General features: G+C 34.2%; 3 protein-coding genes and 1 pseudogene across 5 annotated transcripts; all 4 read right to left on the bottom strand.

Moving 5' to 3' along the window:
• Positions 1-40,485: 40,485 nt before the first annotated feature.
• On the bottom strand, positions 40,486-58,147 carry LOC138331587 (spermidine synthase-like). Its single transcript, XM_069279290.1, has 7 exons — positions 58,001-58,147; positions 53,915-54,004; positions 53,016-53,169; positions 50,649-50,732; positions 49,838-49,983; positions 46,960-47,082; positions 40,486-43,665 (listed from the first exon to the last, which is right to left on the bottom strand). The coding sequence occupies exons 1-7, from the start codon at positions 58,130-58,132 to the stop codon at positions 43,618-43,620; spliced, it is 777 nt and encodes a 258-aa protein (XP_069135391.1). The 5' UTR covers positions 58,133-58,147; the 3' UTR covers positions 40,486-43,617.
• A 3,274-nt stretch (positions 58,148-61,421) lies between these two features.
• Positions 61,422-62,937, bottom strand: LOC138330843 (uncharacterized; annotated as a pseudogene).
• A 34,970-nt stretch (positions 62,938-97,907) lies between these two features.
• LOC138331589 (uncharacterized) lies at positions 97,908-116,404 on the bottom strand. Of its 3 annotated transcripts, XM_069279294.1 has the most exons (16): positions 116,063-116,404; positions 114,439-114,747; positions 113,201-113,306; positions 112,823-112,869; positions 112,199-112,283; positions 111,728-111,759; positions 111,230-111,379; positions 110,073-110,264; positions 109,576-109,719; positions 108,098-108,206; positions 107,714-107,745; positions 107,218-107,367; positions 105,366-105,557; positions 103,899-104,204; positions 100,033-100,080; positions 99,661-99,793 (listed from the first exon to the last, which is right to left on the bottom strand). In XM_069279294.1, coding segments are annotated over exons 1-16 (2,208 nt in total). In that variant the 5' UTR covers positions 116,367-116,404; the 3' UTR covers positions 99,661-99,791. The 3 variants fall into 3 exon arrangements, with proteins under 3 accessions (XP_069135394.1, XP_069135393.1, XP_069135395.1); XM_069279293.1 differs by having other exon boundaries at positions 97,908-100,080; positions 111,728-111,756; XM_069279292.1 differs by having other exon boundaries at positions 97,908-100,080.
• Positions 116,405-118,248: 1,844 nt separating this feature from the next.
• Positions 118,249-123,812, bottom strand: LOC138330554 (uncharacterized). The gene is made up of 3 exons (XM_069278117.1): positions 123,611-123,812; positions 122,327-122,626; positions 118,249-122,012 (listed from the first exon to the last, which is right to left on the bottom strand). The coding sequence occupies exons 1-3, from the start codon at positions 123,810-123,812 to the stop codon at positions 120,529-120,531; spliced, it is 1,986 nt and encodes a 661-aa protein (XP_069134218.1). The 3' UTR covers positions 118,249-120,528.
• Positions 123,813-138,841: the final 15,029 nt, after the last annotated feature.

The raw sequence follows: 138,841 nt of genomic DNA on the forward strand, positions 1-138,841 counted from the left end.
CAGTCATAAACAAATGAACAATACTTTAAAACAATCTATAAAATATATCATACATATAGATGAATGTATATTCCTTAAATTATTGAATTCCTTATCTTAAAATGCTCCATAATATCCACATTACGGATTTCAAGGAAGATTCCTTAATTTAATGTTTATCCTAAACTTTTGCAATGCTTCCCTATGGAGAATGTTAGGTTGAGGAATTCTTTAAAGTTAAGGAATGTTGATGAAACTGGGCCTAGAAGCTCATCCCAGTTCCACTAAAGTGACTCTCCCTTCATCAAATAACTATAATACAAAAGTTAAATGAGTAAGCATTTTGGTCCAGAGTTAATACATATCTCTTACCAGTCATAATATGCCACGTCTTTATTTGACTTATGTATACATTCCAATGACTTTAAGTAGATTATTTTCTCTGTTTACTAGGTCGCAGCAAATCTATAAATAACAGTTACATTAAAGTTATATGCGCCATAACTGGGCGACAATTTTGACATGTTATTTGTTCTTTAGAAACCTGTTCAGGTTTGATGAATTAAGCTGTGAAGTTAATTCCAAGGCACATACTATGTACGATATCTTATAAACATTGATAACAACACAGAATGTTTGCACTGTAAATAGTTTTTATGCTTTATGTATGTTAAGATGAAACCATATATGCAGAAGTCACTTTACAATTACTTTTTTCTATTACCATTGCGGGTGTAAAAATGTGCAATGATAGTAGACCACAATTTTGTTTCAAGGTTTGATCATAAGAATTGTTGTCAGTACTGTCAAAGTTCATTTTGATATCATATTTGTCTGTGTAAGATTAAAACACAAAGTTTATCAACTCAGTTTGTTTACCCATCAGGCGTTTGCAAAATGTTTACACCAATTACAAAGGAAAGAAAAGCAATGAATGCATCATAAAATGAATGGTAATGGTCTTTATCACGTGATATAATTATTTTCTATAAAAATAAAGTTGTAATTGTCTTAGCTAATTAAATACCAAAAGTCTAGAGCTTTAATAGTTATTCTGAATTAATTGATAACACCGTTCATTTAAACATTGAACGTCTTTCAGTTGGCATTCATAGCCAATATGAATGTCAACTGGACAGAGGCAAATTCCATGAAGCGCGCTTCATGTTGGATTTGCCTCTGTCTAGTTGGCATTCATATTGGCTATGGATGTCAACTGAAAGACGTTCAATGCTTATATTTACATTTAGTTAAAAGTTTGCGTTGAAATACCAAGGGATTTTGCATATATAATGAATTAATCGTTTGTTATCGTCAAGGATGGAACAGCCATTTTTCGTGATCGCTGGCACGACAATTGTGACGTCACAATGATAAGGACGCCATAAAAATCGATTGAAGTTCGTAGTTTATATGACTGCAAACTGCACTTGGTAAGGTTACATAGTGGGACTGCAGTGAAAATGTAAATATATCCCAATGACTAATTCAACATCGTAGAAATATAAAATATACATACAACCATACGTAATGCTCGATCAGGCCTCTCATATTACATAATAATTAATTTTTATTTGTTTTCATACTAAATCCAACACTCTGATTGGCATTTGGATTGATTCGGAAAAAAGAATCCATTGAAAAACCACTATACTGTTATATTTAAACATACTTCATTTTATCAAATAGAGTATAAAATTAAGTATAAGTATAAGTATAAAAATTGTTTGCAAACTGTGTGAATCCGCGTAGCGGATTCTCACAAAAGTTTGCAAACAATTTTTTTTCATACCCCGATAAAATTAAAAAATAAAGCATCAATGCTTAAGTACTATGAAGAAAAATGCAAACAAAGTTTCTTTCATACCTCTATGAAGTTAAAAAAATAGTAACAGCAATGTTTAAATGAAGTTACACACTATATGCAGTGGGTTTTTTTATTATCTAAAACTGTTAATTAAAATTGTATATAGACACTCTGGTAGGTCCAAATATCTGTAAAATGTAATTAATTCTAGTCGGTTTTGAGATTAATTTTACCTTAAACGGTAAATTTTTAGAATTTTGAGAATACAAAAATTAAAAACTGGCAGTGTAGACTTATTTTTTATATAAATTAGTGCTGCAATTTCCGATCAACTTTTTTGTTGCTTTCTATAACTTTGACATAGCTAGCTTTGGACCGAAATTCTCTCCAAAAGGTAATCTTGTTTAAATGTTCTTCTCTAAATAATTGGCAACAGAGTATTATACAGAATTCTATGTAAATATGCATGTAAGTTACTTTTATTTTTAACAGTCTTTTTTGTCATAATTAACAAGTTGAAATAAAATATACGAGTTACTCCCCCTATAAAGTGCGGAGTGCGGATTGACAATACTTGCAGAACATAAACACATTAATTGATAGGCTTCAAAAATATATATAGTATTTGTACCTTTTTTGAATGTAGATACGGCATTCCTACAAGACTTGACGTCAGTAATTCTCAACATTTGATTGTTTTTTTCAATTAAAAGTTTCGTGCACCAGTGTCTTGCTTACACGTACACCACTTTGTTTCTGCACAAAGGGGCGTAACTCCAGCATAACTCGTGCCTTAGATTGGGCTGGTTATTATTGCTTGTGTTGTTCATTTTAACGACAAGTTTACTTCTTCAAGCTTAAACCGAAGACACACAAAGGCCGACAGAAGAAATTGTCGTAAAGCGACATCTCGCAAATTATAGTGACACCGTATATTCTACTCAGTCTGCAAAATAGGCATTGACCAAAGACGTATATCTGACTTATAAATCCTTGGCATTGACTAATCGGAGAACTTGCCAATTTATTCAGATATGGGATTATTATCTCAAAATCCAAATCGAAACGAAATATACAATATACTGACAAACACTTGTTGGAACGACATGGAGAATTGAAAATTCCCGTCAAGATAGGCTTTATGGTACGGAGCCTGCGAAGGGACATGGAGACAAAATTACGTATACTATATTTTTTCTATCAGTGCGATTTTTACGCCCTATTATATTTTAGGCGTCGTTTTTATATCCATTCACTTTTTCCATAAATTCGATTTTTAGTATTTAAAAAAAATCGTAAGGTAAGGATGTCAGAAGTTCCGTCGAATCTATCCTCACTGAGATCCACTAAGACTCACTCAAGATATACATGTAGGCCTTATCAAGATATTTTGATACAGTACTTGCAAATGGAATAGAATTAAGCGAGCAAAACATCAAAGTTCACGAACAGGTAGAGAACGGACTGATTAATTTGATTTTAATAACTCAAGTTTAGCAATACCATATGGTGTTTTTTAAATAAGGATTAACCTCTTACTTAATGTATCTTATTAGATGATCAACCCAATGGAGCACGAGGTACGTTTATGTACAAATATTTACAGTCAGTGGTGAATTGATAGTATAACCCCCGTTGATTTCAACCAAAGGCTACTCAACTTTATTTCTCGATAGATTGAGTATGTCACGCGCAATTTGGAGCCGTGCGGATGAATTTATGGTGGTCCAAATCAGAACCTTTTGGTGTTTTCAGTACCGAACGTAGGTTCGATGAACATGTACATGTATCAAAATAGGTTTTAACACATATACATGTACGTGTGTAAATACAAATGTAGAAAAGCTACATTGTTTATGTTACTACCGTACCTCTTTGAGCAATGCTTCCGTGCGTATGATAATTTTGCACATTCCGATGACGTCGCAATGTTTACATGTTGTGTGTCGGTGAGTCTGTGTTGTTCGCTACAACATGTAGATCTACATCCTATTTGTATTTTTAACATATTTGGTTGTACGCAAATGGATAATATATGTCAGGACAACATCAGTCTTTGAGTTGCATAAGTTTAACCAAAACGACCTAGCACGATAATGCATTTTTGTTCGCCTCTGGGGGCAGACAAGTCCTGTACGTTATCTACTGTGAATCGGCGAGAGTAGGCCTTGTACATACACAATGTACGTTTGGGTGTTTCGAAATATGAATGAAATGGAATCCTACAATTGTAGCTTAACAATACTTGTAATAGATATCTCTAATATTTATTGAAGTGTTTGAAACACCAATATAAATATATGCTAATATTTTGAGAGCGGTAAACGTTTACAGTAGTGGGCCTACCTGTGTTTGTACATGTTTTTGAAACGACGTCCGATACATTTGAAAATCTCCAAAATCCGGAAATAATGACATTGAACTATGTAAACATCCGTGCATTCAAGTAATTTCAAACGTGAACTGATTAAATAGAACTCAAGTGATCACAAAATTGAAAAAAAACCTCTCTGTTTGTCACACCTCCTTGACACAGGCGGTTTGAATCGGACGCCGCGTCACAACTACGTTAAATATCCTGCCACGTTATGAATTATGTAAGCGTGTGTAATCATACGAAGTGAAAGATTAAAACCAAAGTGCTTTGCACCACGGTGTTTTTAACAACAGATAAATAAAACGATTTATAGTTTCATACCGGGAAAACCCCATATATATGCTTCATCAGACGGAACTCATTTTATTTGTATGTTCATTGATAAATTGGCGGGAATTTCCGCAACTTCGAGTGGCTGTTCCAAATGCCTGTCGGAACCAAACGATATAATTCAATTTTAGTCTTATAAATGCCATAAACACTAATAAGGGTAAATTTTGAGCTTTGAAAATAATAGTTAAGACTGTAAATATAAGGATTAAAGTCTCTTTCTGGTGGTTCTATCGAAGGATAAAGTTGAGTAGGGTATCGATATTTGTTTCATGGACCGCTTCGCGGCCCATTCCAAATATCTATACCCAACTCAACTTTATCCTTCGATAGAACCACCAGAAAGAGACTTTAATCCTTAATTAACCGACTGCTCTATTGGGTTTATCGCTATATTTTTTATTTCCATTCCAAATTATTTTAGTTTTGCTAGCATTTATTTTCAAGACAAATAGTTAAGCATATTCTTTTTATTTTGTCATTGCTTCTTTAAGAGACAATTTTGATCCGTCTAAAATAAGAGAGGTGTCGTCTGCATATTGAGATTTTAAAATAGGCTGATTTTCTACACTGATACCTTTTATGTTATTTATTCCGAATTCTGATGGCTAAGATTTCTACACAGAGAATAAATATATATGGAGAAATAGGATCTCCCTGACGGCAACCACGTTTGATTTCAAAGAAAAAGATGAGGCACTATATCCAAAATGGATTGATTTTGCACGCATCAAAAAGTAAAAGAAATTATTTTATTATATGTTTTTTTTCGCTAATTAAACATACACATGATTAAACATCAATTATTATTTTAATTATGAGTATTATTTATGCTCTGTCACATTTAATTGATTATACACCAGATCTTTTTATCTAAATAGCAATACCCTTTCGTCACCAAACTGATACTGGTGGTTTCCGGGCAATTCGTAAACAATAAAAATCCAAGATGGCTCTCGGCGTATTTCACACGTACGTTTTATGTAATAACGATGATACGTCTACTCCAAGTGGCGTGTACATGTCAACAGTTGATATATTAACGTTTATATAACACCAGGAGGTACTATAAGAGACGTAGATATACTATCTAAATCTCTGGTACAATCAAGGCTACACAGAGGAGGAAGTGACGTTTCATGACTTATAATTATGTGGCACTGCGCATGCTCATTTGTTCGAAGACGTTGTAGCTGTTTGCAGTGGTCAAATGTAATGTAAGTGTGTTGTTCATTGTTGACCAGGACCAGTAACGAAGAAATAACTGAGGAAACAGATGTTTAACGGGTGAGTACAAATGTGGAGAATTACGTATTAGGGATGATAATAAGTTAGAAATTAGTATTCGAATATTCAATCACTTTAATTTTCAATTAAAATATCAATTAAATATGCATTTTTTCGAATACATGTATTCGAATAGCGTTCTGTTATTCGAATACCAAAATACCGAACAAGGACATACATATATGACCCTTGATACCGAATGAATATTCAAATATTCGAGTATTCGTTGATATCCCTAGGCCTAGTACGTACATGTACACGGTAGCATAATGTTCTCATTAAGAGTAAGTATTTAGTAAAGTATATCAAAAATGTTATTTTGTCCATCTTGGAATTAAATATTATATGGATATGTCGATAAAATCTTGCTTTTTAAATGGACGCTGATTAATTAACTCATTCATCCCTGATATTTCATAATGGACTGGTCTAGTTTTTGATTTAGAAGAGCCTCATTGTGTCGTTCGGGGTGAATGATTAAATATACACGTACAGTATATGAACAAAAAATAATTTTGAAGATGCTCCACCAATGACAAACGATATTTTTTGTATCATAATCAGGAGCAGACAAATTAGTATTTTTCTTCAGTTACAAAAGTTACGTTCTGAACCCCATTACAACCTATAAACGTATTAAACGTTTTGATCGCATTTAACAGGCGTCAAGATACAAATATTATAAATGGTTAATTGCGTCCCGAAAAAATTCCCGTTGCACCATGTCGTAACTGGAATGAAGCACTGAGTTTCCATGCACCAAAAGAAAAATGAATTATGTTCTATTAATTTTTGTTATTTAGACATATTTATTACATATGCTCTGATTTTCAACTATTTTCATTGGCTAATACATGGTCACTTGACGTTTAATATATTACATATTGACTCGGTGTTTCCATTTTTAGAAGTTCTTTCTGAACTCCATTGCAAAACTGCTGCATTCTTCAGGGTGCCGTTCTTTGCCCAACGCTTTCTTATGATTAATATGCACATTTGATCATGTTTTACCATTTTTTGAAGAAATGACATATCTAATATAAAAATTAAGGACCTTTGTTTCGGTCCATATTGTGTTATATATCACCCATGCAGAATTTAAGATAATGCCCTCGGTCATTATTAATTCTACTTGGGCGATATTACACTATATGGACCACGAAAAATGTCCATAATTGATATATATTCAGGATTAAACACTAATTAATGTTGAATCATTGATGAGTATCATTTATGCTCTGTCGCGGTGGAGCATCTTTAAACAATTAAATTATCACATACAATTTTCACATACAATGTACCTAAAGGGTTACGTATTTGTCTTAACATTTGTTTCATTTTCTCTCGCAGGATGTACCAAGACTGCTAATCTACGATCTGAAATCACATCCATTAATTTATGTGAGGAGCGCAAATTATCTGCATGGTTCATTATTGATGAGTCATTACAAGAAGTTTTATTTGGTGCGATCCCTATTATCGTGAGAAGATATAATCGGATACTATCAACGATGTTGCCGGAAAAAAACAACATAAAGAACAACGATATGGTTCAAATTTTAGCTTCAACTAGTTAACACAGAAGCCCGATGCGATATATGCGGTGTATAGTACACGGATCCTGAATGCCCTTTCCAATGAGATAACATCGGGATAATGTGATCTGGGTTCCATATCCCCAGTGCATTGTATATACTGTCGTTCTGGTTTGTGATTCCTTTTCAATAAACACTGGATTTGTATAATATTTGTATAACTCCAACATGGCAAAACCAGAACAAAAAGTACTAAACTCTATAAATGTGACACGTGTTTTCAGACATTTCCTAGAAATTCTTACTTATATGGAGAGAGATCAACATATCAGATATCACATAACTGGGAGATTTAGTTCCTTTTAGTAAATGTGTATTGTATGTAGATAAAAGGATTTTGATATTATTAGAGACGTCCCTAACTCTAACAATTAAGAGATGTTTCTTTAGCAAAAATGTATTAGACCATTTCGCAGAGAGCGAAATAAGGTGGTAGATATAGGATTTTCTTAGGTAAAGTAACGTGGAATAGAATCAACTAAAATCACATTTTTGAATGAACGGATAGAGCTCGGAGAGAAAAAAATAGGACGTACAAGTGTGAAATTTTGAACAAGAAGTAGGATTTAGATAGATCAGTGCCATGAGATCCCCACACCCCCGTGAAATTTACACGATTTAAGAACAATCACAGGACGATGAGGAAACCTATGTCCAATGTTGATAGTCTGAAAGATGAGGTTTTCCTAACATAACAAGGACATCTTGTTAGAACATATAAGGTATGGATGTCTGGAGGTGATGATCCAGTTCAAGTGCGACGTCTGCGGGAAGATGTTTTCTCGACAAAATCATCTAACCAGACATATGATGATTCATAACAGGTGAGAAGCCATTCAAGTGTGACCTTTGTGGAAGGGCGTTTGGTCAGTCTAGTACACTGAGCACTCACGTCAAAATACATAATTCAGAGAAAAAAAATAAAATGTGAACTCGATGTATTTTCAAATGTTCGATGTTGTTTGATATTTTAAAGGAGATATAGCACATTTTTAAGATTATCACTCCGGGACACTTAAGACAGTTCAGGAGAAAAAACTGACCAATCACAGACCTGCAAAGACTTAGTTTGAAGATTAAAGAGACAGTTGCGCCCAATTTCAAAGCCACAAAGTTAACCACAGTGTACCGTTATTGTTTTGACCAAAGGCCCAAATTACCTATCTCATCTGTTGTCGCTGATAGAGCCTTGAAGTTATCAATAACATATTCCAAATGTATATATAATGACAGTGACAGGAACCCCTGAAATATCGGGAATGTAATGTGTAGTATTTGTTTTCTAACACCATGCAAGTGATCGGGACCTATGGAGTATCGAGGATGCCAAAAAGGTTACAAGAGATTGGTAAAATAAAAGCAAATGTTTTCAAATACATGTAATAATATACTCTTTACATGTTGTATTATTATATATTGGTTTCATAGGCACAGTAATTTTCTACTGAAGCTGAATAGAGCCGATACACAAACATTTAACGCTGTGCAACTTATGAATTCGAATACGTGAGACTATCAATGGGGACAACCTACGTCACCGGAAGTGATATCGGGCACACAAAAACAATGAAAAAACGCCCGCTTCAAGATGAAAATCGGCTGAAATTATGACATAAAAGCAATGCATCTTCTAAACCTATCGCGCGTCAAAGACAGTGTATTGTTAGAGACTCTGTGAAACTATAAGATATCGTCAAACTAGCTCAGATTATGCAAACACCTCGACACAATATTTTCCGACAGCAGGGATATCGGTCACATTTTATTCACTAAAACGTGGTTGAATTGCAAATAAATAAATTTGGCTGCCACAAAACTGTCCCGTTTACTAATATGTAATATATGACTGTTGGAAGAAAATATTTCATTCATTATATCTGCTAGTGGAGAATCATATACGATGCTTAATTAGAAATTATGAAAGTGATACTGGTCACACTTAGAACTTTAGGGGTAACGGTCACATCCAAATTTAAGAAAGGAAACTGTTGATAAGACGCCAAAATACTTTTATTGAATTTATCTGATCTTAAAAGACGACTTTTTAACCCCCTATCAGCAATTGGTTCACGAGCTATTGAAATCGCTTTTCGTCTATTGCTCGTCATCCGTCCGTCTTTTTTTTTCCACAGCGTGGCTATTGGTCACATTTTATTTTATATCAAGTGTATTTTTTAACTTTACCGTGATTTACTGATACAAAATACCTTATATTTCAAGTAGTAGCTATCGTATCCGATGTAAACAAAAGGAAAAGCACACTGATCTATAAGCTACAGAAATACGTGAATACATAATACACAGGATCACTGAGGGTTTTTAGCTGATAGCGTTAATGCAGTTCTACATGTCAGTTCACTAATAATTGCTCCATAGACTTAACACACAATAACGATTGAAAAGGTACTAAGAATATAACTTAACAACAATAGCACAAATGATTATATATATGCAAACAAATTATAAAAGCAAATCAGTTAATAACATGCAAGAGGGCCAAGAGATATCGTGACGTTTACCATTGGATTTACAAATCGGTCAATTTAACATGTGGGTCCAATATCTTTAGCGCTTCATGTTGAATTAACAGAAGTCCAGTTGGCATTCATACTCCCCTAATTGTCAATTGAATGCAATTTAATGAATATATTTTCATTTGATAACACTTGTATGATAACATCCCAATATATTTTTATCTATAAAGAAAAAAATCAATATCGTCAAGGACGAAACAGCCATTTTCTGTGATCGATGGCACAAAAATTCACAGGGACTTGTAACGTAGGTTGTGAGAAAGTCTGTTGTGTATACATGTGTACTAGGCCTATCTCTATATACTATATAAAAGGACAGTGTAACGATATACCAGGGCTCTCTTGGTGAAGAGGTTACACCAGCCACTTCAAAAGTCGCCCGTATTTCCGCGCAAACTGTGTAGAAAAATATTAGCTATATATGAATAATGTCATAATAGTTCAAAAATAAATTTTCTGAAATTGGAATGAATTCACAGACTTTTAATTCACGATTGTAATATGATGTCCATAACCTTTATTTCACTCGTATGACCGGTGCGAACAAAGCAGTCAGAATTCCTCGCTGTCGCTTTTGCTTGTCCTCACTGCTCTCTAGCTATGTGTGTGTTTAAAACACGTTTTCGTAGAGTATATTGTGAACACAGTACCCTGTTGGTGACCCAAATCTGGAAACCCCAAATACACAGTTCCTGTATTACAAACAAGCTATCAGATATTAATGTGTCAACGGTAAATTATACAATTCGAGTCTCGACTTTAAGTTGAGATTATTCATGTTGAATGATGACGGTGTATTTCAAATAAAGGTACTTCTAAGAACCTTAACCATGAAACTTAATTTATACAGAGTCTGGGTACAGAATTTCAGTGCAGTATCGGGTAAGGGCGAGCACACTAAAAGGTACCCATCATCAATTACAATATGGCGGATTATACGAACAAGAGTCGAGTGCTGGATAAAAAAGTGTGATTCCTCGCTTATTTGTTGGATTGTATTAATGAAAGTGTTATCGGAGATAGCCTATTTGTATTTGCAATGGGAAAATATCACCAGAAAGTGAAATGAATGCATGCAAAATTTGTTACAAGGGAATATGAGTGCCTTTGACCTAGATTTCACTGGACAGGCATAACGACAGTGAGGATATCTGACTGCATTTTCCACGTTAATAATGAATTAAAGGTATGTTAAATATATGATAGTTGAATAGAGCAGTTGTTTTGGTCCTTATCGTCAATTTATTTAAGAATTAGATGTATGTGATGTATATAAACATATCCGTATGTCCATGTTTTGACTGGGTTACAATGATACTGTCGACTTTAGTAGAGGCCATGTGTACCTATTGCTTACAAGCGAGCTCGTTGGTTCCCGACTTGTCGCTTGTTTATATAGTATATAGGCCGTAGTACAACATGTAAAACTACAAACATACTTTCTCACAACCTCACGTTTACAAAGTCCCTGGTGCAGAATAAATCTATGACATCACTTTAAAGAAAATAAAGCGGATAGCAGTTCATGCAACCCCTGAAATGTAATAAATGCGCGCTTAAGTAATTATACATATTATGGCTGTCGTGTAAATAAAGTAAATATATGTATATAATTTATATGAATGCTATGAAAGCACCGTGGGAAGTCAAATAATTTCAAGAGCGCCAAATATTTCATTATTTTGTTAATCTTATCAAAAAATTGAGCATTAATAAATACAATCCTATGTTAAAAATAATTATCAAAATGCCTATATCGAACAAGATATTTGATAATTGTATGTCTACATGGTAACGAACTTCAAGTTGTCGACTACCGCGTTTTCCAATCGGTGCATTATGCACAACAAGATTAAAAGAGAACGATACAAGGTTCATTAAGTATTAAGCTCACATGTTGAATTTGAACCACAGCAACAAGTCCATCTATTAGAATCAAGAAAGATGACTTTCTAAACATGAAATTTGAAAAAGATCCTTAATACTCTCTGGCAAATACATAGTAACGGTATCGAAATAAATCGAATTTCGGATTGATTCCGAAATATATTGAATACATAACTTGGATCTACATATGTAAACCCATCCAGTACTTTCAGAGAAATAACAGAAAATAAAAGAAGGACGGTGATGACGAGCAATGGGGGAAGGCAATTTTTATAGCTCGCCAACCATTTGGGAGAGTTTAAAAGATCAATTCAATAAAAGTATTTTGACGGGGTATCCATTGGAGTTGCATGAATGTGTAAATAACGACTACATGTACAAAGCTGTAATATTCAGTTTTTCGCAAGCATTTGGATGTGACCGTTACCCCTAAAGTTCTAAGTGTGACCGATAACACTTTCATAATTTCTATTTAAGGAACCTTTTATGTTTCTCGCACAAGCAGATATAATGAATTAAATATTATCTTCCAACAGTCATATATTACATATTAGTAAACGGGACGGTTTTGGTGACAGCAGAAATTTATTTTTTTTACAACTTTTAACGTTTTAGTGAATAAAATGTGACCGATATCCCTGCTGTCGAAAAATATTGGAGTGTCGAGGTGTTTGCATAATCTGAGCTAGTTTGACGATATCTAATAATTTCACAGAGTCTCTAACAATACACTGTCTTTGACGCACGATAGATTTAGAATATGCATTGCTTTTTATGTCATAATTTCAGCCGTGTTTTTCATCTTGAAGCGGGCGTTTTTTCATTATTTTTGTGTGTCCGATATCACTTCCGGTGACGTAGGTTGTCCCCATTGACTATGTTTATATTGATAACAAAGAATTTGAAATTTGTATAAACGACTTCAAAGCCCGTAATAGTTTTTTTTTATTACGATAGTAAAATTGGACGAAAGATGTCCCATTTGTTAATTTCGACATGATTAACAGATGTGATGTTTATTTTCATATGTGTAACAGGAGAGGAGAAATAAATCTCAATGTAAATAAATTAATATTCCCTTTTTTTATTTATTCCTCTTTGCATATTACAGAGTTGTATCCCTTTGCGGGAAAGTGTCGACTATATAATAATTATTATAATGTCGTTTACTTTGTTCTGAGCAGGGGTATTTGACGTAACGATCGCAATCAAATTACGTCGTAGTATCAATAATATCCTCAAGGTCAGATAACTCTTTAAAGGGACAATTCAGTCAAAGAGAACATTTTCTCCCATACTTCACAGGGATATCCCGTGGTTGCTAGGTAAAAGATAACTCTTTCTCCCATACTTCACATGGATATCCCGCGGTTGCTAGAGGAAAAGTCTCTCTCTATCTAACACAGGGGAGGGCGGGGGGAGAGGGAGAGATGTGGGGTGTAAAGGCAGCTTCGCAAGCAGCTAGACAATAACGATACCGTCACACATTCAATAAATGCGCGCGAATATACTGCGGAGGCGCAAATTGTCGATGACGAACATCAATTATTGACGGCATTAAATCGACATTCCATGCAGATTATGGCGCGATAAATAAAAACTGTGTTGCCCAGTTGGTATTCTTAATCAATTTTATTCTATCAGTGTAGGCGGATAAAAAGAATCAAAACATGGGTCGTGTGAAGTGGTAGGGGATATCTACAAAACATCTATGTTAGATTTGGAACGTCCATCACATCGGCATAGTCTTGGGTTTACCAAGCCTATATCTTTACAACTCGGGTTGAGATATCCTAGTCCCAAATCTTCTAGAATCTCATGGTAAGATACTATTATGACTTACACATAGGGGTGTAAGACAGCTCTCACGCGCTAGTGCGAATAACGGATACTGACATCAATACAAGCCTGTAATCAAGTATAAATTAGTCACTGTATACTTATGGTATTATCCGATTGTTAATATCTTTCATTTGATATCGCACGAAAGAATAATAATTCACTAGAAAAATATTTTTGAAATCGTTTTGATGTTGTAACTTGATATAAAGATTGATATATCACAATAACTACATGTGTAGAATCCCATCAGATTCCGACGCACCATATGCATTTAACTTTTGGGAAATTGCAAATGGAAAGCCACAGTGTACCTATAATATATTACGATACCCAGTATGTGTTTCATTAGCCAATATGACTGAATGTGATTTACCTGTGTTAACCAAATCACGTTCTATTCAACTATCCAAGTTGTTGCATATAGTTTGAAGATGGCGTAATTCATATCTAGAAGGTGTGTCAAAAGGCGGAATTGGTAACTTTTTTAAGTTGGGTAAACCACTCGTTGTGTGTAGAATAGGCCAGAGAAAACACCATATCTCGGGCCTTCGTGTACGTGGTTTATTATATTACGTACATGTACAATTACCGTATATTTTAACTTTCATTGTACAATGCATGTTTATCATAGTAAAATGGACCTTTGTGTTTCATGGTCTTTTACTGTTGTTCCATGCTTTTAAAATCATATGTATTTATTTATTTATTTATTTTCATATTTAATTTTTTATATTCATTGGAACTGTAGGATATATATTTGACCATCCAAAAGTAATATTGTTGGATAGTTTAATGGTTGGATAGTAAACTATCCAAATGACCATCATTGCATAGTGAAACTATACACAATGGATGACGTCACAGGAAATTTTTAAGTGGAAATAGCAATTTTCATCTTATTCCCGATCGATGTATTTTTGACACGTCACCTTATATTTATTCAAGTTCTACACACATGGAGGTCTGTAATGTATTAAAATAGTTCTATAAATTACTAATTATTTTTTATATCATTTATAAACAGTCATGAAGATATATTTTGAAAGAAAATCATAAAACTTATCGAATATCTTGATATGTAATTTTAGGTCACCTGACCATAGGTCATGATTACCTATTGCGATAGTTTTTTGTCCGTCGTCGTGTGTCGTCCGTCGTGCGTCGTGCGACGTTCATTAACATTTCCTTGTGAACACAATAACTTGCGTAAATATTGTTACGAAAATATGTATCTGCGTTATCTAGGTCAGATTATTGCAATCAGCTGTGTCAGTTACGATTGCCGTTTAAATGTATTATTTATAAATCTTTAGCTCTATTTAGTAGAATAATATACCTGAGATAACTGTATCTTATAATCGTAATAGTCGTTAACATATTTACATCTATGTATCCAGTGATGCTGTCCGTAGTAATTTAATACGTCCTCTCCTGGGCGCTGACATCTTTGTTTATCATTTGTAATACAATATATATATAGATAGATACGTAGGCCCTCATTGGTTATTGTCTCCGTCAGTTTTTATGTCGCGTTACGTCATTGGTCGGTCCGTCGCTACGCTGGATCCTCGATGCGCATGTGTGTATCGAGGCTCCAGCGAGTTTTCCTCCATCCATCCATCTGTGAAGCTGGTATTTCCGTAGCTCCAGATCCAAGGTAACTTTACCATACTGGAAACTCCAAATTTATTTATTTAATTGTTTATTTATTATTCAACGGCACCAGGCACGTTAATAAAACCGATGATTTATATCGGAAACGTTTTTATTATTAAGTTATAGAATATTATTAGTGCGTCTGCTAGGGGTTGCCCCGAGTAGCCCCGAGGAGAGCCCCGAGCTCTGCCCCAATCAGGTGCCCCGAATTGGGGTGACGTAGCCCCAAACATTCTTGGGGAAAGCCCCGACCAGTGAGGTTAGTGATGATTGTTTGTAAAATCATTAACTTATCATATTTGTATTAATTTTATATATGATTTAATAAATGTGAGGTTAAATTTATTACAACTCTTTGTTGTTCATTTGCGGGATCCGTCTACCTGGGACGAGGAAACTACTTTGTTTACAAAACCGAATGTTTACTTTCCTCCTCCCAGAACGACATATCTTATTCGAACTCTTATTATTGTCTGCGGCGCCTCAATAGGTCTTTTTAGACCCCTATTACGCAGCAATTGGTGGCAGCGGTGGGATCCCGCTAATTTACCTACATATTTATTTACACTTACGTGATTATACTCAGAACGAAGCCTGGTGCTAGGTGTTATAATACTTGTTTACATGTTTGTTTACATGTGTGTTTACACGTGTGTTTACATATAAAAACAACTTGTTTTGTTGTTTAAATTCTTGTGTTATTTTTTTACTTTTATTACACTGTGATCCATTATAACAATGGATGATTCCGGGACTGTAAGTTTCCCAAATTTACACAGTGAAGAGTTCTATGAGACTGTTGATGAGGCAGATTCTTTGCATATTGATCATAGTTACCAAACTGATGTCTCCAATTCTAATGGAGCTAATATGGAACTCATGAATCAAATGAAATCATTTGTTAATGATGCCAAAACTCAGTTTCGTGAAATTCAGTCCAATATGTCAGAAATGATGAAAAATCAGTTATCTGAATTTGAAAAGGATATGAACAATATCCGAAGAAAGCATACTTCTGTTTTCTATGATAACAGTGATTTGAATACGCAAAGTCTTGCTCATCAGTCTCATCGGCACTCACCACAGTTGAATTTTTCTGAGTCAAACAGTAGTTTTGTTGTTGATCATGGTGTTGATCAAAATACAAACCGGTACCGTACACATGAGACGTTAAATAGCTCACCACATTGTGCCCGAGTACAGAATTATGAACCTGAAGTAAATTTTGGTTCGCATACTAATCATTCAACAGGTAGACAAAACACAACTGTGAAAAGCGTACAACTAAAACCACAATCTTATGATGGTAGTGATGATCTTGAAGATTATCTCACACAATTTCAAATACTATCTGAAATAAATAACTGGAGTTATTCAGTTAAGTCACTCTATCTAGCAGGTAGTCTGAAAGGTGCTGCTCGTGCTTTGCTTAGCGAGTTATCTCCAGCTCAGCAACGGGACTATGATTGCTTAGTGCGCGCACTCAACAGTCGTTATGGCTCTGTCAATAAGGCAGAAGTGTTTAGAGCACAATTACAAAACAGAACAAAAGGAAAGAATGAGACAATCCCAGATTTAGCTCAATCTATAAAGAAACTGACAAGGCAGGCATATCCATTGGCACCACCATCTGTCATTGAGGTTTTGTCATTAGATCATTTCATTGATGCAATCAATGATTCAGACATTAGATTAAGATTGAGGGAAGCTTGTCCTAGATCTATTAATGAAGCTGAAACTTTGGCTGTACGTCTCGAAACTTATCGTCTCGCTGACAATCATAGGGGACGTCAAACTCGTTCTGTAGATGTAAGAGCAACTGAGACTTCAAATGTGTCGAGCAAAACATCAGGCGAGAATAATGAAGTAAGCTCTAAAACACCATCTAACTCCTCTGAGATAGATAGTTTGAAAAATGAACTCAAGTCTCTTACCAAAGAGATTAAAGATTTGGTCAAGACTACTAAATCTAGTTCTCAAAATAATCAAAAAACAAACAAAAACAGTACACAAATAACAATGGTAATCAGCAGCGCCATAACTGGAACCGCAATAGTGGTAACAATAATTACCACAATAACTCTGGTAACAAGTACAATAACCACCACAAAAATCAGCAATCTAATTCGGGAAACTAAATTCTGCTGAAGTGGTGGACCACACAACAGCAAACTTTAACCAAGGTCCTACAATAGTGATGGTCAGTAGTGTTGACAAGGGTTTATTTGTGGCTGGATCTATGCAGTCATATCCTGTTCGCATGCTTGTGGACACAGGTTCGAATGTCACAATTATGAAAACAGAGGTTTTCAAGAAAATATCTAATATTTCTGAAATAGAAGTGACAGAAGTAAATTCAACCCTTGTAACTGCTACTGGTGAGTCTTCTCCATTTTATGGAAAGGCAGACCTGTTGATAGAAATAGGAAACCATAAAATGCAACATTCTGTGTTATTAGCAGATATTAAAAATGATGTCATTTTGGGTGTAGATTTTATGGAGAAACACAAATGTGATGTATTGTTAAGCAAGAATTGCTTGTCAATCAATGGTCATAAGGTACAATGTTTTCAAATATCAGATTTGAACGTTCCTACATGTTGTAGAATAGCAATAGACCAGCAGGTGACAGTACCTCCTGAGTCTGAGATGATTGTTCAAGGTAGACCTATTGATACCTTGTCCAAGGGAAAGAATTGTGTGTTGGAGACAGCTCCTTCCTTCAATGAGAAAAGTGGATTGCTTGTGGCAAAGGCCTTAGTAGATCCTTGTAAAGGACTTGTACCTATACGGGTAATTAATTTATCCGAACAACCTCAAATTATCCATAAACACACTGTAGCTGCAGTCAGCGAACCAATAGATGAAGATATGGTTTTTGAACCTGAAAATGTTAGAAACATCACTATTAGTGAGACCAAAAGTCATCAAAAGTGTGATAATAAATTACCAGACCATTTGGTAAATTTGTTCAACAAAAGCAGTGAAAATTTAGATATTGAACAAACAGAGAAACTTAAATTGTTGTTAGAAAAACATCAACATTCATTTTCCAAGTCATCAACTGACATTGGCTGTACTAGTCTTGTAGAGCATACTATCAATACAGGAAATGTTCCTCCTATTAAACAGAGGCCCAGAAGGGTTCCTCTTGCAAAAATGAAAGAGGCTGAGGCTGAAATAAAAGATATGGCTGAGAGAAACATCATTGAACCTTGTTCTGGTCCTTGGTGCTCTCCCACTGTTTTAGTCCGTAAAAAGGATAACAGTATTAGATTCTGTGTAGATTACAGAAAATTGAATGACATAACCATTAAAGACTCTCATCCTCTTCCGAGGATCGACGATACACTTGATGCCCTCTCTGGTTCACAGTGGTTCAGTACACTTGATTTGAAAAGTGGTTACTGGCAGGTGAAAATGGCTGAAAAAGATAAACCAAAAACAGCATTTTCTATACAGGGTGGTGGTTTCTGGCAGTTTAATGTCATGAGTTTTGGACTTTGTAATGCCCCAGCCACTTTTGAACGTTTAATGGAACGTGTGTTAAGTGGGTTATCATGGAAAACATGTCTAGTATACCTGGATGACATAATTGTTTTCGCAAAGTCATTTGAGGAACAACTAGAAAGACTAGATGAAGTTTTTACTAGACTTCATGAAGCTGGCCTCAAATTGAGTCCTAAGAAATGTACACTATTTCAAGAGGATGTAGACTTCCTAGGCCACAATGTTAGTAGAAATGGTATTTCTACAGATCCTAAGAAGGTGGCCGCAGTAAAAGAGTGGCCAGTACCTAAAAATGTAAAGGATGTCAGAAGTTTCTTGGGTATATGCTCCTATTATAGGCGCTTTGTACGAAACTTTGCAGACATAGCTAAACCACTACATAAGCAAACAGAGAAAGGTTGTTCATTTACATGGACAGAGTCATGTCAGAAAGCATTCGAAACACTTAAAACTGCTTTAACAACTGCTCCTATACTAGGTTACCCAACAGCTGAAGGTTCTTTCATAGTTGATACCGATGCAAGCAATGAAGGCATGGGCGCAGTCCTGTCTCAAGTTCAGGGTGATACTGAAAAAGTAATAAGTTACTTTAGTAAAACATTCTCTAAGCCCGAAAAGAAATACTGTGTGACTAGACGAGAATTGTTGGCTGTTGTAGCTTCAATTAAACATTTTCACCATTACTTATATGGTAGACGATTTCTCGTACGCAGTGATCATGGTGCCTTGAGATGGTTGTTAAATTTTAAGAACCCTGAGGGTCAGATCGCTCGATGGTTTGAGGTTCTTGCAACCTATGACTTCAGCATAGAACATCGAGCTGGTCGATTACATTCTAATGCCGATGCATTATCTAGGAGACCATGTCATGACAAAAACTGTGGACATTGTATTCGTGCCGAAACCAAAGAACAATTACAAAGAGGGGAGACAACTCAAACACAGAAATGTAATACTGTTGAAGTGTCACAGTCAGATACTCCTATTAAGGAGGTAGAGTTGGAAAGTAATGAAAATAAGGCTCATGTAGGTGAAAGTTCACCAAAAATACTTACTTACTATGTTGACCTCTCATGATAGCATGATTAATCCTAGTCTAGTAGAATTTGTAACCTCTGACTTTGAGGGTTCTATTAGCAGTGATACTCATCCTAGAGAGGCAGTGAGTGGTGAGATAAGTCAACAGAATTCGGGCGATGTTATATCGCAAGAACCAAATTTATGTTGCACAGGAAGTTGTCCTGATTCACTTCACATACCTCCAGATATGTTATTAGATTCCACGCATGAAATAGCTCCATTTCATAATGATCTGTGTGATGTACATGCTTGTACTAGGCAAAGCTCTAAGCTTCAAAAAGTAGACATAAAAGATGACCAAACCCCTGGTTCATCAAAACTAACTACACAGAGCATGGTCACTGATACTACAGGAAGTTGTCCTGAAGATCTGCGAGAATCACAACTGAGTGACCCAGATATTAGTATTGTGTATCAATGGAAAAAGGAAAATGAAAGACCACCATGGTCCTCTATATACTCATACAGTGAGGCAGTGAAATTTTACTGGTCAAGATGGGATTCCCTTCATCTTAGAGATGAAATATTGTACAGGAAATGGGAAACAGATGATGGTAAATCATGTATTTGGCAAGTGGTTTTACCACTAAAACACAGACCTTTTGTACTAAAACAACTGCATGACAGTTGTACAGGTGGCCATTTAGGAATTAAGAAAACTGTGTCTAAAGTAAGACAGAGATTTTTCTGGTGTGGTTTACGTAGAGATGTCACCTTATGGTGTCGAATGTGCGACTCTTGTGCTGCAGGTAAAAGGCGAGGCAAAGTGCCACATGCCACCTTGCAGAAATATGGTGCTGGTGCACCGATGGAAAGGATAGCTGTGGTGGATATATTAGGTCCACTACCCCGCAGTAAGAAGGGTAACAAATAACTTCTTGTTGTAGGTGATTATTTCACCAAGTGGGTTGATGCTTTTCCAGTTCCCAATGAAGAAGCTCATACAATAGCTAAAAAGCTTGTAGAGAGAGTATTTAGTGTATTTGGAGTGCCAATGCAACTCCACACAGATAGGGGAACTAATTTTGAGTCACATTTATTTAAGGAAATGTGTCAGATTATGGGTATAGATAAGACTAGAACTACAGCTTATCGTCCCCAATCTGACGGAATGATAGAAAGAGCCAATCAAACAATTGAAAACATGCTAAGAAACTTTGTTTCAAATAATCAAACCGATTGGGATGAGTATATTCCTATGCTGATGATGGCATACAGGTCCTCTGAGCATGAAGCCACAGGATTTAGTCCTTGTACACTGATGCTGGGAAGGGAGATAAGTCTTCCAGTAGATCTGTGTTATGGCAGTCCTATGAAAGAGAATTATACAAATCATACATCAGAGTACACTAGGAATCTGTTAAATCACTTACTAAAAGTACATGAAGTGGCTAGACAAAACTTGAATTTGTCCCACACCAGAATGAAGAAACAGTATGACAGTAAAAGTAAACAATCTACACATTGTAGAGGTGACTTAGTCTGGTTATATAATCCAGCTAGGCATGTAGGTAAATGCCAGAAATTACAAAATTTATGGCATGGACCATATACCGTGACTGAAGTTCTAAATGATGTCATATACCGTATTCAAGAGACACCTCGGTCAAAGCCTAAGGTAGTCCATCATGATCATTTAAAACCCTACCAAGGTAACACAGCAAAACACTGGTTGAAATAAAAAAAAAAAAAAATGTTGAGTTGAACAATGTTCATGTTCTTGGTTGTGTTTGAAGTTTTGTATGAATAAACATGTTGTTATAAAACAGTAATTATAACTTAATATAATTACAATTACCTGAAACAGGTGGTGAATACATGCTATTGAAGTTCAAATGAGTTTGATTTGAAATATTATGTGAAGGAATTACTTCACAGTTAATTGACATAGTATCAATTCTCATGCAAATTATATGCTGAATTGTTAACACAATATTGTACTTGTGTTACAGATACTAATATGTTCTTGTTAAAATGATAATTGACAAAACTTGATTTTGTCGAAAGCTATAATATGGAAATGATATCCATTTAAATAAAGTACATGAATAAAAAGTATGTACTCCTTACAATGTAAGAAAATTCCTATGTCTTAAGGAATATTGAGTTCATCTTCATCATCTTCCAGATGAAACTCAAATGCACATTGTGCCCATTAAAGACGTTTACAAAGATGGACCATGCCAGGCGACATCTCCTAGAACAACATTCCATGCTCGGATACATGTGTCCGGTCTGCCAGCGCACATTCAACAGACCCAATGCCAGCCATGAGGGTTGCCGTAATGGTGTTAAGCCAAATAATTTAATTCTTTATTGCCGCCAGACGGGAAAACAAGGGATGGAGGCGACTGCCTTACTGGATGATTTTAGGAGGAGGATACCTTCTCTGGTGGAGAAAGTGAACGAGGAACTTCCACCACATCAGCCATCCAGAGGACCTATGCAGGGTGCACCATCAGCGAAGCGGGCCAGACATGATGACCTCCAGGACATCCTTGAGGACCTTCCAGATGAGCTAGCCTTCCTGGTTAATGGGGACACCGAAGCGGTATCGCAGTATGTATCAGTGCCAGAGAGCCCTAGAACCTGTGAGGCAGCAACATTGAAGACCACTGATGTCACCGGTGATGATGGCCGTATTATATTAGATATAGGTGGTACTAAATTCACAACCTCCAGGGCTACCCTGAATATGGTAAGCGGATGTTTTTTCACCGATATGTTGTTACCAAGTATTACCAATTATTTTGTTGATAGGGACCCTTTACATTTTAGAACAATTTTGAATTTTCTACGGTATGGAGGGAATATCAGGCCTGTACTTCTCCCTGACACAGTTAAGGAGTTAGTAGAATTAGAGATAGAATCAGAATATTATAGATTGTACAACTTGGGGGTTAGGATCAGGGAGAAGCTAGAAATGTTACATTAGATACAATAGGTACATGTTGTCCATATTTTTTGGGAATTTTAGAGTTAGGAGTTAGGCAGTAATATCTGGGATGGTCGGGGGATCTTATAGTATATGGAACAGGTTTAAACCACATTGTAAAGTACTTAATTATTCTAATCAACTTACAATACCTGTTACTAAATAAATTATTGATTTTTCATGTTTTTTCATAATTACTATCAGGAATAGACAGATCCTATAAACTGTATTATTGTCATTGTTATTCAGTTTATAATATAGTTGTCATTGTTACTTATTGTTGCTAAATAATATCTTAAGAATCAATGTTTTTATTGATACTCATACATATTTGAAATGTATGCCAATGTTATTGTTGAATGAGAATTGAAGTGGTCAAAGTAATAATTTCTTTGCATAAATTAAATAACTTCAATTTCTTTATGTCCATCATTATTTGACATTCATAATTATATTGTTGATGTGATGCTATTAATATTCTCTGTCAATTTTCAAGCATTTAATGTACTTTGTGTTTGAAAGGCCTTGTAATGTAATCAGGAGTTTTATCACATAGACTTATCTGATGTACATCTAACATGTTGTCATTTTAAATGTAAATGCTACGGCATATTTTCTCCATTGTTGTAATTTATCATTTTTTATTTGGAGACCAAATATTGACTAGGAGGAGGGCAGTGTTACGAAAATATGTATCTGCGTTATCTAGGTCAGATTATTGCAATCAGCTGTGTCAGTTACGATTGCCGTTTAAATGTATTATTTATAAATCTTTAGCTCTATTTAGTAGAATAATATACCTGAGATAACTGTATCTTATAATCGTAATAGTCGTTAACATATTTACATCTATGTATCCAGTGATGCTGTCCGTAGTAATTTAATACGTCCTCTCCTGGGCGCTGACATCTTTGTTTATCATTTGTAATACAATATATATATAGATAGATACGTAGGCCCTCATTGGTTATTGTCTCCGTCAGTTTTTATGTCGCGTTACGTCATTGGTCGGTCCGTCGCTACGCTGGATCCTCGATGCGCATGTGTGTATCGAGGCTCCAGCGAGTTTTCCTCCATCCATCCATCTGTGAAGCTGGTATTTCCGTAGCTCCAGATCCAAGGTAACTTTACCATACTGGAAACTCCAAATTTATTTATTTAATTGTTTATTTATTATTCAACGGCACCAGGCACGTTAATAAAACCGATGATTTATATCGGAAACGTTTTTATTATTAAGTTATAAAATATTATTAGTGCGTCTGCTAGGGGTTGCCCCGAGTAGCCCCGAGGAGAGCCCCGAGCTCTGCCCCAATCAGGTGCCCCGAATTGGGGTGACGTAGCCCCAAACATTCTTGGGGAAAGCCCCGACCAGTGAGGTTAGTGATGATTGTTTGTAAAATCATTAACTTATCATATTTGTATTAATTTTATATATGATTTAATAAATGTGAGGTTAAATTTATTACAACTCTTTGTTGTTCATTTGCGGGATCCGTCTACCTGGGACGAGGAAACTACTTTGTTTACAAACCGAATGTTTACTTTCCTCCTCCCAGAACGACATATCTTATTCGAACTCTTATTATTGTCTGCGGCGCCTCAATAGGTCTTTTTAGACCCCTATTACGCAGCAATATCCACCGAGCTTAATGAAACTTTATACGTGGATTAACATTGGATCTCGGAAATCTAAAAATCTGCTTGATTCAACTGTAAAATAACGGAGTTATTGCCCTAAAAATTGATCTGTGTAACGTGCGATAACTTTAGTACATGTGAAATATCTATCAACAACTTCGAAAATCGCTTGATTCAGCCAATAATTTATTGCCCTTGCACTAATAGAATTTATTATTGGATCTTGTAAACGCGATAACGTAAGTATAAATGACCCAAGCAAAAAGGAAACTTTTTATGTACCAAATAACATTTGATGAGAGCTCGTGAAATCAGCTTGATGTCGACGGTAAATTTACGGAATTATTGCCCGATTGGCACCAAACTAACCGCACCTTTGTACATTTTTAAAAAAAAATTTATGTAGATTAACATGAAAGGAACTTGAAATGATTTAAAAATTGATCTGATTCGATCGTAACGAACGGAGTTATTGCCCTTTGCAATAATAATAATTGAACCTTGTGAGCACAATAACTCGCGTAAATATGAACCAAGCTTAATGAAACTTTGTATGTAGACTCTAACATTGGGAATATCTCGGACGAGTTTGAAAATCAGCTTGATTAGACTCTATAACTTATTACTGTAATTGTTTACACATTGACCCATTTTCTCAGACTTTACCCAAATTAAATAAAAATAATACATAGTCAATAAATTTCCAATCAACTGAATCGAATGTTTTTTTCAAAGTCAATAATGAGTTACATACCTGATATTTTTTTATTGTCTGCAAATTATATCAAATCATAAATTAATCTAGAATTTTCACCGATATAACGAACTGATATAAAACGCGTTTGACTTTATTAATCAGCTTATCTAAAACAAGTTTTACTCTTTATAAGAGCTTCTAATTTAACTTTACTTCAAATAAAATATATTCAAAATAATAACATAAATGTAATTGCGTTCCGAAAACAGCCATGGCACTATATCTTAAATGGATTGAAGTACTGATTTTGCTACCAGACATCTATCTGTCATATGTCTAAGTCTGGTGTCAGGGCCAGATTATCTCGGGCTATGGTTTTGCATGCACCAAAAAGTGAAATGAATTATTTTATGATATGCTTTGTGTTAATTATACATATACACGATGAAACATCAATTATTATTCTAGTTATGAACATTGTTTTTGCTCTGACGGCTCTGCAAACTAAGACATTTAATTGATTATACGCTAGATTTTTTTATCTAAGTAACAGTATCCTTTCTTCACAAATCTGACACTAGTGGTTTCCGGGGAATTCGTAAACAATAAAAATCCAAGATGGCTCTTGGCGTATTTAACACGTACGTGTTATATAATGACGATGATGTGTCTACTCCAAGTGACGTGTACATGTCGACAGTTGATATATTAACGTTTATATAACACCATGAGGTACTATAAGAAGACTGTTGAGTTACTCTGATCTGAAAATCCTCCTTGTTTATAATGCAATGGCTACACAGTGGAGGAGAGTGGACGTTTTATGATTTTAATTAATGTGCCAACTGCGATATGAGCTCTTCTAGTATGCGGCTAAATACGTTTATAGCTATATGCCAGTTGTCAACGGGTAGGGATGTCCTGCCCCATGTTCAATGTTGACCCAGGACCATTAAACGAACGTAAGAAATACATGAAGGAAACTATGAGGTCTAAGCTGGTGAGTACAGAATGTAGGAGACAATAAGTTTTAGGGAGGAAATCAATAATGTTTAGAAAATTAACAACTCGAATTATGTTCGCTCATGATTCACATTAAAAAGTACAATTCGGTTTTTTGGTGTTATTTTAAGTACACGATCGTGTGCATAAACGTTTAACGTTGTTGGTGTTGTACAATAGTAAACCTAGTTCGATTATTGGTTAGTGAGAATACATGAGGGGTTCGGTCGTACATTGTATATTAAATATGCATTTTGTCGAATATTCGAATAGCGTTTTGTAAATCGAATACCAAAATACCGAACAAGGACATACATAAAGTTGACCCTTGATACCGAACGAATATTTGAATATTTGAATATTCGTTGATATCCCTAGGCCTAGTACTTACATGTATACGCTAGCATAATGTTCTTATTTAGAGTAAGTATTAAGTAAAGTATTAAACCTGTCGATTCGAAGTTTAACCGAAATATCTTAATAAAACCCGGTTATTATAAAGAAATTTGCATAATCTCTTTTCGGGTCAAACTTATCCAACTTGGAATTACATGTACATAATGTATGGATACATTGTATGTCGATAAAATATGGCTTTTTAAAGAGACGCATACTCTGTACATGTAATCCTAAATTGATTAACTCATTCATCCCTGATATTTCATAATGGACTGGTCTAGTTTTTGATTTAGAAGAGCCTAATTGTGTCGTTCGGTGTGAATGATTTAATTTACATTGTATATATAAAAAAATATTTTGAAGATGCACCACCAATGACAAACTATAAGACAAATTAGTGGTTTTTTTCAGTTACAAAATTTACGTACGTAATTCCATTACCACCTATAATCGTATTAAAAGTTTGATCTTCTCATTTAGATACAAATTTTAGAAATAATTAATTGGGTCCCGAAGAAATTCCTGTGGAACTGTCCTATACTGGAATGAAGCACTGAGTTTGCATGCACCAAAAGAAAATTAGATTATTTTATATTATTTTTTTTATTATAAAGACAAATGTATTTGATATGCTTTGAAATTTCAACTATTTTAAAAAGCTAATACATAGTCACGTGACGTTCAATATATAGCATATTGACTCAGTGTTCCATTTTTAGAAACACCGAGTCAATATTCCTTTCTGAACTTCATTGCAAAACTGCTGCATTCTTCAGGGTGCCGTTCTTTACCCAACGTTTTCTTATAATCAATATGCACATTTGAAAATGTTTTTTTTTTTTTAAGAAACTACATTGCTAATAATGACCTCGGGCTCCGTCTTCGGTTATTATTTATTCTATTCGGGTCATATAACACCATATCGACCACAACAAATGTCCATAATTGATATATATATATATATACACGATCAAACACCAATGATTGTACTCTGCCGCAGTGGAGCATCTTTAAACTATCAAATTATCACGTGCCTAAAGTGAAAGTGTTACGTATCTGTCCTAACATTTGTTTCATTCTCTCTCGCAGGATGAACCAGGACTGCTAAAAAACGATCTGAAATCACATCCCTTGATTTATATGAGGAGCACAAATTATCTGCATGGATACAATATTGATGAGCCAGTACAAGTAGTTTTATTTGGTGCGATCCCAATTATCGAGAATATAATCGGATACTATCAACGATGAGCCGGGAAAAAAACCTAAAGAACAACGATATGGTTCAAAACTTCAATGAGTTAACACAGAAGCCCGTGCTATATATGTTGTGTATATAGACATGTTGTACATGGATTTTGAATGCCCTTTCCAATGAGAATACCGGGATAATGTGATCTGGGTTACATAACCCCAGTATATGCTATTGTTCTGATATGTGAATTCCTTCACGAATAAACACTGGATTTGTATAACTCTAACATGGCAAAACCAGAACAAAAAGTTACTAAACCATATCAATGTGACACGTGTTATCAGACATTTCCTAGTAAATCTAACTTGTTGGCACATACCAATACACATACGGGGATTTATCCTTTCAAATGTGAATTTTGTGGCAAGGGATTTTCTTATAAGAGCGTCCTAACTAAACATTTGAGAGTGCATACAAATGATACACCATTCAAATGCGAAATTTGTGGTAGAGGATTCGCTCAGAAAAGTAACGTGAAAAAACATCGTAAAACACACTTAGATGAGCGGCAGCGGGAGGAAAATGGCGTCAAGTGTGAAATTTGCGGTAGGATTTTTAGTCAGCCATGTTCCCTGAAATTACACATTAGAACACACACAGGCGAGAGACCGTTCCAATGTGATATTTGTAATAGGAGGTTTTTTTCAAAAAGGACATCTTGTAGAACATCTCAGGAGGCATACAGGAGAGAATCCGTTCAAGTGCGACGTCTGCGGGAAGATGTTTTCTCGACAAAATCATCTAACCGGGCATATGAGAATTCATACAGGTGAGAAACCGTTTAAGTGTGACATTTGTGCTAAAAGGTTTACGCAAAGTTGGTGCCTGTCGTCACACTTGAGAGTGCACACAGGTGAGAAACCATTCAAGTGTGACATTTGTGGAAGGGCGTTTGGTCAGTCTGCTACCCTGAGCAATCACGTCAAAAGACATAATTCGAAAAAAATAAAATAAAATGTGAACTCGATTGTACACACTGTATTTTCAAATGTTAGATGATGTTTGATTTTTAAAGGAGATACAGCAGTATTTAAGAATCACTCCGGGACACTGAAGACAGTTCAGGGGAAATAAACAGACCAATCACAGACATGCAAAGACTTCCTTTAAAGTTAATAGAGACGGTGAAGCCCATCTGCAAAGCCACAAAGTTAACCACAGTGTACCGTTATTGTTTTGATCAAAGGCCCAAACTACCTGTCTCATCTGTTGTCGCTGATAGAGCCTTTAGTTTTACAATAACATATTCAAAGGTACATATAACGACAGTGATAGGAACCCCAGAAATAACAGGGATGTAATCTGCAGTGTTTGTTTTCTAATATCATTTTCATTTGTAACGTCGCAAATTTATAAATAACAGCATAGCGTCCATCATTTTCTCTTACAAGTAGGTCTTGATATCCTAAAAGCATCCTCGATACTCTACGGATTCCGATCACTTACGATGAAAATGATCGAAACCCCCGGAGTATCGAGGATGCTAAAAATGTTACAAGGAATTGTTAAAATACAAAGCAAATGCTTTCAAATAATAATATACACTGTGCATGTGGTATTATTATATGTAGGTTTCATATGAAATTAACTGTCTACTGATGAAGCTGTAAAGAGCCGATACGAAAACATATTATAACGGTATACAACTACACTAAGACATAATTATTATGAATCCGAATTCGTGATACTGTGTCTGCAAAACTCTGGCATGTATATAGACCATAGCTGCCATAGGAAGATAGTTAAATGCTATTTTTTACATTATCAACTCATTTTAGGGTCTCTGCAATTACATTGTATAAGCTAGACTAGGAAAACCGTTTATCAACGACGATTTAATCCACAAGATGGAACAGACATTTTGACGGTGATTAGTTGACGTCACCACGTCAACATTAGTGACGTCATAATGGTCACGATTTGGGTGTCAGTTATACCGTCATATACTTCACTATACCTTGGTTAGCTTATATAGTAGAAGTGACAAGTAATATATATATATATATATATTAATTAATGACAAAGAATTAGGTATTTGTATTAACGATTTCAAACCTCGTAATAAAGTCTTTTACATAAGTAAAATTATACGAAAGTTGTCCAATTTGTTATTTCGGCATGTTTAACAGATGTGTCGTTAATTTCTATATGTATTAAATCTTAATGTAAATAAATCAATATTTCCGTTTTTTTATTTATTCTGCCGTCTTTACATATAACAGAGTTATATCCCTTGCATATAACAGAGTTATATCCCTTTGTGGGAAAGAGTTGCCTATATAACGTCGTTACTTTGTGATGGTGGTGGGCACAGGGCAGGGGTATTCGTCCCTATCAATAATATCCTCAAGGGCAGATAACTCTTTAAAAGGACAATTCAGTCGAAGAGAACATTAAAATTTGCACATATTTCGGAAATTACTGTCAGAAAAACCCACTTTAGTGAAATGTATGTAAAATGTTCAAACTCGCTTAATGTCCGCTATTACACATAGTGGTTGGTTGGATGTATTGTATACTGAACCCCGGCTCTAGATCTAAAGAAAATTTTGTCTTGAACTTTTTTGCCTTGTGGTTATGTAACGTAATTAGCCTCACTGAATTTTCAACTTGGACAGAATATGTATAGGATAAACCACGAGCTGGTGTTGAATAGGACATGTAAAACACACTTATCGATGCCATGCGTAGATGGTAATGGTAAGTTGGATAGCAACAGTATTGAGCTTACTATCCAACAGTATGACCGTTGGATAGTAAAATATCCAACACTTCCAATCCAGTAATAGTTATACATGATTTTTAAGCATTGACAACAATAAGAGACCATGAAACAAAGGTCCATTTTACTGAGATAGTAAACATGTCATGTACAATGTAAGTAAAATATACGATACTCGTACATGTACGTATAGATAGTGTGTTAGAAAAGAAAACCCTAAAAATAACTTTTGCAATAAGGAAAAAAATAGTAAATATTTGATTCTTCAAGCACACTGAACACTCATTACAAATCCGGATGTTTTTTGTTTGGAGTATAGATGATTCCAATATGAAGTCACGCTCGATTTCCATTTAGAATAATCCAGACTTTAGTATACTGAACCAGTTTCCTCTGTGTTTGTATGACACCTCTCATTTACATAAGTGGGTTATAAAGGTGTCAAATTATATCCAATTTTAAAGTTTTCTTTTGCAACTCTTCTTTTAAGTTGTGTTTCGTTCCCAATCATGAATTATATTCCAAGAACACTTTTACTACTTTGAAATTTATAATTCATTCATTATAAATATCTCTGAAAATATTGCATTTCGATGTTAAAGGGACAATTCAGTCTAAGAGTACATTAATGCACATATTTCGGAAACAAACCAGTCCTTATAGAAATTAGATTAATTGGTTTTAGTGTGATATGCCAGGAAAGCCCTCTGTATATATGTGAAATGTTCAATCTAATTTACTGTCCGCCTTTACACATAGTGGTGGGATGTCTTGTATGCCGAACCCTGGCCCTTGCCAGTGTAGTAAAGATTTCTTTTGCTTAGAACTACTCAAATCGCTCGTACAGTAGTATATTAACGTTATTAGGTGTATGCTCTTGTCTAAATATAATTCAACCAACTCCTCAGTGGTTATGTATTGCATTTGTTTAACGTGCAGGACTTTGGCTCAGGTATGGGTAGAGCGTACATGTTGTACCTGCTTAATCATATTGATCAACGATTTGGAATTTAAACGATATCAATCAAAATACTTAACAATGTCGTGAAATATGTCAATATTTCTTGTTATATGTTTTATAAGGAATGTAGACCAATATATTTATGTCTTATTTTGCTTCATGGTTATGTAACAGAATTAGCCTCACTGAATTGTCCGTTTAACTACTGATCCGATTTGCCTGGAATCGGTTTCAATATGTAGTTTAAATCATATTCTAAATGTTAAAGAGAAAAATACCATAATCATGAGTAAAAAACAAATTTTGTGACTGTTTCAAATTTTCTAAAAACCAGTAAGAATTGTCTCCCTTTATTCACTGGTCAGCAGGGATCCGTTTTAGGTCCAAGTTCATTTTTTTTTTTTTTTTTTTTTTAAGTTGTAGATCATTAGATCATACTGGTACTAGTGACATAAACATAATTTGAGGTTATTTTTGGGCAATTTGTGCAGACCAGGTGTCAAGATCGCTGCCACTGCATGTAATTGGTCAAAGTTGAGCAAAAAGGAACATGGTTGAGAGCACAAATCTAATACAATTATAGACATTGTTGTGCCTGATATATTAACTTGAAATGATGTGACTTTTCAAAAAACATTTTCTACTGCGAAATAAAATTTATTTACCAGTAAAACAATGTCACATCATCATCCAGAGGAGGTCACTATTGTCAAATTAGGCTCTGTGGAGATTGGGGGAACTTTGTGTGACGGCATCCGTCATAAATAGATCTTGGTAAATATGAGCCAAGCTACATGTATATGAAACTTTGTATGTACATGTAGACTTACATTTGATCGATCTCAAACCAGTTCGAAAATCAGATTGATTCGACAGTAATTTACTGTCAATATGAACCAAGCTAAATGAAACTTTGTATGTAGACTAACATTTGAAAGATCTCGAACGATTTCGAAAAACAGCCTGACTCGGCGGTAATTTGCGGAGTTATTGCCCTTTGCAATAATAATTATTGAACCTTGTGAACATAATAACTTTTAATATGAATCAAGCTTAATGAAACTTTGTATGTAGACTAACATCGGAAATAAAACATGCTTTACCCTATTACATGAGCTTCTAAATTAATCTTACTTCAATTAAAACTATTGAAAATAATTACATAAATGTAATTGCGTACCGAAAATATCCATGGCACTACATTTTATATCCTAAATGGATTGAAGTACTGATATTGCACCCACCAAAAAGTAAAATGAATTATTTAAGCATTGGTTGTCATATTTTTGACATGCATTGGTGTGTAACATACATTGGGTGTTCTAGCATATCATGATAGATATGCTAGAACACCCAATGTATGTTACACACCAATGCATGTCAAAAATATGACAACAAATGCTGATATTTACATTTAAAGTAGTCATTATCATTTAAAAAATAAAATAGATAAAAAATAAAGCATGAAAATAAAAGTTATACGTCTGTATAGAGAAAAATATCAGTCGATGGAACAGCCTAAGATTTGGCGGGAAATACTGGGTGGCACTGGCTTCCGGTCTGTTGTCCAGAACAACAGACTAAACAATAGCAGTAGATGAAATAGTCCTATCGATAAACCAAATATTTAAGGATTAACTTGAATCAGATACTATTTTAATGTTATGGAGATATAACACAAAAATCTGAGTGTACTCTAAATAAACCGCGAAGCGGTTTAAGATGAGAGTACACACAGATTTTTGTGTTATTTCACCATAACATAAAACATCTATTCATATTAGTCCTTATAATTCAATTTACTAAAGATAATCTCTTCAATATTCAAAATTCATTTTGGGACTCTTTTGTCTATGAAATCATTACGCTGTCATCTCAAACGGCGACGCCATGTTTTCCTTTATGGGCTGACAGAGATTTAAATATCTCTGTGGGCTGATAAAGTAAATTTTTAAGCCAATGCAAATGCTCGTAACAAGCAAAATTGAATTATACAAAGATAGATACAACACTTCAACCCAACTAGAATATATTTTCATATTGACCAATTTTAAGAATATTTATCATTATTTTAAGTGAATGTTCGTGACCTCTGGAACTCTGATTGTGATATAAGTACGCCAGAGCCTAACTGCCAATGTTATATTGGAAAATAATATACATTGGGGTTAGAAGCAACATATAGGTACTGATATATTTTGTGTAAATTATATATACACACGATTAATCATCAATTATTATTTTAATTATGAGTATAGTTTATGCTCTGTCTGCTCTGTCAACTACGAGATTTAATTGATTATACGCCAGATCTTTTTATCTAAATAACAATACCCTTTTGTCACCAATCTGACACTTGTGGTTTCCGGGCAATTTTTAAACAATAAAAATCCAAGATGGCTCTTAGCTTATTTACAATGTTAGTGTTATATAATGACGATGACATGTCTACTCAAAGTGACGTGTACATGTCGACAGTTGATATATTAACGTGTAAATAACACCAGGAGGTACTATAAGAGACGTAGAATCAAGGCTTAACAGAGGAAAGGTGACATTTTATGACTTAATTGCAACTACATATATAATGTACTTACAATTAATGTATGTGCGACTGCGCATGCTCATCTGTTGGTCAACTGTAAATGTCTTGTTCATTTTTGACCTGGACCAGTAAAGAAGAAACACCTGAAGAAACAGATCTTTCATGATATTGAACAGGTGAGTAAAAATGTGGAGAATTACGTATTAGCGATGTTAATCAATTAGAAATTACTACTCGAATATTCAATCACTTTAATATTCAATTCGTGTTTTTAGCAAACGATCGGGTGTAACGTTAACGTTGCTGATGTTTACCATATTAAATATGTTGATAAATAGTACTAAAGTAAATCAGAAACATATATACATATGTTTTTATTTCTGAGTAAATAAAGGCACGATCAAGCTTACCATTTTACGTATTAATACATTAAACCAAAAAGAAGTGTTTTGTTATTCGAATACCAAAATACCGAACAAGGACATACATATATGACACTTGAAACCGAACTAATATTTAAATATTCAAATATTCGAATATTCGTTGATATCCCTAGACCTAGTACGTACATGTATACGGTAGTATAATGTTCTAATTAAGAGTAAGTATTTAGTAAAGTATATCAAAAATGTTATTTTGAAGATTAACCGAAATATTTTTGCAATACTCGTTATTTATAAAGATATTTGCATCATCACTTTTTGGGTCAAACTTATCCAACTTGGAATTACATAATATATGGATATGTCGATAAAATATTGCTTTTTAAAGGGACGCTAATTAATTAACTCATTCACCCCTGGTATTTCATAATGGACTGGTCTAGTCTTTGAGTTAGAAGAGTCTAAATGTGTCGTTCGGGGTGAATGATATAATATATATAAACAAAAAAAATCATTTTGGAGATGCTCCACCAATGACAAACGATATATATTTTTGTATCATTATCAGGAGCAGGCAAATGAGTATTTTTCTTCAGTTACAAAAGTTACGTACTTAATACCATTACCACCTATTCACGTATCTAAAGTTTGATCTTCTCATTTAATTAACAGGCGTCAAGATACAAATATTAACATAATTAATTGCGTCCCTAAGAAATTCCTGTTGCACTATGTCCTATACTGGAATGAAGCATTGAGTTTGCATGCACCAAAAGAAAAATATAAATTATTTTAAATTATTTTTTTGTAATTTAGACAAATATTTTAGATATGCTCTGATGTCCAACTATTTTAATTGTATAATACATAGTCACATGACGTTCAATATATAGCATATTCACGCGGTCTTTCCATTTTTTTGAAACACCGATTCAATATTCCTTTCTGAACTTCATTGTAAAACTGCTGCATTCTTCAGGGTGCCGTTCTTTGCCCAACGCTTTCTTATCATTAGTATGCACATTTGAGAATGTTTTTTTACCATTTTTTGAAGAATCTAAATCGCTTATATAGAAATTAAGGACCTTTGTTTCGGTCCATATGGTGCTATAAAGCCCTTGTATTATTTACGATAATTACCTTGGGCTCCGCCTTCGGTTATTGTTCATTCTACTCTGGTGATATAACACCATATGGACCTCAACAAATGTCCATAATTGATATACATGTATATTAAACACCAATTATTGTTCAAACATTGATTTGTATCGTTTAAGCTCTGTCGCGGTGGAGCATCTTTAAACAATCTTATTATCACGTCCAATTTTCACATACCTAAAGGGTTACGTATTTGTCTTAACATTTGTTTCATTTTCTCACGCAGGATGTACCAGGACTGCTAAAAAAACGATCTGAAATCACATCCATTAATTTATGTGAGGAGCGCGAATTACAATGTATCTGGATACAATAGTGATGAGCCAGTACAAGTAGTTTTATTGGGTGCGATCCCAATTATCGAGAATATAATCGGATACTATCAACGATGAGCCGGAAAAAAAAAACAATTTAAAGAACAACGATTTCGTTCAAAACTTCAATTAGTTAATACAGAATCCCGCGCTTTATATGTGGTGTATAGTACACGGATCCTTAATGCCCTTTCCAATGACAACATCGGGATAATGTGATCTAAGTTCCATATCCCCAGTATATACTGTCGTTCTGAATTGTGAATTCCTACCTGATAAACACTGGATTTGTATATATTTGTACAACTCCAACATGGCAAAACCAGAACAAAAAGTTACTAAACCATATCAATGTGACACATGTTTTCAGACATTTCCTTGCAACTCTAACTTGTTGGCACATACCAGTACACATACCGGGATTTATCCTTTCAAGTGTGAATTTTGTGGTAAAGGATTTTCGTATAAAAGCCTCCTAACTCCACATTTGAGAGTACATACAAAAGATAGACCATTCAAATGCGAAATTTGTGGTAGAGGATTTGCTCTGAAAAGTCATGTGAAAAAACATCGTAAAACACACTTAGATGAGCGGCAGCGGGAGGAAAATGGCGTCAAGTGTGAAATTTGCGGTAGGATTTTTAGTCAGCCATGTTCCCTGAAATTACACATCAGAACACACACTGGCGAGAGACCGTTCCAATGTGATATTTGTAATAGGAGGTTTTTTCAAAAAGGACATCTTGTAGAACATCTCAGGAGGCATACAGGAGAGAATCCGTTCAAGTGCGACGTCTGCGGGAAGATGTTTTCTCGACAAAATCATCTAACCGGGCATATGAGAATTCATACAGGTGAGAAACCGTTTAAGTGTGACATTTGTGCTAAAACGTTTACACGGAGTTGGTACCTGTCGTCACACTTGAGAGTGCACACAGGTGAGAAACCATTCAAGTGTGACATTTGTGGAAGGGCGTTTGGTCAGTCTGCTACCCTGAGCAATCACGTCAAAAGACATAATTCGAAAAAAAAAAAAATAAAATGTGAACTCGATTGTATTTTCAAATGTTCGATGATGTTTGATTTTTAAAGGAGATACAGCAGTATTTAAGAATCACTCCGGGACACTGAAGACAGTTCAGGGGAAATAAACTGACCAATCACAGACCTACAAAGACTGCCTTTAAAGATAACAGAGACAGTGAGGCCCAACTCCAAAGCCACAAAGTTAACCACAGTGTACCGTTATTGATTTGATAAAAACCCAAACTACCTGTCTCATCTAGATCTGTTGTCGCTGATAGAGCCTTTAGTTTTTCAATAACATGTACATATAAGGAACATATAACTACAGTGATAGAAACCCCTGAAATATCAGGGATGTAATCTGCAGTGTTTGTTTTCTAACAACATTTTCATTTGTAACGACGCAAAATTGTAAATAACAGTTTAACGTCCATCATTTTCTCTTACAAGTAGGTCTTGATATCCTAAAAGCATCCTCGATACTCTAGGGATTCCAATCACTTACGATGAAAATGATCGAAACCCCTGGAGTATCGAGGATGCTAAAAATGTTACAAGGGATTGGTAAAAATACAAAGCAAATGCTTTCAAATAATAATATACACTGTGCATGTGGTATTATTATATGTAGGTTTCATATGAAATTGAAACTGTCTACTGATGAAGCTGAAAAGAGCCGATACGAAAACATATTATAACGCTATATATAACGACACTAAAAAATATAATGTCATTATAATTATTATGAATTCAAACTCGTGATACTGTGTCTGCAAAACTCTGGCATCTATATAGACCATGGATGCCATAGGAAGATAGTTAATTAAATGCTTATATTTACATTATCAACTCATTTTAGAATCTCTGTAATTACAGGAACGCCGTTTATCAATGACATTTATTATCCACAAGATAGAACAGCCATTTGACGGTGATTAGTTGACGTCACCACGTCAACATTAGTGACGTCATAATGGTCACGATTTGGGTGTCAGTTATACCGTCATATACTTCATTTTGCCTTGGTTAGTTTACATAGAAGTGAGATGTAAATGTAAATATATTAATTAATAACAAAAAATTAAGGATTTGTATTAACGATTTCAAAGCTCGTAATAAAGTCTTTTACATAAGTAAAATTATACGAAAGTTGTCCAATTTGTTATTTCGGCATGTTTAACAGATGTGATTTTAATTTCTATAAAACCAAAACGATTGTCTATTTATATTACTAACCTCGTGCTAGGTCTGGATTTATATAGGTACATGGGAAAACATATTGCTTATACATGTTGTAAAACTTACGCGGGCGTGTGTTTACGAGCGCTTGCCAATGTCCTGTGAAAACGATTAGCCGCGACCTATACTTTTAAGCAGTATGCTCTATATCACCCAATCCAGCGAAAGGTCCTCGTACAAATTGTACGATAATGGACAAAATGAATTTTGAGTCCATGTTTTATGATACGAATGAGAAATCGTGAAGGATTCCGACATGGTCACATATTCGGTTGTTGTACAACAATGTTACGTCATTCGATTACTTATTGATGACAATAACAATTTGTGACGTGAAAATGTGTTGTGACAGAAATTAGTAAATTACGATCTTGACCAATGAAAAGACAGAAAGGCCATGCTCCACTAGGGGAATACCAATATATTTACCCAACATCCAGCACATTTATACATCAGTTCGAAAGAAGTAAAGCATATAGTATAACTACGGTGGCTGATTTATGCCTTTTCGTCGTCTTTTCGGGCGAAAAGACGAAAAAATTAACAAATTTAAATTTCGTCTTTTCGCGGCGAAAAGACGAAAAGTCAAATACGAAAAGACGAAAGTGAAGCACGCTAATTAGCGCCTTTTATTTTCGTCTTTTCGCCTTCAAAAATCTCGTCTTTTCGCCCCGAAAAGACGAAAATTAACAAACCTTAATTTCGCTTTTCGTCTTTTCTTTCGCCTTTTCGCCCCGAAAAAATACAAATTACAGATATACTTTACTTTGTCATCTATCATATACGACGAAGATTATAATGTAATTTCTAATGTACAATTATGATGAAGATCATGTCGTGTATGTAGTCAAAATGTCTTTTCAAATAATACACAGTACATTGTACCTACTGATTGACTGTTCTAATTAACTGTATTTGAGCAATTTCTTGGTACAAGTCCTTCCTTTAAACTCAAAGTCTTCACGAGTTGTCTTTCATAAATTATTTTGTTAACAAGTTTATACCGTGGTTCAAACGCTTTCAAATATTACCCGCCGACAACTTTTTTTTTAAAGTTATTGTAGGGGAGGCAACTCCTCTATGTGCTTGTTTAGCATCTTAAGTTCATTATGGTCCTAAATATACACGGCAATGTTTTGATAAGCGTAATTGCTAAAGAGGGCGATTAGAACACAAAAAAATAAGATATTAATGAATTTTAAAAAATGTATCAATCACGCTAAAGGATTTGCGGAATGATGAATCTGTTAGTGGCACGTGTCATATGCCACGTGTGAGAAATCTACATAACTGTTGTAAACAAACATGTTGACTTCTGTTTTAAAACTTCTAATCTTAGTTATTGATGAAGATACTTGTAATACTATCAATTTAATAAATCGATTGTTATCATAAACTTCTTTGATGCTTCCATATTGAACAATTAAGTCAATATTAAGATAAAAAGATTTCAAAATGACTTCCACACCGGACCGGAAGGCGAAAAGACGAAAAGACGAAAATTAAGGTTTGTTAATTTTCGTCTCTTTTCGGGGCGAAAAGACGAAAAGACGAAATTTAAGGTTTGTTAATTTTCGCCTTTAAGGTTTGTTAAATTTCGTCTTTTCGGGGCGAAAAGACGAAAAGACGAAAAGACGAAAATTAAGGTTTGTTAATTTTCGTCTTTTCGGGGCGAAAAGACGAAAATTAAGGTTTGTTAAATTTCGTCTTTTCGGGGCGAAAAGACGAAAAGACGAAAAGACGAGAATTTTGAAGGCGAAAAGACGAGACTCAAAATCGCTAATTAGCGTGTATCACTTTCGTCTTTACGTGTTTGACTTTTTGTTAACAAACCTTAATTTTCGTCTTTTCGTCTTTTCGCCCCGAAAAGACGAAAATAAACAAACCTTAATTTTCGTCTTTTCGTCTTTTCGCCCCGAAAAGACGAAATTTAACAAACCTTAATTTCGTCTTTTCGCCCCGAAAAGACGAAAAAATTAATCAAACACTTAAATTTCGAAGTCTTTTCGTCTTTTCGACCCGAAAAGACGTTTTAACAAACCTTAATTTTCGTCTTTTCGTCTTTTCGTCTTTTCGCCCCGAAAAGACGAAATTTAACAAACCTTAATTTTCGTCTTTTCGTCTTTTCGCCCCGAAAAGACGAAATTTAAAAAACCTTAATTTTCGTCTTTTCGTCTTTTCGTCTTTCGCCCCGAAAAGACGAAATTTAACAAACCTTAATTTTCGTCTTTTCGTCTTTTCGCCCCGAAAAGACGAAAATTAACAAACCTTAAATTTCTTTTTACACAACAATATATAATATAATACGTCTTTTGTCCTTAATTAATTAATATGTATATATATATTATTATACTAAGTCACTAACACAAATACACAATAACGTAGACAACCATCCAATTCGAGAATTGCTTTCTAAAACAAAAACAATTCTTGATGAATAAACCATCGACTGACCAATAATCAAAATTGTTTTATAAAAGAAAATCATGAACACATTTATAGCAGACGGAGTCAAATGTATACCTGCATGTAAATCTTTAAGTTAGCAAATCTACTTTGCTTACTGGTATTCCACAATCGTCATATAAATGCAAATAAGTGATACACTAAAGCAAGAACTTTATTTATTAGCTGTAAACCAATCTATTCTTTCACCATGATTTATTTTCACATTTTTAGACTTTACATCAACATTTTCACAACGATTTATTTGAAATATTCTTGTGACAATGTATTCACAAATTCTAATCAGCTGCTTAACACGTTGAAATAAAAAAGTTTTTTTTTCTCTCCTTGAGTCTATATTGAATTATCATCTCAAAAAACATTAAATTAAAGGCATTAAAAGACATTTAAAACCATGCAACATAAGATTAAAGGGAGAACATTTTGCAATGGTAACGTAAAACAAGTGAAATAGTGGATTTTATAGGCATAAAATGTTTAAACATATAGAAATTATGCATAACATTTATGATAGCGATAACAAAACTGAAAATTATCTTTTATTATGGTAAAAGAACAATCATTGGGAATGACAAGAAAAATAGTAAAAAAAAATATCAACAACAATATCATAGAAAGAAGGCTCAAACCTCGATCACCGAACCAACTTAGAAGTTGTGTATAATTTACACTTCTGAATATAATTATGCAGCTATTAATTCATTCCCCATGAAGACACATTTAGGCTCTTCTAAATCAAAGACTAGACTAGTCCATTATGAAATTTCAGGGGTGAATGAAAATAAAATGCAGAAGTGACAAATTAATATTGTAGTTCTCATAATATTTCTTTTTTAATTGCTTTATCTATTTTTGAAATAGAAACAACAATCTTATCTAAAATTTCAACAAAATTAATATAATTTTTCATTCTTAAACCAATATGATTCACTATTGATAATTATAAATCAACAATAAAAACTCACATGATTTGAAAATTTTAACGGATAATCAATTAACATGTTCAAATAAAAAAGATGAAAATTTAATGAGCATAATATATATAACAATATCAACTAATAGATTCCAATTAAAATTGAACATAGGAATGAAATTAACAATGTTTAATTAAAACTTCCACATTCATTACATGACTGAATGTAATGCAGATATCAAAACCATTGAAAAGTTACTAAAGGTAAACATTATGCCACAAAAATTTGATTCAAAGTCAATTACATTTGTAACTATACAGTTTCCATGATTTTGCAATAAAATATAGCACTTGTATTTATAGAATTTTAGCATTGTTACTTATTACTGTAAAAGTGGAAATGTTAGCGATGTGGAAATTTCGCATACATGTATTTCATTTCGCAATCATTAAATCTCCGTGAATAATATCTACATGGGAAAATATATACGCTTGAAAATATTGACTCGTGAATATTTTCACTAGGTATAAACTGATAATAAAATCCAAGACACCAACTCTTGTCTTGTAGTTCAGATATATTCATCACTACACTCAAGTTGTCAGTGTTATGTAACGTTATCATGATCGTTGTCCGAAGTATAAATACTTGTAATAAGATACATAGATGAGTATGTTATGACAATAGCACATTACTGGCACCCTATAATAAAAAACATCCTGTGAACAGGTATTCAGCCATGCTGCTTTCAAAAGCATGTCAGCTTTCAAGTGTCACTCTAATGTAACAATATCATAGTCAGTCAAGTAGGTACATGTGTATGTACATGTAGTCTTACGATTATTCTGAATTACAGAAGAAAAGATTTTGAGTTGTGTGACTTTTTATTATATAGAATGAAACATTTAACATGAATAAATACCGACTATAGTACTGTAAAAATTGTTTTATGGTAGGTTTAACAGCGTGAAAATTTCCACACCACGGATAATTTGGGAGTTGGCTTATCGGAAATTTCCAAACACGAAAATATTCATTTTTACAGTAAATAAAATAATGTATAGCAGTTAAATTTTGCTGGTAGGTTTATTTCCAGTGTATTCGCCTTTTCAATCCATGAATTGATTGGCATATCTAAGAACAATAGCTCACAGAATTAGTGAACCTCAAAATTCAATGTTTTTTACTATGCTCCATATAGAAAACCACAAAATATGGATCAATATGGATCCCACCAATTTTAAACAATATACATTATCTCCATGTATCAAAAATGTGATGAATTTCCATTATGTGTTTCTCAGTTTTTTATTCTAGTTACCAGGATATATAAATGATCTTAAACAAAAATATTTCATAAATGTTTCTAATTCATTGTTTAAGGAATAAAAACAAAGTCTCTAAACTTATATAAAATAGGCCCCTCCCCTATTAAAAGTTACTAAAGATTAATTCTTTTAAAAAAACGTAGACTTAGATCATTTTCTATTACTTATTTTGCAAATATATTTGTGGCTCCCTCTGAGCGATAATTTGAGAAAGCTTACTATATTTTCATAATTTGGTTACTAGCACCCTCCCCCCTTCTCAAAGGACCCAAAGTCCTCTGTATGGGCATTCATTAAGTGGAAAATAATACATCTGTTTGACATATAGTACACATTTCTCAGCTACATTTTTGTAGCTTATACCTTTTACTCAATCATCTAAAAGTATGGAAAATTTCTCTCAGAGTGTTATGAGACCCTGTCACATGTTGGTTATCAACGATGGAAATAAACAATGTTATTTTTATAGCTTATTGATATGTCTAAAAATGGAGTAAGTATCAACATTAATAGGAAACAGAATTATGTATAACCAATAAAAAGTTTCAAACAAAATATGTGTATAATAATGAATACATTATTCTATGTAAAAAAAATTGACGGCGGAAAAATAAAGGCAGCACTTAGTAGAGACATTAATGGAATATTATGATCAAGATAAAATAACAGCAAATGATAATCTGGCTTATAAATGTGAACATCAATAAAATATATACAGATGACAAATACTGTCTACTTCACTGGACCTCATGTGTCTACTGTTTGGCCATTGGTGCCCTGTGCTGGCTCAAGTGCCTGAAAAAACCCAAAGGAATATGTTAAATATAAGTCAAACATATATTGTTATGTGGAAATTTACATGAGGGCGAAATTTACACTACCGGTAATTTAGCAAATGACATTTGAGCGACAAAATTTTCCCCACATTTGTTTTTTTTTATATGGTTACATACATGAAAAGGTTGATTAACTAGACAGCATATTAATCGTGTAAATATTACAAGCAGATATGTTATTTACACTTGCTGATTGCGAACTAAAATACTTGTGAAAATATCCATTTAATCTAAAGTAAGTGAATTGAAGCCTAAAAAAAAGGGGAGGGGCACTTATTTGGTCCAATACGGTATATACAGTGGAACTTCCCTTAACCGATTATGGTCAGTGCATAAAATTTAGGCCGGTTTAGAGAGGGTTCTGTTTGGAGAAGTGAACTAAATATCCATCATTACGATCCATATTTTATTGATCGGAAGTCATTTTCTACACTACACTGTACTGCCTAGTGTTCGTTATATTAACCGACCGATATTAATTGTTTATGTAAATGTCATCACAGGTACGTGTGTATTTCACTGTCAGTTGATCAGACCTCAATGTAAACTAGCGATGTGGCCGGTTTTCAGAAGTGTGTTTTAGTTACATTTGACTATACCAATCTCAAATTTGGTCCGGTATTTGGAATTGGGAGAGATTGGTTTTGGGAAGTTTTATTCACTATTAATAAAGAGGAATTCATTCTGTACATGACATCCATGTTCGGTTTCTAGAGGCGATCGGTTTTGAGAAGGTTCAGTTTCGGGAAGTTGCACTGTACAATATATTACAGTCAAACCTGCAATAGCGGACACCTCTATATAGCGAACACCTGTCCATAACGGACAGTGCTAGGAATCCCCAAGAAAAATCACTATATAAATATTGTCATGTATATAGCGGACACCTCCTCAAAGCGGACAGCGGACACTAAGTTTAGTCTGTAAGTCGGTAAAATTTCCATATAACGGACACAAATAAATTTTCCGAACGTCGGTACATTCACTTGAAAAAAACAAGCTTTCAGTAGAAGTTAGATTACATAAATATACAGAATAGTGGACACAAAAAGACATGGTATTTGAATGAAAATCACTATGTGAATTGAATGTGTAAAGCGGACACTTTCTATGAAGAAAGCTAACACTTAAATTAAACCTGAAGACAGTAAATATTCTATAATACAAACAGCGAACATCTTATTTTGAACCTGTCCATCAAAGCCATATATATCGGCAATGTTCTTCTGTGTTAGTCATTTAGAGTTATTTCCCTTACGTCACCTTTCATAACACTCTGGGGTTTGCATTATATCTGTGTTGGAATACATCTTTGGGACTCGTTGGGTGTGAACCATTGTTTGTATAGCGACTTTTTGATGTCAGCCAGTTCACGACTACATGTGTTTACATTTGTTTTGTCTGAAATAACAGAGACTCACGAAAGCCTGGACACTTTACTCGGCTCATCAACAATGTGTTTAGAACAATAACATGTACGGACCAATGAGTGGCGAAAAGATGGAATCTTCCAAGATATTGTCAACCCCAAATGGAAATTTTTGAACGAGCCCAAACATTGATTTCCTCATTTTGTGCCACTTTTTATTTGGGATTTTACAAAAACAGACGATATAATGAATTGTTCATAACCTTCACGAAAGAGTTGTTTTATTTATCTGAAGATGTTAACAAATTATTTGTCCTGAATAACCTTGCTCCTTTAAAAAATAATTACTGTTTTTTCCCTAATGAGGACGCCGGGCGCAGGTAAATGGCATAGGGGGGGGGGGACGCCGTTATTTGAAACCATTTTTAGATGTTTTTTTCTGAAATAGACTATAGTCATCTTGCTTTTAGTTTCGTATTTTTCTGAAACTTACTATAACTAACTTACGTTTTGAAGCCAAGTAAGTATTGAAATTACATAATTATGAAGAAATGTATGCACCAGAAGTATTAAACATTGGTTAATTATGTCTGTTTCACAGAATTTTGGCATTTCATGCTAGCCTGTTTGTTTACCATGCGTACACAAAATGGCAGACATTGCTTTCGATCGCTACTTTCGTTTTCTGGCAGATGGCAAATACCGACAAGAGCACACAATAAAATGCTTTGAAATGATAACAATCCTGTTATTTAGGAACCTTTATCATAGATATATAGTAAGTATTCATGAAACCTGTATAGACATCACTAAAATGTTGTTGCCAGTTAGTCTTCATCCATACACATGTGTGGGACATTCAAGTGACACGTTTTGTTTTGAACATGGCATTCTCGCTGTTCCTATGTGTAAACACTTGGCAAAGATGTCCTAAGTTGCCCAATGCAATAAATTTATAGCTGCTTGGATATCTGTTAAGCATCAGATTGATGTGAAACAGTATTTTATTAGTGTCTGCAAAGACAAATCGTCACAATCTGGCACAAATATTGTATGTAATCAGTTGATTTTTTTCAGCGAAAAACGTAGGGGCGCCCTTATTAGAGGAGGCTCTCTAATAGGAAAAATACAGTATGTTACTTCTCATATATATCAAAATGAACCAAATGAAAAGAAAATGAGACAAATACATGTATTTGTGTATGAAAAGATTGCTTAGGTTGAACCGCTCAGGGGACATAACTCGTCAAAAAACTGACCTCTATATAAAGGACACCTCTCTATAAAGGACATTTTAGCCTTGTCCCCTGGGTGTCCTTTATACACAGGTTTGACTGTATGTGATAATAAATATAAGTATATTAAACCTATGCTGTAAAATGAATTTACTCTATAACCAATGTTTGCCATGTCTTTGTCCAATGTCTTACACATGCGAATACAAATGTACATAACATTCAAAATGGCAATCAGACGCAGACCAATTTCATAAAGTAAATATGCTTTTAAACATAGCATGTTAACAAGGATTTCATCGTTTGTATTTAGATTAGCAGTAGGTTTTTAATTCACAAAATGACTCCCCTTTCAAGCAGAAAATTCACAAGTATCTCCCCTTCGACCTCCACATACAAGCCCATATAGTTGTCTCCAGTAGTATTCAAAGATTTAATATGGCCATTATCCTTAATAAGGATTGACTGGCTGGACCTAGTTAATCGATTTTTAATTAATGACAGACCTGGTGACGTCACATGTTTTTCGGACGAGCCTTAGAAAATCCCTCACAGGCCTGTATCAAAATCTTCAGGTTCGTCAGGATTAATACTTGAAATAGAAAACGGCCCAGGATAATTCATCCTTCTATAAAATAAATTAGCTTACCTTTTTAACAAACTGTGGTAAAACAAAAGCTGCCCGATGAATGGCTGTGTTGTAGTAACGAAGATCCATCTGACTGATTTCTTCATCTGTATAACACCTTACTGGCTCCTCAAATACAACGTCCTACAAAATACAAGTGCATGACACACAAAGATCAAAAACACCTTTCTGTATGAAGTATTAATCAAGAGTTACTTCCCTTAGTTGAACTCCGTCATTTATGATTACTAACGTAAAGTAAACAAGAGGCCCAGAGGGCCTGTATCGCTCACCTGGTTTTTTTTTTAGTAATTATCACAAGACTCTGACAATCAGAAAAATAAGCAAAATTGACTCCCAAAGTTTAATTTTGAATCACAACCATACAATAATGCTATTGATACCATACAAATATGCTATCCAATACATAGGTTCAGAGACAAAGAAATTTATATGAAAGTAGTAGCCTAATTTACCTTTTTGACCTCGCATCTATTGCCGTCTAAGGCCCCTGGGGTCAGCCCTATCATTTGTACAATTTCAAATCCCAACCCTATAAGGATGCTACCATTGCATTATAAGTGCTCTTCCATTCTTAGTTGCAGAGAAGAAGTCGTTTATATGGAAATAGCTAAATTAACCCCTTTTGACCCCACCCTTCAGGCCCCCGGGGGGTCAGCCCCATCATTTGCACAATTTTGAATCCAAACCCTATAAGGATGTAACCATTGCATTATGAGCGTAATCCCATGTTAAGTTGCAGAGAAAAAGTCATTTATATGGAAATTGACCACTTTTGACCCCGCCCCTCAGGCCCCCGGGGGTCAGCCCCATCATTTGTACAATTTTGAATCCCCACCCTATAAGGATACTACCATTGCATTATGAGTGCTATCTCTTGCTTAGTTTCAGAGAAGAAGTCGTTTTATGGAAATAGCCAAATTGACCCCATTTGACCCCGCCCCTCAGGCCCCCGGGGGGTCAGCCCCATCATTTGTACAATTTTGAATCCCCACCCTATAAGGATGCTACCATTGCATTATGGGTGCTATCCCATGCTTGGTTTCAGAGAAGAAGTCGTTTATATGGAAATAGCCAAATTGACCCCTTTTGGCCCCGCCCCTCAGGCCCCCAGGGGATCAGCCCCATCATTTGTACAATTTTCAGTTAGTAGCCCATAAGGATGCTACCAGTCAAATTTTGTTGAAATCCGACCAGCGGTTATGGAGAAGAAGTCGATTGTTGACGGACGCCGGACGCTGCGGTATCCCATAAGCTCACCTCCGTCCTTATGGACCAGGTAAAGTAAAAAAGGATATCTGTTTGATCTATCAGAGTTACTTCCGTTGTTTTACTCTGGGATTTTGAAGGAAATTTACGATATGATGGATCAGAATGCATTTCAATAGGAATTAAACACCTTTTGCATATTTTTATTTAAGGCTTAAACTGTCTTTCTATGGCATCTATATATATATGTTCTATATACATGTAGATGGCAGAGCTTTGCAGACGATCTTTATAATGCGTGCTAGCGCATTTTGAGATGATTGACTGCAAAGCTCTGGCATTTATATAGACCATACATGCCATAGGGAGATAGTTTAATACTTATAATTACATTATTAACTCATGTTGGAGTCTTTACATTGTTTAAGTTAGACCAAGAAAACCATTTATCAAGGACAATTAATCCACAGGATGGAACAGATATTTTGATGGTGATCAGTTGAAGTTACCATGTCAACATTAGTGATGTCATAATGGTCATTTTTTGGGTGTCAGTTATGCCACCATAGACATCACTTTGCCTTGGTTAGTTTATATTGCAGAAGTTGCAATTGAATGTAACTATTTTGTAATAATCTTTTTGTTTATCAATTTTTCATAAAGATGAATTCACTACCGTAATCAACACTACAAAATCTATTTTATCTTACACTAACATTAATTCATTACTGTAATCAACACACTACAAAATCTATTTTATCTTACACTAACATTAATTCATTACTGTAATCAACACTACAAAACCTATTTTATCTTACACTAACATTAATTCACTACCGTAATCAACACTACAAAATCTATTTTATCTTACACTAACATTAATTCATTACTGTAACCAACACTACAAAATCTATTTTATCTTACACTAACATTAATTCATTACTGTAACCAACACTACAAAATCCATTTTATCTTACACTAACATTAATTCATTACTGTAACCAACACTACAAAATCTATTTTATCTTACACTAACATTAATTCATTACTGTAACCAACACTACAAAATCTATTTTATCTTACACTAACATTAATTCATTACTGTAACCAACACTACAAAATCTATTTTATCTTACACTAACATTAATTCACTACCGTAATCAACACTACAAAATCTATTTTATCTTACACCAACATTAATTCATTACTGTAACCAACACTACAAAATCTATTTTATCTTACACTAACATTAATTCATTACTGTAACCAACACTACAAAATCTATTTTATCTTACACTAACATTAATTCATTATTCAACACTACAAAATCTATTTTATTCTACACTAACATTAATTCATTACTATATTCAACACTACAAAGTCTATTTTATCTTACACTAACATTAATTCATTATTCAACACTACAAAATCTATTTTATCTTACACTAACATTAATTCATTACTATATTCAACACTACAAAATCTATTTTATCTTACACTAACATTAATTCATTATTCAACACTACAAAATCTATTTTATTATACACTAACATTACTTTCAATTGTTTCATGTTACCTACATGATGCATATCCCTTTTAATCATTGAAAAATTACTATTTTTGAGTAATTTTATACTGTATATCCCCACTATGATTGGTAAAAACTTACAGGGCTTGTGCTACACATGACAAATCCAATATGGCCGCCCGTATAACTTGGCATCATGGTGTAGGCAAACCCAACCCGAGGAAACGCCGTGCGGGCCATGGCTAAAAACCCTGTAATAAACTCCAGGTCGAAGTAGAAGCTCTCACCTGTAAATTATAAATCACTTTTATTACTTACTGTAATCAAATTTCTTGGCAAATTTTCTTGTCCAATGACTTGTTCATGGTGATCTATACTTGTTCATGGCGATCCATTTTTACAATTTTCAGGTAAAACAGTCTATAATTGCACTTGTTAGTTATATATAGTCTTTGTCACAGCGATTTATTTAAGTAATCTGCCTCATGACAACTTGGCACATGTAAGGACATATAAATGGTCAGTTCACACTTCAGACAAAACAAATTCTGTATTTTATAGTAATATTTGATTACTTATAATTCTGATAATGACTGTCTTTAATTTGAGTTTTTGTCAGGTTTTTTTCTTCTGAAATCTTAAAACACAAATTTGTATGGCTATAACCATGTATTTTTAAAATTTGATTTTGTTGATTGATTTAACAGTCTAGGTCAGTTAAGTATATTCCAGGTTCATGAGGTGTGGGACAACCAGTGTACTATCTGATAACTGCACAAATATGGGGTTCAAACTCGCAACTTGAAGGTGGAGGGCTTGTGGTAATATATATTTCGATATCACAACCACTCGGCCAGTATTGCTATCCCTTAACCATGGATACCATCATTAATTAAGACTTTAATTATTAATTAGATTAACCTGATCTTGTTACTCATATATTTAGGCTTACCTTGAGAACAGACAATACCTCCTGGGGCCAGGGCAGTTTTCATACTGTTGTAGTAATCTGTTTCAAACAGTCCTTTAGCAACACCTATGTAAGAAAACAACATTTCGCATATAACTTCTAACGGCTGTATCCCGGAACGCCTACATTTTTAAAAACATCTACCAGCAAGTATGTTGTTATAACAATTATAGTCTGTATCATAAAGGTAACTTTACCTGTGTGTGATCTACCTGGATTTTTTACCTGGACATATATACTATGTTTTGCATTATGGGCAAAAGGTCGTTAGATGGATTTTGGTAATTGTATCTAGAGGTATACGTATATATATTTTTTGCAAAGACGAACGAAAAAAAACAAATGAAAATAAGATATTTATCACCGATTTTTTTGGTCACACATAACAGCATTATATATATATTTTTATGACAATATTTCTCTATCAATTTCGAATGAATTTCTTATATTATGGAATCTAATAAAACTTAATAACATAAGACCTTAGAGACAAACATCATAATGTTAGTACGTATAACATCCATTCTTTACAATATTTTTAGAGAAAAAAATAGATTTTGGGCTTTTGTAGCAAATAAAAGATGAAACAAGTGTTCCCCTTGTCCAACCACAGATGCATAGAACAGTGTAGGTTATACGTCAATATACGATTATTCAAAGCAGTTGTAACAAATCTCGAATATTAACGGACGGATTCCCTCCTACATGCGTTCAATTTCAATTTTTCGGCTAACCTATTTCATACTATGCATTTTACCTGGATTATGAGCTTGAGTTGATACCAAATTTATGAAGACAAACCGAAGTTATATCAGGAGAGCAGTGAAATTATTTGCAACTTATAAAATATAAAATTATTGAGTCAATCAGAAACATAAATTAAATACATGCACATGTACATACATGTAATATTTTACTGAGAATATACAGGCACTTAAGTTATATCTTTATAAGATAAATATAAGTTTTGTTTAATGACGCGCTCTATGTTTTCTATATTTAGCATATCAAATAATTGACAAAGTTTCGAGTTTCTGTTTTTAAGTAACTTATATATATCATAAAAGGGCACAAACCATACATATAGTCCTTAATTAAGTTCATAAGTTATACAATCCATGACAAAATATACGGATTTTTATGAAATGTCTACTTTCTGATCAAATAGACGGCAAATACATTCACAAGGAAAACTAACATTAATTTTGTAAAAAAAAAAAGATAAGAAAATAAAAATGATGTGAAACCTATGGCAGCGACTAATTATATAAGGGAATTAGCAAAATAGCATCTATCATGTAATCAGCAAAAATAGGTATGACAAACCTTGAAATCGAACGCATACAACATGATATTTCCTACTTACATGCATATTTTTGTAAGTTTCACTTCTTTCCAAATCATCATTTACAAATTGGTATGGAATAAGAAGTGGCTTAGAGAGTTTTATAGGTGATATTTCATTCAATGGTGTACATATCGCAGGTTTAATTCTTGAGAATATGATGTAACAAATCACATATTTTCACTAAGAAGATTATGATGCCGTAAAAATGTGCATTTTACAACACACTTTTGTAGGAAATTTTCAACATGTTTTTTTTTCATTAATGTATTAATCATAATAAATGTTTTATAATATGATATTTCATCACGAGGACTATTCTATAATGTACATGTAATATTGATGAATTATCTAGTAAACTACTATATTTTTTACTATAATTTCTAGTAAACTACTAGACTACTATTATTCTACATGCACGCATAGGTAAACTCCAGGTAAGTAGACGAAGTACATGTATCAGAAACTTGTATGAAACAGACTATAATTACACTTTCTTTGATCTTCTTACCTATTGTTATAGAATGTAGGCGTAGCGGGAACACACACCCTTCTAACACACATCTATATTACATTTTGCCACAGCGACTCCCATTACTCTAATGATAATCGTGATCTGCATTATGAGCCAATAAATGCAGTCAGACTTGGTGTAGTAATGATGCATGATGCGAGTCTTGCTTACTGACACCATGTTAGTCCGTACAGGAAAGTTGACATTGTAGTTGAATTTGGTTATGATTTATGAAACTATGAAAATCTTTTAAATGTCTGGATAATTGAAAGTAACGGGCGCTATTCTATTTATCTACCTCCCAGATTGCATTTATATCTCCAATAAATGCAATCTAACAATCCTTTAATTGTTAAATAACACCGCAGGTGTTGGGCTTTACATGTAATAATTATATGTAGGCAATTATTAGTCACACATGGCCACCAGTAGATTATGGTAACAAATTTCTTAAATCATACATTGTATACATAATCAACCTTATACTGACCTATCGGGTCTGGGGCGTCAGTGATGATCACATCAAACTCTCCTTTGTTTTGTTTCATGAACTGTACGCCGTCACCAATGAACACTTTCAGCCGTGGGTCACCAAAAGACTTGGACATCTCCGTCAGGTATTTCTTACTCACTTCTACAACTTCCTGGAACAAAAATTTACACTTGTGAAATTTTACTTTCTAGATATCAAATGAGCAGATTATGGATTGAAAGATACATATCATTTCTGATAATATTCTTTCTCAATTCATCATTTTATCTAAATAAGAAGATGAATCAAACAATAGGCAGTGCCTATATTAGTTCTCTATTCTGATAATTTAATTACTTTTAACATACTGCACAGTAGTTAATACTTCAATGCATTAAAATATTAATACAAATGCAGAAAACTGTTAAGACATGATTCATTAGGATGGAAGAATAAATACATTTTAGCACAAATTAATGTTTCCATACCGGAAGTATATAAGCTGAACATTAATTAACACTTCAACTACAGTACAAAAAGTGCTAAAATATATTATACTACCATTTAAATAAGTACACCTACAGTATCTAAATTTAAAATGTGTTATCATTTCATTAATTAAAGTGACGATCTTGCTCTGATTTTTTTTTTATTGTGGTTGTGACATTCATCACCACTGTATACTTTTTTTATATCATATAATTAAAGCCACACTATACGTAACTATCAACAAAAATTCAAGTTAAATTCGACTCCGATGTTGTTAGTATTTGTAGATGTGTATCTCTGCATGACTTACAACAGGATTTTTTTTCAACATTCTTCTAAATCATGAAAAAAATAAGAAAGGTACGGATATTGGGCTTTTAAGTTGTTATTGGGGTACAAACCACATCCTACATTACATGTATTTATACCTCATCAATCTCACAGAGAACCACACTTTGGACGTTGTGTTTCAGGACCTCACGAACAACACCCCCATCGCCTCCTCCAACAACCAACACCTGTAGCAGTCAATGTTTTTTATTACATTAAACATTACTTATTATCCAAAAGGAAATAAGGATTAGACACAAGTTTGAACAACTTACAAACTACAGATTGATCTCCTCACACAATTACATAGACAACAGTATAGACTGGAAACCCACATGCACATCAAAACTAAGTGAACTTACATTAATGCATACACAAAACATATCATAGGTCAATATTGTATGAAAACATTTCAAAATTTTCTGCTGTATCTTATAAAAATAAGCACTTTGTTTAAAACATCACAGTTTAAGTCCAAAGACATATCTTCATCTCTCTGATCAATAACAATTAAAGAGATATAGGTACAGGTATATCTTGATGAATAAAAGGATAAAAAACTCTTACAAGTAAAATAAAAATTCAAAATCAATATTGATAAGTATTGTAGACTGTAGGACGGTAGGACTGTGACGTTTCATCATTAAACAGATTCAAATGCAGGTCAGAAGACGTCGTACAAATGTCCAAACAAGACTTGCAGTGCAGACGACATCCAGACAAATATACTACATCCTCCCAACCACCATCACAGGAAATTATGTGTAAATACACGTACAGGTTTGGGTTTTATTAGTTTAACGTCCTATAACAGCCAAGGTCATGTAAGGACGTGCTAGGTTTGTTGGTGGAGGAAGCCTTAGTAACGGGAAAAAAACCAATGACCAGCGGTCAGTACCCGGCAACTGCCCCACTTGCATGTCAGGGATTTGAAAATCATTACCCAGAGGTGGAGGGCTTAATTGTGGGAATATTTTGTATGTCTAGGCATCCTAACCACTGGGCCATCGTGACCCCGGCACATTTTGCAGGTGTATCATCCTTGCAGAAATCACTACAATATGGCATAATGTGTACTTGTACATGTACTTGGTCAATAAGAAAAAATCCAAACCAGATATTGTATTTTTCATAATCATGCATACACTTGTTTTGATTAGCCTCATGCATGCATATATTCAAAAAGATGCACCAGAAACCACTGATGCATCACATGGGTGTGGAATTCACATATATATACATCAAGTATATTTCAACCAGTACAAGATAGACTTTGAGTACTTTCACATAAATGTCTTTTGTGTTCTGCTATTTTAAATCATTATTTCGGAACATTATGGCATATTTTATGTTGCTTGGTGAATATACACAACAGATGTTGCAAAGTGTATGGTCATTAAATTAAAGAGCAACAGGAGGTGGTTTGGCTCCAGTATGGTATCTTAATGTTTCTACAACAGTATGCAATGAAAACAGCTGTTTTGAGTAAATTTTATTTTAAAGGCCCATTACCTTTCCAAAACGGCTTTTAATTTTTTAAATGGGAATGTAAAACGAGATCGATAATTTTGTAGAGTCGCAAGAGTTATTAACTCATCTTTACTACTACACTCATCATCATCTTCAGAAAAATTTGATTAAAATAATAGAATGTTAATTTTCATAATGCGGGTCGTTTATGTTTCCCGACAATGTCCCAAATACCGCGCGGTAGTTGAGTATCATTGCGCCAGACGACAAAACAGCGAAATGACTCTCCACTGTTATCATATATTTCGGAGAAAATCTTCCATATGTTTGGTCTTGTTAACTCATCTTAGGCCATGGATCGGCATTTTCTTTTGTTATTAATGTTTTAAGAAACCTTTAAAGCTGACAATGCAAGTTAAAATTATTAACATGATTTTTTTAAAATAAGTATACTTGTTTTCCAAGAATCGTTTATGAGACATTCCCCGGTTGAGGACAGCCATTTTTGTTTTACATTCCGACGACTCACCGACCCCTATATAAAGCGCGTGAATCGACACACGTGCGCTCATTCATGTACCTATACACCTAGCAGTCCACAGGTTATGTCACCTACAAATAGGTAAACAAAACCCTCACCTGTAAAACTATATGGGACTTTTTTTAGCAAGAAAACATGTCAACTCCTCTAAGTTGTCATTTAGATGTTTCTCAAAATAAAATTCCAACGCAAGTGAATAGAAATCCAAAAATAATCCATCCACATATCTCCACGTATATCATCGTACCCGACGCACTCAACTGACCATATACACGTGACTACGTACCTGACCCGAACGAGCGACAACTATCAAGGACACACACGTGTCGTTGTACATGTACGTGTAAAACTTCGTGTATATTGAAGTGTTTTATTATTTCGTATTGGACATATGTTGGGATATAGCTGACAACACATTCATCTATTACTTCAATGAAATATTGTCAGGTGAGTGCAGTGTTTATTTTCAATTTGACATTGTTATTTGCAATATCGGGGCATGTGTATCTGAGACAAAATATGTTTAGAATGATACTCGTGTGTCAAGTGTCCCGTGCTTTATATAGGGGGTTGGCCAGTGAAGGTTACTAAGCAGAGCAAAAGAAAAATGGCTGCCACTTCCTTAGATACCACACTGTCATAACTAGGGGATGTCTCAGAAACAATTTTTGAAAAAAAAAAATTTCGTTAATATTTTTTTTTAATTTCAACTGCATGTTTTTAACTTGCATTGTCAGCTTTTAATTTTGCTTCGGAAAGGTAGTGGGCCTTTAAATCATGAACACAGTAATCTAAAAATAATTTAACATTTTTGAAATAAAAGGGCCACTACCTTTCCCAAATGGCTTTTGATTTTTTAAATGGGAATGGAAAACAAGATTGATAATTTTGTAGACTAGCTTGCAAAAGTTATTAGCTTTTTACCATTAATACTACTTGACAGCGAGACACATATCATCACCTAATTCTGAACAATTTATTTAAATAAATTCAAAGTTAATTTTCATAAAGCAGGTTGCCTGATGTTTCCCTCCATCATCCTAGCTAGCTACCATGTGTTAGTTGACTATCACAGCGCCACATGGTTAAACAGCAAAATCAATCTTCACTGTTACATGTAACATAGATTATGCAGGCAATCTTGCATTTGTTTTATTTGGCGTTGTAACCTAGGTTGATATATTTACATGTATTTTCTTTGTTATTGTTGTTTTTAAGACTTTTTTTCAGAATGGGTGGGCCTTTAAAAGACTTTTAAAGCAAATAGACTTTCACCATATTTATTAAGACTTGTGTGAGAACATCAGCTTGCTACATGTAAAATCCCAAGCAATAGAAGAAGAACCCCCTCCTCATTTTCCTTACATTTGTATGTGTTTTTGGTCAATTATCAATTCAGAAACATGTGATATGTATCATTTAACACATTATACTTTAACAACTGATGACTTTATTCGCATACTCAACAATTCTGTAGGGCATGTACCATTTGAAATAGGAAAATATTACATTTTTTTCATTGAAATATGTATATTCTAATACAATATTTCCTTGAATTGGGAAAATATTCCATTGAAGTTGGGTAAATGTATACAGCAGTATTATGCTAAGAGAAGGGGCAGTTCATGGTTTTTCTGTGAGTACTCTGGCTTTACCGTCAAAACCTAGTACATCCTTTATTATATTTACCCTGGCTGTTAATGAGATATTACACCAACCAAACCATACCCAAAATATTATAATAGTACTACAAATGTTCATGTATGTACATTAAGACATCTAGACGAAAGTCAGTCAGCACTACCATAAATATACAAGGTAGCACAATAGTAGTCAGTTCAGTGAACACACAGTTATAACAAACCTCTGGGAACCAGCCAAATTACTTTGTTATAAGCATAAGAGTTTATTATACTGTTAACCAACTTTCATTGGCATACCATTTACTTTTGACAGTGAAAGTTTATCTTCGTGATTTAATATCTAAAAATCTATATTGCAAACATGTTTTGAAATGGAAATCGCGATATTTAGTAGCCGCAAAAGAAAGCTAGTTTACAGTATTCATACACATATTATAAACATAACATAGGAAACATGACATCACAGGGATTACACATTACTAAGTTATAACCATAAATTAATAGTATTACACATTTCGCTGTGGACTTACCTTTTTAGGGTTGGAATGACAGTTGAGAGGAAGATGTGCAATCATTTCCTGATAGGCAAATTCATCCCTCTCGGAACACTGGACAATACCGTCTAGTACCAAAACATTCCCAAAGGATTTACTGAAAAACATGGACAACACTGTCTAGTACAAAAACATTCCCAAAGGATTTACTGAAAAACATGGACAATACTGTCTAGTACAAAAACATTCCCAAAGGATTTACTGAAAAAACATGGACAATATTGTCTAGTACAAAAAACATTCCCAAAGGATTTACTGAAAAACATGGACAATACCGTCTAGTACCAAAATATTCCCAAAGGATTTACTGAAAAACATTCCTTAAACGTTCATGTATGCATATAATGTTGAAACGTTTAAACAGTAAAAATTCAATACACTTGAACATGCCAATCAATGGATTCTACGTATTATTTAAAAAAAAATGTCTCTTAAAATATTCATTTGTTTATATGACTTAGCAAGACAATTAATTCATTATCATTTTGTGTCAAACAACAATGTGCCGATGGAGTGAAGCCGGTATGTTCAGATCGAGCAGAGATGCATTATAATATGACGGCATTCACAATTATCATTTCTAATAAATGCAGGTAACTTTTAAATAAAAAAAAAGTATCATGTTAAGAACACTTTAAAATCATTAAAATACATCGTAAAACTCATCACAGCCATTCTAAATCGAAATATTTTTACCCGGGGGAGACCCTCAGACCCCCTCAAACACCAAAATCTCGTGCCTTCGGGCGCTCCCACATTCATCAAAATGCATCGTAAAATTCTAAATCGTAATATTTTTCCCCGGGGAGACCCCCGGATCCTCAAACACCAAATTATCGCGTCTTCGGTGCTCGCAAATTCATCAAAATGCATCGTTAAACTCATCTTAGCCATTCTAAATGGTAATATCGATGTTTTCTCGTAGGAGACTCTTGGCCCCCCAAACACCAAAATATTGCACCTTCGGCGCTCGCATGGCAATTTGTGTATTCATTAATTTCTTTTTATCGACGCCCGTAACTGTCTATAAATGTGTACAATGAAAAACGAAAAAATCATTTTGTCACTGAAAATAATTTTCTTTATTCAAGAGGAGAAAAAATGTAAGTAGTTTTTTCCTCAGTTAAATAGGTACAGGTCCCAGAAATCAAATAGAAAAATGATTGATATAAATTTTCTAGTTCTGAGACTTAAATACATTTATACCGGTACATGTAAAATACTCTAAAACAAAAACAGAGGATGCTGGCAGTGGGAGTTAGGAAATAATTTCAAAAAGATTCTGATTATATCCAAACTCCAAATTTATAAATCTTATTCACCTAAACTGAATTCAGAAAACACTTACACCCCTTTGCCTAAATGTATAGCTAATGACAGCTACAGTTGTAGCTGAAAAGTCAAATTACACTTCTGATGACTTTTTGAAAAGACATTGGAAGTAAAATATTTTTTCTGCAAAACAGTAGCTACCCTTTGCCTGGCTTTCATTATAAGATATCTGTTTTTGATGTCAGGCTTGATATTTAAATTTCTGATTCAGTCACCTAGGAGATATAATCACCTTTCAGTAGAATATATAATAGGCTGATGCTGATCTGTGGTAGATCAGTGTTAACAGAGCGCCAGTTGTGCTGTACCTTCCATCATATGAGCCCGGAAGTTGGTTTTGTGGTCTTTGAAAATAGATTAACCGTCGCTATTGATTTCCACAAGTTCTCAAGTTATCTTTCCTACAAATACTTAATAACATGCCATCGTTATATATTATAACCATTTCAAAGTCAGAGTCATCTTAAAGTTACGTTGAAGGAATTATCATTTATGGGATATTTATATATTCATAGTTAATATGTTCAGCGCTCATAATCATTTAAAAGCAATTAAATTAATTGTGTTGAAGTGAAAATATTTCAGGCTGAAAAGTACCTTCGGTAGTGCAAACCATGACACATTTTGCATATCGTATTATCGTATGAGGAAAATAAATATGGGATCTTAAATTTACAATTGTATATATCTTCCTAGGTTCTCCGCTTCTCATCTTTGGCATTGAGTTGAACGTTCACCCCTATAAGGTAAGAAGGCTCTGGGTTCCCTTGGTATATTCTATATACAATGGCTATTTCTACATCTGTTTGACGCTCAACATAAAGGGAGTGGGACGTCTAGTTATGTAAGGTGAACGGGTGGGGTATGTTGTTCGGTGCATCTGGCGGCATCGTTTATTGGTTATAGCTGTTACAAGGAGTCACAAAATGGACATACCACAGTCTCCGGAAACATACATACATTTACACACACAATACATTGCATGCATACAGGAGAGAGATTGTCCTTTAATGACCTAAACAACCAACCAATCGTTGGCCCCTACGAGAAATGTTCTGGTATCTATGATTTCTTGTATTCTAGCCGGAATATACCAGTGTTCTTCTTCACCACGTATTATACTTCTACTTATAATTCTAGGTTGTTCGTAGTTATTTTATACGTCCAGTTTGATATACTTCTACTTATAATTCTAGGTTGTCCGTGTTTTATTTTATGCGTCCAGGCTGATATACTTATACTTATAATTCTAGGTTGTTCGTATTTATTTTATGCGTCCAGGTTGATACACTTCTACTTGTAATTCTAGGTTGTCCGTATTTATTTTATGCGTCCAGGTTATTATACTTCTACTTGTAATTCTAGGTTTCCGTATTTATTTTATACGTCCAGGGTGATACACTTCTACTTGTAATTCTAGGTTGTCCGTATTTATTTTATACGTCCAGGTTGATACACTTCTACTTGTAATTCTAGGTTGTCCGTATTTATTTTATACGTCCAGGTTGATATACTTCTACTTGTAATTCTAGGTTGTTCGTATTCATTTTATACGTCCAGGTTATTATACTTCTACTTATAATTCTAGGTTGTTCGTATTCTTTTTATACGTCCAGGTTGATATACTTCTACTTGTAATTCTAGGTTGTCCGTATTTATTTTATACGTCCAGGTTGATATACTTCTACTTATAATTCTAGGTTGTCCGTATTAATTTTATACGTCCAGGTTGATATACTTCTACTTGTAATTCTAGGTTGTTCGTATTCATTTTATACGTCCTGGTTGATTTACTGTTTAATGCAGTGTTTTATTAGGTTAGCACTTTAAAAGTGACAATGGTGCACTTCTATCGCAATGAGCCACATCAAAACGCAGTCAACTTTAACTTTAATGCACTATCTATGAAGAGAAGTCTTAACGTTAAATAAATATTGAGGTCCCATATTATATATCAGATGAGTCTCTGCAGTTTCCATCCGTTTATTAAACATATACCTCATATTACAAATAGGTTTTTCGTGTCATTTCATTCAAATCATAACAAAACAATGAGTCCCCACAGACAAATTTAATTACAATATAACATGTTTTGTATGTTTTGCATTGTTAGTGTGCTGTGTGTTTGGCCAGCCTTTGCCACGGAAATTTCGTTGATGCATCGCAAACGAACTTCAGGTATATCGGAGTTCGAATTCGCTCCTCTGGACAGATGTAATCTTCATCGTGGACGTCATGGAATTCCCAGTAGTCTGCCACGGCTTCAGCAACAGTTTTTCCCATATCCTTTCGGGTATTTATTGTTCATGCTAATACAACCACTGCATGGTATGTACACAGGAGGGTTTGAATCCTTGATAAGACAAGTTGGGAGGCAAATCCTGCCACATTCATCATACGCCATTAAACACACTTCAGATGTCTCGTTTTCAGGACTTTTCACTGGAACAAAGGCCTTTTGGACCATAATTGGGTATCTGTCATCAATTATGGCATATTCTACACTGTTGCCGCTAAAAGTGATCCCGTCAGCCCTGATGATAACTTTGGTAGCACCTGTATCACTAATTCTACAAGAATCGTATGTTCTTGCTTGTCCCGTGTACAGATTTTTCTTCAGTGTCGAGCTTCGAGATGGATCAAATATATCCATAACATGGCTTTTCCCGTTCAATTGATCATATGTGTGAAACACTAATCCCGATGACCTTAAGATCTTCACGGGAAGGTACAAAAACTTTGATGGGTCAACTTTGTCGTTTATTGTATGTGTTCTGTAAACTAGACTCCTGATATGGGCATGTATATTTGTCACAAACTTGTATTTTGGTATGTGACATATTGTTCCCATTGTATATTGTTGAACGTCGCCTTCTTCTTTGATTCCAGTCGTTCCTTGTTGGTTGTGCAACACACTGTGTCCCAAAGATTCCCACATTTTCACAAGCGATCCAGCGCGATCTTCGAGGACCTTTTCTACAATTTTTCGGCCTGTCGCAATTAAATGTGGGTTTATATTGAGCGATTCTGTCGTTCCAGTCATTAAGATATCCTTCTCTGTTTGTCCATTCTGGGAATCCCTCCATTACTTCATTAGGGCCGTGTCTCGGATTTGAAAATCGTGGATATGCCTCAGCATCCAGGCCACGACGAATCAGACTTTGTCGAAACTCCTCCCACAAGAAGTCAATGTATGTGTGAAGAAGGAAGAAGAGTGGATAGCGTGGAGCAAGACTGATATCTAGGAGGAATCCACCGAGGAATACGTGCAAACGGTTATGATAAAACTCTAAATTATAGCGTCGTTGAGCACGCGGTACGGTTATTGCTTCGTGACTTGTCCGCGTCATCATTCCTTCAATTTCATCACGACCAAATAACAAGCCTCCAAATGCTATGTTTCTCACAAGACCCCAGTTTCTGAAAGGACCAGTCTCCACGACGATGTCAGCATTTCCAGCAAAGTCTTCAGAAAATATTATTGAGCGTGCGCTGGAGCCTCTTTCGATCTGGTCGCTGTAGTACTCTGCAGTACAGTCCCAATATGGAAATGTTACTCTACGGCAGCTCCGTAGATCATTAGATGATCAACCGATCTAATGGCGTTTTCTAACCTAAATAAATAACAAGACAAGTTTATAAGATATCAAATATCTAATTCAGTGTTTATACAAAATTTAATTGAAACGCTTTAAAATTCCAACCTATCGCTGATTATAATTGGGTAACACTGTATTATGCATGTATGACCCCAGTGACAGTGTGATAACTCCATGTGAATGACGGACGATCACCATAGGGGCACGCGCTGAGGGAAATACGACGTTTTATTTCCCCCGAGGGAAATACGACGTTTCATTACCATGTCATGTGATGTATTTCTACTAATCACAGACACTGTTATAAACATGAGGTATAATAATATGTATTATTTTTATGTTTACTGTGAAATGGTACATCGTTTTAATTAAATAATGACCTATGCACAAACATATTCAATTGTCATGTAATTACAAGTATTCACACAAGCTTGGAATTATAGATAATGTACAATGTACATGTATGACCTTTCATCATATTAACAACTATTGTGTGACTAATGTATAGGTAACACGGAATGCACGTGTATAGATGAGGTAATACATGTAGTAGTTAACGCAGTCTGTATTACTTAATATAATGAATTATATCTAAACACTAATGAGATATATGATTAACATAAACTATCGTAGTTTAATTAACATTTTCACTTTGACACATTGAAAGGAGAAAGAATACATAGGCTAAAGCGACATAAGTGGTCATTACAAGTATATTCAATATTCTAAGGTTCGCAATTTAAATACATTTAAATAACCGATATTTTTTTTAAATAAAGGGTTGGATCTTAGAATAATTAGTATTTTAACACGTTATCAAGCGCTCTAGTTTTTTGTTGGACTTTGTATTGCAGCTTCTCTAAAAAAATTTCACAGTAGTGTATTAACATTAATATCTTAGTTTAAACAGTTTATTTATATAATGATACATATAATACAGTTCATAAACACATTTCGGAATCGGAAAAACAAGCTTAAAGCTTATATAAATTCCTTTCCTTGAAATATCAAGCCAGAGGAAAGTTCGGCACTGGAAACACCTTTTACAAGATATGTATATAGAATATAGATATAAGTATAATCTGCAAAGTCTGAATATCCGTACCTGTCTTATTTTTGTCATAATTTAGAAATATATTGAAAATTCCTGTTGTTAATTATACAGAAACAGGACTAAATCGAAGTCAAGATGAGCGATAATGACTCGGAAACTTTTTATAAAAATCAAATACATTTTGAACATCGATAGGTGGGTCCCATTAAGTCAAACAAGCCGACGTTAGCCGACATTGTAACGTCATTGCCGAGAACGTCATGTGACTACCGTAACTACGTAACATCTGTCGAAACTCTTCCGAGAACGCGTACGGGTCATGAACTTTCCGACTTCCATTCGGCAATGATCGTAACTTCTATGGCGACCACTTTAAAATGAAGGCATGTTTACAAGTATTGACTTTCAACAACTGCTGTACCAATGTGAATAAGTAATCATTATAAACAAATGCTAACAATATCGGGTCGACTATAACTTGACCTTTTGTTGATATTTACGTATAGTGTGGCTTTAATTTCCTCTCTATATAAAACAGTAGAAATCCGGCTCGGATTTGACGTTTTCGTCTGCGTCGTCATATTTTGATCATGGCGTCATTATTACATGTGACGTCACAATGGTGTTATTAAACATGTGTCTAACGACATTTATGACATGACCGTATGAAATGGCCGGACGGACCAGTTATGTGATAAATACAGATATAATGATACGGCAGATCTGATGCCGACACTATTTTTTTTAAATCTTTGTTTTACTAGAGATTATTCAACCGAATAGAAGCTTAGAAAAGATTTTGTCAATACTATATGGTAAACATCGCCAACTTTGATAAGCAAAAGCAGAGAAGGGGCATTAGTAGAGAAGTCACAAGCAGATATCAGGAAGTCCTTTAGTGAATCGAATGCTTGAAGATGTCTACAGTTTTCATGTCACTAGTCAATGCCGTTTAGGCGTACAATGTATTTGATTTCAACTCTCGTTGGACAAATTTTCCCGAAAGTTGTTTTACATTGACTGTTTTTCAGTATTTGAAGATTGACATCCACTTTCACTAGTTTTGTGGAAGCCGCGGAGTTCTTGGTATGATACTTTGGCTTAGAAGCGATATCTGGGGATAGACTATTGAGAGGAAAATCATAAGAGCAGCACTACCCACCCGTATAGGAAATCCCGAGGATACATGTAAAAAAAAAAAAACACAAAAGACAGGTACTAGTCGAAGTGAGAGAATCGCAGATCTAGATCAGGCAGGGCCCAAGGTTATTCTTGTTTAATATGACAAAAGATCTAATAGAATTTTACCTGATAATTTTGCAATTAGAAGATAGTAAAAATGCCTCATTGAAGGTCGGCAAGTGAAAACATGACGCCCAGTACCGGCGAAAATCGGTCCTATAAACTTTGAGACATCCAAGTACAACATTTCACTGCTTGAAAATTAACAAGGCATATATCGATTACACAACTATGATATCAAGATATTGAACATACCTCTAAAACGTTGTTATCGTTTGTGCATGCAGAGAAATCAACATATTAATTTTGGTAATGATGTACGGATACTGAATATCTTTGTTAAAGGAACTAAATCGTTAAAAATTCATGTAATAAAAGATAAAAAGAATTATAGAACTAAAAATAATTGTAAAAGTTGTGTACTTTGTGTTAATAACAAAATATAAAAGTTTGTATAACAATTTTGTTCAAAATGGAGAAAAACTGAAAATAAATAGAAACGACCTAGTCACTATTTCATATTATTATCTTTCGGCGAGTGTAAACAATCCCTATGTGCATGCGCGACGCGTGAACATTCAAAACATCCGATCGAAGGAAATCTCATCTGTCTATTGGACATATCTACTATCGACTGAAAACACAAATTTATCGACTACATGTTCCTGATTACTTTGTTAAATCTAATAAACGTTTCGTTTTGTGAAGAGTTTCTAAGTGTAAATAATCCTATACTGTACAGGTTTTTGCAGCCATAAAGAAGAGTTTTCATTATATTATATGGTTTTATACTTGCTTCTACCGTTATTTTATTTTCATTTGTCATGATATTAGGTACTATTTCGCTAAACCTGCCAATATCATTAGGCTTTTAAAAAAATGGCCTAATATATAGACTTTATAGTAAGGAAAAAATGGGAAAAAAACTAATAATATAGGCATGTTTAGCGGACTTAGTAAGTACGTGTATTTCTTTTATCATTATATCAATATTTGACATTCCCTATACATAGTATATCCTTAGTTATAATGTCTATCCGTCTAATGGGCATTCCCTATATATCACTAGTCATAGTCTTTATCCGTCTAATGAACATTCCTTATATAGCCCTAGTTATAAGATATATCCGTCTAATGGAAATTCCCTATATATCCTTAGTTATAGTCTCTATCCGTCTAATGGACATTCCCCTACATGTCACTAGTTATATAACTGTTTCCATCTGATTTACTTAAAACAATCAGCATAACTATATATCTAAATTTCATGTGTACTTTTATGTAATCAAAGCAAAAATATACCTTACATTGTAGACCTATGTATATGTTTGCTTAATAATGTACATGTACACCTGTATTCTTGTATAATATATACATAATTAACCTCTCACTTCTTGTCATATTTCCATCAAATACTCTAAAGCTTCACAGAACGTATGCTGTTTTACTTGGCAATGTAGATACAGGGGCGTAGGAATCGGGGGTGGGAGGTGGTGGTCGGGGTTGGAGGGGTCAGGGGGTGGGGGATTGCCTCCCCGTTTCCCAGGACGGGGGCAAACATGTCTGTTTTCCCTCCCCCCCCCCATTTTTGCCGACTGAAATGTTCTAAAATTGCACATTTGAAAGAAAAAAGGTTCCTCCTGCACATTTTCGTACTTTATTTTTTAGACAATTTTCCGGTGCGTGGCACATGTTCTTAAACGTTCATGTACATATATGTATGCATATGATGTTGAAATAATTCAATACACGTGAACTAGACTTAAATGTCAACCAAGGGATTCTACGTACTATTTTAAAAAATGTATCTTAAAAGATTCATTTGTTTATATGACTTAGCAAGACAACTATTCATTGTTATTTTGTGTTAAACAACACTGTGCCGATGGTGTGAAGCCGGTATGTTCAGATCGAGCAGAGTTGCATAATGATATGACGGCATTCACAATTATCATTTCTAAATGCAGGTAACTTTAAATGAAAAAGTGTCATGTTAAGAACGCTTTAAAATCATTAATATACATCGTAAAACTCATCACAGCCATTCTAAATCGTAATATTTTTACCCGGGGGAGACCCCCGGACACCCTCAAACACCAAAATCTCGCGCCTTCGAACGCTTCCACATTCATCAAAGTGCATCGTAAAATTCTAAATCGTAATCGGGGCGAGGAGGGGGAATTACGTTTCATCTTCCTACGCCACTGATATACGCTGTAAATGTATAGGTTATTTCGCTGAATCAGGCCAATGTAACCGATAAAATATAAGTTGCCTCTTAGTGGTGTTATTACATCTATATCCACTAGCCGGATGAGATTTTCAGCGACCTCGATTTCGAACTCAAAGATGCACTCGGTTCTTTCCGTTGTAAACAGTCAATGCTGACAGATACAATTTCTTGTTGTGTTTGGCGATATTTTAACGTTGATAAACATTGCCAATAGTTCAAATTAAATGTTGTAATTTTGAAAACTTTCTAATTTCAGGTATAAGAACGTTTGTAGGAAGTCAAAAACCTTAAGAAATCTATGTAAATCTAATGATTTAGTAACTTTAAAGTGTACACACGGTATATTGATCTTATAAGTCCTTATTGTTACTGGTATTTGGTGGCACTTACAGTTAGTTGCCATTGATACAAATAATGCGTTGAAATTGTTTTCATTTTAAATGTCAATCGTCATGTATCTTTGAAATTATAGGAAAATAATAGTGTCAATACTGTACTTTCAAAACAACTTCCGCTCGTATACCACTGTTAATTAAGTTAAAGCCGAAGTACAACATCCGATATCTACGAATAAGCAACTTCAAACTTACACCAGAGGTCTGCATTGTTTGTTTGTTTGATTCATTAACGTCCTATTAACAGCTATGGTCATGTAAGGACGGCCTCCCATGTTTGCAGTGTGATGCGTGTATGTTGTGTGAGGTGCGTGTTTTGGGAGACTGTGGTATGCTCGTGTTGTGTCTTTTTGTATAGTGGAACTGTTGCCCTTTTTATAGTGCTATATCACTGATGCATGTCGCCGAAGACACCAAGCAACACACACCACCCGGTCACATTATACTGACAACGGACGAACCAGTCGTCCCATTCCCTGTATGCTGAGCACCAAGCAGGAGCAGAAACTACCACTTTTATAGACTTTGATGTGTCTCGACCAGGGGACAGAACCCAGAGCTTTCCTCACAGGGGCGAACGCTCAACTCAAGGCCTAAAGTGAGGCGGTGCCAAGGGAGGCATTAGGAAAGATAAAGTCAGTTAGGAAGAAGAGAAAAGATAAGATCCTAAATTTAGTCGCCTTTTACGATCATGCAATAGGGGCAGCAGGTACAATTCTAACGCCCTACCTGCAGGGAGGTCTGCATAGTATAAACCCCATTATAGAAAGAGCACAATGACGGACGGAGAGGGAAAATAATCCTTTGCGGACATACCAAATGCTAGTTCATAATCGAAGCTAATAAAACAACATGATTATTTTCTACATGAAATGAAAGAGTGTTTAAATCTACTGCTAAATAAACCGGCTGTAGCTTTAAAGCGAAAGTTCTGTTTTGAACCAATTCTCCGGTAATCACTCAAATCTCGAAAGAATTTTGTAGAGGTCTTCATTATAAATATTATGTACATGTAACAATTCAAATTTATATTTTTTTGCCCATTGCATTAGGCGAAATCAACACACGGTAAAATATCTCGCACAAATTAAAGTTGTTTGCCATGCAAATGGTTTTGATATATAACTGTTTCTGACCATCAGGGGTTAACATGCATGTATGATATTCTGAAGAATTTTTTACAATTTCATTGTTGTCGGATCAAGGTTCAGACACCTACAGTTTGATTATCTCACTGAAATATAAATATGTACAAGATAGCATATGTATGTTACTAAGGTCATGTTTGATGTACGCCATTTGTTGGATCAAGTGATATTAGTACGTTGTATACACCAGTAGCCTGACTGCACATTGTCCGATTTGATTTTGTTTAAATTTAATCATAATTGAATTCACCAGCCCAAATGCACTCTCACACATCAACCTGTGCAAAGGTTCGCACAGCTGCAGTATGCCGTACACTTCAACGTTAACATACCGTACACTAAACAAATCACTGCATGCAGTATGCAATTCACCAGCACCAAAACGAATATTTTTATTTCTCTGCAGAAACGAATGATATATAAGATTTAGAAATATGTTCAATATCTCGACATCATTATTGTATAATCGATATATGGTTGGGTAATTTTCAAGCAGTGAAAGGTTGTATTTGGATGTCTCAATTTTACAGGACCGATTTTCGCTGGGACTAGGTGGCATGTTTGAGATAAATGAGGATTTTTTTTATTATCTTCTTATTATAAAATTATCAAGTAAAAGATTAGAATTTTAATCATATTAAACAATGTTAAGTTTATAAAATATGCGATAGAATAACCTTGGGTCCTGTCAGATCTACCATTCTCTCGCTTCGACTGGTACCTATATCCGGAATCATTCCTATACAGTGACTAAGCAAATAGGGAATGCCCAAATGAACGTTAATGTAAGTCATTGTTTCTAAACCTTTACTTACGTGTAGAGGTATACACGGTGCCAACTCAGGAAGTTAACCCCGCCATGTGCAGAACCAGCGACTCGTGCGTTGTGCATCGCAGCAATGGCGTCGTATCGCGTCATGTTATCACCTGGTACCTAAAGTAATAGACACAAATGATGGACTATTCCTAATTATACAATGCGTATTTTATGCTCTCTTTTATGTCTTTCATAGCATCGAAAATAGTTTTCTCAATCCTGGGCATAAAATCTAGGAAACTAAAAACAAGTCTTATTAGATATCTAGATAATTAAGGTTAAACAACTCTGTCTCCATGTAAGAAAATGGATCGTCTGTGAATATCATAATCATAATTATTTTCATTTCATGTCCGAAATAAAGATTGGTAAAGGACATTAACATTATATCGAGTCTAAGACCCGCTTCTGAGAGCCATGACTGTAAGAAAGTTGGTTTACATTACAAAGTTAGTGTTAGAAATATCTCCGTTCTGAAAAGGGTGTTCGGGTATAACAGGGTATCAGGAAGTCAGTGGTCGGAAAAGTACGTTGCACTGTTTAACATTCCAACAAAGCTATGATAGTGAACAAGTATATACACATGACAAGGAACTGACACATTCATGCCAAATTCAGGAGTCTTACCCGAGCATTCTTTAACATATTCAAACAATCATGAAATCTGTTTCGAGCTTTGTTTGTGAGCTTCCTATATTCTTTTCGTTGCCTTGGCTTTCCTCTTCTTGGAAAGGTTCCTCTCTTGACTCGATCATGTTTGGGATTAGTGGACATCTGGTTGAGATAGGCCTGCTGCTCTTTCGAAGGCACGTATGGGTCGATATTGGCTTTGTTTTTCCATGCGAATGTCCCATAGAGGAACTGGCTATGCTCTCACCCGTACAGGTGGAAGCATCTTCGTTTTTCTCTGCGAATAGGCAATCCTTGACTTCCTTTGGTTATGGTAGTGGTGTAAACTCGGTAGCTATCAGTGGCAGCAGCAGCAACGCTGCGAATATCTGTCAACATGATAGGAAAGTATGGTATTAATGCATTGTGACGTCTTATTGACGACTACACAAATTAACTCATTTGATTTTCTTTGATTATTCTAATGTTCTATCAACAACCAGTCATTTAAGGACATGTCAGGTTTATGTGGTAAAGGAGTACCCGGAGAAAAAACACTGACTTACAATCAGCACTTGGTAACTTCCTCCCCAAATGGGGCACTCGCGACCTAGAGGTAGAGGACTTGTGTTGAGCGATCGCCCCTTTGAGGTAGACTCTGGGTTCTCTCCCCTGGCTGAGACACACCAAAGTCTATAAAAGTGGTGGTTGCTGTTCCTGCTTAGCGCTCAGCATACAAGGCGCAGGACGACTGATTCGCCCGTTGTCAGTATAATGTGACCGGGTGGGGTGTGTTGCTTGGTGTCTTCGGCCAGTTCCGAGTTCCGCTTAAGGAAATTCTCTATCATTTTAGATAATAGTTGTCAATGTGCTTTGCACATATTAGAATGTTGCCTATTGGCTTTTTTAAGGGATTAATATTGGTAAATCCACTTTAACTTAGTTTTCGATCGACTTCCATTTCCTAGTTCCGTTTAAGTAAAACGGAACTCGGAACCAGTTCCGAGTTCCGTTTAAGGAAATTTTCTATCATTTTAGATAAAATCATTCAATATGCCTAAGATATATGAATAATGTTGCCTGTTGTCATTTTTCATGCGTTACTAGTGGTAAATCCACTTTAATTTAGTTTTCGATCGACTTCCATTTCCCAGTTCCGTTTAAGTAAAACGGAACTCGGAACCAGTTCCGAGTTCCGTTTAAGGAAATTTTCTATCATTTTCGGTAAAATCATTCTATATGCCTAAGACATATTAGAAATGTTGCCTATTGGCTTTTTCAATGGATTAATATTGATCAATCCACTTTAATTTAGTTTTCGATCAACTCCCATTTCCGAGTTCCGTTTATGTAAAACGGAACTCGGAACTGGTTCCGAGTTCCGTTTTACTTTAACGGAACTAGGAAATGGAAGTCGATCGAAAACTAAATTAAAGTGGATTTACCACTAGTAACCCATGAAAAATGACAACAGGCAACATTATTCATATATCTTAGGCATATTGAATGATTTTTTCTAAAATGATAGAAAATTTCCTTAAAGTTCCGAGTTCCGTTTTACTTAAACGGAACTGGGAAATGGAAGTCGATCGAAAACTAAATTAAAGTGGATTTACCACTAACGGAACTGGTTCCGAGTTCGAACTGGGAAATGGAAGTCGATCGAAAACTAAATTAAAGTGGATTTACCACTAGTAACCCATGAACAATGACAACAGGCAACATTATTCATATATCTTAGGCATATTGAATGATTTTATCTAAAATGATAGAAAATTTCCTTAAACGGGACTCGGAACTGGTTCCGAGTTCCGTTTTACTTAAACGGAACTAGGAAATGGAAGTCGATCGAAAACTAAATTAAAGTGGATTTACCACTAGTAACGCATGAAAAATGACAACAGGCAACATTATTCATATATCTTAGGCATATTGAATAATTTAATCTAAAATGATAGAAAATTTCCTTAAACGGAACTCGGAACTGGTTCCGAGTTCCGTTTTACTTAAACGGAACTGGGAAATGGAAGTCGATCGAAAACTAAATTAAAGTGGATTTACCACTAGTAACGCATGAAAAATGACAACAGGCAACATTATTCATATATCTTAGGCATATTGAATGATTTTATCTAAAATGATAGAAAATTTCCTTAAACGGAACTCGGAACTGGTTCCGAGTTCCGTTTTACTTAAACGGAACTAGGAAATGGAAGTCGATCGAAAACTAAATTAAAGTGGATTTACCACTAGTAACGCATGAAAAATGACAACAGGCAACATTATTCATATATCTTAGGCATATTGAATGATTTCATCTAAAATGATAGAAAATTTCTTTAAACGGATCCGTTTTACTTAAACGGAACTGGGAAATGGAAGTCGATCGAAAACTAAATTAAAGTGGATTTACCACTAGTAACGCATGAAAAATGACAACAGGCAACATTATTCATATATCTTAGGCATATTGAATGATTTTATCTAAAATGATAGAAAATTTCCTTAAACGGAACTCGGAACTGGTTCCGAGTTCCGTTTTACTTAAACGGAACTGGGAAATGGAAGTCGATCGAAAACTAAATTAAAGTGGATTTACCACTAGTAACCCATGAAAAATGACAACAGACAACATTATTCATATATCTTAGGCATATTGAATGATTTTATCTAAAATGATAGAAAATTTCCTTAAACGGAACTCGGAACTGGTTCCGAGTTCCGATTTACTTAAACGGAACTGGGAAATGGAAGTCGATCGAAAATTAAATTAAAGTGGATTTGCCACTAGTAACCCATGAAAAATGACAACAAGCAACATTATTCATATGTTTTAGGCATATTGAATGATTTTATCTAAAATGATAGAAAATTTCCTTAAACGGAACTCGGAACTGGTTCCGAGTTCCGTTTTACTTAAACGGAACTCGGAACTGGTTCCGAGTTCCGTTTAGCTTAAACGGAACTCGGAACTCGGAACTCGGAACCAACTTCAGCCTCCCAGAATAAATACGCTCCATAGTAACTTATAGCATGACCCCTGGTTTTGAAAATCACCATTTGAACAGGATATCTCAAGTTATATATCACTAACAGCAATGAAATTTGGCAGAGACATGTAGTTATAGATAAGAATGGAGCTGATAAAATTTGGCGACAAACAGACATAAACTCTATTTTGGGGGGAATTAAAATATGTTTCTTTTCTTCTTTGTCTATAGTAATATTTAAATGTGAAAAGCAATGCATTTTGGGAAACGTATATGGTAGACAATACCACTTCATACTAAATAAATACAATTTAAGAAAAGATTAAGGCAATTAAAGAGATATTCACTATTTTTCTATTCTTAAATATGTTACTCAAAGTGTAATGACATCATAATTACTTGTGTTGGATAATCTATATTCCCTGGACAGTGTCACAAGTCTGGTGCCCTAGTTTCATCTAGATGCTGTATATACATATGTAGGCCTATATGTGTGTGTAAATGTGTTACATATATATACACATTCCGTTGTGCCGAGACCCAGCCAATATAACTTGTGTACCGTTATCTTAATTGTGAAATTTATTTATTTATTTATTGATTTTATTTTTTATTTTCAAACAATGTTACAAAAACTACATTTGCCACATATACATGCACATTACTCTAATTTCCATCCATTCTGGCATTTTCCTCTCATACACTAGAAATTACATTGTTTTTTATTATTATTTATGAAAAGGGGGCAGGGGGTAAGAAAAAAACAGAATGGGAGGGGGAATGAGGTAAAGGGGATAAGGGTATGAAGAGGGATGGTATATAAACTAATAAATAAACAATTAACATAAGGGGAGAGATAGAAAAGGAGAAAAAAGACAGAAAATGGATATCAATTCACAAATGTATACATAGTGCAAGCATGACACATGGAAAAACATGCATAATAAATAGCTATTTCATTTCAATTTAAAATATGGATAAACTGTTAGTGGTTTGCAAGTTCCACTAGTTTTAACCATTTTTGCCAATGTTTATTGAATCCATTAATTTCTTTTTCTCCTTTACCAAAAGCTATATACTTTTGAACATAGTAATAATCTTTAATAAAGTTTAAAAAAAGCAGTCACATTTAATGAACCATGTAACCATCTACTTTTATAAATATAATGTTTACCATAAAGAACAATTTCATTATCAATCCTATGGTATATACAATTTTGATCTAGTTTCCCAAAAAACATAGTTTCTTTATTAATAGCAAAAAGAATAAAAAGAATGTCCACAAGGTTTTCAAAATTGGCTAAAAAGTTCTGAACTTCAGAGCATTCCCAAAAAGATGTATGATTGTCTCCCTAATGCACATAACATACAGTGAGGATTATTTGAAAGACCAATTTTACAAAGATATGTATTAGTTGTTAGAATATGATGGGAAATTCTGTACTGAAGCCATTGAAGTTTAGCATTATTAGTAGACATGAAGGGTATATTGTATATCTGTTTCCACATTTCTTGAGCATAGTCAAAGGAGGTTCTCCATTTATGCTGGCCAGTTATAGCCGTATCATTTTTAACTAGAACTCTGTAAAAATCTTGGACTCCACGGTTTTTTTTCAATATCATTTCAAGGCTAAAAGGAATTATTGGGTAAAGTAATTTTTTCATTTGGTACATTTACATTTTTCAGATACTTTTTAATGCTAGATATATGTCCATAATACTGAAGACAATTACTTATTGCATCATAAATATTACAGAATTCATCATATATAAAGAAAGATCATGAAGAAACACTTTTTAACAAGTCTTGTATGGTTATGATTCCCTCTCTAAACCAAGATATGTAAAAAACAGTTTTATTTCCAACAATAATATTTTTGTTGTACCAAATTGGAATTTTGAATACAGAGCATTTTTCTGCTTTTAACTGGTTCCCCTTTGATCTTAATTTATACCATGCTGTAAAAACATCTTTCCAGAAAGCATTTCTACAATTTGTCAAAATCTGATTAAGGTATTCACTTCCACAATTCGCCAAATGATGAAAATTAACTTTAGAATTTAGAATCATACGTCATTTACCATTAGATCTAAATATTCTCCTTATCCATCCAATTTTTAATGAATCTTTAAAAGCTGTGAGATTGATCATTTTTAAGCCTCCATCCATTTAATTTTGTATAATTACATCTCTCTTAACTTTATCTGAACCACTATTCCATAGATAATTAAAAAGAATACTGTTGAGCTGTTTTACAAAACCTTCATTCGGATTTGGAAGCAAGATAAAAAGATGATTTAATTAAGAGATCAAAAGAGATTTTATAATACAAATTCTACCAATTGGTGAAATTTTCCTTTTGTTCTATGTCTGCAATATATTTTTGAGTTTAATCATTTTTTATCATAGGTCAATTTTGGTATTTTGTGAAGATCGACATGAAGTTCAATACCTAGAAGTGTAAATTTAGTAACTCCCATTGCAAGTTCAAGCCTGTCATTAGTGTATCACTGCTATACTTTTTACTACCAATCCAAATAACCTGAGATTTTCCTGTATTTATTTTATGTCCTGAAATTTTTGCATAATTACTTAGTTCCATAACTGCAGCCCTTAATGAATTTTCTGTACCATCAAGTATTAAGGATGTATCATCAGCATACTGGGAATTTAAAATATTACAATTATCTACATTTGTACCAACAATATTTCTGTTATTTCTAATACGAATGGCTAAAACTTCTGCACAGATAATAAATATATAAGGGGCGATTGGATCGCCTTGACGACAACCGCGCATAATATTAAAAAAAGAAGACAAAATACCTCCCTGATTAATTGCAGAGCTAGCATTACAATGTAAAACTTTTATCCAATTCCTAATACTGTTTCCAAAATTAAAATATTTAACAGTTTTATCAATAAATTTCCAGGACACTGAGTCAAAAGCTTTTTTTCAAAATCAAGAATTAACAACATTCCAGGGATATCAAATTCCTCAGTGTATTGCATGATGTCATAAACTAATCTTGTGTTTTCCCCTAAATATCTACCAGAAATAAAACCAGTCTGATATAAATTTATGATTTTATCCAAAATATTTTTAAATCTGTTAGCTATTGTTCCAGAGGCAATTTTATAAATAATATTTAATAAAGAAATGAGACGTCAGTTTTTAATGAAATATTTTGATTTGTTTGGCTTTGGAATGCAGGTAATAATGCCCTGACGTTTTGTAATTGAAAGCTGACCATTTAAGTAACCATGATTAATAGATCTGAAAACAAAAAAATCCTAATTTTTTCCAGAAACATTTGAAAAACTCTGATATGTACCCGTCTGACCCGTTTCACATTTTTAAGTGTTACTGATGCCTCCTCATATGTTATTAGACCTTCCAAAATTCCTGTTTTCTAAATTGAAAAATTACTGTGTAGGTTTTTCTCCCTTTTCTATCCATAACGCTTTTGACCGAATTACACTACCTTTAAGTTTTTCCAACCGAACTTTTTCTAATTCCTTTTTTTTCTCTTCAATTCATCTGTATCAACTGCGTTCTGGTTTTCAAGTTTACTTATATCATCTCTAAGACTGTTTTCTCTAAACAAAAGACAAATTTGATCATTTATTACAAATTGAAGGTAAAAAAATACGATCTGGAATATTATCAATAGAATCTAAATTATATATAGGAAGACAGTTTTGTAATTTTACAGCATTTATTGTATTATTCACCAAATTTAAATATTCTTGATAATGTAATAAAGAGTTATTAAATTTCCAAAGCCCTTTACCCTTTTTGAAATAATTAAATTTTAAAACAATTTTTGGAAAAGAGTGGTCAGACCTATAACCTGCATCAATACTAGCATCAGAAACACTTGTCAATAAGTTCCGAGAAACAAGAAAAAAGTCTAGTCTAGATTGTTTTACCGGTGATTGTTTTCGCCATCTATAACGCTTCAATTTTTTATGCTGTTCTCTACAAACATCAACCAAATCCAACTTTTCTATTAATTCTATTACTTTATCTCTTGCCTTTGAATTATTAATTTTTTATAGCTTTGATCATAATCAATACTAGGGTCAAGAACCAAGTTAAAATCACCACAGATAATATATTTATCATTATTAAACTCGGAGACAGTATCCTCAATTTCCCCAAAAAAGTCAGGGCAATCAGAATTTGGACAATAAATATTGATTAATGTTAAATTCTCTCCTTCAACTTCCATGTCTAATGCTAAAAAATTACCGGATGAATCATTCTTTTCCCTTTTCACTTTGTAATTAAAATTATAATTTATCAGCACTGCAAAACCCATTGAATTGGATTTAAAAGAATTGAAATGACAGTTATATCCCCATTCGTCACGCATTAAAATTTCTCTTTCTTTGGTAAAATGAGTATCTTGAACACAATAAATGTTATATTTTTTTCTCTCGTAAATAAGCAAATACATCCTTACGCTTGAGCTTGTCTGATAAGCCCTGACAGTTTGCTGTTAGTAATTTAATCCCCTCAATTAATATTGAAGATAAAAGTACAAATCATGTTGTCATACTTGCCTCTTAAAGTAACCGATGATAACAGTGGTACATGTGGTAAACTATATCTGTCAGTAAAGAAAAACAGGGGGAGAAAAGGGAAAGAAGGGGTATAGAAAAAAGTGGTAGATACAAAAAAATAACGAACAAAATCAATTTTCTTCAACACAGTTTAAATATCACAATTGATTTTGTTAATTGTGAAATTTATGCTGTGTTGAAGAAAATGTGATAAAAGATAAGTTATTAATTTTAACATATTAAAGCTAATTCAGCTTACCGCTTATAACCAGGACAGCCAAATATCTTTGAATTTTTCTGTCACCTATAGTGAATTATACCCTCCTCCAGCAGGTATCCTTTTAAAAGTCTTGTCAACTTAACATGTTGATAATATACAGTAGTACATGTGTGATACCGACAAGCAATCAGACAGGAAAACGTTTCCCCACTTATTTTTCATCATATTATGTACAATATTCTGATCAATTTGAATTAACAGCATTGTTAAATGTGTGAATTTTATTAAATTTTCTCATGTTAAAGTTAAGTTGATGCTATTTGAATTGGTCCCAACACTATTCACACTAAGAGGATGCTGCTTCTGCATAAGCTCACACTAAAATCCTCGTGAATTTTGTGGGCTTCGCGTAGTTAGCAACATTAAAAGTCCCACGAACATAACAAACTATATATTAAATGTTTTCATATCTAGAACATACAATTAAGCATATGGTGTACATTGAAAAGAAGACTAAACGAACTTAAAAAACTAATCATTTGGTTTCAGTATCAGATAAAGAGCTCGAAAGCAGTATACACGACATCACTACTGGACTAGAAACGCTGCCTCGGCATCGGAAACGGACAAGGAGGTAAATTGTTTAATGTGTTGTAATGACAAGCGGAATACTTTTTTTATCCTACTGAAAACAAACGTTCTTTTGCGTGAAATCTCCTTTTGCGAATTCTGCGATCAAGATAAATCCATAAATTACTGCTTCGAATTAAGTCTTTCTTATATATATTGAAAGTTATTACCGTTCAATTTGTAAATCCACGAAAGTTACCTTTCGTGATTTTAGTTTTAGATGAATGCCAAAAAGTTGACAAGGTAAGACATAAAAGCTGATGAACAATATCAGCTTTCCAAATATAAACTGTAATCTACACACACACACACACACACACAAACAACAACAGAACAAACAAACAAAAGAGAAATAAAAAAAAAACGACAAGGATTAATTAAAGGTAAAGAATATTCATTAACCATTGAGTTTGGTGACGCAAGCTTCTATCTGTTTACCATATATGGGTATCTTGGCGATTCTTTCTCTTTTTATAAATTTAGACTTTTTGTCATTGGATTTTAATGCTATATCGACCATAAGATGCTTAACGAAATGTAAACGTAATGTGCATTATTACGCGATGGAATTTTGACACAAATAGCTCAAAATGTCTACTAGTAATGTAAATATAAACTTAATCTATTTTACATCGATTGAGTAATAAATTATACAACTTATGTAAATCACTATCAATGGTGCATTAGTGTTTAATGACCAATCCATCGCCTACCACTTTGATGTCAAAATCTTCTGAATTTTACATCAAGTTTAGATTTTTCAAAATTGTCTTTCATCAATCGTCGGACATTGAGTTTCCAAATGTAACAGAAGTGTTTGGCATATAACCCTTTGTGACTGCCTCTATGTGCCTTACAAAATATCAGAATCGGTTGATGGTTTGGATGGTTTTTAATCCTCTATGGGTAATTACATGTAGAGTGAATTCTTCCGATATTTATTTTTCGCCCTGCACTTTGTAGATTTTTGTGTCAGAAATTAAAATACAGTATGTATATATCTTTATATTTTCAGACAATCGGATGCTCAGCCCTATGGTAAAAGAGGTATGATATTCTTTACTGCGATATTAAAGGGAAATTACGTGAATCCTATCTTCCTGGATAAGCACAAATCAAATGGAACATAAACCAAGCAAACACTGTTAATTGAAAATTAAAACAATCCTAATCTTATATAAAGATACTGTTTAGCAGGTCCTTGTAGCAGATGTTTAAAGAGGTGAATTCACATACCTGCTATATCAATTTCGAATTAGGATTCTAGTTATTCAAGAAGAACAACATACAACTAATAACCACCAAAGAATTAGCCCGTCGAGCCATTGGAAATGACCATGTTATAAATACCGTAAGACGTACGTGTATTAACACTATTATGACGTCACAGGTAGTTGTGACGGTATAATCTGTATATGACGTCGAATGAATGATTCAGTAGACGGAAACGTCACATCCGAGCCATATTTTAATTGTTTTATATAGAGACGAAATTAAAGGTTTTACTGATATGTCTATTGATAAACGTTATGTGATGAATATAATCATACACTTGTGACTATGTAATGTGAAATTTATCAACCTCGTTAGATAATTTGATATGCCACTCTACTAATATAAGGGCTTATGGTATACCGGTATTAAATTATTGAACCCGTTTGATAAATTTCATATCACTTTGCCGTTTATGTTAAATCCTCTATTTCTCTTGCTGGGAAAATGCTTAAACATGTCAATATTATTATCTAAGTCAAGATACCATATGGTTTAAAACAAAATATCGTTCATAACCTGATGAAATAATAAAACTAGTGATGCTTATAACATTATTTTTACTTTATTTTTTTATCATTTAATAAAATAAATTGTTATTTATACACCAGTATTTTGTCAAGATATTTTTTAATCAATAAGTAACGTCAGTTTGTTCATGAAGGTATTAATAAAGACGGAGCGCACAATTATAATGAAGATTTAGTAAAAACAATGAAAACATACATGTAATTATTGCACAATGATGTCTTACTATCTTTCAGTTATCATAGATAAAGGTTGCCGAATAGTATTTGACGTCACAAATGAAATCGACATCAAAAGACAGGAGACAGAAAATGACATTATTGATGGATTTGAAAGAGCCACTGGTGTTTCAGGACGTGTAGATAAAGCCAAACTTAAACCAAGTAGGTATTTGTTGTTAAAAAAATATATAATTTAAAAATAAAAGTAACATATTATCGTACTTCCCAACGATAAATCTGTCTGGTTGTGACTTTTGTCAATGAGAAAATTATTAATACGGACTAATGTTTGATGTTTATAACGGGTAGATTTGTTTTAAAACCAAATTTATGTATTACATGTAACATATATTGTTAAATAATAATTGCGATACACTTACCGATAGCAACGTAATGTTATACCCGCTGATATTATATATTAAATCATCAAAGTGGTATGTCATATCTTACATTGTACCTATATGCATAACAAGAACACTTATACTTGATAACTTAACTTGCACTTAGTACTACATACTATTCTCTTCAGAAAATTCAATTCCCAAAAATACCATAATTACATCACCTTAAAATGTCTACATCAAGGTAGCTCCATACGTTTGAGAAACCTAAGTTTTTTTTCTACTAGGTCTTAATTTCTTGCATTTTTTATTTAGATTTCAAATATATAAAGACAAATTTGGGTTCTCGAACTACGTTTTGAGATATTTGAGATTGAAATAAATCATCTGTGCAAATTTACTTACCGGAGATAGAAAATTTGGTAAAATCATATATTATATATATATTATATATCATAATTATATCAGGATGTATGTAGTCTTGAGCTTCTTACGACAGAACACTAGAATAAACCATTGTGTTTTTACAAATGCTAACTCATTTTCGTTATTTCCAAGGACCTTTGATATGCTTGAAAACATGTATAAGATAACAACGAATAAGCAGAAAAAGAATGAAAACCCATGTCAATTTCACAAGATTTGCATATATTCAAAAAAGTAATATATTTTTCAATTACCGGTATCATGTGGTCCTCGATCAAATTTTCACAATTTTGTAACTAATAACCCACCCCCATTTCATTGTGTACCAAGATGGCTCATATTTGAATATTTTAAACAAGCCGCAAAAGTAACATCAGTTCATGTGTTTTTGCGATATTACATCTGGCTTATATATGTTTGTTTTTATGGTTTTTGTCATATTTTGGGATTTAACAAACCGGATGCGACTTTACAATTCTGCAATTTCGATCCGGATTTCATTCGCGTTATATTTAAGACATTCGATATAAGATGTATGCAATTTTCGCTTGTTGAAAAATATGCAAGTGGAATGTCGTAGTGTATCGGCAACCATTTTGGTATTCCGCAACTTCCGGTGTAGCGTCATGCGAATTAGCGTCGTTTTCAAAAGTATGATCTTACCTAACCTCCCACTGCCTACACTTTGGTGCGGGAAATATACAGGGAATTACGAATAATGATATTAACTAGAACCTTTTTTAAATAGATGAAATAATCTCCGGTCACACAATACTATCGGTAATAGAGTTGAGCGATTCGAATCTACTGTATTGTTTTTACGGACGTGTTTCTGTACTTGACCATCTTATATAGCAAACACCAATCCTTAATATCTTTGTTTATAACTTATATAAGTGTTGTACAAATAAATTAAATATTATATACTTTTATATATATGAGTGCGTCTCAAATTCATAATCTCCATTTTTGTCTTATTCATCACATCAAACTCTAAATAATCTTCGAAGAAATGTGTTGTTTAACTGAGATTAAACATCAAAACTATTATATTCAATAAAAATATGTTTGTTCCAGAACGTTGCTTCGGGTTTAACTCTTCAAACATTATTGTTTAATTGAGTACAACGCGCACACTGCCAGATAGCTGTGTATGTGTTAGAGCCATGCATGTTATTCCCACAATTCAAAATAATATATCATACAAGTAGTCTAACTAATTGTTCGAAAACAAATCTTCCGTACTTCTAACCTATTTCGATCGTTAAATATTTACATTTTCTCTTCGCTCCGCCTCAATGAAACTAGTAAACTCTTATCACTTCATTTCCCAATGAAGATGTGGCCTATCGTTGTATATTTAGAAACACAGACAGAAATGTTTGATGAAGTGATATTAGAAATTGTCTGAAAAATAATAGTATACAGATGTTTTGATGAAACGCTGACTTAGGGTCAAACCCCGGAGAAATGCTGAACATAGGCTAGGACCTACCTAACGCAGTGAGTTTCACCACTCATCGCATGTAGGCATAATCGAACGCAAATAGTTACGATAATGTGTACAATATATGTGAAACGGTGATATGTAATCTTAGAAACGATAGCTTCCATGAAAATACGCTCAAATAGCAAAAAGGCTGATTTCAGTGACATTAAGCCTAACGAAACGATTCTGTGAGTGTCAAAACAAACGGCATTGGAGGGTCGTTGGAAACCATCAATATTTCAAATCGACGTTTCTCTACTTACTTTATACACAAAATTTATCCCAAAACTCCAGTTGAAAGAGAGGTTATCACATTTCAGGAATAACACAGAAGTCGTCCAATGATTTGCAAATAAATCCCACATTTCAACACGTTTTATTCAGCTCCAGAATCATGGTTATTTGACTGCATCGCATACCATAGACACAGAGGTTGGATTTCACGACAGGTTTAGTTAATAAACATTTGAATGTCAGCTGCAAATAATTACCAGACAGAAATACAACATTCAGTTACAGTCCACAACAACTGCAATTGAATTTTAAAAGTTTCGATTCCTAGATACCGAAGTTTCAGCATTTTCACCACAATCGTCATTTTCTTCCAAACCGGACCCTTGCTAAATCGAGCAACAGGATTACACATTGACTGCACTGCTAGTACTGCGCAGCAATTTTTGTATTTGAAGCGACATAATAAATAATGTTTTTATGATAAGATCTAAGCCTTTAATTCTTGTACGTAAAAACAATATTTCAAAATAGCCGTTTTTAATCGTAAGAACGCACAAAGAATGAAGTTAGTTTCGGAATTACATTTTGTGTTGCCTTGGTGACGAGAAGAACTGACTGGCGGCTGTTCCGTATCTGTACATACATGACGATAACTGGTACAATGTTGCATTTGTATAATAATCTTATACCGAATACATGTACATATAATTTGACTGTTTCAAACAGCTGGATTTTTAAATTGGTTAACGTAAATATAAGGATTGATTATCAATTTTGTTGCTTGCATTGACTGAAGAAGAAAGTTAATATCGTGCAAATGTTACTTGAACTGCTTCGCAGTTCATTTCATCAGCATGAAATTAACTTTTTTCATCAGTCAATGCAAGCAACACAATTGACAATCAATCCTTAAAACAAATAAATAACAAAATATGGAAACATTCGATTTCATTGTTAAACATTCCACAACGTTATTGACTTATCAATCTTTCAGAATGTATACAGGTGTGTATAGATATCTCAGCTGCTAAACATCCATCAGAACCGTCATCTATACACCTGGCTGAGGAGTTCAGACATTACCTCCTAGATGGCGGGACCATACAATTATCTGACGAATCACAGACGGTGCTACAAATAGACGAAACAAGTATCCAGTTAACGCCGCACAGTTTACCAGAGGACGGTAAGGGAATTGGTGTTTAATTCTGATAGCATACTTATAAGTCGTATTTTAGATCACCCGGGACGACTTTTGAATTTATGCATTTCGATGTCATTTTTCTCCTTGTTCTAACGTGTGACAAACAAACGAAACGAAACAAACCGACGTGGAACAATCAAAATGGACAAAAACAAAATTTAAAATAAAACTTGTCAACTTTCACTTACAAAGAATTATGGTCAATGACATTCATATGTAGCCTTATCTCACCATGCTACAGGTCTCTAGGCCATTCAGAACAAAAAAAACCAGTTGAAAGATTTAAGATTATTTGGCAAATGTGACGTTGAATGGCAGCCATGGTCATTCTTATCAACAAAGCAGGTAACCCATTATATCAGAATGTTACAGGCCAAATATCAGGTATCTAGACATTCAAGAACTTGACAAGAAGTTGTTAAAAAAATTAAGGTTATTTGGCTCTTGTGAACTTAAATGAAGGTCGAGGTCATTAATAACAAACATCGTAATCATTTATCTCCTCATGCTTCATAGAACAGGAAATCATGGCTAGGGCCACCATATTGAGCCTTTATTACAACATGCTACAGTTCCAATATCGTAACTTTAGGTCTTTCAGAACTTGACAAGAAGTATTTTAAAGATTTAATGTTATTATGCCTATGTGATGTGACCTTGAATAAACGTCAAGGTCAGTTATAGTAACAAATGTGATAGACCGTTACAACAGCATGCGTCAGACTCACTATAGGTCTACGCCTTCCAGAAATTCACAAAATGTCGCGGCCATATTGGATTTGTGGCCTACTTGATTTTTTGTTCATGACACTTGAAAATCATTCAAAAATATCATTTGGTTTCAGCAAAACTTGATCAAACAAAACATTGACTCTTCTGTTTAACCCCCATACATCACAGGCGACTCCGACCTGACCTTACTCATAGGTCACCCCCGGGTATCTATGAATAAAAAATAAAATCAAAATTTCGAGGCGATCTGCCCCTTTATCAAGACAAACAAAACGATCATCGTTGGAATTACTTCTTTGTCTCATATTTACCATTTGAAGTTATTCGTATCCCACTGACTTACTTTTGATGGTATCCCGTGTCATCTGGAAAATCCTGTTGATATCATTTTTTTGACCCAGGATAAAATGTATAGATATATTCATATACTCACTATTCATTACTAATGTGATCAGTGCTAAGGTAATGATACACATTGCATACAATCGAATGTACAGCGTATTACACCTTAATTGAGTCATTTTATTCGGTGAAATTTGCGATTACATGATTGTATATAGCTAGAATAGGAAAATGGATACACCTATTTTAAACACACTGAAATTTAAACATAACATTTTGGTAAAAAAATCGTCATAATTTTCCTACGCCAAAATATAACAATTTACGATACATCAGGCGATAGTGTTATGGTTGTTTGTTTAATCTACATAATTCCTATTAATACATATAGCCTTCTCCCATTTTCAGGTACTCCGTATATAAACGTCAGCCACGGCGAATTCACTGTTCCTGTCGGGAAAACGGCCATCCTCCAAACCTACGTCATCGCATCAACAGAGGCTACATCTATTCAGTGGTTTAAAGTAGAAGATGGACACCACATTGCTATAGAAATAGACAACCAGCGATATTACGGAGGCTCTGATGTGTGTCCCACGTTAATCATCCGAGAGACAACCACAGACGACCAAGGACAGTACATGTGCTTAGCTACCAATAGTAAAGGAACTAGCTCCAGCGACACTTCCTCACTGTGCATTGTATCGGGTATGTTGTTAAGTCACCTGACACGAAGGGCCAGGCTGATCTATGGCTATTGTGTTTCATCCGTCGTCTTCTGCCATCCTCCAGACAAATTTTTTTTCTTCTGGAATTCCATAAGTGAATTTAGCTGAAACTTTTCTACAATGATTCTGCCATTGTCCTGATCTGATGTTGCTATTTTGGAGAGATCCAAAATACAAGTTGGTTGTCATCCTGAAAACACATTTTGAACTTCTGGAGTTCTACTAGTGCGCTTTTCAGTATAGCAACTTTTGATATTACATAGTACTTATATTTTTGTATTCCATCGTGATTCAAAACACTTTCTATCATTGACATGCTAGCAATTTTATAAATATATTCTCGATTGAATCACGATCGGTGCAAGCAAAATCAGTCATTGTTTAATCGAAATTATAATGTACGGTCATGAAGGGCAAGAGGACAGGATGAGATGAAGTATTCGGTTTCATGTCCTGTAAAACATTAAACTGAATACCTGTTCTGTAATTTCAGAAAAACTGAAGAAAACTTTTAGAACAAGACGAACGTATGGGTCAAGTGAGAGAAAAAGAGAAACTATTGTCAGGCCAGGTGCTTCATATACCGCGTTACCTGAAATGAAAAATTCATATACCTTGTTGCCTGAGATGAAAACGTTAAAGGAGTGGATATTACCAGATACATTTACTTCCATTTATCCGACCCAGAATGGTGGGGCGTGGGTATGTAATGCCGATCATACCTTAACTCTCCTAGACAAGACAGGTGCTACTATACAAAAAATCAGACACACTACCTGGATCAGAGACATTTCTCTGTCACCGACAACCAATACGGTGTGGGTCTGTGATAGAAACGAGGACATCATCGAGTTCGTGTCCGGACGTACAATGGTGAGATTCGGAATCAGAGCGGAACCACTGTGTATCTGCAGTACATCCAGTCACCACGTGATTGTCGGTACGAGAGGACGAATCACGAAATATACTTCAGACGGATTTGAAGTGCTTACTTCACCAGATACAGACAATGACAAACCGATTGTACGTTGTCCAGGAAAGATATCTGAGTGTCCCGTAACCCATAATGTCGCCGTGACTGACAAAAGAATAACGGACCATGAAAATTGTGTTATTGTCATGGATGGATATTTCATGAAGATGTTTGTCATTGGTAGTATTGTATCTTTGGGTGGATTCTATCCTTTGGATATTGTGTTTGACAACAGCGGTAACCTAGTCATACTAAACGCCATCGACAATAATATAGAACTCTTCAGTGACCAAGGGAAGCTACTCCGGAAATTTCACACATATATGCAACTAAACGCCATCGGTGTCGACAAAGACAACATTCTATGGCTTTGTCATTGGAACAGAATCAGTCTGGTTCAGTACTACAGAGACATCTGAAATACAGTATATATGTTTATCATGGGAACTACAATATGGATAATTCATTACAGTGGGTTGATTGTGTGACGTGACTTCGGTCTTACCTCAAAATTGTAAGATCTTTTTGAAGTAGACACTGTACTAAACGATGTTTTGAAACAGGCCGCCTGACCTCGAGAATCGATGGTCATCATATATATCGTTGACAAACACCATAAGAACAGTTCGATGGAATCCCTAATAACTTTCATCATCATATGAATCAAAGGTGATGTCACTCATCAGCTATCATCACACTCTCATACAGTCTCGTTTCACAAAAAATATGTCCTAGATAAAAAAATTCAATCCTTGTACGTTTACTACAGTATGTTTAATCCAAAGAGTCACCGGTAGTTTATGAAAGATGAAGTTTTTTTAATAACATGTACCATAAATTACGATATTTTGGATGTGAAAATATTTATTTGGTGTTAGAAAGCGCCAAATTTTAACCCACCAAAATTTGAAACCTCGACGTATTCGTGTTGTTCATTAAGGGTGATTGAGACCTCTGGGTTGCGAGTGGGAATCACATGTAGGGCCGTTCCCAAGTTTTACTCGGGCTTTCATACTTGACCCTTATTATTAATACACTGTAATACCTTATACCCCCTCCCCCCATTTATCAAAGTATGACACTTATATTTGAATGTGTAAAAGGGTCATCCAAACACATACATTTAAACACAATAAACTTTAACCACTCCATTTTGGTACAAAACGTTAAACTTGCATGACACTATAATATCCCAATTAAAGTTACTCATTTTTCAAATGTCAGTTTTATAAAAATTCTTTATTCAATCCTAAATAATTGAGTACATTTGACACAGGGAAATGACACTATATAGATAAAGGTCAGATTGTTTTTGTGTGTTTTTTAATACAATGTAAATTGATTTATTACTTAAGGCAGATAGTCATTGAAAAGACCAGACCTGGATATGTTAAGCATTATCGGTGGTTGTGGAGAAAGATATAATAGTTAAATATCCAAATGGCCGGTAATTAATATAAGCTGATGTAATCTATCCGTTCATATAGGTTAGACTATTTATTAATTTATTTTTGGGGATTGGTACAATATTTACGTTTTGTCAGTCACGTGGAACAGAGCGTGAATCTAGAGAAAATAGTTACAATATATAAGTTCATGATGGTGAAATTTTTAAAAAGGATAATGTTTGTCTGAAACTGTTGCATTGTGAGTGGTGTGATGAATTTGCAAGAAACGTGCTCCATTCATGGTTATATGATAAAGCCATAGTATGGAATGGAGACGGTCCAAAGTAAAGCAGATTTGATAGCTCCTTTTTGCTTTTCCCCACGCCTTAGACTATTTTAAGCCATCATGTGAATCACGGAGATTTTATCTTAGATATATACACAAGGGGTAAGAGTTACCTCCCTCAATTTATAAAATTAGCTATATGAAATAGTGTTTGGGTCATCTTCATTCTCATAATGTAAATCTAGAATGAACAATTGTATTTTGTTTACTGTAAACATAAATAAGTCTGCTCCTTTGTTGATATATATCCTGACAGTGAAATTGTTATTATTGGGGCATTGTGGAAATGATCAGCTGTAAATATGAGAGACGTTTTGAGTGTATTGGAAGATTTTAATCACATAACTCATCCGTTTAGCAATGTCATAAATATGGCCAGACACTATTGTGTACTCTTTATCGAGTACACTAGCCTGATGTATAAATGTAAATTCTATATAGACCATTATATTCTGACCTGATTGTTAGTGTCGTAATAATATAAAATACTACTTCATGATTGTTTTGAAGTTAGAAAATTTACAAGTAACATATATTACTTAAATTATCAAAAGTTATGAAGTATTTGTATAAAATTTGTAATTGAATATCACAATATATGAAACGGGAGTAGTCTCACTTTTAATTTTTTATATAAGAGTTGTTCCTCTAATATATTTGTTGAAAGTAACTACACTAATTAAATGAATTACATAATCATTTTATTTTTGAATGGATATGAATGATTGAGATGTGTAAATTATGAATATACCTGAAATTAATGTGAAAGTGTTGTAAACTCATACTTAGAATTGGTGTAAGAGTCCTTCCGGGAAAAGAAAACATTTTTAATTACATGCCTATTGAATAAAATTGAGGTTTTACTTTTAAAATCGACCCCACAAATACACCGCTGTCATAATCAAAGTATGAAACACATCAAAAACGTTAAATTAATTAATATGCCAGTCGGGTAGAATATCAAATTATTGACAATGTTCAATTAATTTTATATGTCATAGCCACAAATTTAAGATCCAATTTATTACAAATATTAATATCATAACAAAAATACAAGATTATATTTACAGTTTGCACTGACATAAACTCAATAACAATGCTTTCTAGTATTATCATTATCAGTGTATAATGATAGTGCAACACGTGCGGCGATTCTATTGTTACGGGAATAGTCGCTGGCGTACCAACGTGGGGTCATGACCCCACTTTTGACGGGGACATATGAATGACTCTATTCCGATCAGCTGTTCAATCGAATTAGTTGACGATGACGGGAGAGAAAAAATATTGATATTTTAATAAAAAAAAATATGCAACTGTCGCGAAAATAAATCACATTAATTTGCGTGAAAAACTGTAAATATAAGGAATATATTTTGATTTTGTTGAGGTTATGAGGGTATAATAATAATATCGCCCGTGTAAATTTTATGTAACATAATTTACACGTGCTCCATTATCATTATACCCTCATAACTTCAACAAAATCAAAATACATTCCTTAAATAATTTACTACTGACAAATTAGCGTCCCCACTTTCGGATATAGCATCATAAGGTCTTAAAATGAATAAATATGACAATGTTTACATGAAATAAAGAAGTTTATGTTGTCTGTTTTGTATATAGAGACAATGTCTGATTAGCGTAGGTGTTTTGTATAATTTACCATTGATGTATATTGTAATTCAACATCTAAGTATTTTTGCTCAACTTAAGTTTTTATGAATTTTCACATAAAATGTGAACCTTAGTCCTTAGTTTTATCACTATCAGCCAAACAACATTCAATATACGTTTATCTGCTGCTGCCTAATTATAACATTGGATTTGTTGACAGATAATTAAGCATTAAACTATCTTCCTATGGCATCTATGGTCTATATAGATGCCAGAGCTTTGCAGGCAATCTTCACAATGCGCGCTAGCGCATTTTGAGATGATTGTCATCAACGCTCTGGCATCTATATAGACCATAGATGTCATAGAAAGATAGTTTAATGCTTATATTTACATTATCAACTCATTTTAGGTTCTCTGTATTAACATTGTTTAAGCTAGACCAGGAAAACCGTTTATCAACGACGATTTAATCCACAAGATGGAATAGCCATTTTGACGGTGATCAGTCGACGTCACCACGTCAACATTAGTGACGGCATAATGGTCACGTTTTGGGTGTAAGTTATATCGTCATATACTTCACTTTGCCTTAGTTATTTTATATAGTAGAAGTGACATGTAAATGTAAATATGAAAAGACTGCTTTGTTGGGATTTTCAGTTCTACATTTGTAATAATTAAAACAAATAAACAATTAATCCTTACTACTACGTGTGTCTATTCACAATTACTAAGGTGATTCTGTTAACAGAAGGATTCCATCGGATTTGAAACTTGGTCGTCCTAACTATTATAACAATAGCTTTGTTCCGGGATATTGGAAACTCTGTGTGGATGACGAAAAAGGTGTCCATTCGGAGATCACAGTGATTTTGAGGACATTCCAGACAGGACCAATGTCATATTTAGGTGGGTCTTACTGTAAACCCACTGCCTTTCGCGTGTTTTATTTTCGCAAAGGACTAGGTATGGTAAGGGTATTTTGTGGCCCCCAAATCCGCTTTTTTCAAAGTTTGTTATTTTAAGATGTTAATCTTGCATTTCAAATATTAACTACATACTTGACATATTTGAGAGTGCTATTAGGTAATATAGCAGTTCTAGTTGACATGGCAACCATTTTTATTATACATAAATTATGCAAAATGTGAAAATTTCATCAAAATTGACCTTTTTTATGCAGTTTTTCATCTAGTTAACATAGAGCGCATTCTAGAACAAACTTTATATTTCTCAAAATGATGTGTTCTTCGTGTCTGCTATTTCACTTAAAATATAAAGTGTGTTCTAGGTTGCGCTCTATTGATTTTAAAGGAAAAACTATCAAAAATATGCCAAAATTGACCAAATTTTCAAATTTGCATAATTTATGCAAAGTTACCATGGTTATATAGCAAAAACAAACTTTCTGTCAACAAAAATATCATTAAGTTTTTATCAGGGGCATATTCAATATTTCAAAGGCAGCCAATTAATTTCTAAATACTTAATTTGAAATTTGGTAGATTTAGGGGTTAAAAAGAGCCATTACCATATCTAGTCCTTTCGCTATCAAGGTAATTTTGGGCAAGTTTGCCTCTCCGAAATTAAATCATCCACAATTCCTGCACAAGTAAGTTGAAAGGTATTTCAAATCAATTTTATATTTTCAAAATGCGGAAAAGCTTTAAAAAAAATGGCGGAATTTTCTAGCCACGAAAGAAAGTTGATTTAGAGTATATATTTCATTGATATGCTAAAAGCTTAATTGCATTTCAACTGACAATAGACGTTAGTGGAAAAAAACCTCAAAGAAAAAAAAATAAAATAAAAAATCGTGTCAGGGCTAATGTAAGGAAAGGGGATAAAGACTTAAATAAATACCCCAAATCAGTAACAAATAAGTAATTAACTTTAGATTTCACATGAATAATATTTTTATACTTTCGGCAAATTATCAGGGTCTCAGGGATAGGGCAAAAAGGCAAGATGTTTTCTATTATCTATGGGACAAAAAATATAGTGTATTTTGTTTACAAGATACTAATTTCACAACAGATCAGGCAGGAGAATATTATTAGAAATGAGTGGGGTTACGAATGCTACTTTAGTTCCTATACTTTTAACTCTCGTGACATAGCAATTCTTTTAAATAATAATTTTGAATGCAAAGTACACAAAGAAGAAAAAGATTTAAACGGTAATTTTCTCGCACTTGATTTAGGTATTGAGGGCTCCAAGTTTACCCTTATTTCACTTTACGGCCCTAACCGAGATAATCCAAATTTTTATGCCCTAGTCTCAGAAGCAACAGAAAATTTTGGTAATGAGAATATAATAATTTGTGGCGATTTTAACTTAGTTCTTAATCCTGAGAAATGGACTACGATTATAACTATCGAAATATCAATAATGCTGCTTCAAGGGGAAAAAGTTTCAGAATTAATTAAAAATCATAGCCTGTGTGATATTTACAGAGAAGCCACGAAAACTCTGAACTTAGTTCTTAATGACTTTGCTGAAATTCAGCTGACTCGAAATACAAACACACTAACAGTGAAACCTCATTTTTTTCCATAAACGACTACCGCTTTGGTGATTCAGAAGCGGGTGGATAGCAAAATTTGGTACGGAATGAGAATGCTTCCTTAATAAACTTAGTGATTATAACGTAGATGTAAAATATCAAGGGAAAAAGTTTCAGAATTAATTTTTTTAAATTAGAAAATAGGAATTATACTTCAAAAATCATTCCTAAGAGATAACAGAAAGAAGACAAGGTCATTAATATTCAGGAAGAGATACTGAATGAAGTTCGTTTATTTTATGAGGAATTGTACTGATACAGAGATGTTGATAATATTAATTTAGATTAATTTCTTGAAGATCATGATGTCCCTAAGTTGAGTGAGAATAAATCAAACAATCTTGAAGGTAAAATATCTTTTAAAGAAGCAGGTTTTGTTTTGAAAAATATAAAAAAAAACCAATAGGAGTCCAGGAGCAGATGGTTTTATAGCAGAATTTTTTAAGGTATTTTGGAGTTATATAGAGGATTTTGTTGTTCGCTCAATTAATCACAGTTTTCCAATTGACCAGCTATCTATTACTCAGAGACAAGGTGTAATTACATGTATCCCCAAGGGAGATAAACCACGTCAAAAATTGGAGACCCATTTCTCTTTTAAACATCACATATAAAATTGCTTCTGGTATAATTTTAACAAACAAAGAATAAAATCGGTTCTAGGCAAACTTATAAATGAAGATCAGACAGGTTTTTTGTGAGGGCGCTACATTGGTGAAAATATTCGTACAGTATATGATGTCATGCAGTATGCAGAAGATCGAAGCATTCCAGGTATGTTACTTATGATTGATTTCGAGAAAGCATTCGATTCTGTGTCATTGGGTTTTATTGATAAAGTTTTAGAATATTTTAATTTTGGAATAGATATTAGAAACTGGGTCAAAACTTTGCATAAAATTGTGTTTTCAGTTATAAATCAGGGTGGTAATATTTCTTCCCCACTCAGCATTCATCGTGGTTGTCGTCAAGTGGATCCGATCGCCCCATACCTCTTCATTCTGTTGTTGAAATTTTAGCTGTTAGAATAAGAAATGATAAAAATAACTCAAGGGATTGAACTTCAAAATGTAAATATTTTAGATGGACAATATGCTGTTGATACTGGTTTGATATTAGACGGTTCAGAAAGATCTTAAAGGGAATCTATTGTTGAATTGAACCACGTTGCCAGAAGTTCATGGTTTTCTTTTAATATTAGTAAGACACAAGTTATTTGGATAGGTAGCTGCAAATATAGTCAGGAAACCTTCTTGCCAGAATTGAATCTGATTTGGGGAAAGGATAAATTTAGCTTCCTAGAAATAGAATTTTGTGTAGATTTGAATGAAATCCCCAAAATGAATTTTGATAAAAAGATTGCGAAACTAAACTCACTTTTAAATGTATGTAGCAGGAGAAATTTGACACTACTTGGTAGAATTAATATAATAAAATCTTTATTAATCTCACAGCTTAACTACCTGTTCATTACTTTGCCTAATCCTCCTGAGAAATTTATTAACAAATTGAACTCTCTATTATATGATTTCCTGTGGAGTAACAAACCACATAAAATAAAAAGAGTGTTATTATTAAAAATTACACAGAAGGCGGGTTAAAAATGATTGACGTACATTCTTTTATTGATTCACTAAAATTAGGCTGGGTCAGTCTTTTGGTAAATGGAACTTGCTTCTGAATACTACTATAGACTTAAATAAACTACAAACTTGTGGCAAAGAATTCATATGTGTCTGTGCCTCCTCATGCAAAAATAAGTTTTTGAAAGATGTTTTTAAACCCTGGGTCAAAATGAATAACTCTATGTTTCTGAGAAATGTTACACAAGATCTATCTTGAAAACACCACTGTGGTATAATAAAGATATTCAAGTTGGAAATAATTATGTTTTTTATCCAAATTGGTTTAAGGCAGCAATTTCTACAGTCAACGACCTTGTTAAAAACGCTGATGATATGACTTTTTATTCATTTGATGAATTTCTTCAAAATTTCAGGATTAATACAAATTTCCTCCAGTATCATGGTGTAGTTACTGCAGTGAAACGCTTTCTTTAAAAGTATAATTTTCAAATGAAAAGGCTAGCACAACCTTTTTTGTTTCATCTATATGAAATATTTTTTATGAGCAAAAAGGAGTCTAAAGATTTCTACAAATGGATAATTTCACCACCTCCTACTCCAAATGGTATGAGGATTTTGATTTTGAATTTGATAATGAAAAATGGCAAAAAATACTTATAATACCCTTTTCTGTCACAAAAAGTTCCAAACTACAATGGTTTCAGGTTAGAATTATAGGTGTGTGTATGTATGTATGAATGTATGGTATGTCGGAGTGAATGTGTATGTGCCTGTATTATGTTATGTACTATAAAATGTCTTGAAAATTAAAAAATAAATATTACAAAATTAAGTAATTACATCAAGACAATCTGATCTTAAACTGAATTCAAAGTTTTTATGACATGTAAGAACCCTTATATTTGTCATTGATTGTATATCTCATTATTCTGAAGAGTCTAAATAAGGCGGAACTTCACATTACACTGTGACACGAGGTTGCTTAAAAAGGTACATGAATAGACTAACATTTTTGTTGAAGATAAACTTGGTAAATAAGAACTCTCTTTTATAAAGAAATCAACAATAATGTAATTGTATTTTATATCATCTTTGTAGGTCTTATATAGGCAGTTGCTATGGAAACAAAATCATTAACAACGAAACCTATTTCTGTATGACCAACCAAGCAGGCTCTAAGATTGAGTTATGACCATTGATCAAGGACCCGGTATTCTCACTTGATCTGCTCGCGCGACAGAAACTCTCCAAAACCTACAAAATAACTCTACTGTGATATTGTGTCTGTATTGGCTCGTCCCTTTGCATTGTCATTCAGTATAATTAGCACGTTTTACTAGTAAATGCATATCAACTTTATTAAATAAATGGTGAGTACTTGTGGTATGAATAAAATTGATCTCACCTTGATCGTGATTCTTGGAGATTCTAATTCATGATATGCTACACAGGATCATATATTGTAACTTATTATTAAATGTTGAGAATTTCAGAATAATTTGATATTTGACTCAATCATTGCTTTTCGTCGTGTGATCCTTTTCAAGATTTCCAAGGAGCACGTACATTATTTAGGACACATTCACTATATAACCATATAAAAATCTTCTATACCGTAATATGCAAAATATAGATATTATTAAATTATTGCCTGGTCTCTAAAGAGATACAAATTCTTGATACAGAGTTAATTTGATTATCTCAAATTTAGACAAAATCGTGAAAACCTAACCGGCAAAATAACCGGCGATAACTGTATATTAGGAAACGGTAAAATAATCTTGTAAAACTTTGCTTATGATAATTTCAAATGTGGATGTTTGGGATTTAATTGAAATTACAATCTGAAAAGCTAAGTCATGTCTGACTATCAAAATGCATTATTATTTACTAAATGTCTATTGTCTCTGTACGATAATTGATTGAAATGAGCCATTAAAAATAACTACAATGATGAACAATTGGATTTCATTGGTTATTTATTCTTTCTGTCGCATTTTTAGAGAACACCTGTCTATAAAGAACAAGTTTGTTATAATCCTGTTGATGTCCTTTATAGACGACAGGTTTTACTGTACGTTGTTTTGTCTCTATCAGGTTTAATTTTGTCAGTACTATAAGTATTCTAGAAATATTGATTCCATATTTAAAAACTAGTTCAAGGTTACATTTAACTGAGTTAAAGGTTAAATTTAAATGAGTTCAAGGTAACATCACTTTCAGATCTGCACCATATTATTGTGAGCTAGCATAAAAGGGCTTTATCTTTGATAAGGAGAACTGGGCTAGTTCAAAACCTGTTGGCATGCAACGTGGTATTTGGATTGGCTTGGCTTATTATATTAAGCTGTGTTCTAAGCATCAATTGTGATGGTTTATTTCACCCTTAATATTCCAGGAGTTACTATCACTGTCGTAGTATACATATCTGGATTTTGTCATAGCAAAACTGAAGTCTACCCACCCATGGTCTATGTCATAGCAAAACCGAATGAAAACAGGGGTAGATATCACTATAGTGATAGTAACCCCTGAAGTACCGAGGGTGGATTTCGGTACACTGCAGTTCAAATGTAACTTGAATATTGCAATAACCTGACCTCCCTTTTCAAAACAACAACCCATAGGGTGTCTTCTTTGTCGATACCGATAGCGCGTACCCAGTTGTTATCCGTGTGTACGATTTTCAAGAAATTACCCAGTCCGCTGATAAGTAGGACCTGTTTGTTTAGATGGTCCCCCATGGCTAGATTACCAGCACTGTCATACACCACAGCCGAGGGGTTGAATTGCAGATTCTCCGTCTTTGGAGTTTGGAGAAATGATTCAGGAATGGTACCATCATAGGCAAAGAGTTGCTGCATATCGCTGTTCATAACCACAACACTTCCTGTTTTCTTTTCACCATCGTCATGACTCCAATCAGTCACGGCAATATTACGAGTTACTGGACACTCCGACATTCTGTTTGGCAGTCCAACTAATGGCTCCCTACGCACTAACATACCGTCTGACGTATATTTGGAGATCCGAAACGGGTTATTTATTCTTTCTGTCGCATTTTTAGAGAACACCTGTCTATAAAGAACAAGTTTGTTATAATCCTGTTGATGTCCTTTATAGACGACAGGTTTTACTGTACGTTGTTTTGTCTCTATCAGGTTTAATTTTGTCAGTACTATAAGTATTCTAGAAATATTGATTCCATATTTAAAAACTAGTTCAAGGTTACATTTAATTGAGTTAAAGGTTAAATTTAAATGAGTTCAAGGTTACATCACTTTCAGATCTGCACCATATTATTGTGAGCTAGCATAAAAGGGCTTTATCTTTGATAAGGAGAACTGGGCTAGTTCAAAACCTGTTGGCATGCAACGTGGTATTTGGCTTGGCTTATTATATTAAGCTGTGTTCTAAGCATCAATTGTGATGGTTTATTTCACCCTTAATATTCCAGGAGTTACTATCACTGTCGTAGTATACATATCTGGATTTTGTCATAGCAAAACTGAAGTCTATCCACCCATGGTCTATGTCATAGCAAAACCGAATGAAAACAGGGGTAGATATCACTATAGTGATAGTAACCCCTGAAGTATCGAGGGTGGATTTCGGTACACTGCAGTTCAAATGTAACTTGAATATTGCAATAACCTGACCTCCCTTTTCAAAACAACAACCCATAGGGTGTCTTCTTTGTCGATACCGATAGCGCGTACCCAGTTGTTATCTGTGTGTACGATTCTCAAGAAATTACCCAGTCCGCTGATAAGTAGGACCTGTTTGTTTAGATGGTCCCCTATGGCTAGATTACCAGCACTGTCATACACCACAGCCGAGGGGTTGAATTGCAGATTCTCCGTCTTTGGAGTTTGGAGAAATGATTCAGGAATGGTACCATCATAGGCAAAGAGTTGCTGCATATCGCTGTTCATAACCACAACACTTCCTGTTTTCTTTTCACCATCGTCATGACTCCAATCAGTCACGGCAATATTACGAGTTACTGGACACTCCGACATTCTGTTTGGCAGTCCAACTAATGGCTCCCTGCGCACTAACATACCGCCTGACGAATATTTGGAGATCCCTCCTGTCTCTCCGATCAAGACATTATTACAGTAAGTAATGCAGATGCACAAGGGTTTCTCGTTGGTGCTGAATTGATTCACCAGTTGACCCGACACGGACTTAAGGACGTTGTGTTCAATATCACATGCCCACAACGTTTTGTCTTCGGGTGAGAGATATATGTCCTCGATATTTACTCGGTGTTCCATTGTCTGAACTAAGTTGCCCGACCTGTCGAGGAGCGTTAAGACTTTCAGGTAATGATGACTCGTCCATGCTTTACCATCATTGGTTGGACACAACGAAGCACTAAAACATGGAGACTCCCACGTATTTAAAACTCTTGTTTCAGACAAGAGAGTATAGACCGAACTCAACACCTTGTCGTCTGCTTTCTCTGTTTGCTGTCGTTCTTCTGCCTGAACAGAATAATACTGTGGCAGATTTGACGTTGAAGGCTGTTCAGGCGATCGAATATAAGTACTATCCTGATCAGGGGGTTGTTGATCTTGACCCGCGATTGACACTCCAAAGCTCTTTTCAACTAAAGATCTTCTAAATTCCTCTGGACTGAAGGTAGCGTTGATAAGGATAGGTTTTACAGGGTGTGTGACAGATGATAGAATCCCAAAATTCGCCCTATAAATATCCAATGAAGAGCCAGTCTGAATTGCTGTTCTACACTGCTGTACGTTTTGGCTAAGCTGAGCATTGAAAAGTTCCATGTCCATTTGGTACTTTTGTAGTGACTGGGCATTAATTTCTTCCGTCATCTTAAAATGGGATAGTGCTTGGGCTGATTGAATGTCAAGTTCTTCTTTTAATCTATTGGTTTCGGTTTGAATCTGCTGTGAGATCTCCTGGAAGTATTTTGTGTTTTCAATTAGTGGTGTATCGGTAGCATTGATATCATGCCTATTGCTTACGATATCAATCTTTTCTGACTTTTCGATAAAATTCACGACCTTCTTTTTAAGATTGATATCATCAGGTACAAACACCAGATGGTTCTGGTGCTCCACTGGTAAACATTTGATGCAAATCGACAAATTGCATTGATCGCAATACAAATCTAGTGGGTACTCTTCGTGATACTTACAAGGTAATGAATCTTTGTTGACTTTCACAACCTTGCTTTCACTTTTATCTGAAATGAAAAAATAAAAAAAAATAATATAAACTTAACAAGAGGCCAATGGCCTCATAGCAAGATGGTCCAGTTAATTAATGTTCAGTGATTGGTTTCGACTAATATTCTTGATTATCACTCATATGCACTGTTTAAACTAAAAATTAATTAAGACAATTCAAATGACCACTGGTATTTAATTGTTACTAATGTTGGTATTAAAATAACCATAATGTTTTTTCAAGACAGATGTCATTCATCAAATGTTAAGTTATATATAGATCAACAGTTTTATAAAAAAAATGATTTGTGCAGAACAGGTTTTTTTCTGAGCAGGATTTTAGTGTGAGCGTATGCAGAAGCAGCATCTTCTTAGTAAGAATATTGTTGGGACCAATTCAAATAGCATCAACTTAACTTTAATATTAGAAAATTTAATAAAATTCAAAATTTAACAATGCTTTTTATTCAAATTTATCAGAATATTGTTATATGATAAAAAATAATTGGGGAAACTTTTTCCTGTATGATTGCTTATCGGTATCACACATGTACAACTATGTATAATCAAAGTGTTAAGTTGACTAGACTTTTAAAAGATACCTGCTGGAGGAGGGCTTAATTCATTATAGGTGACAAAAAAAATCAAAGATGTTTGGCTGTCCTGGTTATAAGAGGTAAACTGAATTTGCTTCAATACGTTGAAATTTATTACTTATCTTTTATCTCATTTTCTTCAACACAATATAAATTTCACAATTAAGATAACAATGCACAAGTGGTATTGGCTGGGTCTCGGCACAATGGAATGTGTACTACGGGTCAACAAATTGACATTGGCAGCTACAGTCGAGCCTTTCCCAGGGCCTTGATAACAAAATACATTAATTAACTCTCAACCATTTTTTTCCCTTTTACAGTAAAGTGTATATGTAACATTTACACACATATATAGGCCTATAAACAGCATCTAGATGAAACCAGGGCACCTGACTTGTGACACTGTCCAGGGAATATCGATTATCCAACACAGGTAATTATGATGTCATGACACTTTGAGTAACATATTTAAGAATAGAAAAATAATGAATATTTCTTAATTGCCTTAATCTTTTCTTAAACTATATTTCTTTTGTATGAAGTGGTACCGTCGGCCATATAATTTCCCATAATGCATTGTGTTTCTCATTTAAATATTACTATAGACAAAGAAGGAATGAAATATATTTTAATTCCTCAAAAATACAGTTTATGTCTGTTTGTCGCCAAGTTTTATCAGTTCCGTCCTTATCTATAACTACATGTCTGTGCCAAATTTCATTGCTGTTAATGGTGTATAACTTGAGATATCCTGTTCACAAGGTGATTTTCAAAACTAGGGGGTATGCTATAAGCTACGAGCTACGCTCCATCGTGCTAAAAAACTATTCAAAACAACATATGTCTAAAAGTTATAACACTGGCCTTTAACATTATTGGTATACTGTACACGATTTTAACACAACGCGTGGTGCTTGTTTTACCGCTCTTTGGTATACTATGTGTTTGACTTGCCCTACAATGCCATCTAGTGGTAACCTCTTTTACCATTTCATTCATCTATTTCCATTCAAAAATTACCCTATTCATTGAATAATATTCCTTTACACCAATCCTTAAAGTGACCTTTCCATTACTGCATTACTGTAAGGCAGATATGGGAAGATTGTCTTCTGATTGGTCCAAAAATGATTGAAAGTTACCAACCATTGCATTGAGTAAAATATATAAATAAAATGATGAAAAATACTAATGTTTGCTCTATTTATGAAATGCAGAACTGATTTTAAATGAAAATGTATTAGATATAAGTATGACTTTTATTTTGAAACTTAATATGTTTCAAGTCTAAATGCATTTACCTGGTATATACGTGTTGGTTAGAGAATGTCGCGCACAGTGATGGAAATGTTTACACATGTTTGATATTTTGTTCAAATAAGAGAACCTTTCTATCTTAACATGATAATTCATCTAAAAGAGGTAGCCCCACACTGTGTAATGATATTGGCCCACACTGTGTAATGATATGGGGAGCTATGTTTTACATGCACACACTGACCAAATATTGGGCACATGCAGACGTACAGGTCACAGTGATTCCAACTTTCATTGCCTTTTATTACCTTTCTATAGAAAATTCAAAGAAATGTACCTTTAAATGAAATTTATTTCAAGTTAACAAGTAAACTCTATTTTCAACCAAAATTTGAACAGGTCGAAATAAAGTCAGTAAGTACAGAAGGAATTTCATATGTAGGTTCTCATTGGTGATTTGTATGTCCACCGCATTTTGAGACTTATCTGAAAACAAGATGGCCGACAGGCAGCCATGTTGGATTTTGATAATCGATGATTGTTTTCACCAGAAAGCAATGAGGGATCGTAGTAGATTCTCCTTGATGTATAGTTATGCATATTGCACTTTAGCACTACATTATAATCCATAAACAACGTGACCAACAAGGAGCCATCTTGGGTATTGACAACTTCTGCAGAGGGGATTTTTTCACAAACTTCATATCACTGTTTTATAGAATATACTGACGATCCTCGTTTCAAATAAGGTTTATATGTAGGTTCAACCATTCTGTAATATTGCACATCACATCAATGCTTTGAAAACAAGATGATCAGCAGTATATGGTCTTGGATGTTTATAACTTTTTGCCACATTGAATTGTGTCCTTATACGTTTGATAAATTCCTAGAATTATACAGTTTGTATGTCAAACTGGAGAATCTATTGGAAGTTAGAATTTAAGTTTAAAACAATTACAATATGGTAATAGCCACTCTTTTAAAAACTAATTATATGGATATGTATGGTAATATACTGTATATGAATATACTACGGTCAAATTGAATGATTGTTACAAGATATTTACAATGTATATTCAAGTGATTTTGTTTAGAAGATAACACTGTAATACATTGTAACACATATTTGTGAAAAGATGAAAATTATTTTTTTAAATAAGAAAGATATCTGACTTCAGAAGGATCACCTCAGTAAATACACAGTATTTTATGGTGGTTCACTATTTAAGAAATGATAATAGATAATAAATTTTATAATGGTTCATATATTTTGGAAATTCATTTGATTTCATTTTGATTTTTTTGTTTCTGCTGCGTTGTGTTTGCAACACTTTGAGTACTTAAATTAAAAAAAAAAGACAAAAATAAATGACATCATGTATTTATCAGCAAGATAAATGGAGATAATCTTCAATTTGGACTATAACGGTATCGGAACTACCATTATATTTACATTTCATTGCAACATTCCCCAGAATATTTCAGGTTCAAAATATAGTATTTTGTCTAAAATGGAACCATTTCATGCGTTAGATATTTTTTAAATATGAATTCAGAACGCCGACGAAATTAAAACCATGTACAGTCATCGTAAATGAGCCCTGAATTGGTATCTTATCATTTCTATTTTCCCTAAATGACTTTCTTCCTCCTGCCGTCTCTCTTGACACTGTCACACACTTGGCTATAGGCATGTGTTCAGTCCCTGGCCGAGACACATCATACTCCTCCTACTTGGGTCTTAGCACAAAAGGAGTGGGACGACTGGTTTGTCCGTTGCCAGTATAATATGACCGGAATATTCCTTGCGTCTCTGGCGGCATTTTTCATTGATATTACTATCAAGTAGCAATATTTTCACTATTACATTGACGTTAAACTAATCAATTCACCGATTTAGTGAGATGATTACTGCTCTACACATGGCGCATGGATATTGACGTCACTTATTCCATAAAATCAAACATATTACTTACCCAATAGTACGGACAGTGCCAATGTATCGCTCCAACCAACTCCATTGGTATTTATAGCCGAGCATCGATATCGCCCTTGATCGCTTATAGTTGTCTCTCTAATGATTAAAGTGGGACATTCATCGCAGCCTCCGTAATATCGCTTGTTGTCTATTTCTACTGGTATTATGTCACCATCGTCTTCCTTATACCACTGAATCGATATAGCTTCTAGAGCTGGTGATGAAGTGACATAGGTTTGGATGATGACCGGTTTCCCGACGGAAGCAGTGAAATGGCCATGGCTGACGTAAACGCACGGAGAACCTGATAAATAAAACTAGCAGTAGTATAACTACACCATAAAGTTGTTTGGAATGCGTAAAGAAAAATATAGATACATATTATAATTTAAAGTTTTTACTGAATTTCAAGTTATGATTCAGAGTAAATAGCATTGTGTATAATAACAGTTACTGCTATTAAAATGTATGAATAGGACATGTCTTTGTTACAACGGTTAAAACAAAATATAGAAAGTTCTTTAAAATCCGTCTTCTATAGGAATGAAATGATTTTGTTCTAATTTGGTCTGAAGCATCCTTGGGTGAAGTGAACCCAATTTTGTATAAACGGGGGCCTGAAGGGCGGAGCCCATTAGGTGAAATATAGTACTTTTTAAAACACTTCTTCTTCTGAAGGAATGAAGAGATATAGTTCAGATTTAGTCTGAAGCTTACTTGGGTGAAGACGAACCAATTTTGTATATACAGTTGGTCTGGTCCCCCAGAATCTGAGGGACGGGCCCAATCGGGGAAATGTAGCAAATTCTTAAAACTCCTTCTGAAGGAATGCATAGAATAAATTAAGTTCAAATCAAGAGCCTTCAAGTGGTTAGCTTGTGGTCCTGGTCTGGAACAGTTGAGCTATACAGGCCCATAGAGCCTCTTGTTTTATAACCAGAATGCTGTGTTACCATGAGATATAACAGCTATCAAACTTCAGTTTCATAGTAGGGATACGTAATGAACAAAACAAAAAAACACTCTACCATTACTCCAATGTGTGAAAATGAGTTCACTTGATCCCCTCCATTCAGCAAAAATATGGTCGACACATTTATGTTTGATTATTACAACCGGTAGAAAAAAATCAATTCTAGTTATTATGACAAATTTAGTATTTAGGAAAATATCAAAAAAAAAAAGAAAAAAAAGATGAAATGCATAGATCGATATGCATTCTAATGTAACAGTTTTATTTGCATATATGTACAATTTACTTTCATACAGCATTACTTTGAACTATGCAATGTAAACGGTTGAAAAATAAATGAACAACACAGCCGTAATATGTTTCTTGAATTTGAATAGAAGCAGTACTGGCGGCAAGGTGATTTCAATAGTGAAACAGTAAAGACGCGAACAAGAAGGGAATATATAGTGGGTGAGTTAGGTAGAATGAAAGTGAAAGAAAATGTTCGCTCACCATTCATAGATGAATTATACGGTGTAATCTCGAAGCTTGAGTTGTCTGTTTGTAACACCGTCCGTGATTCGTCAGATAGTTGTATTGTCCCGCCATCTAGGAGGTAATGTTTGAACTCTTCAGCCAGGTGTATGGAGGATGGGTCTGATGGATGTTTAGCAGCTGAGATATCTAAACACACCTGTATACATTCTGCAAAGTGAACGATAATTCATTTGAACACATTTTATTTCCATTCCATATACCTATAAACTTCCAAGTGTAAGCAGATAAAATTGAAATGGTTGTTCTGTGTACGATGAAACATATTTTAAGCTTCTGTATATCTATAATGAAGTCCGAAGAGGGAGGCTGAAGTTGGTTCCGAGTTCCGAGCTCTGTTTAAGCTAAACGGAACTCGGAACCAGTTGCCTGTTGTCTTTTTTCATTACTAGTGATGAATCCACTTTAATTTAGTTTTCGATCAACTCCTATTTCCGAGTTCCGTTTAAGAAAAGTGGAACTCGGAACCAGAGTTCCGTTTTACTTAAACGGTAATAGATGTTATATGAAAACGTATTTAATTTAGCTCTATCACAAATAATCCATGACAAAACACAACAGAGAACATTTTAAATATGTTCAAATTACATAAACTGATTTTTTTTTCAATTTTATCTTAAAAAACAAAATCCTTAAACGGAACTCGGAACTGGTTTAGCTTAAACGGAACTCGGAACTCGGAACCAACTTCAGCCTCCCGTATTAAACTCTTAAATGCAATTAATAAGAAATATAAAGTAAATATCAATGAATAGTTTTCTACTAGTCTACACCTGTAATTTCTGCGTTTAAGACACAAAACATGAAGTATCATCACCATTCTTTCAAAGCTATCAAACCATTTTCGTAAACCTTTCGAATAATGGCGGCCTGCTGAGATCTCATTTATTTCTGCATATTTTAAAGCTGCTTTATTATTTTGTGATAATTTTATTGTAGAAAATATAATAATTTGCCTAATGACAAAGGAAATATCCTAATGGCGATATTACTTGTTGAAAAATATAATAGATAATCAGATTTGTAACAAGGATGGAGAAATCCCAATCAGTTTAAGAGAAATTCCGTACTTCCGTCACACTCCATATATAGACAAAACACACATGAAGGATTACATTTGACCTCACATACATCTGTCAATACACTGTAGATGTTGACAACCAGCGACAATGAATAGTCATCTTAGTTTTATCATAATTTAAATGGTAGTCGATATAAAAATCCCTCAAAATTTGTTAATCCTCTACAAGCTATCAATGTAAGATTCACCGCAGGAAAAGATAGGAAGTGAGCTACACTTTAAAACCGAATCACTGGTATAAGTCTCTATATATGTAACTTTTTGCAAGCGACCTACAATACACACAGTTAAACATCTTAGACATCTCCAGTCTGAGCATAGATGTACTTCATTTCCAAAATGTAAAAATACTTATGCCATTTACGGGTTGCTGATTTGCCATACACATATACCATCCTCGATATTCCAGGAGTTACTATCACAGTCTTTATATCCACCCCTGGATAACTCCTAACAAACCTGAAGGCAGTTCAGGAGAAAAAGTCAACTGACCAATCACAGGCCTGCCAAGACTTTGACGATTACAGAGACAGCGAAGTCAAACTTCAACGCCACATGGTCAATCACAATGTACCGTTATTTCATTCTTTTGATGTACATCAAAAACCAAATTACCTTCTCATCTGTGGTCGTACACAGAGCGTTTAGTTCTCTTACGAGATATTCCAGGGGTGGATATTATGACAGTGATAGAACCCCTGCAATTTCAAGGATGATACCGATACCTACTTGACACAAGTCTGACTTCATTTACGCGTCCTTGTTCCCCAGTGGCTTTTTCAAATCCATCAATGATGTCATTTTCTGTCTCCTGTCTTGTGATGTCGATTTCATTTGTAACATCAAACAATATACGACATCCTTGGTCGGTGAGGATCACTGCAATTGAAACAAAGAGTTGTGATATTTCATAAGTATGTTACATATTGTAGAGCAAGGTACTATTATATTAGTATTGTTGCAATGACGCATCAAACTTGAATTTAGTGCATCTGAATTTGACCTATGATATTTTAATCCAGAATACAATTTATTTTTGAATTCAATTTAAAAAAGAGATATCCAGCTGACGCAAAACGGATTTCCTGAAACTTTATGTTTGTAGGCGAGGTAAAAAAGACTAGAATTAATTTTTCTCAATCCATCTGCATTCCAAACTTTATTTTTATCGTATTTTTGGTATTATTTATCAACTAATTTGTATAATTGTACGTTCATCCCCTACCTCTTTTTCCACCAATGTGTTCTTCTGATGTACTGTAAAGATAACGTTTTTGTACGTAAAATATTTTCTACAAATGAGAACGACGAACAATGTAAAAAAAACCATATGAAGTTCCCGCGATTCATACTTTTGTGAATTAATGTAATACGTATATGATCTAAACAAACTAAATATTTCATAAATCCAATCTCAGAGATCTCGTTTGAGAGTATTGCTTTGCGATAATGTATTATATTAATTCCATAATATTTTATTGTTGGATGTTAAAGACAGTCAGAATTAGGCAGCGGGCAACATGCCTAATACTATCTCTCCTTAATCTTATTTTAAAGTTATTTTATTTCACACCTTTCAACTAATTATGAAAATAAAATAGAACTATACCTTTGAGCTAATTGTCCATTGCCACTCGCGATGGCAGGTGGTGTTAGATTTTCACTAAATTGTTCGTCGATTCCTAATGTTTCTTTTCCCTCATTTAATTCAGGGACAGCTACAGCAAATAAATAATGGTGATCGTCTTAAAATTTGACTTTGACACAATATCAGTTCTCAAAAATACTTAATACTTGAAAATTCGTATTTATAATATAGAAAAGTGTAATTTATACAAAGTTTCCTTATTTTAATTATTTCACAGATTATCATTATTTTGTTGTTACATTTATATATCCTTAAATAAGACGTTACGTTATTGAATAAGTATAATATAAATTGTGTATTGTATAAAATAAAAAGGATAATCCACTGTAAACAAATATTCTTAAAGATGCTGAACCGCTGACAATTCGTATTTGTTCTCTATCAAAAAACAGGAGAAGGCGAATAAGTAATTTTCGGTTACAAGTGTTACTTAGACAATTAGCACCACTGGAAAATTTGAGCTTGTTATTTTACTTCAAGATAAAAATATTAAAATTAGAAATTGTCACTGGAAAATTTGACGGGCATTTCAACAGCAAGGAATTACGATCAAGGCCATTCATGTTAACAAACTTAATAGCCCTTTATCTCGATATGTTACAGGTCCATTATCAGATTTCTAGGCCTTTCGGATCTTTTCAAGAAGTCATTTAAAGATATAAGGGTTTTTGTCCCTCTGACCTTGAATGAAGGTCATGGACATTCATATTAACAACTTTGTAACCATTTATGTCAGCATCCTACAGGCCTAATATTAGCCCTCTAGGTCTTCTAGAACTTCACAAGAAGTCATTTTCAGAATTTAGAATGTTGGCCCCTATGACAATGAATGAAGGTCAACAACATGGTATTCATTGATGTCATCATGCTACAGGCATACTAGAACTTAACAAGAAGTTATTTGAAGAATTCAGAATGTTTCGGTACGGTGACTTTGATTATAGGTCAAGGTCAATCATGTCATTATGTCAACATGCTACAAGCGCTACAAGCTTAATATTAGATATCTAGACCTTTTAGAACTTTACAAGAACAAACGCGCGTTATTCAATCTGTCTGCAATTGTTGCAGAATTCCCCCAAGAATGCATTGTAATACTTAATTATTGATGTGAAGTATATATATAAAAACAAAGATTGTCGGGTTTCGAAATAAAGTCAAGATGACGTTAAACTCTAAATATTCTGCCACTTTGGACTTTTGTATAACTATGTTGAACAAACAATTTATGTTCCACTTTTTAATATGATCTTCCTGTCGTTTGATTGGTCAGGATTTTCATCTTTGGTTATAAAAAAGTCAAGGGATTCTAAGAACCCAGAAATAGAATTATATTGAGTTCCATAGTGAAACAGCAAATGCTCTAACAAGAAGAGGGTATATAGTAGATGATTAATGTAGTATGAAAGTGACGGATAATGTAAAAAAAGTTTACTCACCATCCAGAGGTGAATTATATGGTGTAATCTCGAAGCTTGAGTCGTACAATTGTATCACCGTCTGTGATTTGTCAGATAATTGTGTGGTCCCGCTTTGTAGGCATTTGAGCTTAAACTCCCCAGCCATCCTCCTAGAGCTTTGTTCTGGTAGATATTAACGGTATACAATTGACTAATTTAGTAGTTTGACTATCATCAACTTTAAAATCATTTCGTGGGTTGACATTTTCTAGATAGCAGATGCGAAATTGTTTGAATACTTGATATTCGTACTACATAAGTAACCACAAAAACAACAAACACTTCTTCATAACGAATTTTTCCATGTTATACAGCTACAGGCGTTGTATTACCTGGTTGGAAGTATTTTATTTTTAATTTACATTTTGTTTCGTTCCAATTCGTTTACTTTCGTTTGCTTGTCGCACGTTAGAACGAAGGAGGAAAATGACATCAATATGTTTATTTGTATTAGAATTAAACACAGGTATCCTTACCATCTTTTGGTAAACTGTGCGGCGTTATCTGGATGCTAGTTTCATCTATTTGTAACACCGTCTGCGATTCGTCAGATAATTGTATGGTCCCGCCATCTAAGAGGTAATGTTTGAACTCTTCAGCCAGGTGTATAGAGGATGGGTCTGACGGATGTTTAGCAGCTAAGATATATATACACACCTGTATACATTCTGCAAAGTGAACGATAATTAATTTGAAAAAAAAACCTCTGTAGTGTATGCAGGAAAAATGTAAATGATGTATTTGTCGCGTGTAAACATTTATCAATATATTATGAACTTCTCTAAATTCAATTAATAAGAAACATGATATAAAATAAATATCAAAACATATATTTTCAAGTAGCCTACACTTGTATTAAAGGCAAAATCGGTCGCTTACTAAGTATTATTACGCTCTTTACGAAACTATCACACCATTTGAATCATTTTGTTAATAATATATTTTGCATATTTTAAGATCACGTGACAACAGGTGGTTGAAATTACCAAAATGGTGTTGAGCAAAGTTAGTATTAACTGATAATATGTGTACTTCCAATACATCTTCAGGAGAAATGTAAAGTTTGTTCCAAGATGAGCTCTATGGTTTATAAAACGTAGCATGCAAATGGACAAAATTGCCAACATTACCACATTTTCATGATTTATGAATATTTCGAGTAGTTATGGCAACTGAAGCTGCAAAATTAGAAAACTATCATTACATTTAAATTAGGGATGTACTAAATATACCAAATCCAACAATTTAAATACTAAATAACAGTTTTGAAAATTTGACGGATTTGGAGGCCACAAAGGGCCAAACCATACATAGTGCTTTGTTGTGTTTAATATTTCATCTACATACACGTGTTGCTGATTTGGCATACAGATACCATTCTCAGTATTCCAGGGCTTACTATCACTGTCCTCATATCAACCCCTGGATTTATTTCATAGCAAAACTGAAGGCAGTTTTGAGAAAGTCACACGGTCAAGCACAATTCATGTTTACTTATTTTATTAAGACTCAACAACCTTTTTCATCTGTGGTCGAACACAAAACCTTTAGGTCTGTTATGAAATATTCCAGGGGTGCATATGACGATAATGATAGTAACCCCAGGGATTTTAAGGATTATACCGATACATACTTGACATAAGTCTGACTGCATTTACGCGTCCTTTCCCCCCTGTGGCTCCTTCAAATCCATCAATTATGTCATTTTCTGTCTCCAGTCTAGTGATGTCGATTTCATTTGTAACACCAAACGTTATGCGACACCCGTGGTCGGTGAGGGTTACTGCAATTGAAACAAAGAGTTGTGAACCTGTAAAAAGTGTTTGATGAACATTTTCAAATATTTTAAGAGTTCTTATTTAAGTGAATATTTTCGACATTGTGCTCAGTTTAAGGCTTACAAAAGGTTTTTTCGATTCTCCAATATTTGACTTGTTGTCTAAACTGAAAGTTGACAAACATATTTCTCAGGCCTATTTTGCCTAGTTATTTCTACATCAAAATGTGAATTTTTCACCCTTTATCGCGTATATGTTAATTAGGAAAAATCTTTTCTAAAATTTATTTTCATTGTATTTCATATTATGTATTAACGACTGTGTTCACTAGTGACTGTCACTTCATCTCCTACCTCTTTTGCCACCAAGATGATCTTCTGAACTGCTGGAAAATAAACGTTAAACATTTGTACATAGATTATTCTCTACCAATGAGAACGACGTACAATGTAAATAAAACCATGTTAATTTCCATTGATTCATATTTTTGCAAATTAATGTTATACTTTTATGATCTAAATAGTATAGTTGCTACAAACTAAATATTAAATAAAACCAATCTGCTCCTTCTGGCATCAGATATCAACCTTCACCTGGTAATTTAGGACACTTTGATTCCTTAAAACGAATGTTCTGACCAAAAATACATTCATCAGCCTATATATATTAATGTGGTAATCACTGATGCTTTGGATAAATCTCAACCCTACACCAACGCAAAGCCAGGAAGACTCAATAAACCCTCCCCTCTTCTCGAGACGAGCTAACAAGTGATTATGCCCTTTAATGGATATGTTGATATATTCATGTTATGAGTGGTATACCTCCCAGATAAAGTCCTTTTCCGATTCTGTAATAATGTGTTTGATCTTTTACTGCCGGTGTGTCTACTGCTTTCATTTTCGGATTCTGAAATCAGACGTCAAATTTTCGTTTGGCGTTATGTATTAAAATGGATAATAAACGTTATCATAATTTGACAAGAAACGAAAGGTGATTTTTTTTCTAAAGCTCTGTAATTATGTAACAGTCATATACTGTATACCATTATTGTTTGTTGTGTAGAAACGTTCGATATTTACTTGGATGCTATAGACCCACAAAAATAAAATAAACGAAAATACGCATTTTATATTATTGCAATCGTTGTTACATAGATTAACCAAGAATAATTTTATCTACGATATAGTTTGAAAGCTAAAAACCAAGATAGAAAAAGCCCAAGAATATTCCATGTTATACAGTATTTCATTCAGTAAAACTATAACTATATTTATATAATCGATAAATCCGGAATCGCTGTCCATGCTTTTAACATAATTATCCTTGTTACTTATGATAATGATGCATGGTTGAGAAACCACAATGAGTTTTTTCATGTCTCGAATGTTGTAATGCTCACGTTACGTTAACCAGATTGTATTTCGACATCAAAGTATATCTGATACCTTGTGTTCGCTCTGCCGTTTCAGGTTCTTGTGCAGTCGACTGGTTGCTAAAAAAGCAAATAAAGTATTAATCATCAAAACGTATTTCACTGACATAAGAAACATTGTGCATACATAATTTGTTCTATTATTCCCGAATTTCAGTATGCTTCATTAAAACATTTAGACTAGACTAAAATGAGCAAGGGTTTCATTAAAACACACTATAATATCATGATATAGACTCCCAAAGTAAACACGCACTCGACATACGCAAAACACACAAGGGAAATCTGCTAAAGGACATTTGCAATTAGAAGGACGTTAAATATCTTCAAATCGACATAGGTATTATATTTTGCAACTATAAAACTGATAATCAAATAAAATAAGCTATACCTTTGAGCTAATTGCCGACTGCTACTCGCAATGACGGGCGTTGTTTGATCTTCACTAGACTGTTCGATTTCAGACGTTTGTGTTATCTCCTTTAATTCAGGGACAGCTACGGGAAATTAATAATTGTGATTATATTGAAAGTTGACTTTGTCACCATATCAATTCTCGAAAATACTTGATACTTGTAGTTTCCTATTTATAATATAGAAAAGTGTCTTTTATACAAAATCATCTTGTTTTTATTAATTCGCAGATTATATCATTATTTTTTGTAACAAAAATAAGTTAACCTGTATAAATCCTAAAATCAGACGATTAGTTATTGACTTATTATAACATCAGTTTTCTAGGTTATAAATTAAAGAAGATAATCTACTGTAAAACACATTTTTAAACATTCTAACTTGCAGATATCTGTTGATCGGTCAATTCTTGACCACCTTCTAGTGTATTAGTAAGAAATATTTTATCTGCATCATCTTTTTGGGATAGAAACATTTCTATAGAGTCCTTCAACATCTTAAATAGAACACCAATATATATTTGTATATAGTAAAATATGTTTATTAAGAACACACAAGGAATTATATCCGTAAAAATTCATTTCCCGTCCATAGTTTCCTATGCACAGACACACGCGTATTGATTTAATGTCGGAGCAAATGTTGTAGCATCATGGAATAATCTCGTCCGAAGCAAAAATAGGATTGAGATGACGGTTGCGTCACTTCACCTGATGACATAGCCACATCATATAGCGTCCACCTCTAGAGTGACGTTGGGGCAAAGATTCCGCATTCTAACTTGTAAATTGGACATTTGAACAAAATAAATCCTTCAGATAAGAAACGGATAATTGTGTGGTTCGATTGACATAGCCAAGCCATAAGTGTCCACATCTAGAGTGAAGTTGGGGTAAAGTTCTCAATGCCACAGTTCAACACATAAAATTTGAAAGACTCATTTTGATAAGAAACGGATAATTATGATTATATCAACAAAGATGTTTTAATAAATACTGTAAGCCACTATATCTTCGCGTTAACCATATTTGGCGTTATCTTAATAATAACATATTCGCTAACACATAAATTCGCAATCAAGTTTCTTACTCGGAATCGTACTATTATTCGCGAAACATTTAATTTGCGGTCGAGAGCTATCGCAAATAACGCGAAATATATATATATATATATCATGAATATACAGTGGTTTGCTCTAACTTGAATTCATCTTACCCACATGAAGATGTACGATGTCGCCATCGGCAATTTTTCCTTTAGCTTCTGCCCAACATTGGTATCGAGCTTCGTCCATTGTTTTGTTGGGGTCTCTAATCACAAGTGTTGGGGATGCTGGACTATAATAGTATTTATGATTGTCATTCAGAACTTTCTTTCTCAATGGTGTAGTTTTGTCTCTCTTCCAAACAATTCGATTTGGTACCGGGTCTATTTTACAGTCTACAAAAGCTGCCGATGACCCTTCCCAGGTCTCGTATACTGTCCTATGCATCATGATGGTCATTTCGGCTGGCGCAAACAAATCTGAAAAAAAAATATTTCTCTTGAATATGTATTATTTAATCTGCTGTGAAACACGAAGTTTTATTGGCAAAAAACATTATGTTAGCAGTCCGTAATTTAAAAAAAAAATCCAACGTAAATTCATAACGTCACATTTGATTAGTCGAATTGGTAGCATGATAATTTCTTAGAGGAAAGAGTCCATCAAGTATAATAATTAAATTATAAAGCCTACCTTGTATATAGTTTGATTTGATGGAGAAATATGTCGAAACGCATGGTTTAGTTAGTTTAATGTTGTAAAGTGTAAAGTATAAAATTTGACAATAAAAATAAGTAGGTTTATAGTACATGTATTTTATCTCTATATGCTACACTGCTGACAAATGGTATTTTTTCTTCATCAAATACAACACCAGACGGATTAGCTTTTTCTTCTGTTACAAAAGTTACTTACTTTACACCATAACCACCATTGAAAATTTTAAACTTCTTATTTTGATCTATATCCACGTTAAAGATGCTCCACCGCTGACAAATGGTGTTTTTTCATTATTAAAACAGGAGTAGACGATTTAGAATTTTTCTTCAGTTACAAAAGTTACTTACTTTACACCATTTTCACCATTGAAAAGTTTGAGCTTCTTATCTTACTTCAAGTTAAAGATATGAAAAAGAATTAATTGCATCCCGAAAAATTTCTATGTCACTGTATTCCATATGAAATGAAGTACTGATTGCGCATGCACCAAAGGCGAAACAAATCATTGTATTGTGTGTGTGTGTGTGTGTGTTAATTAGACATACATACACACGATTGAACACCAATTATTGTTCAAATGATGAATATCATTTATGCTCTGTCGGCGGTGGAGCATCTTTAACAAATCATAATTACTGGAAATTTACAAATGTACGCTTAAAGTTGACAGCGCTAAATTAAGTACGTTAACATTAAAGATACTCCACCGCCGACAGAACATAAACAATACCCATCATTTGAACAATTGTTGTTTAAAAAAGTTTATATAAGAAATTAACAAAAATACATAGAAACCGTTTTATTTTGTTTTTGTTACATGCACAATCAGTACTTCATTCCATCAAGGACATAGTGCCACAGATTTTTTTCGGGATGCAACTGATTATTTTTAATATTTTTATTTTGAAATAAAATTAAAAGCTCAACCTTTTTAATGGTGATAATGGTGTAACGTAAGTAACATTTGTAACTGGAGAATAATACCAAATCGTCTGTTCCTGGTTTTGATAGAGAAAAATACCGTTTGTCAGCGGTGGAGCATCTCTAACGTCAATGTAACGTCTTGTTTCTTACCTGCGTTCAGAATTCTCCTTATAACCTTTGCGTGGTCCTGTACGATATTGCACAGTCTTGGTTTCACTTGTTCTAGCTTTGGCATTAATTGTTCATAATCTCCATAGAAAATGAACACTTTATCTACGAGGCAGGCAAAGAGTTCCTGTACTGACTTTATGTTCCCCATGTCAATTCCAGTTAGTGAATCTTCTCCGAAAAGACGTTTCAACTTCTGAAACTCCGGATCAGAAATATTTGTGCTTAAGTCATCAACCATTTCGTTGTGGATGCCAATAGCCTCGTCAGGTATGTTCGTAGCCATTTTAAGAGTTTCAAATAATCTGCAACCAATTCAATTCAATTACATCAGCTGAAGCATTATCTAATGCATGTCCTAATTCATACGTAATCAGTTGTTCTACCTGTATTCCTTACCACGCAAATAATATAAGACTCTTTTATATATGGATATGAATCATAGGGATATTCTAACCGAGGATCACACGATATTGTAAAGCCCGAGGCTTGCCGAGGTTAGATATCCAGGCCTATCCTTCATATTTACATTTGAAAGAGTATATTTGATTCATTTCATATCACATTCTCACTAATATGAGATCGTCTATACATGTTATACAGAGAAGCACATGTTGAAAATGCATCTGTGACACCACATTTCGTTGTACTGATAATTATTTGATGTCAAACAATGGTTTATTTTCATGACAATTAATTTAATAATAATATCACTCCTTATCCTGAGCTCGGATGAAGACAACAATCACGTTACATACATATGAAATTTGTGTAACTGATGATAAAGTTGACCTGACATGTGTAGATAACAGAAGACCTTATATCATGTTTGAGATTTTATATCACAAGTACGTTTTCTGTAATTCTCATGAGTGTTTGAGAAGCACTCTATATATATGAATAACCATCTCAAAGAAGTCGTAATATATTTTATCCATAATAGAAACCACACATATACGTAGTAGAAACGTGATGCTGTGAATCTAGGGGCAATAAATTTAGGCCCTGTCTGCATGCTGACATCGTCGGATACCCGCGTGTATAACGTACGTGTGTAAACACTACGTGTGCGTAGTGGAGTTTATAAACTGGGTTTATGTGGGTGATTTGCTGATCGCAGCCTAATCACCGGATCAACATAACAGCCATGGTAACGTAATATGGGTTGACCTAGTTGTACCCACCATTATGCCGGGGAGTGATTCAAACAAGAGGGAGATACTCTACATAAATCTCGATATTCCGTATCCATAGGCTGCAATGTGACACCACACACTAGGAAGCATACGCATGTATGGATACAGGACGTACAGCACATTACACGGTCACACACATGTCCTCCGCCATACCGAGTAAATAGTTACTCACCCTAACGTTAGGTGATTGTCAGCTCCATTTGAACTTCAGACAGCAATGAATGCGTCAAATGAATTACGTCTTCCAGGTTCGAGTATCAATATAATCTTGATTACGTGCACAGCATGCTATGTTGTCAGAGCCAAGCAAGTGGTGGGGCAATCTACGCGGTTACTAGTAAAACTTGTTCTGCTTTTTCGTGCATGGCGATATCCTTGGGATCCATAAAAGATCTATCTTAAACAAACGCATATCCTTATGTCACAGTAGTAGACAATGTCGTCTGCATAATGTTGTGTATAATCCTCAATTGCTACTGCGTTTAAACACGGTAGTGTGTACAAGGACGAGTGTGTATTGATGCAAACAGAAGTAGCCAATTATTCATGGCAGATGGATAAACTCTGGGTATTTAAAAACAATTTCATTGGTATCGTGTATCAATGCTTATGTACATGCGGTATGGGCACACTTTTCTTCCTCCACACAGGAGTTTCCACAAACCCGGAAAAGAGCTGCTTATCAGTAGGAGGCGGGGTTTATCATCTCCACCATAGCAACTGTATATATTGTAAATAAACAAACGTGGTAGTACAAATTGAGATTGACAAATTAGTCAATTTGTAAAACGAATCAAGAGAAAAACAAAATTATGACAATAAGCCATTCTGTCAGCTCGAATATGACCAGTAAACCAACATCAAACACTAGGCTAATCAGACATTGTCTCTATATACAAAGCAGACAACAAAAAGTGATTTCGAGAAGACATATTTATTCATTTGTAAGATGCTTTGATACTCAATCCGAAAGCTAATTTATATACATGTCAGCAGTACATTATAATCATGTTTTTCATTATATGATATTATTATATATGTAATCAATATGATACTGCTTTCGTAGCTATGTCATATATATTTTATTGAATCAGGTCAATGATTTAATATGCCACGAGCATTTACTCGACTGGCATATTGAATGATTTAACGAGTTTGATAAATTTCATATTTTGTAACTACGAGTGTAAGATTCTTTTTATCACATAACTTATATTAATTGGAAACTTTCGTTTCTCAATAGAAGAGGCAAATCAGGTTCAGATGTGACGTCTACCAAGATAATCATATTTTGATTATGAAATTATTATTACCTGTGACGTCACAACACTATTATTACACGTGGGACGTGCGATATTTATGACATGGCTGAGCGAAACAATGCGATAAAAGTCTTTCAATATACTAATAACATCTTTCACAGCATACCACATCTTACAATTTCTACAAATCTCCTATGATAGAAACCTCATATCACTGTCAATATGTGATAGCAAGAGCACTGATAGGGTACATAATATGTTTTTATAGATTCACAGGAAAAAAAAAAAACTTGCTCTGTAATTTCCGAGCTCATTTATGTTTATGATTATGTTTACATTGACAGACTTATTTCGGTTTACAGTAAACGAAATAAGCCTGTTCATTCCTGGTTTGGTTTGGTTTATTTTATTTACGTCTTATAAACAGCCAGACGGCCTCCCATGTTTGAGGTGTGTTGTGGGGAATGAAATACGTATTGCGCGGTTTGGGAGACTGCGCTATATTCGTGTTGTGACTTCTTGCATAGTGGAACTCTTTCCCTTTTTAAAGGTATTTGACAGTAACATCTTCAGCATGAAGACGATCCTCAAACTATGTCTCCCCTCTATAATTCATCCGATGGCTTAAAATAGTCTTAGACTATAAGAAATACATATATAAGGCTTATAAAATTCTGTCAATCTGTATTTAGTAAATAAGACTATCATAAAAATCTACTATACTAGTACTATGGCTTCATCCTGTAGTCGTTAACGCAATACCATCAGATCATTCAGATACAAAGACAACAAGTTAAGAAAACCAACATTCTACCTAAAACCTTTGATAACATTAAAAGTTTCACTATCATGAATAACTTCCAACCTCACTAGATTCACGCTCTATTCCACAAGATTATAATTAGCAAAACGTGAAAATTGTGCCTATTTTAAGCGAAGCGTCACACAAGCTGCCGGAAATTATCGCTCATTTCTGATTAGTGTAACATAAACTTCTTACATATGTACAATACAACATGGGTTTTGATCTCCAAACAAATCAAACCTAGATGGACGGATCGACGCTGCGTGCTTCTATACCATAAACTTACCGGCCATTTGGATATCAAATTCTTATATATTTCTACACAAAATACCTATAACGCCAAATATATTCAGGTTTGGTCTTTAATGACAATCTGCCTTAAGTAATAAATCAATTTATATCATATTAAAAACGCAACAAAAACATTCTGACCTTTGACCTATATGTCATATCCCAGAGTCAACTCTACTCAATATTTAAGAACGGACTGACTTCAAATTAGGCAGAAGAATATGGAATGCTTATAATTTGAAAAGTGATCACATGTACCAAGAATGCAGATATTTTGGTGTCGTGAAATGTTAACGTTTTTGTAGCGGAATTGAGTAGTTAAAGTTTGGTGTGTTTAAATGTATGTTTTTGCATGTTTCTTTTGTACCGATATACACGTTTACATACATTTCATTAAATAAAACAAACTGAAACATGTGTTATTGTTTCTATCTGGTTGACTGCACACACCATAGACAGTACGCGATGTGATTTTCCTGAGCTAAGCTTACACTATTAGTCATTAGAGCTATTAAATGAACAATACGAATATATTCATGTATTCTCTTTCTTGTACGTATACGCAAAATAAAATGGTGATATAGAGTCAGAAGTCGAAATTTCAGCTTTTGATACTAACTTATACTGTAGTCTTTTGCAGGGTTTAAATTTGGCGCTTTCTAACTCAACACCAAATATAAGCCAGAATATTGCCTCAATTTACGGTACATATCATTCAGAACTCTATCTTTCACACACAGGCGCAATAAAATGAATAATTTGGTGTCTCTTTGTATTATTGTAAATGCAATTACTGTCTCTATTTCCAATGAATATCTTACATTTTTGACAATCAAAACCACTAAAATTAATTATCCATATTGTACGTCTCTTGGTAACTGTATATTATATAGATCAGATATCACCATAGTACTGAACCAGTCTGAGTTTGTTCCTTTGAATAACCCATAGCACGTTGTCTTTGTCGACACCGATTGCGCTAAGCCTGAAAATATCTTTGCATAATGTCCGGAGTATCTTCCCTTGTCCACTGAAGAGTACTAAATTATTGTTAAAGGTGTCTTGTATGATCAGGTTGCCGGTGTTGTCAAACAAATTATTCCTAGGACGAAATGAAGTAATAGAGACTTTGCCATCAATGACAAACAGCTGCTTGAAATATCTGTCCAGGACAATTACACAACTTCCATAGCCCGTTTTTCCATAGTCAGTCACGGCGACATTATGGGTTACCAGGCACTCTGATATCTTTCCTGGACAGCACACAATTGGTTCGCCATGGTCTGTAGCTGGTGAAGTAAGCACTTGTGATCCTTCTGGAGTATATTTCGTGATTCGGCCAATCGTACCAACAAGCATGTGGTTACTGGCTGTACTACAGATGCACAGTGACTTCTCTCTGATTCTGAATCTCCTTACTAATTGTCCGGACACGAGCTCAAGGATGTCTTGGTTTCCATCACAGACCCACACCATATTAGTTGTTGGTGACAGACAAATGTCACTGATCCAGGTAGTGTGGCTGATTGTTTGTTTTGTAGTACCTGTCTTGTCTAGGAGAGTTAAGGTGTGATCGGCAGTACACGTCCACGCCTCACCATTCTTGGTCGGACAAATGGAAGTAACTGCATATGCAATACTACACTCCTCCAACGTTTTGATCTCAGGCAACAGGGTATATACATCACCTGGCTTATCAATTGTTTCAGTTTCTCTTCCTTTTTGTGGTGCAACTAACAATGACCCTGCCATTTCGAACGATTTTCCAAGCAATATTTTCTTCAGTTCTTCTGGACTTACAGAAGGGGTAGTCAGGGAAGGCTTCATAGGACGTGAAGCAGGAAACTTAATCTGATATCCTACATCTTGAATGACTTTCTCAGAATTCAGTTCAAGTGCTGATTTGCATGTGTTTACCTTTTCATTAAGTTGCGTTTCGTATATTTCCAGTTCTTGTTTATAAGTATGAAGTAGTTTGATATTGGCCGCCTCGTCTTGTTTATAGCGAGACAACATTTGCGCTGATTGCAACTTGATTTCCTCGAGCAATTGGTTTGATAGAGCCTTTAGCTGTTGTGCTAGTTTGTGGAAGTGGCTTGTGTTTTCCTCTAACTGCCTGCCGGTAGCGATGATGTCCTGTTTGATGCTGATGATCTCTTTTCCCTCTGTTTCCTGAATGAAATTTTGGATATACTGTTTCATTTCATGAGTAGTACCATCAGATACTGAATGGTTTTGATGCTTCTCAGATACACATTTGATACAAACAGCCACATCACAATCTCCACAATGGAGATCAAGCAGATTTCTTTTGTGGTACGTACATGTAGCATGGCCTTTCATAGTGACAGTCGGTGATTCTTCAATTCGCTCTCCATCTGCAATGACATGCATTTTTCACATTAATAAAAAAATAAAAAAAAATAAAACATTTCTTAAGAGAACCCGTTTTGGTTTTTACCATTATGGTACAAACACAATGCCACAGTTCCAAGCGAACCTATGACGATCGACTGTAATAGTAACACATCATCGATCTTCATTTCAGTACATGAGGTAATTATTAATAATTAACACTGATTGATTTTGATTGCAAAAATCATGAAAAACGGCACATATTGGACGACGCCACACGATGCACAGTAGCTATAGGTCATAATGACCATTCAGATCAGATGACTTAACAACATACCCGATACAATGTACAGTGAGGAAGTGTCGCTGGAGCTAGATCCTTTACTATTGGTAGCTAAGCACATATACTGTCCTTGGTCGTCTGTGGTTGTCTCTCGGATGATTAAAGTGGGACAATCATCAGAACCTCCGTAATATCGCTGGTTGTCTATTTCTATAGCAATGTGGTGTCCATCTTCTACTTTAAACCACTGAATAGATGTAGCCTCTGTTGATGAGATTACGTAGGTTTGGAGAATGACCGTTTTCCCGACAGGAACAGTGAATTCACCGTGGCTGATGTTTACATACGGAGTACCTTGTAAAATGGGAAAAGGTTAAATCATTGATAAGTGTAAGAAATATGATAGGTCAGAAAGGACAAACGATCACCTGGCAATCTGGCATAACTCTCTTTTGACACGTTTACCGATCCGTCATCCCCCTGATGCCAGTTAAGATTAATGTGAGCACATCCGGTATAAAAATTTGAATTGAGATATAATTTGGAAATTAAACTCTTTTGGTGATTTTTTTTATTTCTAAAAGATTGTTTTAGCCCCAAAAGAGTATTTGATTTATCCACATCTGGAAGTTGAGAGGATTGTTTAAAATGTAAACATTTGACCCTGTTTCTCTAGTTCTCGCCTGTTTTTTAATTCAAGTATAAATGACCATATTGTTTAGCTACCGTCTCACGCTGATAGTTAAAACCAGGTTTATCTGATTTCCTATGCGAATTAAACAAATATATTTTCCATTAATCTATTTAATTAATCTCTTAGAAGGCAAAACATGGCCGTGTAGTGTATAACAATACTGTCCGTGTGCACTTCAGTTTGTGGTTTGGAACTTTAAAACCAATCATTTGTTGAAATATTCGTGAGTAGCTGACGCCATATTGTTTTGAATAATTGCTATTCGTACAACATAAGCAACCACTAAAACAACGAACATTTCTAGATATAATTTCATCTCATACAGTATCAATACCTCAAATAAGTGGCCGTGGATTGGAATTATTTTCTGCATCTTTTGAAATTAAATTTTGTTCCATTTTGTATTGAGTAATTTCGTTTAGTTTCGTTTCGTTTGCTTGTCGCAAGTTACAAGTACAGGTAATATATGCGTTTTCATTCAGTTTTGTTGAGAAGAGTTTAAGAAGACAACTATACAAATTGTTAACAGACGGGCGACGGACAACGTAAGACGTGATATTAAAATAAGTCACTTCAAACTTCGTCCCGGTGACCTAAAACAGAACTTTTAATTATGCTATTGAATTCAACACCAGTATCCTTACCATCTTCTGGTAAACTGTGCGGCGTTATCTGAATACTAGTTTCGTCTATTTGTAACACCGTCTGTGATTCGTCAGATAATTGTATGGTACCGCCATCTAGGAGGTAATGCCTGAACTCCTCTGCCAGGTGTATAGAGGATGGTTCTGATGGATGTTTAGCAGCTGAGATATCTATACACACCTGGATACATTCTGAAACCATTTTAACCCATGATAAAAGACAACTGGCAACATTTCTCATATGCCTTAGGTATATAGAATGATTTTATCTAAATAGATAGAAAATTTCCTTAAACGGAACTCGGAACTGGTTCCGAGTTCCGTTTTACTTAAAGGGAACTGGGAAATAGGTGTTGATCGAAAACTAAATTAAAGTGGATTCATCACTAGTAACCCATGAAAAAAGACAAAAGGCAACATTTCTCATATGTCTTAGGCATATAGAATGATTTCATCTAAATAGATGGAAAATTTCCTTAAACGGAACTCGGAACTGGTTCCGAGTTCCGTTTTACTTAAACGGAACTGGGAAATAAGAGTTGATCGAAAACCGAATTAAAGTGGATTCATCACTAGTAACCCATCAAAAAAGACAACAGGCAACATTTCTCATATGTCTTAGGCATATATAGAATGATTTTATCTAAATAGAAAGAAAATTTCCTTAAACGGAACTCGGAACTGGTTCCGAGTTCCGTTTTACTTAAACGGAACTGGGAGATAAGAGTTGATCGAAACCTAAATTAAAGTGGATTCCTCACTAGTAACCGACGAAAAAAGACAACAGGCAACATTGTTCATATGTCTTAGGCATATAGAATGATTTTATCTAAATAGAAAGAAAATTTCCTTAAACGGAACTCGGAACATTTCGGAACTGGTTCCGAGTTCCGTTTTACTTAAACGGAACTCGGAATAGGAGTTGATCGAAAACTGAATTAAAGTTGATTCATCACTAGTAACCCATGAAAAAAGACAACAGGCAACATTTCTCATATGTCTTAGGTATATAGAATGATTTTATCTAAAATAATAGAAAATTTCCTTAAACGGAACTCGGAACTGGTTCCGAGTTCCGTTTTACTTAAACGGAACTCGGAAATGGAAGTCGATCGAAAACTAAATTAAAGTGGATTTACAAATATTAATCCATTAAAAAAGACAACAGGCAACATTTCTCATATGTCTTTGGCATATGAATGATTTTATGTAAAATGATAGAAAATTTCCTTAAACGGAACTCGGAACTGGTTCCGAGTTCCGTTTTACTTAAACGGAACTGGGAAATAAGAGTTGATCGAAAACCGAATTAAAGTGGATTCATCACTAGTAAACCCATCAAAAAAGACAACAGGCAACATTTCTCATATGTCTTAGGCATATAGAATGATTTTATCAAAATAGATAGAAAATTTCCCTAAACGGAACTCGGAACTGGTTCCGAGTTCCGTTTTACTTAAACGGAACTCGGAAATGGGAGTTGATCGAAAACTGAATTAAAGTGGATTCATCACTAGTAACCCTTGAAAAAAGACAACTGGCAACATTTCTCATATGTCTTAGGCATATAGAATGATTTTATCTAAATAGATAGAAAATTTACTTATACGGAACTCGGAACTGGTTCCGAGTTCCGTTTTACTTAAACGGAACTGGGAGATAGGAGTTGATCAAAAACTGATCAAAGAACATGATAAAAGACAACTGGCAACATTTCTCATATGTCTTAGGCATATAGAATGATTTTATCCAGAAAATTATAGAAAAAAATTTAACGGAAGTCGGAACTGGTTCCGAGTTCCGTTTTACTTAAACGGAACTCGGAAATGGGAGTTGATCGAAAACTAAATTAAAGAGGATTTACCAATATTAGTCCATTAAAAAAGCCAACAGGCAACATTTCTAATATGTCAAAAGCACATTGACAATTTTTATCTAAAAAGATTGAGAATTTCCTTAAACGGAACTCGGAACTGGTTCCGAGTTCCGTTTTACTTAAACGGAAATAGATGTTTTTTGAAAACGTATTTAAACTAGCTCTATCACAAATTATCCATGAAAAAACACAACAGAAAACATTTGTAATATGTTCAAATTACATAAATTGAATTTTTTATAATTTTGTTTAAAAAACAAAATCCTTAAACGGAACTCGGAACTCGGAACTCGGAACCAACTTCAGCCTCCCAATTTTAGAAATTTAGAATTGACATCGATTGGCATTGATGCTCTATAAAATTGAGTTAAATCCAATAAATAGATAATGAGTATATACTATCTAAATTATTTGGATTATACTTATAAACTACGATTAAAGATTGGTGATTGCTATATAAGATAGTGACTACAGAAATACTTTCGTAAAACAATAGAATAGAATAAATTCGATTCGCCAAACTCCTACTTCTGATAATATTGCCTGACCGGAGATTACTTTATCTATTCTTAAAAAAGTTGCTTATATTGTGAAAATATAGTAAATATTATTATCCTTAATTCTCTGTGTATTTCCCATATTAAGTATAACCAGTGGGAGGTTAAGGTAGGTCCATACTTTTAAAAACGACGCCAATTCGCATGCCGCTACACCGGAAGCTGCGGAGGTTGTTTCGAATTCCAGAATGGTTTCCGATACACTACGACATTCCACTTACATATTTTTTTCAAAAATTGAAAATTGCATACAAATAATATCGAATGTCTTAAATATTAAATGAATAAAATAAAAGCAATAAAGTGAAACTTCGTTGTTATCTCTGAGGTTTTGCTTTTAATATATTTTCAAACATCCAAAGTAACATTAGTCACAAAAATAATAAAAGGGGACCAATCCAGATCGAAATTCCGGAATTAGGAAGTCGCACACGGACTACTTTAAAACCCAAAATATGAAGAAAGTTATAAAAATAAACATACATAAGCCAGATGCTATATCACAAAAAACATATGAACTGATGTTGAATGGTGTTTTTTACGGCTTGTTTTAAAAATAGTCAAATATTATCCATCTTGGTACACTATGAAATGGGGGTAGGGTTATGAGGTTCAAAATTCCAGTTTGCAAAGTTATAAAAAAAATGATCAAGGACTACATAGTTTTATACGATACCTGTATTTAAAAAATGTATTACCTTTCGAATATCATATGCAGATATTTTGAAATTGACAGGGTTTTCTTTTTATTTTTTGCTTATTCATTGAAATTTTATAGGGCGAAAATATACCAAAACATGCCTTTCATGCATAGCAAAGGTCCTGGAAAATAACGAAAATGAGTTAGTATTTGTAAAAATACAATTGGTTGGTATTTTGTTCTGTCTTAACAAGCTCAAGACTACATACATACTATTTATATCACAGAAAACATTATTCTACCAATTTTTCTATATCTGGATTGCAGATTTGCACAGATGTATATTGCAAGCTCAAACATCTCAAAACGTAGTTCGAGAACCCAAAGTTGTCTTGTGAATAAGAAAACAAAAATTGATTGTATTGTGAAAGGCTCTAGTAAACAGGAAAATAAAACCTATTAGAAAAATTGAATTGGATTGTTCAAACGCATGTAGCTACCTTGATGTAAACATTGTAAGGTGATGTAATACTGGTGATTTTAGGAATTGAATTTTCTGAAGAGTATCATATGTAGAACTAAGTGCAAGTAAATTTATCAAATATAAGTGTCCTCCTTAATCAAAATTGTATATTGCAAGATATAGCTTAACACTTGGATGTTTTAATACACGAATTGTGTACATTTGTGAGCATAACAGCGGGTTTAAATATTAGGCCATTAGGAGGGTCCCACATACACACCCCCCCCCCCAAAACCTCCGAACCAATATTTTTCTGAACCCTTATGACCCCCTGATCACAAATCAAAATGTTAACATTGCATAAGTTGGGATGAACTTCCGGTTAAGACGTCCAATATCATGCCGCCATCTCGAAATTACTTTTCATCGCTCTAAAAAATGAAAAATAGTCATAACATTAACATTTTTTTTTTTCAACCGAAGTAGACAAATGAGGTATCGAAATGAACCACAATTAGTAACAACAAATATATATCAGGTGACCACATAAAATCCAATATAATGTGGCGATTCTAATTTCTACGCAGGAAATGCAAAAAATCGGATTTAAAGCTCAAAAATGGTTGATTTTTTATCAAGCCAATTTTATCATATTTTGTTTTTGACGCAGCAGTCAAAAATGTGATTCCCAACAGTCAATTCTATTACTTCTAATAAGTTTTATTGACCACTTGTCAATCAGTTTTTTTCAGCATCAAAAACTTAAGCAATCATCTACAGAGTGATGCAGTACGTTTATTGGTCATATAAATTATCATTATCATTTATCATTATATGTACAGTGTAACTTCCAAAACCGAAACTTCTCAAAAACTGATCACCTCTAGAAAAAACCGAACATGGATGTAATGTATGTACGGAATGAATTCCTCTTTATTAATTGTATATAAAATTTCCAAAACCGATCCCTCCCAATTCTGAATACCGGACCGATTTTGAGATCGGGAATAGTCAAATGTATCTAAAATACACTTCTGAAAAACCGGCCTTACCTGAGTGACACCGATAGATTGCATTGAGGTCTGATTAACCGACCGTGAAATGCACACGTACCTGTACCATAGTTGTCGCATGCCATGTCCCTGGGGCATAGATGTGAAATGTATGGCACCACGGTAATTAATAACCGATATTGTGGTTGTAATTATTTAATCATGTCAATTGTTTAGATATATATAACGAAGGTTCTACCAACGTGCACGCGGTTTGTTTACTGTAGGAAAAACAGGCAGAGCTAGTAATAAAGAGAAAGTTTCGTATTCAATTCATACGTTTTTTTTATTTAGATATGTAAAGTTGTTGGATAACGTAAATTATCTGTATGAAGAAGCCGAAGACCATGTATTGTTTTTAGAAAATGACTATGTCATATACTGACCGGCATCGATCTGAACATCGTGTAATTAGACCATATAATTTGATTCTTGACGTAAACGTGAATTGAAATTACATGATTGTTCAATTGACCGATCGCCAGGTGTAATATAGCCAAGCCTCGTGCTCGCAAACGCACGTGTTTTCTATTCAATGTCGGAGCAAACATCGTAAGCACACACAATACAAAATGCAAAGTCATGTGTGTGATTGACAGCTGGCGATCGTCAATTTGCTCATAATACCCGTGGATAGTTTCACTTTCTTACGTAATCTGGTACCCCTCATGAGACGATGTTGTCCATCGAAGTATACAGGTAAAGATTACAACACAGCGTGACATCAGCTAAGAAGAAGGATTTGGATGACACATATACATCTTAGTCTCAGTTTTTCTTCACATCCGTTCATGATCTGTTTTTCAAATAAAGGACACTTATTAATGAATGATATTTCGCAAAATATGAAGTCATGTGTGCAGTATCGAAAGCTGAATGTTTTTTGTCAGAACAAATGGATCGATATATATCACTCCACTTAATGATACATATCATCGTATTGTGTTATGACGGTTCTCAAAACTTGATATGTATAATTAAAGCCGCCAATTCACAATTGAATTAAAGGACAAACAAGTATTGTATATTGGTAAATAAGCAATGAAATGAAATTTGCTCTCAAGATACATTGTCAGACCATTAATTACTTTGATCAAGGAAGTATATGAGAGGAATAAGTCACACTGAGGTTGGGGAAGGTACAACGCAGGAGCTTTTGTGATTGCGTGCACTGACCGTGACGTTGGGCGACGACTGATTTTCCTTTGCATATCCGCCGGCCGGAGCCTTTGATGTAGCTTGCGGGTGCGAGGGTTATCGTCTTAGCTTTCTGAAGCGGACCGTCATTTAATGAGCTGTCGTATGGTTTTTTAACGAAAATTGAAGACATTATCTTCTAAATCTTACGTCTTAAAGGCAAGTAATAAAAGTTGTGAATTTAATAAGCTTTACATGTTTTGTTTGACTCGATAAGACAAGTATTTGTTGAGAAAAATGGTTTTTATTCCCAGTTATAGAAGTGTCGAGTGGTGTTTTAGTAATGTAAAGGGACAGTGACGAATCCTCCTCACTTATAAATGCTTGCTTATATACAAAACGTTCGGTTAGAATCATGCCATATATCATGAATGCGTAACAATTTTATAAAGTGAGTTTAACTAGGAGACATCAGACTAACAGGGTCGGGTCTATGGATAGTATAATGAAGGACAGTATCAGTCCTTGATATAATATTCATGTATATGTGTAGTCTTACCAAAGATATATAATAATCACTTTTTATTTACAGAAAACAATTGACTTTCCCTTAATTACCAAGATCGGTAGCAGAAATATTAGTTCGTAGCATATTTACACAACGGTATGTTTACATGTATGATGATAAAAATCATTGTTAGAGCTTGAAAGTTTCCTCCGACTATTACGTAAGGTTGGGTTAATTTTATTATTTTAAATAATACGAAATAAAACTTCATGAGGCTAAATTGGCCCTATAGCTGTAGTGTCGACGGGGATGATGAAACGCAGGTATTAAAAACTGCTATCTTGTTAATTTATTACCAATATACATTTTATCATTTTGTTGCCTTAATATATATATGTATACATGTATACAGTTTCACATCTCATTTTTTTTCTTTTGTGTCTCAAATTTGCTGGATAAAAGATATGATTGATTGATGTTTGGTAAAAACACGAGAGCGTATATAATGTTATATCATTTTTATTGGTGTCAAAATGTATCCTCTTCAACAGCTATGCATTATTATGAATTTATTTTTGATATTTTCTTCAATCTTCTCTGGTCATACGATATCTGAAACGATAAATAACTTTTCAAAAGAAGAAACTTTAGTAACACATATCTACGGGTAAACGCTCGTGGCTATGATCTGGGCAGACTTCGCTTATACGGTTGTGAGGTTTGGGGTTTTGTGATTATAAACTTTTAGAATGTCTCCACCTTAAAATTTTGTAAACATATTCTTAAGTTGAAAACATCCAACACCCAACTTCATGGTATACGGGGAACTTGGTAGATTCCCATTTTCTATCAGTATTAAAGTTCGCATGATTTGGCTATTGGACAAGGATGATAGAATCATCACATAAACAAGCTTAATTACAAACTGTTCCAAATTACTCTAATAATTATAATACACAGTGGTTAAAATGTATTAAAAAGTATTTTTTGAAGAATGTAATCTTGTTAATGTTTTCGAGACGAAGGGACTTCACTAGTTCACATTGTTTGAAAAAAGTTATTTCCCATGCCCTCAAAAGTAATTATATAGATAGTTGGAAAAATTATGTTTTCAACTCTCCGAAAGGTATCAATTATAGAATTTATAAGCATAATTTTATATTTTTGAAAACTATTTGATTGTTCTTCCTCCACGTTGGTCTGGCGAAGGCCTATTGTAAATTTAGAAATATAATGTAAAACTAGCGGTTGAATGTGGCAGATGGATTAATATACCAAGACAACAACGATTTTGTAGCATTGTGTAACTTAAACGAAATTGGAGATGAGTTCCATTATTTATTTAACTGTACTGATGATCACTTAGTATCCAATAGAAAGAAATTTATGTCTATATACTATTATGAAAGACCAAATACTTTTTTTGATACTCTATTTTAATTATGTAGTTAACAATGAACTTTATTTCACTTACAAAATTTTATGATTATTATAACAAGACCGACTTAATTCAGGTTCATTAATATAACCAGTTATATCATATATGTATATTCTAGTAGTATTTGTAATATGTACTGCACTATTTCATTGTTAATGTTGTGTTTACATGTTATGTCTGTTTTATATATTCTTGTACACTAGCTGTGTGTATGTTTACGAGAATAAAATGAATGTCCAAATTGTCTATTTACACACACGGGGGAGAAACTACGTCACATACATGGTTGTCGTACATTGCAATCAAAATAGCATTAATTGTTCGCTTCAAGGTAAATGGTATTACTGTGTCACCATAACGACATATCTCAATAAGACAATGAGTGCACCGCTAACCCCGGACATTTACGTGTAACTGTAGTGTTATGTATGACACTAAATACATGTAGTTATGAGATAAGGGAGATAACTCCTATAGCTTTTTTTATCAATACATCCTATGAAGGTCATATCATTGATCTAGGTTATAGAACTTTCTAGAATATAATCATGTATAAACAAATATGTTTGTAAACATGTTGATTTTAAGTAGAGATCTAGAATGATCTATTTCCAGAAAGTTATGTGTGTTTATTTGTTTACTGTTTTTAGTTAGATATTTCTAGAAGTAGAAGGATTCTCCAATATTCTTGAATTTACGGTTTAGCTATATATACTCCAGCTGTCCAAGGCTAATCAGAACTGTAAATGAGACCTGTAATAAGACATATCAAGAATTGTACAGCGTCATATAAGATTCTATTGGGAGAGCTATTGTGACTTTATCTGTGGATTATTACAACACTTTGTGTGGATTTATTCATATTGCCTGGAACTTTACAAATCATCTGTGGACATTCATTTTCCTCGTGGATTTTGATTATTGTTAATTTGAAACCTGGAAGGATCAAGGATTATACCAGGACATTCGCATACAGATAAGTAACACTTTAAATCATCGTATTACTCTTGTACCACCACCAATTACTTTAGATATTGTAAACCATCTCTGTATAATATTGTATATATAATTAAATTGTGTTTTGAATTTAGCTGCTGGTTTCTCCTTTCTGTTATTCGTTCATGTAACAGAAATTGGGGGCTCGTCCGGGATGCGATATTTAATTTGTGAAATCTAACTTTGAAAAATTAATTAAGAAATTTTTCAAAATTTGTGTACAAACTTGGAGTTTACATTTGAAACCAACAGCTAGATAAAATATGACTACTATGCAGGTAGAACAGTTTGTTAAAGCGCCATCCCTGGAAGTTCTTTTGCAAGTTAATAAGAAGGATTTACTGTTATTGGGTAAACATTTAGGCCTTAGCTATCAAAACTAATTTGAGGAAAGCTGAAATTCGGAATGTAATTATAAGATATTTTGTTGACAATGATAAATTTGACTCTAGTGCATTAGATAGTATAGAGGAAACAATCAGTTCAGAAATCCAAATTAGACAAATGGAACTTGAACATGAAATGAAATGAAAAAATAGAAATGAAATGAAAATGAAACAATAGAGAAAGAAATGAGAGAAAGAGAAATAGAAAAAGTTAGAAAAGAAATAGACAAAGAAAGGAGTTAAGAGAAAAAGAAATTGAAAGAAAATTAAAAGAAAAAGAGATCGAGAGAGATCAGATGTTAGAACTAGAGAAGCAGAAAATTCAAGCTGAAACAGAACTTAGAATTAAAGAATTAGAGCTAGCTTCTCAAGACGGTTCAAGTAATCCAACTTTTAGGGGTTTACAAGGAAACAGAGGTTTTGATGTCAGTAGAAATATTAGGTTAGTTCCTCCTTTTCAAGAGAAAGAAGTTGACAAGTATTTTCTGCATTTTGAGAAAATAGCTGATAGTATGACATGGCCTGAAGATAAGCTTACAATGCTTCTTCAAAGTGTCTTGATTGGTAAAGCTAGAGATATTTATTCTTCTTTATCTGTAGATGAGATTTCAAATTACCAAGTAGTCAAGAAAGCTATTTTGAAAGCTTATGAGTTAGTTCCTGAGGCTTACCGCCAGAAATTTCGAAACTCGAGAAAGAGAGATGAACAAACTCATGTAGAATTTGCCAGAGAAAAAGAACAATTGTTTAATAGGTGGTGTGATTCTAAAGAAATTGGTGAGGATTTCGGTAAATTGAGGCAATTATTGTTGATAGAGGAGTTTAAACGTTGTGTCCACACAAACATAAAAAACTCATTTAGATGAGAGAAAAGTTGAAGCACTTAGTGAAGCAGCTACAATGGCTGATGATTACGCTCTCACCCACAAAGGTTCATTTGTTAAAAACAGTTCTCAAGACAAAAACAGTACCACAGGTACTAGTAAATTTGGTCAGCCTAGGAACCCAACCTTTAGTGGCCCTTCTAACGACAAACCTAAATTAGGTGATAAAACTAAGTCTGCTTCTAAAACAGATCATAGGGCAGGTGTTGGGGTCTCCTTCTGGTTCTGTTTGTAATTACTGCAAGAAAGTAGGGACATACTATGTCTGAATGTTTTTCTCTCCAGCGTAAGGAGCAAAGGCGTAAACAGTCAGTTCCTTCTGTGTTAGCTATGTCAAAGCCTAGTCAGAAACTTAGCGATATTGTGGAAGATTCTAAAGTGTCTGTTGAAATTAAGAGCTCAGAGTCTGATAGTGTCTTGGAGAAGTACTCTCCCTTCATTTCTGAAGGTTTTGTTTCACTTACTAGTGATATCACCAACTTGAAACCTGTGAAGATTTTGAGAGATACTGGGGCTTCTCATTCTTTAATATTAGATGGCGTAGTGCCTTTGTCTGAGGGAGACCTCATCTGGTGGTAGTGTTTTGCTTCAAGGTGTAGAGTTAGGTTTTGTTAATGTGCCTCTCCATTGTGTGTATTTAAAGTCAGACTTGGTTACTGGGCCTGTCACCATTGGTGTTAGACGGAACTTCCCATAGAGGGCGTGTCGCTCATTTTAGGCAATGACTTGGCTGGAGAGAAAGTTAGGGTAGATCCCTTAGTGTCCAGTATTCCAGATAAAACAGGTGATGCTGAGACTATTCAACAGGAATTTCCTGGTATTTTCCCTTCTTGTGCAGTAACTCGTTCAATGAGTAAGAAGGTTTCTGATGTTGCAGTAGTTGAGGATCATTATAGCCCAGGGTTAGGTGACACTTTCTTGGCTCATGATATAGAGGATATCGGGGGAGCAAGTGTGATCTTTTGAGCAATCCTGTAGACTTTGATAGTGATGGAGTTGTTCCTAACAAGGGTACTTCTTTGTCTGACATGATGAGCAAATCATCTTTGTCTAGAGAGGAGCTTATAGTAGAACAGGGAGAAAGATCCTGAAATCTCCTTATTGTGTAATCGGGCTTTGAGTGAGGAAGAGGCGGAGAAAGTCCCGGTTGTTACTTCCGTAGGTCAGGTGTGTTGATGCGCAAGTGGCGCCCCCCCCCCCCCCCCTGATGTGTCTCCCGAGGAAGACTGGAAGGTTGTCAATCAAATAGTTGTCCCACCGAGGTATAGGCAAGATATTCTGAGTTTGTCTCATGACGTACCTATGGCAGGGCATTTAGGTGTGACCAAGACTTATAACAGGATCTTAGATTACTTCTTTTGGCCCAAGTTGAAACGGGATGTGGCTGATTTTTGTAGGTCTTGTCATACTTGTCAGGTGGTAGGGAAACCTAATCAGAAAATCCCTGTTGCACCTTTGCACCCCATTCCAGCATTTGAGGAACCATTTAGTAGAGTCATTATAGACTGCGTAGGTCCTCTACCCAAAACTAAGTCTGGGAATGAGTATCTTTTAACTATTATGTGTGCTTCCACACGCTTTCCTGAAGCCATTCCACTCAGAAATATTAAGGCCCCTAACATAGTCAAGGCTTTGGTTAAATTCTTTACATTGGTTGGTCTTCCAAAAGCTGTCCAATCGGACCAAGGTTCGAATTTCATGTCTGGTATTTTTCAACAAGTCATGTACCAGCTCCAGATCAAGCAGTATAAGTCTAGTGCTTATCATCCAGAGTCTCGGGGTGCGTTAGAACGTTTTCATCAGACATTGAAGAATATGATGAGATCTTATTGTTTTGAAAACAAAAGAGATTGGGACGAAGGCATACACATGTTGTTGTTTGGCGTTAGAGAATCTGTACAAGAATCTCTTGGTTTCAGTCCCTTTGAACTTGTGTTTGGACACACTGTACGTGGTCCTTTGAAAATTTTGAAAGACAAAATTTTGGACGAAGATTCTAAAGTGAATCTCATAGAGTATGTGTGTAACTTTAAGCAAAGGTTGACAAGGGCATGTGAATTGGCAAAAGAAAATTTGGCCCTTACTCAAACCAAAATGAAAACATGGTATGATAAAGATGCCCGTGCAAGAAATTTTGATCCAGGTGACAAAATTTTGGCTTTATTACCAATACCGAGTCAGCCTTTGCAAGCTAGATATTTTGGACCTTATGTTGTTGAGAAAAAGGTCGATGATGTTAACTACATTGTACAAACTCCAGGGAGGCGCAAGAAAACTCAATTATGTCATGTTAATATGCTTAAGAAATATGTAGATAGAGAAGAGAGCAAGACCTCTCAACCTATTGCTACTTTGGCCTCTGTACCATCACAAAGTGAAAGTACAGCTGATATTTGTAAATTAGACTTAGATGGTGGTGTACAAGATGTAGGTTTAGACTGTGGTGTTAAGTTACGGAATTCAGATGTGCTCGCGAACTTGGACAAGAAACTGTGTCATCTATCAGAAAAGGAACGCAATGAACTGAAAGATTTGATACTTGAGTTTAAACATTTGTTTCCGGATTACACCAGGCAAAACAGATGCTATCTATCATGACGTGGATGTAGGCGATGCGCCACCTGTCAAGCAACATCCTTACCGTGTCAATCCGTGTTGGACAATGATATTATTGAACCAAGCAAAAGTGAATGGAGCTCTCCGTGTGTTCTGGTACCAAAGCCAGACAAGACATACCGGTTCAGTACTGACTTCAGAAAAGTAAACTCTGTCAGTAAAACAGACTCTTATCCAATTCCAAGGATTGACTCGTGTATTGACAAAGTTGGCAAAGCCAAGTACGTAAGCAAGTTTGACCTGTTGAAAGGATGTTGGCAGGTGCCATTAACAGAAAGAGCTAAAGAAGTGTCGGCATTTGTAACCTCGCAAGGTTTGTACCAGTACAAAGTAATGCCATTTGGTATGAAGAATGCCCCGGCAACATTTCTTCTTAACAGCGTGATATCAGACCTGGAAGGCTGTGATGGATACATTGATGACGTCATCAACTACCACGACACGTGGGAAGACCATCTACGCGGGATTCGTGAATTCTTCGAAAGACTCACTACCATGAAATTGACTGTAAACTTATTGAAATGTGAATTTTGTCATGCAACTGTTGAATTTTTAGGCCATGTTGTAGGACAGGGGCAGGTTAAACCTGTTCAGGCCAAAGTAGAATCAATTATAGATTTTCCATCTCCTGGAAGCAAGAGAGAGCTGATGAGATTTCTTGGTATGGCTGGATACTACAGAAAATTTTGTCAAAATTTCTCTGTTATAGCAGCTCCACTTACTGCTTTGTTAAAGAAAAATGTCAAATTTGTTTGGTCAGACGAATGTAAGTCTGCCTTTGAGAAATTGAAAGCCATACTATCAAACTCACCAGTTCTGACTGCTCCAGATTTTAATAAACAGTTTAAACTGTTTGTTGACGCCAGTGATGTAGGTGTTGGTGCTGTTTTGATGCAAGAAGGTACTGAACAAATTGACCATCCAATTTGTTACTTCTCGAAAAAATTTGACAAACACCAGAGAAATTATTCCACCATTGAGAAAGAATGTTTAGCATTGATTTTGGCCTTGAACCAATTTGATGTGGAGTTTGACTTTGCAAGAGTACAATCTTGACATCAAACATATCAAAGGGAAAGACAATATTCTAGCTGATGCTTTATCAAGGATTTAAATATGACTTAATATGTCAAGAAAGTTTCCTTTTCAAGAAAACTTTCTTTTCTTTAAGGAGGGGTGTGTTATGTATGACACTAAATACATGTAGTTATGAGATAAGGGAGATAACTCCTATAGCTTTTTTTATCAATACATCCTATGAAGGTCATATCATTAATCTAAGTTATAGAACTTTCTAGAATATAATCATGTATAAACAAATATGTTTGTAAACATGTTGATTTTAAGTAGAGATCTAGAATGATCTTTTTCCAGAAAGTTATGTGTGTTTATTTGTTTACTGCTTTTAGTTAGATATTTCTAGAAGTAGAAGATTCTCCAATATTCTTGAATTAGGGTTTAGCTATATATACTCCAGCTGTCCAAGGCTAATCAGAACTGTAATGAGACATATCAAGAATTGTACAGCGCCATACAAGATTCTATTGGGAGAGCTATTGTGACTTTATCTGTGGATTATTAACAACACTTTGTGTGGATTTATTCATATTGCCTGGAACTTTACAAATCATCTGTGGACATTCATTTTCCTCGTGGATTTTTGATTATTGTTAATTTGAAACCTGGAAGGATCAAGGATTATACCAGGACATTCGCATACAGATAAGTAACACTTTAAATCATCGTATTACTCTTGTACCACCACCAATTACTTTAGATATTGTAAACCATCTCTGTATAATATTGTATATATAATTAATTTGTGTTTTGAATTTAGCTGCTGGTTTCTCATTTCTGTTATTCGTTCATGTAACAGTAGCAAGTGTTATTTGTGTTATAAATCTCTCCGTTTCTTCAAAAACTCCAACACAATATCAAAATATTGCATGATTATCGTTAACACAATCAAGAATGGTTTTGTAAATAACTCAAATTTCTGCATATTTCCGATGTCGCATGTTGAATACTTTGTTATATGATGTTGCATATTGTAATTAATCACCGTTTATTTTGAATTAGGTATATAATCCTCATATTAAGATATAATATCTACGTTTTATTAAAATGATGTCGTTAACACTTAAAACTGGAAATGATGTCGTCAACACCTTTTTAACTTTTACTTATTCGAATATGGTATTGAACTGCTGTTAAGATTTAGCGCGTGACAAAACATTATAGGCTAGTTAACAATATTCAAGTAAGCTGGCGGCTTAATATCTCATTTTTAAACATACATTTTGTACATATAGAAAATGGTGAAAACATTTAAATATGATCATTTGATTCATAAATGAAGATCTATGAAATGTGATGTTTTAAAATATTGCAATCACAATTATTACTGTATTTTTAGTAGTCTGATCGATCGTTGTGAAACAAAGGGGCATTACTCTGAAAAAGGTGGAAGTATCTCTTTCCGATATAGATAACGCACATCTATATGATATAAAATTATTACCAAGTTGCTTCGTTGAAATCAATCCAGTAGTTCTACAGGCGGACGATCTTAATCCTGTATACTCATAGACGACATCTCGAATATCAAATATAAAGATTATATTTATCTGGACGACGGACGGACAAAAATTCATCCTGACGGCAACGGGGTGAAGGCA

This window comes from Argopecten irradians, chromosome 9 (assembly GCF_041381155.1).
Source record: "Argopecten irradians isolate NY chromosome 9, Ai_NY, whole genome shotgun sequence".
Lineage (NCBI taxonomy): Eukaryota > Metazoa > Mollusca > Bivalvia > Pectinida > Pectinidae > Argopecten > Argopecten irradians.

Coding starts and splice junctions, on each gene's coding strand:
- LOC138331587 (XM_069279290.1), bottom strand. CDS start 58,132: ATGTTTTTCAGTAAATCCTTTGGGAATGTTTTGGTACTAGACGGTATT. Junction 50,733..53,015: donor TGACGCCCCAGACCCGATAG/GTCAGTATAAGG, acceptor TTTCTTACATAG/GTGTTGCTAAAGGACTGTTT. Junction 49,984..50,648: donor AGGTATTGTCTGTTCTCAAG/GTAAGCCTAAAT, acceptor TATAATTTACAG/GTGAGAGCTTCTACTTCGAC.
- LOC138331589 (XM_069279292.1), bottom strand. CDS start 116,366: ATGGCTACGAACATACCTGACGAGGCTATTGGCATCCACAACGAAATG. Junction 112,870..113,200: donor AGTCGGCAATTAGCTCAAAG/GTATAGCTTATT, acceptor TTGCTTTTTTAG/CAACCAGTCGACTGCACAAG. Junction 104,205..105,365: donor GTATAATTCATCTATGAATG/GTGAGCGAACAT, acceptor TTTATTTATCAG/GTTCTCCGTGCGTTTACGTC.
- LOC138330554 (XM_069278117.1), bottom strand. CDS start 123,812: ATGGTTTCAGAATGTATCCAGGTGTGTATAGATATCTCAGCTGCTAAA. Junction 122,627..123,610: donor GCACAGTTTACCAGAAGATG/GTAAGGATACTG, acceptor CCATTTTACAAG/GTACTCCGTATGTAAACATC. Junction 122,013..122,326: donor CTCACTGTACATTGTATCGG/GTATGTTGTTAA, acceptor ATGTCATTGCAG/ATGGAGAGCGAATTGAAGAA.